The following is a 144,179-nucleotide window of genomic DNA, read 5'->3' as shown; positions in this document are numbered from 1 at the left end:
GAAATCTAAGTAGGAGTTAATATTACCTTTTCGATTCTTTCTGGATCTTTTCACAATGAACACCAACACTTTGACTATTAACAGAAACATTAGATACATATAAGTGACAAGTGAAGATGAAGTCTGTAAGGGCCACTGAGGACATTCAGTATCTCGGCTTTTTTAAAGAACTGAAATAGGACACCAAAAAAACATTCCCTAGTAAGAATTATTCTGCTTGTGTGTGTCAAGTACAGACTGCCTCAGGGCTGGGCGAGAGACTGGACAGGGTAGGGGGAGAGATGCCAGTCCAAGGGAGGAAGAGATGCTAAACCTGTGGGGGAGGGAGGAGGAAGGGGGCATCAGAAGTAATGTGAATGGGGTTGCTGCCAAAGCAAGTTGACTCAAGGTGCCACTATCCCTTCAGACAGCTCTGGACTGCCTCAGATATCTGCTGGAGATGCTTAGTAGTCTCACTGCTCCAGACAAACAGACTGCCCTTTTAGTAATCTTTGTTGAAACAAACCTCATGTTTATTTCTTTTTAAAAGCCTCTCCTTACTAGCTAAGAAGTTCTGCATCTTTCTCATTGATGTGGACCATAATCTTTATTAATGTGATGCGATATTATTTACTTTAAAACTTATAACCAAATAAATCAAATATTCCACACAAACCCTGAATGAGTAAATGTCTATTTATAAAGAAGGAAAAGCCTCAAGGCGCTCCAAATCCATAAGGTCTAGTGAGCTGCTGGTGACCAAAATGATATAAATGATGGTCAATGAGATCTGTTCCTCATCATTGGCTCAAAAACCTTCTAATATTTAGACAAAATTCAAAAAAGGTGTCAAAAAAACCTGTTCCTTTCAAACAGACCCACACTTGTAACTTTCAAGCTTCACCATATACTTGAAAATTTTTTTAAGGCAACTACCATCTTTCATTATACTTAAATGCCCCTCCTGTGTTTCAAAATACACTTGTTTGAAGTTAAACAATCCAATACTTAGCTCATGCGCAGTCGTCTTACTCGTCACAACCCACACTGATGCACTTCTGCAATCTTGAAACGCTTTGCTGCGAATACTACTGGTTCTCTGGACAGCATAATTGTTTCCTGATTTTTCTTACTGTTTATAGTAATTTTCTAATTTCTAATAAAAAAAGAACTGCATCTAATTTCTAACTCAGCGTAATGGACCACTACTTACAGAGTATATTTTAAAATATACCTAGTTTTCAAGGACTGAAATTTGTTAAATTACTGAGCTTATGTTGTTAAGTTACGGACACCATAAGCAAAGTACCTTTTTTTTCTGAACTACTGCCCTCAATGCATTCTTTGTGTTGCATTTTGAATGGAGCAAATATCACGTTATCACATTTAAGCCAGCAAAAATCACAGTTTCCAAAACTCACTTGATTTGATTTGTCTGGTTGCTTGATAACCCGCCATGTTCTAAATAAAAACAGATATCAGTCATTTCACTGATTCCTTGTAATACAGAAAACGGTGGGTGTACATTCCGTACCATCTAGAAATGAGGATGGTGCAGGTTAGAATTTTTTTTCTTTTTAAAGATCTTTATTGAGAATTTTGAGTATTAGAAATCAAGTCAACAAAAAGTGAATACAAAACCTACATATCTTTCTTTCTAATTAATCGATAACACAGCAAAACCAAGTAAGTCTGGGTTACATTTATGTGTCAAAGTTACTGCACCTATCAATATGAGACCTATGAGATTTACTGACATTGAAAAATTTGGGCTGTGCCTGTCCCCCATATAGTTCAAGAATGTTTGATATCTATCCCAAACGTAGAAAGTTTATCAGCTCCGCACTGAATCTTTCCATAAATGCTCCAAATATCTCTGAATTGATAGTTTCAGTTGTAGGTTCCAACTACCTGCCACAATCATTCTAAAACCCATTAAAGATGTATTAAAGATACTCCCCTTCACCCCATGTTAAGGAAGAACCTCATTGCTAGAAGGACTGCTGATAACTCTGGAGGTAGTTGGGCACCAGTAATCATAAGGATACAGAAGACTGATTCTGACTCCCCTTCGATCCAAAGTCATACAGAAAATTGTTCACAACAAGGTGCAATCATAATAATGCCAAGTCAGATTTGGTTTCCATGGTTTCTTTCACTAACAGAGAATCAACCAATCTGCTTGTATATACAGCTAGACTTACAGACTCAATAGAAAAGAGAGGGTAATTTCCTTCATCCCAACCTCTAATTTCTCTCACTGAGTCTCTCCAGGATGGCCTTTACTAGTAAAGCAGTTAGCTTAGTGGGGTTTAAAAAAGGTTTGGATAGCTCCCTAAAGGAAAAGTCCAAAGACCATTATTAAAATAGACGAGGAAAATCCACTGCTTATTTTTAGTATAAGCAGCATAAAATATATTGTACGTTTTTGGGATCTTTCCAGGTACTTGTGATCAGGATTGGCCACTGTTGGAAACAGGATGCTGGAGTTGATGGACCTTCAGTTTGTCCCAGTATGGCAACACTTATATACTTAACTTAGTCATGTTTTGCACATTAGTGCACAGCTAATCACCAGGACCCCCCTCCACTGTCACATCCCCTTCTTTTTAACCTATTGCATCTGTCTAATTCTGTACTTAAGTAAATAAGTACATAAGTATTGCCACACTAGGAAAGACCAAAGGTCCATCAAAGCCCAGCATCCTGTTTCCAACAGTGGCCAAACCAGGTCACAAATACCTGGCAAGATCCCAAAACAGTACATTTTATGCGGCTTATCCAAAAAATAAAGTCAATTTTCCCCAAGTCATTTTAATAATGGTCTATGGACTTTTCCTTTAGGAAGCTGGCCAAACCTTTTTAAAACCCTGCTAAACTAACCGCCTTTACCACATTCTCTGGTAATGAATTCCAGCGTTTAATTATACGTTGAGCGAAGAAACTTTTTCTCCAATTCGTTAAAAAATTTACTACTTTGTAGCTTCATCGAATACCCCCTAGTCCTGGTATTATTGGAAAGAGTAAACAAACAATTCACATCTACTCATTCCATGCCACTCATTATTTTATAGACCTCTATCATATTTCCCCTCAGCCATCTTTTCTCCAAGCTGAAGAGCCCTAGCTCTTCAGTTTTTCCTCACAGGGAAGTCGTCCTATCTGCTTTATCATATTCGTCGCCCTTCTCTGTACGTTTTCTAATTCCACTACATCTTTTTTGAGATGCGGCGACCAGAAGTGAACACAATATTTGAGGTGTAGTCGAACCATGGACCAATACAAAGGGAAAGGAAAATAGGACTTGATATACCGCCTTTCTGAGGTTTTTGCAACTACATTCAAAGCGGTTTACATATGTTCAGGTACTTATTTTGTACCAGGGGCAATGGAGGGTTAAGTGACTTGCTCAGAGTCACAAGGAGCTGCAGTGGGAATCAAACTCAGTTCCCCAGGACCAAAGTCCACTGCATTAACCACTAGGCTACTCATCCACTCCAAAGGCATTATAACGTCCAAAGGCATTATAACGTCCTCATTTTTGTTTTCCATTCTTTTTCTAATAATACCTAACATTCTATTTGCTTTTTTTTTTTTTGCATAAAGTCTTTATTAAACAATTGAACAATACATTAATATATCCATTACAGAGAGAGTATAGCATTGGGTCTTAACGATACATTTGCATATGATAACTCCCCTCTCTCCATCACTACTCGTCAATAGTTTCTATTTTTTAAACCACGTGTAACTTCAAAAATTTTTTATTTGTTTTTTTAACAATTTTATAGTGCAAAGAATCCCCCCTCCCCCCCCCCACTGCAACCTCTGATTGTCGTACCCTACAAACCTCTTCCTAATCACTTTTACTTATTACTAGCATAATACAGTTATGTGAAATTTTTCCATATTGAGTGCCACTTGCCCATTTGGTGCTTGCGTTCAGCTATTTGCTTTCTTAACCGCCGCAGCACACTGAGAAAAGGGTTTCAACGTATCATCAACGATGACACCTAGATCCCTTTCTTGGTCCGTGACTCCTAACACGGAACCCTGCATAACACAGCAATAATTTGGGTTCCTTTTTCCCACAAGCATCACTTTGCACTTGCTCACATTAAAAGTCATCTGTCATTTAGATACCCAGTCGCCCAGTCTCATAAGGTCCTCTTGGAAGTTTTCACAATCCTCTCGCAATTTAACAACTTTGAATGTGTCATCAGCAAATTTAATTACCTCACTAGTTACTCCCATCTCTAGATCATTTATAAATATGTTTAAAAGCAGCGGTCTCAGCATAGACCCCTGGGAACCCCACTATCTACCTTTCTCCGTTGAGAATACTGACCATTTAACCCTAATCTGTGTTTTCTATGTTTTAACCAGTTTTTAATCCACAATAGGACACTACCTCCTATCCCATGATTCTCTAATTTCCTCTGGAGTCTTTAATGAGGTACTTTGTCAAACGCGTTTTGAAAATCCAGGTACACAATATCAACTGGCTCACCTTTACCCACTTTTGTACACCCCTTCAAAGAAATCTAATAGATTGGTGAGGCAACATATCCCTTCACTAAATCCATGTTGGCTTTGTCTCATTAATCTATGCTTTTGAATATGCTCTGTAATTTTGTTCTTTATAATAGTCTCTACCATTTTACCTGGTACCAATGTCAGGCTCACCAGAGGACTGAAGCTCATTTATTCTTACATGTGGGTGATGTCATCCACGTCGCCCAGTGCTGAATGCTTTAACAGCATAATACAGCTTTAAGAACATATGACAGCATCCCCACCACACATGCGAGAGTATGGGACTATCAGTACAGTAGAACAGCTATTACCACAGGAGACAACTCCAAGGGGAGATGGGAGCGTATGTGACATTAAATGGCCTCCTATCCTCAGAGAATACCTGCTACAGGTATCTTCACTTTCTCCGAGGACAAGCAAAACATGTTATTCTCACATGTGGGAATCACTGGCTACTAGGCTCACTGAAAACAATAACAGTAGGACAATCGGAACTTGCAACTGTCCAGAGAGAGGCTTATCCTCTACACGGTGATGATAAGCACTGACTGCAATGAGGTGAATCCTTACAGAGTTGGTCTTCAGACCAGACTCGGAAAGGTGTAGAAGGTATTCAAGCAGGGACTGTTTAGGGCAAGAAAAAGGATCTAGGGCCTCATACCAGACAATAAACCTCCTTTGAAAGAATAACATAGGGAGTGAGTGGCATGGGCCGGAAACACTCCCTCACTGGTGCAGTTCAGCCCCCTTTCGGCAGGTGGTGCTACTCTGCTGAGGCAGAGGCTGATACTGTTCAGCCACCTTGCAGCAGGTGGTGCTAGTCTGCCAAGGCAGAGGCTGAGTTTGAGTCAGAGGGGGCAGGGCTCAGACCAGGAGGCCATTAAAAGCCATAAGGCTGAACAGATTAGGAAGGACCCGATACAGAGGTTTCAAGGAGACAGAGCGAGAAGGATGCTCCGATACAAAGGCTTCCAAGCGAGTGAGCAATACATACACGTAGATAGTATCAACAAACAAAGCTATAAAATTTCACATTGAAATTCTACATGGTTGCTGAGAAAACAGCAAAAGGCTAGGATTTTAGATTAGACATGCAATTTAGCCAGGAGACTAAGATTAAAGTGCCCTGGGATCTTTAACACCTGGTGAACGAACAATAGTTTAATTAATATTTCATCTGGAATAAGACATTTCACACCATACTGGAAAGCGAAGATACATACCTGTAGCAGATATTCTCCGAGGACAGCAGGCTGATTGATGTCACGATTGGGTGACGTCCACGGCAGCCCCAGAACGGAAATCTTCCTAGCAACAAACTATGCTAGAGCCTTCGAGAGCACGGGTGCGCACACCACGTATGCACGGACATCTTCCCACCCATAGCGCAAAATTCCTTCTTTAGTTAAATTAGAAAGCAATAACAAAGGACAACTCCAAAGGGAAGGCGGGCGGGTTTATGAGAACAATCAGCCTGCTGTCCTCGGAGAATACCTGCTACAGGTATGTATCTTCGCTTTCTCCGAGGACAAGCAGGCTGATTGTTCTCACGATTGGGGTATCATTAGCACCCAGGCTCACTCAAAACAACAGAGAAAGTCAATTGGGCCTCGCAATGGCGAGGACATAACAAGGATTGACCTACGAAGCAGAACATCTAACTGAGAGTGCAGCCTGGAACAGAATAAAAATGGCCTTGGGTGGGGGGGGGGGGGGAGTTGGATTCTAAACCCCGAACAAATTCTGCAGCACCGACTGCCCAAACCGACTGTCGCGTCGGGTATCCTGCTGAAGGCAGTAGTGAGATATGAATATGTGGAATGATGACCACGTCGCAGCCTTGCAAATCTCTTTGATATTGGCTGACTTCAAGTGGGCCACCGACTCTGCCATGGCTCTAACACTATGAGCCGAGACATGACCCCCAAGAGTCAGCCCAGCTTGGGAATAAGTGAAGGAAATGCAATCTGCTAGCCAATTGGAAATGGTGTGTTTCCCCACTGCGACTCCCCTTCTGTTGGGATCAAAGGAAACAAACATTTGGGCGGACTGTCTGAAGGGGCTTGTCCGCTCCACATAGAAGGCCAATGCTCTTTTGCAGTCCAATGTGTGCAACTGACGTTCAGCAGGGCGGGTATGAGGACGGGGAAAAATCATTGGCAAGACTATTGACTGGTTCAGATGGAACTCCGACACCATCTTCGGCAACAACTTAGGATGAGTGCGGAGGACTACCCTGTTATGATGAAACTTAATGTAGGGAGCATGAACTACCAGGGCTTGGAGCTCACTGACTCTACGAGCTGAAGTAACAGCCACCAAGAAAATGACCTTCCAGGTCAAGTACTTCAGATGGCAGGAATTCAGTGGCTCAAAAGGAGGCTTCATCAGCTGGGTGAGAACAACGTTGAGATCCCATGACACTGGTGGAGGTTTGACAGGGGGCTTTGACAAAAGCAAACCTCTCATGAAGCGAACAACTAAAGCTGTCCAGAGATAGGCTTACCCTCTACACAATAATGAAAAGCACTAATCACACTAAGATGGACTCTTATGGAGTTGGTCTTCAGACCAGACTCTAACAAGTGTAGAAGGTATTCAAGCAGAGTCTGTATAGGACAAGAGCGAGGATCTAGGGCCTTGCTATCACACCAGCCAGCAAACCTCCTCCATTTAAAAGAATAAAACCTCTTTGTGGAATCTTTCCTGGAAGCAAGACTCGAGAGACACCCTCAGAAAGACCCAAGGAGGCGAAGTCTACGCTCTCAACATCCAGGCTGTGAGAGTCAGAGACCGGAGGTTGGGATGCAGAAGTGCCCCCTCGTTCTGAGTAATGAGGGTTGGAAAGCAGTACAATCTCCACGGTTCTTCGGAGCACAACTCCAGAAGAAGAGGGAACCAAATCTGACGCGGCCAAAAAGGAGCAATCAGGATCATGGTTCCGCAGTCTTGCTTGAGTTTCAGCAAAGTCTTCCCCACCAGAGGTATGGGAGGATATGTGTACAGAAGACCCTTCCCCCGATGTAGAAGAAAGGAATCTGACGCTAGTCTGTCATGGGCCTGAAGCCTGGAACAGAACTGAGGGAGTTTGTGATTGACCTGAATGTCAAAAGGATCCACCGAGGGGGTGCACCATGCTCGGAAGATATTGCATAGAACGCCCGAATTGAGTGACCACACGTGAGGTTGCATTACCCTGCTCAACCTGTCGGCCAGACTGCTGTTTACGCCTGCCATGTAGCCTGGAAAAACATTCTGTAATGGCAAGCCCACAGCCACATGGGTAGGGTATACACAAAAAGCAGCAAATATGAGTTATCTTGTTGGGCAGACTGGATGGACCGTGCAGGTCTTTTTCTGCCGTCATCTACTATGTTACTATGTAAGAGAAAGGCATCTGACGCTAGTCTGCCATGGACCTGAAGCCTGGAACAGAACTGAGGGACCTTGTGATTGAGTCGAGTGGTGAAAAGATCCACCAAGGGGGTGCCCCATGCTTAGAAGATCTGACGTACCACTGTGGAGTTGAGAGACCACTCGTGAGGTTGCATTATTCTGCTCAACCTGTCGGCCAAACTGTTGTTTACGCCGTGCTGGCGAGCCCAAAGCCACATCTGAATGGTTTCCTAACACAGGGGGCGAGATCCGGTGACCCCCTGCTTGCTGATGTAGTACATCGTAACCTGATTGTCTGTCTTAATTTAGATAATTTGATAGGATAGCCGATCTCTGAAAAACGTTAAAGCGTTCCACACCGCTTGCAACTCCAGGAGATTGATCTGAAGACCTTTTTCCTGAAGGGACCAAACTCTTTGATTGTTAAGCCCATCGACATGAGCTCCCCACCCCAGGAAAGACGCATCCGTTGTCAGCACTTTGTGAGGCTGAGGAATTTGAAAAGGACGTCCCAAGGTCAAACTAGATCGAATTGTCCACCACTGAAGAGAATTGTGAAATTCATTGGACAGCTGGATTACATCCTTTAGATTCCCGATAGCCTGATACCACTGGGAAGCCAGGGTCCATTGAGCAGATCTCATATGAAGATGGGCCATGGGCGTCACATGAACTGTGGAGGCCATATGGCCTAGAAATCTCAACATCTGCCGAGCTGTGATCCATGGATGCTCTGGCCATAGAAACTAGAGACAGAAGATTGTCTACTCTCATCTCGGGAAGACAGACGCGAGCCGTCTGTGAATCCAGCAGAGCTCCAATAAATTCTAGTCTTTGAACAGAGAGAAGATGAGACTTGGGGTAATTTATAACAAACCCGAGTAGCTCCAGCAATTGAATAGTCATTTGCATGGACTGTAGAGCCCCTGCCTCCGAGGTATTCTTCACCAGCCAATCGTCGAGATAAGGGAACACATGAACTCCCAGTCTGTGTATCGACGCTGCAACTACTGCCAGGCATTTTGTGAACACCCTGGGTGCAGACGCGAGACCAAAGGGCAGCACACAGTACTAAAAGTGCTGAGCTCCCAGACGGAATCGAAGATACCTCCTGTGAGCTGGAAGTATCGGGATGTGTGAATAAGCATCCTTTAAGTCCAGAGAGCATAGCCAATCATGTCGCTGAATCATGGAGAGAAGGGTGCCCAGGGAAACCATCCTGAACTTTTCTCGGACCAGGAACTTGTTCAGGGCCCTTAGGTCTAGGATGGGACGCCCTGTTTTCTTTTGCACAAGGAAGTACCTGAAATAGAATCCCAGCCCTTCTTGCCCTGGTGGAACGGGCTCAACAGCATTGGCGCTGAGAAGGGTGGAGAGTTCCTCTGCAAGTACTTGCCTGTGCTGGGAGCTGAAGGACTGAGCTCCCGGTGGGCAATTTGGAGGTTTGGAGATCAAATTGAGTGAGTATCCTAACTGGACTATTTGAAGAACCCACCGATCAGAGGTTAAAAGAGGCCACCTTTGATGAAAAAATTTTAACCTCCCTCTGACCGGTAGATCTTCCAGCACGGACAGTTTGATAGCAGGGTATGCTCAACTGGAGCCAGTCAAAAGCCCGTCCCTTTCTTTTGCTGGGGAGCTGCAGGGGCCTGTCTGGGCGCACGCTGTTGACGAGAACGAGCACGCTGGGGCTGAGTCTGAGAAGGCTGTCTGGAAGAAGGATTGTCCCTATGCCTATTGTAGGCATAGGGAGCATTCCTTCTTCCCCTGAAAAAAACGTCTACCCGATGAGGTAGAAGCTGAAGGCGCCCGGCGGGAGAAATTGTTCATAGCGGTTTCCTGCTGGTGGAGCTGTTCGACCACCTGCTCGACTTTCTCACCAAAAATATTATCCCCCCGGCAAGGTACATCCGCAATCTGCTGCGGGACACCATTGTCTAGGTCAGAGGCATGCAGCCATGAGAGTCTGTGCATCACTATACCCTGAGCAGCGGCTCTGCATGCAACATCAAAAGAGCTGTAAGCACCCCTGGACAGGAATTTACAACACGCCTTCAGCTGCCTGACCACCTCCTGAAAAGGCCTGGTGTGCTCCGGAGGGAGCTTGTCCACCAAGTCCGCCAGTTGCTTTTGTTGGAATGTAATTGTATTTTTACATGCATTGCCTGTCACCTATTATTTCTCTGTGATTACTCTGTGACCTCTGATGTGAATTACTTAGAGAGGTCACACAGCTATGTAACTTCCTGTGGGGGTTAGATACAGCAGACACATTAGATGCAGCACATGGAGCACATGGAGCTCATGATCTCTCCTAACCTGAGAGGATCTATGGTGGTGTGAGCATCCATTACCATCTAAGCACATGGAAGGAGCTGATAAGACAAATGTATAGTAATATGTATATATAAGCCTGTCTGATTATAATCTAACTACAAACTGTGAGTAAACAGATGTTTTGTTACTTCAACTTTAAAGTGACTCAGCAGTGAATTATTCAGGGGTGAATGAGAGAGAGATGAAGAAAGAAATTAACATTTCTAAAGCTGAAGCTGTGTGTACTAAGATCTGCTAATTATTTACTACAAATAATCCAACAGCTTTACATTGTGCCGCATGTGGATGCTCATGTAGAGCTGGTATGACTGAATCTTGGACACGAGCATAGAGGACTGATAGGCCTTCCTCCCAAATGAGTCAAGAGTTCTAGATTCCTATCCCGGGGCGCCTAGGCTAAATCTCTAGTACTCCTGGCCCTCTTGAGAGCGGAATCCACAACCATAGAGTCGTGAGGTAACTGCGACTTCATCAACTCAGGCTCTTCATGAATCCGATATTGGGACTCAGCTTTTTTGGGGATGATGGGATTAGTTAGTGGTTTCCTCCAGTTCCTCAGCAATGTCTCTTTAAGGACATTATGGAGAGGAACAATGGATAATTCCGTGGGTGGCGAAGGATAGTCAAGGACCTCGAGCATCTCAGTCCTGGGCTCATCCTCAGATACCACAGGGAAAGGAATAGCCACAGACATTTCCTGGACAAATGAAGAGAAAGAAAGACTCTCCGGAGGAGAAAGCTTTCTTTCTGGTGAAGGAATAGGGTCAGAGGGAAGACCACAAGACTCCTCGGAAGAGAAATACCTGGGATCTTCTCCCTCATCCCACGAGGCATCCTCCTTCGATATCGGACAAGAGTTCCTGAACTGCAGTCTGAAACCGGGCCCATCTCGACGCCGAGAAGTCGACTCCCGTGCCGGTGGCAATGAAGCTCCCTCCGGAACAGGTTGACGCAGCAGCCCTTCCAGCAAATCTGGAAGAATGGCTTGGGTGCGCTCGTCCAGAGTTGCTCTCGAGCAAGGCTGCGGGACCGGTGCAGGAATTGGTCCCAGAATCTGTTGAGGTCGAGGAGGCGGTACCGACTGACCGAAGCCCGACACCTTCTGAATGGAGGGTGAGCGATCCTCCCGACGTTGATGCTTCACGGGTGCCGAATCCTTCAACGCCTTGGAGCTGCTTAGAAGGAGACCGATGATGATGCTTCTTCGCCTTCACTCGATACGCATCATCGATACTCCTCGGAGGACGTGGAATCCAAACAGCTCCTCAGGGTCGTGTCCAAGAGTGGTCAGTCCGTGCGGCTTGCACAGCAGGAGACTTCGAGGCAGGTTGAGACACACTCGATGGTTCACTGCTCCCAGCGAGTGGTGTCTGGACAGCCAATACCTGCGCTCCTGAGGTCGATGCCATCTCCGGTGCCAATATAGACGAAGACGACCGTGGTACCGATGTCGACGTTGACGCCAAAGAACTAGGTGAAGCTCCAAAAAGTCGATCCCGCTGAGCTTGTCTCGACGCCTGTGTCCGCTTTTTCAAGCTAAGACACAACTTGCATGCGTCTGGGCGCTGGTCGGGCCCAAGGCACTGAAGACACCATGCGTGGGGGTCGGTACCTCAGATCACCCGGTTGCACCGAGTACACTTCTTGCAGCCACTGGGCGTCCTCGATGACATGGATGGAAAAATAGCAGCGGCGAAATCAAAATTCTTGATTGTGCCAAAAATAAAGGCACAAAAAATGAGAAAAAAGCATACGTGCGCGTCGGAAGCAAAAGAAAACAGGACCAAAAACTAAGAAATAAAGGGGGGTTTTTTTCTTTAAATTTAAGGGAAACAACTTAAATGAAGAGGAAAACGAGGGACAAGGAGACAAAAATCGAAAAATCAGCGAAGGCTCTTACAGGGTGAACGGAGAGAGACCACAAGCAGTCACTCTCTTACCACGGAGAAAAAATAACTAAAGCGGGACTCTCGCGCGACGGGCGGGAAGATACCCGCGCGCACGAAGGCTCTAGCAAAGTTCATTGCTAGGAAGATTTCCATTCTGGGGCTGCCGTGAACGTCACCCAATCGTGAGAACAAGCATCCTGCTTGTCCTCGGAGAAAAATGGATTAGTACTGGCTTACAAGGAAGTGTCCCTTCATGGTACAAACACCCCCACATTCTATAATCTAGCATGCCCATTTTCACACTTAGCACACATAATTGTGAAGAAGGTAATAAAATACTGCCAATTACATTCATATTAGGCGCCAATTGGTGTTAATAATTGGCAGTAACTGGAGTTAACTGGCACTAATCTGCAGTATTCTATAATCTCAGTGTGCAAATTCTATACCACACAACTGAAAGGGGGTATGGATATGAGAGGGGCATCAGCAGATCAGGGGAAGACCCAGCACTTACATGGTAAGTTTAAAGAATACTGTCTGTTACATGCAAGCATTTACACCAGCATTTGACATGGCATAAGTGTCTGCGCCTAAAGTTAAGGAATATAAATGCAGATTTACAGTACTATTCTATAACAGCAATATCAATGTAGAATTCATGCTTAGTGTGCAGCATCCCAGCACTTAACTTTAGGCAACCACAGTGTTTCTTGGCATTCTCCTGTCCATGTAATGATCAGGCCCAACTTAACAAACGTTCTGAGACTGCATAGGATCTGAACACAAGCAGTTATACCTGCAAACAAGCAATGATTAGAAAGTAGCGGGATATGGCATGCACATTACCTGGTTCTTTCATTCGTTCTACTTCCTGGTGCTAAAAAACAGAGAAACAGTACAGAATGTCAAATACAGCAAAGGTAAAGTAAGGTTGCTTACCTGTAGCATAGGCTCTCCTCTGACAGCAGGATAAATCAACCACACATGGGTGGCCTCATCCTGATGCAGCCAGTTCAGATCACTCTACCAGAGTCTGAAATGTCTAGAAAATTTCTCTGGGCATCTGTGAGTGCTCCCTCTCGTGTAGTTGTAGCTCATCCCCCTCAGTTTATTTCAAAGTTTACGCCATTTCAACCCTAAGGGGAAGGGATTGTGTGGCTGATTTATCATGCTGTGCAAGGTACAATATAGAAAAGCAACACTATTTTTTCCATGGACAGAATCACCCATGCACAGGTGACAAGACTGTGCTTTCAATGTATATAAATAATCTTTGCAGGTATATAGTTGCTGTGGTAGGTATGCAAGCTGGCTCCATAAAAGCCGTATCATGAATGTCTCAAGTGGTGGAAACGGAAAGATCGGCAGTGGGTTGTCCCTTCCTCCTTTTCCAGTGCTTTATTATCTTTCGTTGGGAAAAAAGGTTGAACAGTTTTGTTTAAAGCAGCATTTCAGCAAGGCTGGATCCAAAGTCCTTGGCATGTTCCTCTAATGGATATGAAGTGCTATTTAAAAGTGTAATTCTGTATTTTAAAGGTGCAAGGCACTAGGAACTGAGGAGTCTCCCCCTATCCCTTACCTTTTCAGTAGCATTTGTTAATCTTGCTTAGTCTGTGCCCCGATACAACTTTTGCAAAGTTCACAGGTCCGCTAGAAGTGCAGTATCTAGAACGGCTCTTACCAATGTTTTTCAGGCTGTAATCTCTGCAACCCCATCGAGGTGGATCGTAATAAGGTGCCGAGATACCCTAAATGCAATGTGCACAAAATCATTTGGGGTCACAACCCACAGTCGGGGAAGCCCTGGCATAGAAGAAGCCAGAGTAAACATTATAATGCCTTTGTATTGGTCCATTGTGCGACCGCACCTCGAATATTGTGTTGAATTCTGGTCGCCGCAACTCAAAAAAGATATAGTGGAATTAGAAACGGTACAGAGGTGACGAAAATGATAGCGGGGATGGGACGACTTCCCTATGAAGAAAGACTAAGGAGGCTATGGCTTTTCAGCTTGGAGAACAGACCACTGAGGGGAGACATGATAGAGGTATATAAAATAATGAGTGGAGTGGAACAGGTGGATGTGAAGCGTCTGTTCACGCTTTCCAAAAATACTAGGACTAGGGGGCATGCGATGAAACTATAGTGTAGTACATTTAAAACAAATCCGAGAAAATGTTTCTTCACCAAATGCGTAATTAAACTCTGGAATTCGTTGCCAGAGAACGTGGTGAAGACGGTTAGCTTGGCAGAGTTTAAAAAAGGGTTGGACAGTTTCCTAAAGGACAAGTCCATAAACCGCTACTAAATGGACTTGGGAAAAATCCACAATTACGGGAATAACATGTATAGAATGTTTGTACGTTTGGGAAGCTTGCCAGGTGCCCTTGGCCTGGATTGGCCGCTGTCGTGGACAGGATGCTGGGCTTTATGGACCCTTGGGTCTTTTCCCAGTGTGGCATTACTTATGTACTTATGTTTACTCTTTCCAAATATACTAGGACTAGGGGGCATGCGATGAAGCTACAAAGTAGTAAATTTAATACGAAGAGAAAAATTTTCTTCACTCAACGTGTAATTAAACTCTGGAATTCGTTGCCAGAGAATGTGGTAAAGGTGGTTACCTTAGCAGGGTTTTAAAAAGGTCTGGCCGTCTTCCTAAAGGAAAAGTCCATAGAAAATTATTAAATTGACCTGAGGAAAATCCACTGCTATTTCTGGGATGAACAGCATAAAATGTTTTGTACTTTTTTGGGATCTTGCCAGGTATTTGTGATCTGGATTGGCCACTGTTGGAAACAGGCTGCTGCGCTTGATGGACCTTTGGTCTGTCCCAGTATGATGTACTTATGTAGGAGTTCTTTTCTTTGTTTGTTTGTTTTTTAAGAGTAGGCTGATATATGCGATCCTACCACAACTTCGATTAAGTTGGCATGGTTAGGCAATATCTATAATTGTATAGGTGTTGAAACATGTCTGTAGCTCATCAGACTGATGTTCTATATCCTTGTTTTGAGGTAAATAGATGTCTTAAAAAGAATTATGGATGGTTTTACAAATGGATAATCAATAATAGTAATAAACAGTTTTACAGTAGTGAAGAATAAATGTAGTAATGGAACCCATTCCATTGAAGAGGCTTTCTTGATGATAATGAAAGACAACTGCTATAAAGAAGAAAATTCTGTGGAAGATGCTTTATGGTCCGCTCCAAGATTATAAAATGAAGCAGAATTATAGACTACCTTCATTCATAAAGGGCCTAGAGAACATTTAGAGGTTTCAACATTAGGAATTCATTCTTTTGATTTGTTTGAATCAGTTTGATGTGGAGAAATTTTGCGAAATCTCATGCTGCTTGGGACTACTTTCGATGTAAGAAAAATAATTTTTTTATTGAGGTTATTCTGAAATTTTAGTTTGTACCTAGGACCCAGAAAATACAAGAGAAAAAGGGTCATTTTGAAAGCATAACCCAGTAGGGATCATGGACAGGAGGAGCTAAAATCTGGCCTGTTGTCAAAACCTTGTACTGTATCTGGGTTGACATGGTATAAGTGTGTTCCCCTCCACCTTTTTTTCCCCTGTTTCTGTTTGCTGTGTTTCAACCTTTCACTGATCACTATTCTATTACTGATAATAAAATTGTTAGTTTGTTAGCTCTGGTGTTCTGGAGTAAGAATCCTGGCAAATTGTGTTAACAGCTTGTGGGTGGTTGATTTTCCAAGAACTGTAGGACCTCTGGGATTGGGAAACTATGGTGCCTCTAGATTCCCCTTGCTAATGCAGATGCACTCATGCAGGTAAGGGCACGCCTGGGCAGTGCTAGGGGTAGTACTAAGGCATTACATGACAAGTAGATCTGTTCCTGCTTGCCATTGGGTAAAGTAACATAGTAAATGACAGCAGACCATAAACCTGCAAGGTCCATCCAGTCTGCCCAACAAAGTTGCCAGAGCTGTATTCATGCTCAAAACAGCAATCCAACAATATGGCTAACAACAATTTACTCTTTTATTTAAACCTTAAGATTTCTTCCCCTCCCCCAATGAGATAAACAACACTCATATTCATAGCATATGACATAACTACACATACTTGATCCTGATCTGTCTTTGCTATATTCAGGACCCAAACCATAAAAGTCTACCTGGCTCTGGTATTACTTCCCAATTGCTGGACTTGCTGTCTATCAACAGCCATGAATTAACTTTTGTTTAGATTCCATATTCTTTCTATATAGGGATGCTCTGTGTTTATCCTATGCATTTCCCACTTTGTTTCATAATATCTGCATTTGAAAACTGTTTTTCCTTATTATTTCTGCCACCAGAGGGAGCTACCATGATCATGATTTCCAGTTATGGTTTGAATTGCAGAGTCTGAGCCTTCACACAGGGTGGGGGCAAAAGAGACCTGAGCAAGAATGCTCATCGCAGAGTCTAAGCCTTCACACAGGGTGTGGGTAAGAGAGAACCGAGCAAGAACGCTCATCGCAGAGTCTGAGCCTTCGCACAGGGTGGGGGCAAAAGAGACCGGAGCAGTTGCTCTCAAGCAGGATATCGGCTGAACTCCCTTGGCCTAAAACAGAGGGAGCTGGACAGCCTCACTCCTCATCTGGCTTCAGAGGAGCCGAAGCCAACCAAAGAGCAGTGACGTCAGCTGCTCGACTTGAAGCCACAGCAAGAGATGAGCCAACAGAGTATACGGTCTGCAAAGACCTGGGGAGCGCAGAGGTTACCTAGTACAATGACCACCCTCAGCGCCAAAGGGCATGGAAATCCAATTCCAAGGATGCCATAGCGACTATGAAGGAGGGCAGACTCAAGAAAAATGTCAGGAAGTATTTTTTCATGGAGAGAGTGGTAGACACTTGGAATGCCCTCCCGCGGGAGGTGGTGGAGATGAAAACGGTGGCGGAATTCAAGCATGCGTGGGATAAACATAAAGGAATCCTGTGCAGAAGGAATGGATCCTCAGAAGCTTAGCCGAGATTGGGAGGAGGGGCTGGTGTTTGGGTGGTGGGGCTAGTTCTGGGCAAGACTTCTACTGTCTGTCCTGAAAATGGCAGATACAAATCAAGGTAAGATATACACAAGTAGCAGCACATATGAGTTTATCTTGTTGGGCAGACTAGATGGATCGTGCAGGTCTTTTTCTGCTGTCATCTACTATGTTACTACAAAGCAAGAGAAGAAGAAACTCACCCAGATTCAAGACCTATGCAGACGGCAATGGAGACAAGTCCAGAGCCATGCTTACACCTTCTGGAGCCGCTGGAGACAAAAGTACCTCCAGACCCTACAGATCCGCAGCAAATGGCAAACCAGTAAGACTAACATCCATGAAGGCGACATTGTCTTACTCAAGGACAACCAGACTCAACGCAATGATTGGCCCTTGGCGTTAGTCAACAAAACCATTCCCAGTGCAGATGGAAGAGTCAGAAAAATTGAAGTCAGAACTGTGAACAAGGAACAGCAAAGAACTTCTGCAGACAATCACTGAAGTTGTGCTCCTTGTACCGCATGAAGAGGCATGAGCTCAGCGAGTCATCATCTACCCAAGAAAAAAAAAAAACCATAAACATAGTAGATGACGGCAGAAAAAGACCTGCATGGTCCATCCAGTCTGCCCACAAGATAAACTCATATGTGCTACTTTTTGTGTATACCTTACCTTGATTTGTATCTGTCATTTTCAGGGCACAGACCGTATAAGTCTGCCCAGCACTATCCTTGCCTCCCAACCACCAGCTCTGGGACAGACCGTATAAATCTGCCCAGCACTATCCTCGCCTCCCAACCACCAGCCCCGCCTCCCACCACCGGCTCTGCCACCTAACCTCAGCTAAGCTTCTGAGGATCCATTCCCTCAGAACAGGATTCCTTTATGTTTATCCCACACGTTTGAATTCCGTTACCGTTTTCCTCTCCACCACCTCCCGCGGGAGAGCATTCCAAGCATCCACCACTCTCCTGTGAAAAAATACTTCCTGACATTTTTCTTGAGTCTGTCCCCCTTCAATCTCGTATCGTGCCCTCTAGTTCTACCGCCTTTCCATCTACGGAAAAGGTTCGTTTGCAGATTAATACCTTTCAGATATTTGAACGTCTGTTCCACAATTCCAGGAATAACATGTATAGAATGTTTGTACGTTTGGGAAGCTTGCCAGGTGCCCTTGGCCTGGATTGGCTGCTGTCGTGGACAGGATGCTGGGCTCGATGGACCCTTGGTCTTTTCCCAGTATGGCATTACTTATGTACTTATGTACTTATATTACCCCTGTTTCTCCTTTCCTCCAGGGTATACAAGTTCAGGTCATCAAGTCTCTCCTCATACGTCTTGTAACGCAAATCCCGTACCATTCTCGTAGCTTTTCTTTGCACCGCTTCAATTCTTTTTACATCCTTAGCAAGATATGGCCTCCAGAACTGAACACAATACTCCAGGTGGGGCCTCACCAACGACTTATACAGGGGCATTAAAACCTCTTTTCTTCTGCTGGTCACTCCCCTTTCTATACAGCCTAGCAACCTTCTACTTATGGCCACCGCCTTGTCACACTGTTTCGTCGCCTTCAGATCCTCAGATACTATCACCCCAAAATCCCTCTCCCCGTCCGTACCTAGCAGACTCTCCCCGCCTAACACATACGTCTCCCGTGGATTTCTACTCCCTAAGTGCATCACTTTGTATTTCTTCGCATTGAATTTTAATTGCCAAACCTTAGATCATTCTTCTAGCTTCCGCAGATCCTTTTTCATGTTTTCCACTCCCTCCCGGGTGTCCACTCTGTTACAAATCTTAGTATCATCTGCAAAAAGGCAAACTTTACCTTCTAACCCTTCAGCAATGTCACTCACAAATATATTGAACAGAATCGGTCCTAGCACCGATCCCTGAGGCACTGCACTACTCACCTTTCCCTCCTCCGAGCGAATTCCATTTACCACCACCCTCTAGCGTCTGTCCGTCAACCAGTTCACTACTTCGGGTCCTATCTTCAGCCCATCCAGTTTGTTCAAGAGCCTCCTGTGGGGAATCGTGTCAAAAGCCTTGCTGAAATCTAGGTAGATTACGTCTATATCACATCCCTGATTTAATTCTCCAGTCACCCAGTCAAAGAATTCAATGAGATTCGTTTGGCACGATTTCCCTTTGGTAAAATCATGTTGTCTCGGATCTTGCAACTTATTGGCTTCCAGGAAATTCACTATCCTTGACGCGGATCAGCAAGCAGAGATTTTGCTGTTTGTAACTAGATATTTCCTTTTTTATGCCAGTTCCCTTTGGTTATCAAAATCTTGGATCCTACTATGTGGACTAAAAAATGACACCAAATGATATATTTCCTTATAATGATTTTCTGTGTTATTCATTTGGATTAATGGTTGTTATATCTTAAAAGATTGTATGTCTTGATAATTATTGCAAATTATAAATAAATAAATAAATAAATAAATAAAAGGAAGCATTCTCCTCTTACCTATTCCTAAGGACCCGAAATTAAAAGCTGATGTCATCTCCAATCATCACCCAGTGGCATCTATCCCATTGCTCATCAAAACAATGGAAAGTATGGTCAAAAATCAACTAACTGATTATTTGAATAAATTTAGCATTCTGCATAGCTCACAATCGGGTTTCCGTCCACAGTACAGTACCAAAAAAGTATTACTTACCCTCCTGACAAACTTTAAGAAATTAATATCTACTGGGAATAAAATGAAAATACTTACCTGTATCAGGTATTCTCCGAGGACAGCAAGCTGGACATCGTCACGCATGGGGTATCCCTAGCACCCAGGCTCACTCAAAACAATGGTCAATTGGGCCTCGCAACGGCGAGGACATAACTGAGATTGACCTGAAAACAAACACAACTGAGAGTGCAGCCTGGAACAGAACAGAAATGGGCCTAGGAGGGTGGAGTTGGATTCTAAACCCCAAACAGATTCTGTAACACCGACTGCCCAAACCGACTGTCGCATCGGGTATCCTACTGAAGGCAGTAGTGAGATGTGAATGTGTGGACAGATTACCACGTTGCAGCCTTGCAAATCTCTTCAATGGAAGCTAACTTTAGATGAGCCACTGACGCAGCCATGGCTCTAACATTATGAGCCGTGACATGACCCTCCAGAGTCCGCCCAGCTTGGGCAAAAGTGAAGGAAATGCAATCTGCTAGCCAATTGGAGATTGTGCGTTCTCCGATGGCAATCCCCATCCTGTTGGGATTAAAAGAAACAAAAAACTAGGCCGACTGTATATAGGGCTTTGTCCTCTCCACGTAAAAGGCCAATGCTCTCTTACAGTCCAAGGTATGCAACTTGTCCTCACCAGGGCGGGTATGTGGACGGGGAAAAAATGTTGGCAAGACAATTGACTGGTTCAGATGGAACTCCGACACCATCTTCGGCAACAACTTAGGATGAGTGCGGAGGACTACAATGTTATGATGAAACTTAATGTAGGGAGCATGAACTACCAGGGCTTGGAGCTCACTGACTCTACGAGCTGAAGTAACAGCCACCAAGAAAATGACCTTCCAGGTCAAGTACTTCAGATGGCAGGAATTCAGTGGCTCAAAAGGAGGCTTCATCAGCTGGGTGAGAACGACATTGAGATCCCATGACACTGGTGGAGGTTTGACAGGGGGCTTTGACAAAAGCAAACCTCTCATGAAGCGAACAACTAAAGGCTGTCCAGAGATAGGTTGGCCTTCTACACGTTGATAATAAGCACTGATTGCACTAAGATGAACCCTTATGGAGTTAGTCTTAAGACCAGACTCTGACAAGTGTAGAAGGTATTCAAGCAGGGTCCGTGTAGGACAAGAGAAAGGGTCTAGGGCCTTGCTGTCACACCAGCCAGCAAACCTCCTCCATTTAAAACCATAACTCCTTTTAGTGGAATCTTTCCTGGAAGCAAGCAAGACCCGGAAGACACCCTCTGAGAGGCCTAAAGAGGCAACTTCTAAGCTCTCAACATCCAGGCCGTGAAAGCCAGAGACTGGAGGTTGGGATGTAGAAGTGACCCATCGTTCTGAGTGATGAGGGTCGGAAAACAGTCCAATCTCCATGGTTCTTCAGAGGACAAGTCCAGAAGAAGAGGGAACCAAATCTGACGAAGCCAGAAAGGTGCTATCAGAATCATGATTCCGCAGTCTTGCCTGAGTTTCAGCAAAGTCTTCCCCACTAAAGGAATGGGAGGAAACGCATACAATGGAGAAAGGCATCTGATGCTAGTCTGTCGTGGGCCTGAACCTTGGAACAGAATTGAGGAACTTTGTGATTGTACTGAGTGGCAAAAAGATCCACCGAGGGGGTGCCCCACACTCGAAAGATGTTGCAGACCACGTCCATGTTCAGAGACCACTCGTGAGGTTGCATGATCTGCTCAACCTGTTGGCCAGGCCGTTGTTTATGCCTGCCAGATATGTGGCCTGGAGAAGCATGCCGTGCTGACTCGCTCAAAGCCACATTCTGACGGCTTCCTGAGACAGAGGGCGAGATCCGGTGCCCCCCTGCTTCTTTGAGTAATACATAGCAACCTGATTGTCTGTCTGAATCAGAATAATTTGGCTGGACAGCCGATCTCTGAAAGTCTTTAGGGCATTCCAGATCGCTCGCAATTCCAAGAGGTTGATGTGAAGATGCGTTTCCTGGAAGGACCAAGCTCCTTGAGTGTGGAGACCATCCACATGAGCTCCCCACCCCAGAAGGGATGCATCCGTCGTCAGCACTTTTTGCGGCTGAGGAATTTGGAATTGGCGTTCCAAGGTCAGATTGGAGCTAATGGTCCACCATTGAAAGGAATTGCAAACTTTGGTGGAAAGATAGATGACATCCTCTAGATCCCCCGTAGCCTGACACCATTGGGAAGCTAGGGTCCACTGAGCTGATCTCATGTGTAGAAGTGCCATGGGAGTCACATGAACTGTGGAGACCATGTGGCCCAGAAGTCTCAACATCTGCCGAGCTGTGATCTGTTGGGATGCTCGAGCTGAGGACACGAGGGCCAGAAGGTTGTCCGCCTGAACCTAGGGAAGATAAGCTCGAGACGTCTGTGTGTTCAACAGAGCTCCTATGAATTCCAATTTCTGCACGGGAATCAGATGGGACTTGGGATAGTTGATGACAAACCCCAGTAGTTCGAGCAGTTGAATAGTAATCTGCTTGGATTGTAGAGCCCCTGTCTCCGAGGTGTTCTTCACCAGCCAATCATCGAGATAAGGGAACAAATGCACGCCCAGTCTGCGTAGCGATGCTGCGACAACTGCCAAGCACTTTGTGAAGACTCTGGGCGTAGAAGCGAGACCAAACAGCAGTACGCTCTAGAAATGTTAAGTAGTAGTAGTAGTATGCAGTACTGAAATTGCTGAGTTCTCAGGCGAAATCGGAGGTACTGCCTGTGAGCTGGAACCACCGAGATGTGAGTATAGGCATCCTTTAAGTCGAGAGAGCATAGCCAATCGTTTTCCGGAATCGTGCCCAGGGAAAGCATCCTGAACTTTTCTCGTATCAGATATTTGTTCAGGGCCCTTAGGTCTAGGATGGAACGCATCACCCCTGTCTTTTTCTGTACAAGAAAAGAAAGCACCTGGAATAGAATCCCAGCCCTTCTCGCCCTGGTGGAACAGACTTGACTGCATTGGGGCTGAGAAGGGCGGAGAGTTCCTCTGTAAGTACCTGCTTGTGGTGGGAACTGAAGGATTGGGCTCCCGGTGGACAATTTGGAGGTTTCGATTCCAGATTGAGAGAGTATCCGGACCGGACTATTTGAAGAACCCACCTGTCGGAGGTTGTAAGAGGCCACCTTTGGTGAAAAAATATCAGCCTTCCTCCAACAGGTAGATCGTCCGGTACAGACACTTTGATGTCGGCTATGCTGCTCTGGAGTCAGTCAAAAGCCTGTCCCCTGCTTTTGCTGGGGAGCCGAAGGGGCCTGTGGCACACGCTGCTGATGAGAGCGAGCTTGCTGGGGGCGAGCCTGAACAGGCTGTCGGTAAGCAGGAGTGTACCTACGCCTACTAGAGGAATAGGGAGCACTCCTCCTTCCTCCAAAAAAAACCTCCTAGAAGAGGAGGTAGTAGCAGAAGGCGTCCAGCAGGCGAGAGAATCCATAGCATCATGGTGCTTCTTGAGGGAATCAACCATATCTTCAACCTTCTCTCCAAAAAGATTGTCCCCCCCAGCAAGGAACATCCGCCATTCGGTGCTGGGTCTTCTGATCCAGGTCCGAGACACGCAGCCAGAGTCTGCGCATCACGATACCTTGAGCAGCCACCTGGGATGCGGCATCAAAAGTATCAAAAGCTCCCCTGGCCAGGAATTTGCGACACGCCTTCTGCTGCCAGACCACCTGGTGAATAGGTTCAGGAAGCTCGGGGTGAAGAGCTTCAACCAAACTGGACAGTTGCTTTATCGAGTTCCGTAAGTGAATGCTGGTGTACAGCTGGTATGTTTGAATCTTGGCCGTGAGCATTCTAGCCTGATACGTACGCCTCCCAAAAGAATCCAAGGTTCTAGACCCTTTGCCCGGGGGCACCGAGGCATAGTCCTTAGTACTCTTGGATCTTCTGAGAGCAGAGTCCACCACCATGGAATCGTGGGGAAGTTGGGCCTTCACCATCACAGGCTCACCGTGAACTCTGTACTGGAATTCGGACTTCTTGTTGACCACTGAGTTAGATAGAGGGCAAGACCAATTTCACAACATCACTTCCCGGAGTGTATTGTGCAAGGGGGCCATTGCAACCTCTTTTGGCGGAGAAGGATAATCCAGGACCTCGAACATCTCGGCCCTGGGCTCATCCACAGCCTCCATGGGAAATGGAATGTCCCTAGACATTTCCCGCACAAAAGATGAAAAGGAGAGACACTCAGGTGGAGATTGTCTAACCTCAATAGGTGGAGTGGGATCAGATGGAAACCCCTGAGAATCTTCCTCCGAAATATCTGGAGTCTTCCTCCTCTCCCCATGAGTGCTCCTCTTCGGTATCGGACAATAGCTTACGAAGAGCAGCCCGAACCCGAGCCTGCCTCGACCTCGAGGATCGATGTCCTCGTGAAGGACGTCGAAAAGTGGACCCTTGCCTGGACTCCGGCGAAGCTTCATCCACCGATGTCGAGGGAGAGTCAACCCGGGTGGCAACCGGCTCAGGCACCGCAAGCGGTACAAACTTTCCGCAATCTGATACAATCCACAGTACTTACCCACGCCGACTACTGCAACAGCATCTTCTTTGGTTGCAAAGCCCAAATCCTGAAAAAAAACTCCAAACCGCCCAAAACACAGCAGCCAGACTCATTTTTGGCAAATCACGATTTGATAGCGCAACTCCACTCCGTGAAAAACTCCACTGGCTCCCTATCAAAGAGCGAATAAATTTCAAAGTCCGCACATTGATACACAAGATCCTTCTTGGAGAAGCCCCAAGCTACATGACCAATTTGATTGATCATCCAGCCAGGAACGGGTCCAAATCTTCTCGAACATATCTCAATCTTCACCTTCCCAGCTGCAAAGGTCTCAAATACAAAACCTATTACGCATCCAACTTCTCCGTCATAGGCAGCCAAATCTGGAACGCCATACCAAGACACATCCAAACAAGCAAAGAGCACCTACCCTTCCGAAAGCTATTGAAAACTTACCTCTTCAAACAAGCCTATCCAAGTGACCCAACTTAATTCACAAACCTAATCCACACCACTAACACTACCCCTACCTCATTCCCTCCCACTACATCTGTTCCTCTTGTTCTAATCTACACTATTGTGTTATTTCTGTGATACTTTGTACCATACATTGTAAGCCGCACTGAACCTGCTATCGAGCGGGAAAGAGCGGGGTATAAATGCTACAAATAAATAAATAGTATTGATATGATGTTGTTTTCCTCCATTGCTCCATGTAAGCCGCATTGAGCCTGCCATGAGTGGGAAAGTGTGGGGTACAAATGTAACAAAATAAATCAGTATTAGGGAATAGATTATTAGGAGTAGTTTGAGGGTATTCATTATGGTACATATTTCCTATGGTTACTATTAAGACCGTGTTGCCCCAGTCTGCTCTCCTCACAAGCCTGCTTTCTCCGGTTGATCAAATGCAGTGCAAAAGGTTCCTTCTTAGTCACGCCCGTCCTGCTGAAGGTGTCTTCAGTTCATTAGCAATTATTCAGTTTTTACTTTGGTTTTTACTGTCAGGCCTTTCAAGCCTTGTCAGTTGTAAAGTCTCAATATCTTGAAATATAATAGGCACTTTACTCACGGTCTGGTGACAGGACTCGTTGCCCAGGGCACAGAGACACCACAACCCTGGGAGCTGTGTCTATGTTGGAGGTAGACACCAGAGGGGGGGCAGCAGCCTCAGGCTGCTGCTACTGCTTTGCTCAGAGCCCTTTGGAGCCTTTCTCCGGGGCATCCACCATGTTGCCCCTTCTCCTCGTCGCTGCTGCTGCACTCTGGTCTCGGTGCTGTCGACTGAGCCCTCGGCGGTTCCCTCCGAGAGCGTCCTCACGCCTCCATAACTCCCATGCTCCTGGGGCAGCTCCACCAGACAGTGCTCCCCTTTCCTGCTGCCATCTGAGGAACCGGTGGGCGGGCAAGGAGGCAGAGCCGGGCAAACGACCGCTTCTACACAGCCCGTGCGGACCCTGTGGGAGAGGCTAGATCGTCTCTCCCTGCTCTGGGTGGGCGAGGAGGCAGAGTCGGGTCGCTGTCCCGAGAGCCTCGTGAGGTCCCCCGTGGGGAGAGGTCCAGATGCCTCTCCCTACTCCGAGAGCTCCCACCAAGCAGCCCCATCTATCCAATAAAACCTGTGTAATACTCGATGCATCCCCAACCTCCCTCCCAATCCCCCCGCCCACCTTCCTGTCCCTGACCTCCCCCAATCACAATCCCCTGAGTTCCTAGCATAGAAAACATCATGTCTAACACCCACTCCATCACTCATCCATCTATATCAACTGTAAACATACAAAAGGCATCACTTCCCTCTACAAATAAACATCTGTTTATCAAGCTATGTGGTACAGATTACTTTAAAAAAATGTTGTTCTTCCTTGTTCAATGTCTTTCGCTTGTCTTTTATTGCCAAGAAAACCGCAAAATGCCCGAGGAAGGGCTACCAACACAAAGGAACCAAACAGTAATAAAGCAACCACTCCTGAAGATAGGTTATGGAAAGAAAAAAAACAAACAAAAAAAAGGAGTACAGCTATCCCAAAAGTACATCACCCCGTGGGCAACACCCCCCCCCCCAAAAAAAAAAAAAAAAAAGATCATATGGTAGTATGTTTTGTCTGGATGCCCCCAGTGTCCTTCTCAAGTCAGAGTACGGTTGGGTTACTTCTGCCCTCTGGGTATATGAATTTTAAAGAAACAAACATACATGGGAGGAAGGAGAGAGTGCTGCTACTCCAGTAAACTCCTCTGGGTGTTAAAATAACTGCAGCAGCAGCAGCAGTTTTTTGGAATTTTAACAGTCACAGATTAAACTGGAAGCTAAGTCCTAAATGCTGACAGAGAGGATCAAGAGGTGTCAATCTCACAGCGGTTTGAAGGGGTGGAGGCAGCCTCCAAGCATCTACTAAGTGAAGTGCTGCTCTTATTTGCCTATGAATGTTGGAAGCTTTTACTGCCCACTCTCACTGTAGGGGTATTTCCCTGTGATCTTACCTGAGCTGGTCTTGGTTCATACAAGCCTCGTTCATCATAATACAGCAAGATGGAGTCTATGACCTCTGACCAGAAACCTTTCTATATCAGCAAGATCCAGCTTTTCAGCTTGTGGAAAATCACTGGCAGGCTTACTAAAGACAAGAACATTCTCTGTTCTAATCACCCCCTTCTATCACCCTGAGAAGCTGAAAAGGGAGTCAGACCCATGGCACCAGAAGTTACCATTTCCAAGGTCACAAACAAATCCCTCCTTTCAGTACCCTTCTCCACCACCGCCAACTCCAGGCTCCGCTCTTTCTGCCTCGCCTCACCCCATGCTTGGCATAAACTCCCTGAGCCCATTCGCCAGGCCTCCTCCCTGCCCATCTTCAAATCCTTGCTCAAAGCCCACCTCTTCAATGTCGCCTTCGGCACCTTACCTCTATTCAGGAAATCTAGACTGCCCAAACTTGACATTTCGTCCTTTAGATTGTAAGCTCCTTTGAGCAGGGACTGTCCTTCTTTGTTATACTGTACAGCGCTGCGTAACCCTAGTAGTGCTCTAGAAATGTTAAGTAGTAGTAATTATTCAGCAGTTGTCGTTGGGGATCATCGGAAGAGGGGTAACTTGGAAGAAGACCTGAGAAACCCAGCCAGGCTCAGGGTGAGCCACAGACTGTGTTTGGTACCAACCTTGTGAACTGCATAACTGGTGAAAATACCATGTGGCAGATATATTGGCTCTGAGAAACAACACGGAGAGACGGACACCTGCTTTCTGCAGAGAGACCTACACTTACATCTAAGACAGACTCGCTGGGAAAATCAGCTCGAGTCTAAGAAGAAATCTGCTCCGGTTTCATCGGGAGTCTGCATAAGGACAGCGGTGAGATCACTGTGATTTACTTTCTAGTCTGGGTTACTGAGTGGTAGTTATCTAAGAAAGATTGGTTCATGTCAGCTCGTGGCCAGCAAATATGTTGCTAATTTGTATTTTTCATAAGAGGTAGTATCAGTTCTAATAAGAATCAGGTTGTGTAATTTACCTAGTGTTCTAATAAGAATCATTGTGTATAGTCTAGTGACAATATATTTTGTAGTTATCTAATCAGCAGGAGTTCTATTTTTGTATTACTAAGCTTGTGCAGAGTTCTATATTTGTATCTTATCTATATTTTCTTACCTCTAATAAAAGCAATATATATCACTGTGGCTCACTTACCCAGAAGTTGGTAACGTTGATACAGCTGGATACCTCATTTGACAACCTCTCAATCTCACTGTGAAAAAGTAGTTTCATAGAAAAAAAAATAAATTTACATTGAAAAATACAGTTTGCACCAATTTATTCCTTGATACCTTGGGCTTGAAAAAATTCTGAACATGTTTTCATAAGTACCTGAAAATAAAGTGAAGTTACTCACCTGTAGAAGGTGTTCTCGGAGGAAGCATTACATATATTCTAGTGTCATCATCTACAAAGCCATGGTGCGGATGCTGCCCAGAGTTCTGATGATTCCAGAAACTTTTGGCAGGCCCGACCATGATTGCACGTGGCTTTCCTACCCGCCTGACTCGTGCAGGACCTACAGTTAATTAAAAAGCATAGATCATAAAGAATTCAACTTCTAGGGGAGGTGGGAGGGTATGTGAGAATATATGTCCTGCTGTCCTCGGAGAACACCTGCTACAGATGAGTAATTCACTTTCTCCAAGGACAAGCAGAATGTAGTTTTCTCAAATGTGGGAATCCCTAGTTAATAAGTTTACTAAAAACAAAACAAAAAAAAAACAGTCAATAGCAAGGCCAACAAGAACCAATAACACTAATATTCCTGTTGTGAAGATGCAGCCTGGAACAGAAAAGAATGGACCTAGGAAGATGGAACTGAATTCTAGACTCTACTACTACTACTTATCATTTCTATAACTCTACAAGGCATACGCAGCGCTGTACACCATACATGAAAAGACAGTCCCTGCTCAAAGAGCTCACAATCTAAATAGGACAGACAAACAGATAAAACAAGTAAGAGGTAAAGGAATTAGAGGTGGGGATAAAAGGTACAGGGCAAGTGAGTAGTGGTTAGGAGTCAAACGCAGCATCAAAGAGGAGGGCTTTTAGCCTGGATTTGAAGACGGCCAAAGACGGGGCTAGAACTACAGGTTCGGGAAGTCTATTCCAGGCGTGAGGTATAGCAAGATAAAAGGAACGGAGTCTGGAATTAGCAGTAGAGGAGAAGGGAACAGACAAGAGAGATTTATCCACAGAACAGAGTACCCGAGGGGGGCATATAGAACGATTAGAGTGGAGAGGTATTGGGGAGCAGTAGAGTGAATGCACTTATAGGTCAGTAAGAGAAGTTTGAATTGAATGCGGAAACGGATAGGGAGCCAGTGAAGTGGCTTGAAGAGAGGGCTAATGTGAGCATAGCGACTCTGGCAAAAAATGAGTCGCGCAGCAGAGTTTTGGACAGATTGAAGAGGAGAGAGATGGCTAAGTGGGAGGCCGGTGGGAAGCAGGTTGCAGTAATCTAGGCGAGAGGTAATAAGAGTGTGGATAAGGGTTCTGGCAGCATGCTCAGAGAGGAAGGGATGGATTTTGCTGATGTTATAGAGAAAGAAACAACAGGTTTTGGCAATCTGTTGAATGTGAACGGAGAGGGAGAGAGAGGAGTCGAAGCTGACCCCAAAGTTATGAGCTGATGAGCCAGGGAGAATGAGAGTGCCATCTACAGAAATAGAGAAAGGGGGGAGAGGAGAGGTGGGTTTAGGGGGAAAGATGAGAAGCTCAGTTTTGGCCATGTTATGTTTCAGATGACGCTGGGACATCCAGGCAGCGATATCAGAAAGGCAGGCTGATACACTGGTCTAGATGCTGGTTGTGATTTCGGGAGTAGAGAGGTAGATCTGGGAGTCATCAGCGTACAGATGGTATTGAAAGCCATGGGATATCAGAAAGTCAAGGGAAGAAGTGTAGATGGAGAACAGGAGAGGACCAAGAACAGAACCCTGAGGTACACCGATTGGTAGAGGGATAGAAATGGAAGAGAATCCACAAGAGTGTACACTAAAGTTGCGAAGCGAGAGGTAGGAGGAGAACCAGGAAAGAACAGAGCCCTGGAATCCAAGTGAAGATAACGTATCAAAGAATAAGCTGTGATCAACAGTGTCAAAAGCGGGGGACAGATCGAGAAGGATGAGGATAGAATAGAGCCCTTTAGATTTGGCCAGTAACAGGTCGTTGGAGACTTTTGTAAGTGCAGTTTCAGTTGAATGAAGAGGGCGAAAGCCAGATTGGAATGGGTCAAGAACAGCTTGAGATGAAAGAAAATCAAGACAGCGGTGGTGAACAGCACGTTCAAGTATCTTGGAGAGGAAGGGGAGGAGGGAGATGAGTCGATCGTTGGAGGACAGGTAGGGTCAAGTGAAGGTTTCTTAAGGAGTGGTGTGACCACAGCATGTTTGAAGGCATCAGGAACGGTCGCAGTGGAAAGTGAAAGATTGAGGATATGACAGATAAAAGGGGTGAGAGTAGGAGAGATAGTGTTGAGAAGGTGGGTAACATAGTAGATGACGGCAGAAAAAGACCTGCATGGTCCATCCAGTCTGCCCAAGACAAACTCATATGTGTATACCTTACCTTGAATTTGTACCTGTCCTTTTCAGGGCACAGACCATATAAGTCTGCCCAGCAGTATTTCCCGCCTCCCAACCACCAGTCCCGCCTCCCATCAGCGGCTCTGGTACAGACCGTACAAGTCTGCCCTCCCCTATCCTCCCAATCACCACCTCCTCTTCCCCCCACCTGCTCCGACAACAAAATTTCAGCTAAGCTTCTGAGGATCCATTCCTTCTGCACAGGATTCCTCTATGCATATCCCACGCATGTTTGAACTCCATTACCGTTTTCATCTCCATCACCTCCCGCGGGAGGGCATTCCAAGCGTCCACCACCCTCTCCGTGAAAAAATACTTCCTGACATCTTTCCTGAGTCTGCCCCCCTTCAATCTCATTTCATGTCCTCTCGTTCTACCGCCTTCCCATCTCCGGAAAAGATTTGTTTGCGGATTAATACCTTTCAAATATTTGAACGTCTGTATCATATCACCCCTGTTCCTCCTTTCCTCCATGGTGTACATGTTCAGGTCAGCAAGTCTCTCTTCATACGTCTTGGAACATAAATCCCATACCATCCTCGTAGCTTTTATTTGCACCGCTTCCATTTTTTTAACATCCTTCGCGAGGTACGGCCTCCAAAACTGAACACAATACTCCAGGTGGGGCCTCACCAATGTCTTATACAGGGGCATTAAAACCTCCTTTCTTCTGCTGGTCACTCCTCTCTCTATACAGCCTAGCAATCTTCTAGCTACGGCCACCGCCTTGTCGCACTGTTTTGTCGCCTTCAGGTCCTCAGATACTATCACCCCAAGATCCCTCTCCCCGTCCATGCCTATCAGACTCTCCCCACCTAACACATACGTCTCCCGTGGATTTCTACTCCCTAAGTGCATCACTTTGCATTTCTTCGCATTGAATTTTAATTGCCAAACGTTAGACCATTCTTCTAGCTTCTTCAGATCTTTTTTCATGTTTTCCACTCCCTCCGGGGTGTCCACTCTGTTGGAAATCTTGGTGTCATCCGCAAAAAGGCAAACTTTACCTTGTAACCCTTCGGCAATGTCACTCACAAATATATTGAACAGAATCGGCCCCAGCACCGATTCCTGAGGCACTCCGCTACTCACCAGTCCCTCCTCCGAGCGAACTCCATTCACCACCACCCTCTGGCGTCTGTCCGTCAACCAGTTCCTAATCCAGTTCACCACTTCGGGTCCTATCTTCAGGCCGTCTAGTTTATTCAAGAGCCTCCTGTGGGGAACCGTGTCAAAAGCCTTGCTGAAATCTAAGTAGATGACATCCATAGCATGTCCTTGATTTAATTCTCCTATCACCCAGTCAAAGAATTCAATGAGATTCGTTTGGCACGATTTCCCTTTGGTGAAACCATGTTGTCTCGGATCTTGCAACTTGTTGGCTTCCAGGACATTCACTATCCTTTCCTTCAGCATCGCTTCCATTACTTTTCCAATAACCGAAGTGAGGCTCACCAGCCTGTAGTTTCCAGCTTCTTCCCTATCACCACTTTTGTGAAGAGGGACCACCTCCGCCGTTCTCCAATCCCTCGGAACCTCTCCCGTCTCCAAGGATTTATTAAACAAGTCTTTAAGAGGACCCGCCAGAACCTCTCTGAGGTCCCTCAGTATTCTGGGGTGGATCCCGTCCGGCCCCATGGCTTTGTCCACCTTTAGCTTTCCAAGTTGTTGATACACACTCTCTTCCGTGAACGGCGCTTTATCCACCTCATTCTCAGGTGTACTTTTGCCAGTCCCTCTCGGTCCTTCCCCAGGGTTTTCTTCAGTGAAAACAGAACAAAAGTATCTATTTAGCAAATTGGCTTTTTCTTCATCATTTTCTACATAACGTTTTGTTGTATCTTTTAGTCTCACAATTCCCTTTATAGTCTTTCTCCTTTCACTAATATACCTGAATAAGTTTTTGTCTCCCCTCCTTACATTTCTAGCCATTTGTTCTTCCGCTTGCGCCTTCGCCAGACGTACCTCTCTCTTGGCTTCTTTCAGTTTCATCCGGTATTCCTCCCCGTGTTCCTCCTCTTGAGATTTTCTATATTTCTGGAACGCTAACTCTTTAATCTTTATTTTCTCAGCCACTTGCTTTGAGAACCATATCGGTTTCCTTTTTCTCTTGCTTTTATTTACTCTCCTTACATAAAGGTCTGTGGCCCTGTTTATTACTTCTTTTAGCCTGGACCACTGTCCTTCCACTTCTCGTATGTCCTCCCAGCCCATCAGCTCCTTCCTCAGGTATTCTCCCATTTTGTTAAAGTCAGCTCGCTTGAAATCCAGGACTTTGAGTTTAGAGTGGCTGCTATCCACATGAGCCGTTACATCAAAACAAACCGTTTGATGGTCACTGTTTCCCAGGTGTGCAGCCACTTGGACATTTGACACACTATCCCCATTTGTGAGCACCAGATCCAACGTGGCTCCCTCCCTCGTGGGTTCGGTCACCATTTGTCTGAGCAGAGCACTTTGGAAAGCATCCACAATCTCTCTACTTCTTTCCGATTTTGCAGATGGAACCTTCCAATCTATATCTGGCAGATTAAAATCTCCCAACAACAGCACCTCTCTTTTCTTCCCCAACTTTTGAATATCAGCGATCAGATCTTTATCTAGTTCTTCCAATTGTGTCTGGGGTCTGTAGACAACACCCACGTGGACCAAGGTTCTATCCTCTCTTTTTAAGGTGATCCATATCGCTTCTTCCTTTCCCCAGTTCCCTGTCATTTCAGTTGCTGCGATATCATTTCTCACATACAGAGCTACTCCTCCACCTATATGTCCCTCTCTATCCTTCCTAAAAAGATTATAGCCTGGTATGTTTACATCCCATTCATGGGAACCATTGAGCCATGTCTCTGTGACTGCAACTATGTCCAAGTCAGCCTCCAAAATCAGGGCTTGAAGGTCATGAATTTTATTGCTTAGACTGCGAGCATTTGTGGTCATTGCTTTCCATGTACATTTCCTAGTATGTGTTTTGGTTTTAGTGATTTGTGAGGGTCTTTTCCCAGTGAGGCATTACTTATGTACTTATGGCACAGTTCCTTGAAGAGTTAACCCCGCCTATGAAACAGTGGGTGAGGCGGCACTCTAAATTGACTCCAGGTAGTGCTTTAGAAGAAGCTGAAGCCTTCTACCAAGTACAGAGTCAGAACTCTATAAAGAAAAGAAGCGGGCTGGAAGTCCTGGGAGAAAAAAAAAACAAAGAAAAACTAGGACTGGACAACCAGAGGGATCAGAAACCACCCTCCAACCCCCTTCTCCAAGGAAGGGGTCAGAGCGATGGAAGCCCTCGTACACACGACTATATCACGCAACTTTACCCCGATCGCGGGACACATGCTCCCCCACCTATTTCAGGTGTGGGGGAAAAGGTCATATAGATTGCCAAGATCTAGCTGAAGATGCCATGGATGTGAATTTTGTAGCCTGCAATTTCATGGAAGCTTTCCATGAAGGAAGCAGAAATTGCATATTATGCATTGAGCTGGAAGGACATTCATACCAAGCAGTAGTGGACTCTGGAAGTGTCAAGACCCTTGTTCAGAGAGAGATACTCAAATGTCTGCAGTTGAATTACAAGTGGACTATGACCCAGGCATGCATACATGGCAACCAGAGGCAGTACCTCTCTTGTGCATCTGAGAATATAATTTAGAGCCAGAGGGATCATGGTTGGTACCCAGGCACTGCAGGGCACTAGTTATAGATATCTGTAATGGATATGGGTCTTGTTACACTTCTTAAATTTACTAAGGGCTGTTTTCTGGAGACAGTTCATCCAGAAAAACAGCTGCTGCAAAATCAAATGACTTCATTTTGAAAATTAGTACCCAAACAGGAAGCTCAAAGTCCTTACCAAGGCCTACACTGGGCAATGTTTTTAATTTGCGTGTTCCCCCACCTATTCTGATCTCATACTCCCCCAGACTGCTCTTACACAGTCCAGGAATTAACAAACTCCATAATAAGAAGGACTCGCTGGGATATAAGAAAATAGTTTATTTCAATCTCACCAACAGTACAGGCAAATTAGGCATTCATATGGTTGAGCAGCATTACACGACACATCCTCTCTCTCTCTGGCCTTCTGATCTAATACCCTTCTGACTCCCATTTTTATACTATTTTTGCCCCATTCATCCCAATAGACCTTAGCTTTCTCACCAGAGCTCTTTGGCCCTTATCAATTGATCAGAATGACTTCACATGTTATCAAGCTCTAAGTATAAACAAGATATGCTCAGAGCGCATCTTGTTAGATGACTTTGCATGTTCCCCAAACTTTCCCCTAGCCCCCTCCTTTGGATGTTCTCACCCAGGGTGCAGCTGACCCAGTACTATCTCCACGTAACCACAACAATCTTGCTCATGGTCTCCTTATTATCTACAGAGTAGATTCCCTCCACCCTCTGTCAGCTCTCTGAGCACTTACTTCCGCATTTGCTACAATAAAATGTAACTGTGTCAAAGGTGATCTCTGATTTTTACAAAGCCTCGCTCTCTGGGAACTCATTTCAGCTTGAGCTGCAGTGAAATGTATTTTGTATTAGAGATGATTTTTGGATTTTAAGAGGCCTAGCTCTTAGCCTGGGCCATTGGCCTGTATTTTACTGAGAGCAAGGGCTACCAAGGCTAACATATTTATACAGCAATGAGAAAAAAAATAAAGAAACTCAAAAAGAGAAAACCTAATTAAGATGCTAATGTGAAAGAAGTACACACAACAAAAATGCATAAATTTAGTTATGAAACATTGTATTGAAGTAAATTCCAGTGACATATCTGAACAGCTCTGTGGAAAGACAAAGACTAAGGTGATCCCACACAATAGTGGCAAGCAGTGTGCACGTGCAGTAGAATGATTCAAAAATGTTGTGCATATTCAAAGCTGAAGAAGCTCCCTGCACAGGCTCCAGTAACATCACTCACTTGCTATCCTACGTTTCATTGGGGAAATAAACATCCAGTCACACGACAATTATTTTTCTGAGAACTGGAAGCCACAGATTTAAGATCAATCAGATTCCAGTTGCACCTCTTTCTAAGAGGGAGCACTTGCACATGCTCAGAATTTTCTAGACTCTTCTGGGCTCTAGGGGAGCAGATCCAACCTAGCACCATCAGGGATAATGACACCTATGTGTGGCTGATTTTGTCTGCTTGTCCATGGGGAACATATTTAGTTGGCCAACACACTTTACTGCAGAAGGAAATTTTGCTGAGCTGACACATAAAGATCCTAAACTTTTACAGATTTCCAGAGAAGCCCACATAAAGCTGAACTGGGTTCATCATCAGAGAAGAGCTAAAGCTCTGAGGTGACATTACCCACCACTCACAAAAACAAATGCACACATGCAAGGCTAAACCAGATCTGATCAGGGTTCTAATAAGGAATAGTGAAACCTTTCCCTCTTAAATCCACTGCTGTAGTCAGACCACAGCATCATTCAAGAAACTCTACACAGGTCACATCAGGTCAATTCATTAGACACAGCCACACTGAAAACAACTTCAATAGACACAGCCACACTGAAAAACTGCAAAGGCACAGGCCAATTTGCAAGAGCAATTTAATAACGTCAAAATTCCCACTGATTCAACCTTGTGGTTCTCCCATAAAACCACTTAATTATTAAAGGTCCCATGGCATATGGCCGCCATATGTGCAAGCTCTCATCTACACTTCTGATCCGGGTACTCAATATGTGTATCCTTGGCTCTAGTCTCTCGGAGCCTGAGGACTGTATGAGGGAATAAGAGAACATCACCAAATGTACTTGCAAGTTAGCTAAGGCCTTTGGGAGGTCAGTGTCACAGTTGCACAGCCTAGCTCAACTGACTTCTGACTTCCCTTCTAAGGTCTTAACAATAATCAAGCATGACTGCACATTCCATAAAATTTTGGGCCCCGATTACTAAAAACGCTAGCGCACCTTTACCATGGATTAGTAAACAGGACCCTTGGTGAACAATATACTTCTCTCTTTCTCACATTGCTTGCAACATTTGTAGCCCATCTTTTCTTCCTTGGCTAGACTACATACACATTTCTCCCCTTATGCATTGTTTCTCAAGGTCCTGTATAGTATATTCTGGTTCAGCAATTACAGATAACAAATAATATTCACAGCTCATTCTCTCCGAGATTACAGATCTCATCAAAAGAGGAATTTAATAATTCTTCTTGATATAACACAAACTCTCCATTTCTCCTACTGGACTCCACTGACACAAATTCTCCACTTTTCCTTGTTCCCCACTATCATCCATTTCTGTCTTAAAGAGAATGGAGGACTATCTGTGTGAACTGTCCCTAAATCTCATGCAAAATGCTGGAAGAATAAATTAAACAAAAGTAGTTAACTCTTAAAAGGCTCCATCACATGGAGCATAAGGAGATATCACTGTCCACAACTAAACACTACAAAATTAAAAACATCCAACTGGCTATGTCTTTATCATAATTTATACCATTAATTTAGGTTAATGAACAAGTAATTTAGGTTAATGCAAGTATTCATTGGCTCCCTGTCTGTTTCCGCATACAGTTCAAACTACTCTTACTGACTTACAAGTGCATTCACTCTGCAGCTCCTCAGTACCTCTCCACTCTTATCTCTCCCTACACTCCTCCCTGGAAACTTCATTCACTGGGTAAATCTCTCTTATCTGCACCCTTCTCCTCCACTGCTAACTCCAGACTCTGTTCCTTTTATCTTCCTGCACCATATGCTTGGAAAAGACTTCCTGAGCCGGTATGTCAAGCTCCATCTCTGGCTGTCTTCAAATCTAGGCTAAAAGCCCAAATTTTTATGCTGCTTTTAACTCCTAACCCTTACTCACTTATTCAGTACCCATGTTTTATCATTCCCACCTTAGTAACTCCCTTGTCTCTTATTTGTCCTGTTTGTCCTAATTAGATTGTACGCTCTGTCGAGCAGGGACTGTCTCTTTATGTCCAGCGCTATAGAAATAATAAGTAGTAGTATGTCTAGTAGCGCTATAGAAATAATAAGTAGTAGTAGTAATTCAAATATCACTGCAATGTCTCGACACTTCAATACCATCTAAGGTCAAAGAATGTGTTCACTCTTATATCACCAAGTAAAATCACAACCTCTTCGCCATCATCCTCTTTGCAGCCAATGATATCTGCTTGAAAGAACAAGAAGCAGCCAATCATGAAATGCATGGTGCAATAAAGCACAATTAAAATTTGTAATCGCATGGTTAATTGCAATTAAAGTTCTTAATTGTTGTCCACCCCTAGTTTAAATATTTATTACATGTTTAAGAATGACCTACATATAGATGAAAGAAATTCATTTTTTATTCTCACTTTTCATATTCTTCTTTCTTTAATGCCCAATCTATAAATAAAATAAAAAAAGAGAAGAAAAAACAGAACATAATCTTAATGCTAGAATTATCAACATAGCCAGAGAATGCATGTTTAAAGATGTCAGTTACATAAATGGATTGCACCTATCAATGGCAGCTAAAAGGGTATTACAAGATGGATCCCTTCTCCACCTTTCCATCTATTCTCTCACAAATCTGGTAGCACAGTCCAACCACAATAGCTTCCCAAAGAGCTATGTGATCAGACTAAACTAAACAAATCACAGATTCTATTAGAGAGCATTATTGAATTAACTCTAAACCTCTATCTATCTTGCATCTCTCTATACTAAGGATAGCCAATATAAATTTTTTTCAAAGAACGAATTGTGTATGTAAATGCAGTGGGGTGTGGGTGCTGAGGTTTTCTGGGCAAAGTGAGGTATGCTGGTGGGCAAAAGAGCTGAATGGGGATTGTTAGTAATTTGAGAATACAGTAGGATAAAATTACTAGGCTTGAGGAAGGGGTCAATTAGGTGCTTGACTAGGTTTTATCATGAACAGTCCATGTGCGTGATATAACACAGCACCATACATGGAGTTGCCCTAGCTTTATCTGAAAATGCTCCTCAAGTCTTTTTTTCCTGCAAACCAAACTGAATACTGTATATATCAAGTTCTCAGCAGTTCCACAGGGACCTAAAGGCAGAGCATTTTGTTTTCAGAATTTTATCTTTATCTCTTCCTTCTTTCTCTAGCTCCCCTCCTTAAGAAAATTTTTCAAACTGCTAGAGTTATTTTCTTTCAAATGACACTAATTTCCCCAATAATGTCTAATTTCTTTAAAAAAAAAAAAAAAGGGGGGGGGTCAGAGCTCCTTGCAAAGCTAAAATGTGTCATGCCCCTCACCTTGCTGGTAATGGAACTCCCTCCGTCAGTGTAGGGCCAGGGTTCCCGTCACAGCATCTCTGCCCTGCCTCCTTGCTCCATGGAGGTTGGATCCACGTGACTAGTGTTCTGGTTATCCATCTCTCAGCCCTTAACCTATGGGCTCTCTGCCCCGTCTCCTTGCTCCATGGGGATTGGATCCCTGTGACTGGTGTCCTGGCTGCCTCCCTTTCCCTTACTCTCCTTCTCAGCTATTTCCAGTGAATGCCTGATGCCAGCACTATTTCTGTGGAACCCTTCCCAGCCTCAATGCTTCGGCTTCTACTTTGGTAGGTGTTACATGCTCTGTAGTTTGCTTTCTCTCTACTTTGTCCCTCATTGCTGACTTTGCCTGTACCTGGATTACTCTCTTTCCTGCTGCCTGCCTGGCCGATACATAAGTACATAAATAATGCCATTCTGGTAAAAGACCAAAGGCCCATCTAGCCCAGCATCCTGTCCCTGACAGCAGCCAATCCAGGTCAAGGGCACCTGGCAGCTTCCCAAATGTACAAACATTCTATACATGTTATTCACAAAATTGTGGATTTTTCACAAGTCCATTTAGTAGCGATCTATGGACTTGTCCTTTAGGAAACCGTCCAAACCCTTTTTAAACTCTGCCAAGCTAACCGCCTTCACCACATTCTCCGGCAACGAATTCCAGAGTTTCATTACGCGTTGGGAGAAGAAACATTTTCTCCTATTTGTTTTAAATGTACTACACTGTAGTTTCATCGCATGCCCCCTAGTCCTAGTATTTTTGGAAAGCGTGAATAGATGCTTCACATCCACCTGTTCCACTCCACTCATTATTTTATATACCTCTTATCATGTCTCCCCTCAGCCGTCTCTTCTCCAAGCTGAAAAGCCATAGCCTCCTTAGTCTTTCTTCATAGGGAAGTCGTCCCATCCCCGCTATCATTTTCGTCGCCCTTCACTGCATCTTTTCCAAATCCACTATATTTTTCTTGAGATGCGGCGACCAGAATTGGACACAATACTCAAGGTGCGGTTGCACCATGGAACGATACAACGGCATAACATCAAACGCCTGTTTTCTATAACTTTCCTAATAATACCCAACATTCTATTCGCTTTCCTAACCGCAGCAGCACACTGAGCAGAAGGTTTCAGTGTATTATCAACGACGACACCCAGATCCCTTTCTTGGTCTGTAACTCCTAACGTGGACCCTTGCATGACGTAGCTATAATTTGGGTTCTTTTTTCCCACATGCATCACCTTGCACTTGCTCACATTAAACGTCATCTGCCATTTAGCCGCCCAGTCTCCCAGTCTCGTAAGGTCCTTCTGTAATTTTTCACAATCCTCTCGCGTATTAACGACTTTGAATAACTTTGTGTCATCAGCAAATTTAATTACTTCACTAGTTACTCCCATCTCTAAATCATTTAAAAATATATTAAAGAGCAGCGGTCCTAGCACAGACCCCTGAGGAACTCCACTAACTACCCTTCTCCATTGTGAATACTGTCCATTTAACCCCACTCTGTTTCCTATCCTTCAACCAGTTTTTAATCCACAATAGGACATTACCTCCTATCCCATGACCCTCCAATTTCCTCTGTAGCCTTTCATGAGGTACCTTGTCAAACGCCTTTTGAAAATCCAGATACACAATATCAACCGGCTCCCCTTTGTCCACATGTTTGTTTACTCCTTCAAAGAATTGAAGTAAATTGGTCAGGCAAGATTTCCCCACACTAAAGCTGTGCTGACTTGGTCTCAGTAATCCATGTCCTCGGATGTGCTCTGTAATTTTGTTTTTAATAATAGCCTCTACCATTTTCCCCGGCACCGACGTCAGACTCACCGGTCTATAATTTCCAGGATCTCCCTTGGAACCTTTTTTAAAAATGGGCGTTACATTGGCCACCTTCCAATCTTCTGGTACCACGCTCGATTTTAAGGATAAATTGTATATCACTAACAGTAGCTCCATAAGTTCATTTTTCAGTTCTATCAATACTCTAAGATGAATACCATCCGGTCCAGGTGATTTGCAACTCTTCAGTTTGCCGAACTGCCCCATTACGTCCTCCAGGTTTACTGTGAATTCAGTAAGTTTCTCTGACTCGTCCGGTTGAAATACCATTTCTGACACCGGTATCCCACCCAAATCTTCCTCGGTGAAGACCGAAGCAAAGAATTCATTTAATCTCTCCGCTACGTTTTTGTCTTCCTTGATCGCCCCTTTTACCCCCTCGGTCAACCAGTGGCCCAACTGATTCTTTTGCCGGCTTCCTGCTTTTAATATATCGAAATTTTTTTTAACTATGTTTTTTGCCTCTACTGTTATCGTTCACCACCCCGCTTCCAGCTCCATCTCATAAGTCCTGCAGGCCGCCCACACCTAGGGGCTCAACCTCTGGGGAACGGCGGTCAGCGCAGGTGAAACCCGGGGTTGTCTGGCCGCCAAGCAGAACCTTGTCCGAGAACTGGGCTCAGCAGCGCTCTTCTTGGTACAAAAACTCACAAGTCTGACAAAATGTCTATTACAGATCTGCATGTTGAATGTATCCAATAACTGGTAAAAACTATGGTAAACCTGAAAGTAAAATATCACATAGTAACAGCAGATAACAGCAGATAAAAGACCTGTATGGTCCATCAAGTCTGCCCAACATGATTTTATTTATGTACTTGTTGCATTTGTATCCCACATTTTCCAGGCTCAATGTGGCTTACATATTGCCGTTAACGGCGTTCACAGATTCCGGTCTGAACAAATACATGCTACGAATGAATACAAGGTGATATTGTGATACATAAGGTACATATACGGTAGGTGTAGGTTGGGGAACTTAGAAAAGGGGGGGGAGGAAGAGTCAGGTAACGTCCCATTACGTTCTTTGGTTGCATTGTGTTGCAGGCGTCCATGTATTTTTATGTTGGGTCGGTGGGATATGCTCTTTTGAACAGGACCGTTTTTAGTGATTTCTGGAAATTAAGGTAGTCTGGCATATTTACTATTTTTGGCAGTGCGTTCCATAGCTGTGCGCTTAAGTAGGAAAAGCTGGATGCATAGGTGGATTTATATTTGAGTCCTTTGTTGCTTGGGTAGTGGAGGTTTAGGTATGATCGTGTAGATTTAGTGGTATTTCTGGTTGGCAGGTCAATGAGGTCTGTCATGTATCCAGGTGCCTCGCCGTAGATGATTTTATGAACAGTCGTGCAGATTTTGAACGTGATTTGTTCTTTGATTGCTAGCCAATGCAGTTTTTCTCTGAATGGTTTGGTGATGTCAAAACGCGTTTTTCCAAATATAAGTGTAGCTGCTGAGTTTTGGGCGGTTTGAAGTTTTTTTTATGATTTGATCTTTGCATCCCACATAGATTCCATTACAGTAGTCTGCATGACTTAGTACCATCGTTTGTATCAGGTTTCAAAATATTTCCGTCAGGAAGAATGGTTTCATGCGTCTGAGTTTCCACATTGAGAAAAACCATTTTCTTTATGGTGGATTTCGCTTGGGTCTCAAAGTGAGAGGTTACGGTCAATTGCTATCCCGAGAATTTTCAGGCTGTCTGAGGTAAGGACGGTGGATCCTGGGGTGTTGATGCTTGTGGGTTTGTATGTATTGAATTATGATGAGATGATGAGGCAGTGTGTTTTTTCTGTATTGATTTTTAGTTGAAATGCATTAGCCCATGAGCTCATGGTGTTAAAGCTGAGTTTGATTTCGTTGGTGATTTCTGCCAAGTCATGTTTGAAGGGAATATATAATGTAAAGTCATCAGCGTAGATAAATGGGTTAAGGCCTTGGGTGGATAAGGTCTTGGCTAGTGGCGTCATCATGAGGTTGAAAAGGATCGGTGATAGTGGTGATCCCTGCGGCACTCCGCTGTCTAGTTTCCACGGTGATGATGTTTGATTTTGATTTAACCTGATATGCTCTTGTGGTTAGAAAGCCCTTGATCCAATTGAGAGTACTGCCACTGATTCCGAAGTATTCTAGAAGTCTTAATAGTATGTTGTGGTTGACCAAGTCGAATACACTTGACATGTCAAATCGGAGGAGAATGCTTTTGCCTATTGCTATTTCCTGCTTGAATTTGGTAAGTAGTACTGTTTCAGTACTGTGTAAGGGTCGAAATCCTGATTGTGACTCGTAATATAGTGAATTTGTTTATGTAATCGTTGAGTTGCTTGGTCACCAAACCTTCCATTAGTTTGACTACCAAAGGGATAGATGCTACTGGGCGGTAATTGGTAATGTCGTCTGTTTTTTTCTTAGTGTCTTTTGGTATTGGGGTGAGCAGGATGTTGCCTTTTTCTTTGGGGCTGGTACCCTGCTGTAGCATGAAGTTTAAGTGGGATGTGAGATCTGTTATGAAGCAATGGAGGGCAGATTGTATTAGGTAGCTGGGACATGTGTCCAGTTGACAGTGGCTACTGGGGTATTTTTTAATCGCCTAGGTGACTGTATTGACGCTGAGGGGGGCGAAATTTGACCATATTCGATCAGCAGGGTATTCACCAGGGGTTGGGTCTAGACCATTAATGAAGTTTTCTATGTCCATGTTGTTCTTAGGTAGGGCTTTGTGTAGATTTACGATTTTTTCATTGAAATATTTAGCAAGGTTGTCTGCAGATGGGATGTCAGTAATGGTTGTAGTGAACGGCATTGTGTCCAGTAGTTTGTTCATGAGATGGTATAGTTTCTTCGTGTTTTTGTAGTCCGGCCCAGTTTTAGTTTTGTAGTACGACCTTTTGGTCTGCCTTATTGCGTATTTGTATTTCCTTTGTAGTTGTTTCCAAGCATTGAGTGTGTATTCGTTTTTTATTTTTTCCCATGCGCATTCCAGTTTCCTAGATTGCGTTTTTAGTTTTTTCAATTAATCGTTGAATCATGGTATCGAGGTATGTCTCTGTGAGGTTCTAGATTATAAGGGTGCTATTTCGTCTAGTATGTGTCTGCATCTTTTGTCCCAATCTGAGAGGTAATATACGGATTCCGTTTAAGCTGTCCAGTCGTTGTTGTAGATCTGGTGCCAGAAAGTAACCGGGTCTATTTGGCCTCTCGTGGTTTGAGTTGTGTGTTCTCGTGTATGGGGAGAGCTCCTTTTCTGCCATTTTAGGGACAGGCTTAATTTGTAATGGTCAGACCATGGTGTTTCTGTACATCTAGTTTGTGTTATGGTTAGGTTCTGATCAGTGGACAGTTTGTGTGAGAAGAGGTTGAGTGTATGACCCTTCGCATGGTTTTTTCTTGCATGTGTGGCCATGTGAGATCGCATAGATGAAGGAAGTCCTTGCATTCTCATGCATTGGTAGAGTTTGGGTCTTCAAGGTGAAGGTTAATGTCTTCTAGTACTAGTGTTTTGGAGGTGGATACACATAGTTTTGAAACAAAGTCCATGAAGTCCGCCTGGCTGTGATATTACACGTGAACTTGATCTTGATCTGTGTTTGCCATTTTCGAGGCACAGACCGTAGAAGTCTCCCAAACTAGAAGAGATGTTGTGAGGACTTCCAGAGCAGGGGTCTCCGTTTGGTGCAATAAAGGAATTGTGACAGACACTCTTCTGTGTTGAAGCTTGTGTCACACCCTCCTGTGCTTCCTACATTATAAGAGTACGGAATGGATTCCTCCATTGCCAATGCATAGGACTCTCTGGATACAACCATTGTTGTAAAATACACTTTTTCCCCACCAAAGCAGCCCTACAAAGAAATGGGACCAACCCTTACCACAACCTCCCACAGACTTCAAAATCCAAACTGCAAATGAGAGTTTAACTCGTCTACCAAGCAGCTGACTTAAATAAGTAGCCAACTCATTCCAAAAAACAAAGATATCTGGACAATCCCAGAAAACATGAAACAAGGTACCCTCAGCCATGCCACATTTTTCACAAATAGGTGACTGTAAGATATGGGCCTTATATGCACATTTGGGGAAAACATAGGCTCTGTGGAGAATCCAAAACAGACATTCATGTAAGTCGGCCCCTTGAAAGAGACAAGGGATTTCCTTTAATACTTAATGGGGGAAGTTAAGTAATCCCAAGGAGGGGCCTGTTTTTTAAGTCCAGGCCTGCTATAAGAACCCATAGGTCTCACTGGACCCAAAGCTTGGAGCAATTTGTACAAAGCTGAGATAGTAACCTTATCCTCTGGATCACCTAAAAAGAGAGACTGCAGATGTGTGCTTATTTATTATTATTATTAGCATTTGTATAGCTTACAGGGAATTGCAGATTCTGAAGGTCTAATGAACCTACATAGTGGGCCAGTTGGCAGTAAGTGAAAGCTGCCCACTTACCCTCTCGGTCCTCAAACTATCAGAGAGATCCCACAGCTATTAAAATTTGAAAAGAGCGCATTAGTGTTTCATCCACACTCATCATGGCACCAGCATTGTCAAATTCTCCACAGTAATTTGGAGCACAGAATAAAGTTAACAGCTGTCTCTTAGCAAAGAACTCATATCCATCCTCAACCACCTGATGGGCTCTACATATAAGGTTCATATCGTGTTTATGGAGAAATTTTGGAACCACTTCTGCTCCAAATGTGAAAGACACCCCTCGATCATTTTCATCCCATCCCAACACATCTTTATCAGGATCTGACCACAGGAGATCACAAAGAAGACCCTGGTCAGGTACATCAGTGGGGCGCATGATTCGTCAAATCTGTTTCATTGATTGAAGGACTGGTGATAATCCTCCATGACATCAGAATATTTTCTCATCTACAATGGCTGCTATTGGTAAACAGCTAAGTAATCTGTAAAGGTTTTCCACAATTTAATGTTGTATCTTCTTTTACATTCATCATAAAAACCATAAATTCTATTAATGCTGGCACATTCATGGTTGCCTCTGAGAAGGAAGAAATTCTCTGAATACTTGATTTTATACGCCAGTAGCAAACAGATTGTTTCTAAGGACTGCTTTCCTCTATCCACATAGTCTCCTAGGAAGAGGTAGTTGCTCTCAGGCGGGAAACCTCCGTATTCAAAGAGTCGCAATAAGTCATAGTATTGTCCATGGATATCCCCACATATTTTAAATGGAGCTTCAACTTCTAGTAGAATAGGTTGACTCAAAAAAATCTCACGTGACTTCAAGAACAGTCCTCTGATCTCGTTCTCTCACTTCCAACAGCTGTTGGATGATGCTGTCGATGTTCAGCTTGTCCACATCTGCCATCCCTCAGATAACGAGCAGAGGATAAAAATGGTTTTTTTTTAATTAAAAAAAATTAAAAGAAAAAAAAAGTTCCACAACTTTAAAAACGCCTCCTCTCTATGTTCTTTTCTTTCACCTAATACTATGCCACCAATTCCTCCGCTGACCGGGCGGGCCACTAACCCGGCTCCGTTTCCTTACCGCTCACCTTCCGCTCTCTTGGCGACCCTACCAAAATAGTTCTTTGTAAGAGCTATAGTAGCCAAAGCAAAAATGAACTGGTTAGAAATACGTCTTTTGTGAGTTATTTTCTTAAGCATATTTTCAATCACTATCAAAGCTTCCAACTGTGGAATATTAGTATAGAGAGCTTCTATATCCAAAGTAACCATAATTACATCTTCAAGGTCTCCATCAAAAGTTTCTAACAGGTTGATCATGTGTGATGAATCTCTGACATATGAATAGACTGTTAAACTTCTAGATATTGCCCTGTACCCGGCGTTATTATGTTCATTTGATGCCATAGCAAGGGAAACAAAGGGGAGGGGGGGGGGGGTGGGAAGGGAATGGGAGGGAAGGTTAAGTCCTAATTGTTGGGGTAGAAGTACTATGTGTTAGTTTAGCCATATGGGGGGAAATATCAGACGTTCATACATGATGATGTTAACTTTTCTTCTTAAGTTTTGAATAAAAATGATTGAAACATGAATCAATTTCTGGAACGAAAGGTCTCAAAAAATGGTAAGGGGGCACTTGCGCATACACAGTGGGGCACTGCCAGAATTTTCTTAGAGCTATACGTGCTAGGCAGCAGGCTCTGTCGGATGACATCACACACATGTGAGAATACCTCTGGTCTGCTTTTCTGAAATTTTTTTTGAGTGGGCATGTCATGGGTGGAGAAAGCAAAGATACTTACCTGTAGCAGGTATTCTGTGAGGACAGAAGCCTTATATTCTCACAAGCGAGTAACATGACCCGCGTTGCCCAGTCCGGTAGTCAGGTTACCTACTTGTGAGAATTATGGCCTGCTTGTCCTCGGGAAATGGGTATAACCACGCTAATCAGCTAGCAAGTGCTCTGCTAACATTAGCGCATGTCCAGAAATTAACTTTCCTAGCATGTAGGAAAGTCCCATGTAAGGATGTGCTAAGCCCATTTCTTAGCACAGCTTAGTAAAAAGACCCCATAATGAAACAGAGAAATATTTGGCTTTGTATAAATTCATTTACCTTTTGTTTTATAACGAAGCCTCGAGTTCTATTTGAAAAACAAGAAAAAAAAGGTGGGAAATTATTAGCACAGCAAAGCCAATCACATTTAGGGGCCCTTTTACTAAGCGGTAGTAAGCACTAGCATATGTCTACCACACGGCAAAAAGCGTCGCCTTGGAACATGCTGAGGCATTCCATGGTAGTGCGTCAAAAGGTGTGTGATCATGTGCTAAAAAATACTTTTAGGGTCCAGTTTATTAAGGTGCGCTAGCGTGTTTAGTGCACACTAATGTTAGAGACACCCATAGGAATATATGGGTGTCTCTAGCGTTAGTGCGCACTAAAAATGCTAGTGCGCCTACAGTGCAGCTTAGTAAACAGGGACCTTAATTTTTTAGTGTGGGGGCATGCTTGTGGGCGGGGAGTAGGTGTGCCCTGTGCTAAACAGCACGTGGGCATTGGCGTGTGCCAGCATTACTACAGGATTAGCACGGAAGCCCTTAACACCTAGTAAATAGGGGGTGGTAAGGGCTTCAGTGTTAAATGGGAAATTAGCGTATAGCTATTTTACCACATCGCTAAAATACCCCCAACCACTTTTTAGCATGGCTTAATAAAAGGGCCCCTTAGTTATTTTCATTTATTTACTGCCCATGAAATACAGCAGTATATATAAAAGAAATTACAATTTCTGTATGAACAACACAGAAAACCAGAAAATCAAATCCTAAACAGACTTATTAACCAACACTCTTGAGGCAGAAATGCACTGATATTTTGATTGTGATCAGGGGAACAGTACTAGAGAAATTCATTTTCCTTTTATTTGTGATTTAAGAAGCCTGAATTTTTCAATCCTAAAATATGAAGGTGAACCAGAATACACTGCATGAACTCTAACTCTAAAACTGCAACGAGTGCAATCCAAAAGGTATAAAATATTAAGATAACAAGACAAAAGATATTACTTACCGCATTTTTTAATTTCCTATTTTCTGTCCTTAAAGCTTCAGTTTCCTGGATCTAATAAGTTAGAATTGTAGAGTTAAAGAATCAATGATTATACAACTTTGAACTACTTCTAAAATATCCACAGTCCCTGCAGAATAAACAGCAAGAGTTCATAGGGATAAAGAGTTTCAGAGAGGTCCTAGGAATACTGCGATGGGCACCAGGACAGCACCCCAATATGCCAACCTTTTTATGGCTGAGCTGGAAGAGACATTTCTGAATACACACCAGACCAAACCTCTAAAATACTACCGGTACATCGATGACATTTTTATGATTTGGACGGAGGGTGAAGAAACTCTTAAACAATTTTATTCTGCCTTCAATACATACCATCCTACAATCAGATTCAAAATTGACTACTCCCCAGAAAAAGTCAATTTTTTGGACACCACGGTTTCAATCAGTGATGGCTGTATACAAACATCTATATACAAGAAACCCACAGACAGATGCAGCTACCTCCACAACTCCAGCTTCCATCCTTCACATACAAAAAGATCCATCATTTACAGCCAAGCCACAAGATACCACCGTATCTGCTCTGACCCAGGGGACAGAGACAGACACCTTAAAAGCCTGACTGCATCCTTCAAACACAAAGGCTACAACCCCAAAATAATCTCCAAGAATATTGCCTCCTCCCTCAAAACACCCAGGGAGAATCTGCTACAGTACAAGGAGAAAAAATCCACAGACAGAATCCCCCTTGTAGTGACATACAATCCAGAGCTGGAAAAACTGAGGAAAATCATAAGAGATCTACAACCTATACTCCAGGAGGATGAATTACTGACGCCTGGCTTGCCTTCTTCCATGATCCTTCCTCCCCCTCTCTCATCCTTGGTGACTTTAATATTCCTGCTAATGATCCTTCCAACTCTTATATTTCCAAGTTACTCGCTTTAACGTCGTCCTTTAATCTCCAACTATGCTCCACCTCCCCCACTCATCAAAATGGTCACTGTCTTGATCTCATCTTCTCCTCCAACTGTTCACCTTCTAGTTTCCTTGCCTCTGATCATCCCTCCTCTGATCACCATCTTATAACTTTCACACTTAAATCCCCTCCCTCCCAGTCCCGTCCTATCCTATCTAATTTATCTAGGAATCTTCACGATATTGACCCTTCATCTCTATCCTCCCATGTTTCAAACCTCCTCTCTACTGTGGCACCATGCACGTCTGTCAACGAGGCTGTTTCTTCTTACAACAATACTCTATCCTCTGCCTTAGACACTCTTGCACCTTTGATGACCCGCCCTGTAAGGCGTACAAAACCCCAACCTTGGCTGACTTCTAATATCCGCTACCTACGTTCCTGTACCCGCTCCACCGAACGCCTCTGGCGGAAATCTCGGGCCCTTGCTGACTTCTTACACTTTAAGTTCATGCTGACCTCCTTCCAATCTGCTCTTTAACGTGCCAAACAGGATTATTATATCCAACTGACCAACTCTCTTGGCTCTAATCCTCGACTTCTCTTCACCACATTGAACTCTCTCCTCAAGGTGCCCCCTCCCCCAACTCCCCCTTCATTATCTCCTCAGACCCTTGCTGAACTCTTTCACAACAAGGTTCAAAAGATAAACCTTGCTTTCTCTACCTCACCAGCTCTCCCTCCACTGGTCCGTTCCCCTCTCTCTCCTTCCCCTCATTCCCTTTCCTCCTTTCCTGAAGTTACTATTGAGGAAACTACACTTCTCCTTTCTTCCTCAAAATGTACCACCTGTTCCTCTGATCCCATTCCCACCCACCTTCTTAATGCCATCTCTCCTACTCTTATTCCTTTTATCTGTCACATTCTCAACCTCTCACTTTCCACTGCGACTGTCCCTGCTGCCTTTAAACATGCTGTGGTCACACCTCTCCTTAAGAAGCCTTCACTTGACCCTACTTGTCCCTCTAATTACCGACCCATCTCCCTCCTTCCTTTTCTCTCCAAATTACTTGAGCGTGCTGTTCACCGCCGCTGCCTTGATTTTCTCTCCTCACATGCTATTCTTGACCCATTACAATCTGGTTTTCGCCCTCTCCACTCAACCGAAACTGCGCTTACTAAAGTCTCCAATGACCTATTACTGGCTAAATCCAGAGGTCAATATTCCATCCTCATTCTTCTTGATCTTTCCGCTGCTTTTGACACTGTCGATCACAGCATACTTCTCGATACCCTGTCCTCACTTGGATTCCATGGCTCTGTCCTTTCCTGGTTCTCTTCCTACCTCTCCCTCCGCACCTTTAGTGTTCACTCTGGTGGATCCTCTTCTACTTCTATCCCTCTGCCTGTCGGCGTACCTTAGGGTTCTGTTCTTGGTCCCCTCCTCTTTTCTATCTACACTTCTTCCCTTGGTTCATTAATCTCATCCCATGGCTTTTCCTACCATCTCTATGCTGATGACTCCCAAATCTACCTTTCTACCCCTGATATCTCACCTTGCATCCAAACCAAAGTTTCAGCGTGCTTGTCTGACATTGCTGCCTGGATGTCTCAACGCCACCTGAAATTAAATATGACCAAAATCGAGCTTCTCATTTTCCCCCCCAAACCCACCTCCCCGCTCCCCCCGTTTTCTATTTCTGTTGATGGCTCTCTCATTCTCCCTGTCTCCTCAGCTCGAAACCTTGGGGTCATCTTTGACTCTTCTCTCTCCTTCTCTGCTCATATCCAGCAGACCGCCAAGACCTGTCGTTTCTTTCTTTACAACATCCGTAAAATCCGCCCCTTTCTTTCCGAGCACTCTACCAAAACCCTCATCCACACCCTTGTCACCTCTCGTTTAGACTACTGCAATCTGCTTCTTGCTGGCCTCCCACTTAGTCACCTCTCCCCTCTCCAGTCGGTTCAAAACTCTGCTGCCCGTCTCATCTTCCGCCAGGGTCGCTTTACTCATACTACTCCTCTCCTCAAGACCCTTCACTGGCTCCCTATCCGTTTTCGCATCCTGTTCAAACTTCTTCTACTAACCTATAAATGTATTCACTCTGCTGCTCCCCAGTATCTCTCCACACTCGTCCTTCCCTACACCCCTTCCCGTGCACTCCGCTCCATGGATAAATCCTTCTTATCTGTTCCCTTCTCCACTACTGCCAACTCCAGACTTCGCGCCTTCTGTCTCGCTGCACCCTACGCCTGGAATAAACTTCCTGAGCCCCTACGTCTTGCCCCATCCTTGGCCACCTTTAAATCTAGACTGAAAGCCCACCTCTTTAACATTGCTTTTGACTCGTAACCACTCGCCTCCACCTACCCTCCTCTCTTCCTTCCCGTTCACATTAATTGATTTGATTTGCTTACTTTATTTATTTTTTGTCTATTAGATTGTAAGCTCTTTGAGCAGGGACTGTCTTTCTTCTATGTTTGTGCAGCGCTGCGTATGCCTTGTAGCGCTATAGAAATGCTAAATAGTAGTAGTAGTAAAGAGATATTCCCATCCCCACCAGTACTGGCCTTACAGTACCAGCCACCCAACTTAAAACACAAGCTAATCAGAAGTAAACTTCCATCACTGACTGAAAAGGAACAGAAGGGCACACTTCCCTGTAATTTATCCAGTTGCAAACTATGCCAAAATATTTCACAGGACCCCAAAGTCATCCACAAAGGAAAGATATTCAACATAAAGGGATCTTTCACTTGCTCAGTGGAGTGGAGTGGAGGAGTGGCCTAGTGGTTAGGGTGGTGGACTTTGGTCCTGGGGAACGGAGTTCGATTCCCACTTCAGGCACAGGCAGCTCCTTGTGACTCTGGGCAAGTCACTTAACCCTCCATTGCCCCATGTAAGCCGCATTGAGCCTGCCATGAGTGGGAAAGCGTGGGGTACAAATGAAACAAACAAACAAAAAAAAATCTTCCAATGTGGTATATATCATTCATTGTAAAAAATGAAACGAAGGATGCTATATTGGAGAAACAGGCCAGATGCTTAAGACAAGATTCAATTTAAATAGACATCACATGAACAATACTGGTGCCAGTAGGGCTCCCACACCTGTTGGTCAACATTTTAAAGAACCAAAGACAATGTTTATCAAAGATAATATGGACATAAGACGAAAAATTGAACAATTAGAGAACTATAACAGACGGCTTAACCTCCGTCTGTTAAATTTTCCTAAAGTTTCAGGGTTATCGCCGATAGAAACATTCAGAAGATATCTAAATGAGATCCTCAAAATTCCCCTAGAAGCTATTCCTCCGCTGAATAAAATTTACTTCATCCCTAAACCAAAAGGGGAGATACGAGGAACAGAAAATATTATTCCAGACTTTCAAGACATCTCTGACATTTTGGAACAATCTTCTGAAACAATACTTGATAGAGCCACATTATTGATTTCTCTTGTCTTTGAACAAGATTATAATAATATACTAAGATTGTATTTTCGTAATGTTAAGGCTCAATTTTGTGGTTCTAAGGTCTGGATCTTTCCAGACGTGACTAAACAGACACAACAAAAAAGAAAAGCTTTTCTTAATTTGAAACAAAGAACAATTGATACTGGAGGTTCTTTTTTCTTGGCATATCCAGCAAAATGTGTGGTTAAATTAGGTCAGACTAAATATACTTTCTTTTCACCCGAACAACTAGAATCATTCCTAGAGGCGAAACAGTTGAAATGATTTATATCCTGGAGTAAGCAGCCTTTACCTGTAACAATGTTGATTTTTATTTTTGTTAACTTCTCTGATTCCATCACTCCCCCCCCCTATTTGAGGTCTAAGGAAGGTTAATTATTTTCTTCATTTTTAAATGCACAAACTTCTTGTCCACTGCAAAATTTGTTTTCCTTTGTCAGTTTTTCATATTTATTAATCATCGGCAAATATTGGATGAGAATGTTGTGATGTACATATCATTTGTCTGTGTTTCTAGCAAGGATTACCTTGTTAAATTTATAAAATTATAAATAAAAAATAAAAAAAAAAAAAAACATTTTAAAGAACCAGGACACTGTACCAGTGACTTCACAGTGAGAATCCTGAAAGGTAACTTTAAAACCATACAAGAACGTAAGACCTTTGAAGTCAGAATGATTGAATATTTTAACACCCAACAGAAAGGACTTAACAAGGATCTGGGATTCCTAGCCCATTATAAACCATAAAGCTGTATGTCTCTGTTGATCACCCCACCCCTCACCTATCCACACCCATCCTGTTAGAATATCAATGATATGCTTTGATGTCCCCATGCATACCTCCGACCCACCCCCATCCTCCCACCCCATCAGACTGTCATAGTAATGCTTGAATGTTTTCACTTATATACACTGTCAGCTAGCACATTTGCTTACTTCCGATCTGACGAAGAAGGGCAACCTTCGAAAGCTAATCAAGAAATGTATTAAGTTATGTCCAATAAAAAAGGTATCATCTTATTTTCTTTTCCATGTTTTATTTTGTTTGGTTTCTATTGATAACCTTAAGAGTGGACTAACACGGCTACCACACTCCTCTACTTAAGAGAGGTCCTAGAAAATGAGGTTTATCAAAATTGAATGGATAAATCTAGCAGTCAAGCAGCTTTTAGATCCAGCAGCCTCTACCTGACAGAAGCAGCTCCCTCAATACTTTTCAGTTAAAGGTGAAACATAAGAAAATAAAGAAAACACATGAGAGAAGATCACCAGTAGTAGGCTAATAATTATCTGTGACCTCTATTGCATGCTGGGGGCAATTCAGTGAAAGCCAGCTCTAGCTGGAAGTATAATTAGCCATTCACTGGAATACACAAAACTAGACAACATGCCAAAAAGAAAAAAAACAACCCAATTACTTATTATCATACTGTTCTACTAATTTATAGTGGCATATACACACAGTCCAATACAGCAACATACTATAGTAAATGTTTCATGCACTACTTACAGACTTACTGCTGTCTAAAAACGCATAAATTTCATCTACAAGCTTTTGCCTCTTCTCCTTGTTTTGACTACAAATATAGAAATGTAAACATTGTTTTAGCAAGCTTTTTTAATTTGGTGAAGCAAAAAATAATATACCATATTCTGAGGGGAAAGGGATTTGCAGACATGCAAAGGATCAATCAAGCAAGGAAATAGAGTAGCTTTTTGTTACTCACAGGACTTCCAAACAGATGTCATTTTTCTCAAATATCTGTTCATCATTTTCTATGGGAAACAACAACAACAAAACCCATACAAAAAATAGTAGGTGCATTTCAAAAAGCTCAGCATTTAGCAGACAGTTTATCTGTACATGGTCATTTAAGGAAAATGGAAACAAATGAACACTAAAAATCTGCTAACCACATGAAAGGAATGTGCTTACCCTGAGTTTCCAATAACGGCATTTCTGGGAGGAATTGTACAAAGAAGAAACAATTACCATCATTAGGTTACACGTTCTTTATTCATTTCTAATCAGATTTCAGAACTGTAATGTTGGTGCCACTTAATAATATAGTTTTCCAGCAAATATTCAACTACTACTAAAAAAGACCAGTTTCTTAACGCAATGAAACGGGTGCTAGCAATGTAATGAGTTCCTGCCATTAGTGTTTCCACGGTTGTATTCTGAATATAATTGTTGTTTACATGTGTAAGATTTCTTTATATACAATGTGGTAAAAGTTTCCTTGTTCAGGCCGCCCTTCAATCAGTTTAACAATCACACTGCCACAAGTCTCAGAGTATATACTGCTCCTCCTGTTGCATATTAGAATACTCTTCCACCTGCTTGTCCAAGCACTATACTAGGCTTCCACAGCTGCCTTTGCCGTGCCCCCCCCCCCCCCCTTTCGCACACTGTACCTGTGCCAGGATTTAGGCACTCCTCCCCCATCACCTCTGAAGTGTTGGTAATCTACACATTTTTTGTGGAACTTTTAAACCTTTAACCACTTGCTGTTTGAAAGATTGTTTGGTACAAGAAATGTGGGTGTGGGGAGATAGACTGGTAGCACAAGATTGGGGGACTGTGTGAGAGAGACTGGTGGCACAAGGTAAGCAGATTATGTGTGATATTTGGGGGGGGATAACATCATTGCCATTCACCAACTATAGACTCAGGTTGAAACATTTGTTGGCTGGCCTCAACTATCCTAGGACCAAAGTGAAGACCACTAATACAAGGTCATGGGTACAGTGAGGCTAAAGTTGACATCCCTCTTCAGCTGAGCTGGGTAAGTGGCAATACTAAAGGACTCTTAGTTCGACCGTGATTTCTCCAATCCCGTATATCGATATAAAGATATCTAACACTCCAAATGTTATTTAATAATAAAAAAGCAGTCGTTCTAGCTGCAGAAAGAAGCACTTTACCAGATCCAGCAGCGTCACCACCCTCCCTGCGGCCAAATCTAAGTAAATTCTGCGTTCAACGGCAACAAATTCAAAAGTATGCGAGTGCGCGCGCTCTGCTGCCCGCTAACTACATTTCCCAGCAGACAGTGCGCACGCCCCGCCCACTGCAGTGCGGCTGCGAGGGGATTAGGTCAGCAGCAGTCACTCGTATTTACTTTCCTGGCCAGAAGTTGATACAAATCTGGAGGCTCCGCCCCCCTCCGGGTCGCCAGTGAAAGGCCTGCTGTATATTCTGGGAAGCGCCGAACGCTGATCACCATGAACGTGTTGCTGGCAGTGAAACAGTATGTGGCCAAGATGATCGAGGACAGTGGGCCGGGCATGAAAGTGTTGCTGATGGACAAAGAGACGGTGAGAAGGGAGGGCTCAGTGCTTTTGCCCACGCATACAGCAGAGTCAGAGTGAAGGGGGAAGGTGGGGCCTTAGTCTGGCAAACCTAGATTAGAAAATGCCATTTGTTTGCCTATTTTTTCCTCCTCTTAGTGATTCTTTTCGAGCACCCTGTCAACTACTGGGAGGAAAGCTGCAGGAGCAGCCACGGGAACGCGACTGTCCAAGTCTTTGTCTTGTTTCACCTTTGATGTGTCTGCTTTGCTGCTGGTCCCTCCCACTTCTATCCTGGGCTGACAGTCGAGGCAGATATATAATGGTGTGGAAAGTTGGTGCTTAGCGTGACAGCTAAAATATGTACCTATACTTTAGGTACAAGCACTTAACCAGCTATAGAGCAGGTCATAGGCAGTTTGGGATGGGCATGGAGGCGCAGTGCACTCTCCCCAAATGTTATAGTGCCTAATGCACAATTGGTGCCCCTCCTTACACTGCCAGTATGATGCTCTTTACAGAAGTATGCAGGCAAACTATAGCTATGGAGCTAGTGTATATGCTCTTACCTAAACTGCAAAAACACATACATATATTATAGTCCTGCCCATGTGCACTCCCGCCTTCCAACCATGCACTATTATAATTAGGCTCCTTTTTATAGTATAGTGCAGCGTGGAGGAATGATAAAATTGGAATCAGTTCAGACGCACGCAAACAAACAAATTCCAACTTGATCATGTCCAGTGACGTCAGCTGGGGCTTCGGAGCCCAAAGTTACGGACACAGGCAGCCAGGTTCATAGTGAGTACTATTATATAAGATTCGATTATCCTTCACAAGACCAGTCAAGGCTGTAATTTGTTTGAGTTTGGCTATTTCTTATTCTTTTGTCATTATGTATCTAATAACTTTGTTTTCAGACAAGTATAGTGAGTATGGTGTATACGCAGTCAGAAATCCTGCAGAAGGAAGTGTACCTCTTTGAGCGCATCGATTCCTTGAACAGAGAGACCATGAAGCATTTGAAAGCCATATGTTTCCTGAGACCCACAAAGGTACTATTTAAAAACATATTGCTAACCTAGAAAACTTGTGTTTATGCCTGAAGGGGTGTGATTGGATATGAGGCAGGTTTCAAATTTTTATGGATTAGAGGTTATGATGAGTGTGAACTGAAAATATTTGGTAGCTGCTTATAGATTGGGAATGCTAATGTTTTTGTTAAATGGAGTGCCCTTCCTACACTGTTTTCATGTGCTTGATATATTTGCATTACTTACATAAAAACATAAGAATAGCCATACTGGGTCAGACTAATGGTCCATCTAGCCCAGTCTCCTGTTTCTAACAGAGGCAAGAAACCCAAAAAATAACAAGATTCCATGCAACCAATCCCAGGGCAAGCAGTGGCTTCCCCATGTCTGTCTCAATAGCATACTATGGACTTTTCCTCTAGGAACTTGTCCAAACCTTTTTTTTAAACCCAGATACGCTAACCGCTGTTACTACATCCTCTGACAAAGAGTTCCAGAGCTTAACTATTCGTTGAGTGAAAATATTTCCTCCTATTTGTTTTAATGTATATCTCTGCAACTTCATTGAGTGTCACCTTGTCTTTGTACTTTTTGAAAGAGTAAAAAATTGATTCACTTCTACATGTTCTAAACCATTCAGGATTTTGTAGACCTCAGTCATATGTCCCCTGCTGTCTCTGTTCCAAGCTGAAGAGCCCTAACCTCTTTAGCCTTTCCTCATATGAGAGGAGTTCCATCCCCTTTATCATTTTAGTCGCTCTTCGTTGAACCTTTTCTAATTCTGCTATATTTGTTTTGAGATACGGCGACCAGAACTGAATGCAATACTCAAGGTGTGGACGCACCATGGAGCGATATAGAAAGGCATTATAGTATTTTCGGTCTTATTTACCATTCCTTTCCTAATAATTCCTAACATCCTGTTTGCTTTTTTTGGCTGCTGCCGCACACTAGGCAAGAAATTTCGGCATATTGTCTACAAACACCTAGATCTTTTTCTTGCATTCTGACCACCAAGGTGGACCCTAGCAACAGGTAACTATGATTCAGATTATTCTTCCCAATATGCATCACTTTTCATTTGTCTACATTAAATTTTATCTGCCATTTGGATGCCCAGTCTTCCAGTTTCCTAAGGTCTTCTGCAATTTTTCACAGGCCGCATGTGCTAACAACCTTGAATAGTTTGGTGTCATCTGGAAATTTAATCACCTCACTCATTCCAATTTCCATATCGTTTATAAATGTGTTAAATAGCACCGGTCCCAGAGCAGATCCCTGCGGCACTCCACTGTTCACCCTCCTCCACTGAGAAAAATGGCCATTTAACCTTACCCTCTGTTTTCTGTCCAATTCCTAATCCAGTATCCAATTCCATATCCCATGACTCTTTAATTTTCTCAGGAGTCTCTTGTGAGGAACTTTGTCAAAAGCTTTCTGAAAATGTAGTTACACTACATCAACCGGCTCACCTTTAGCCACATGTTTATTCACGCCTTCAAGGAAATGAAGCAAATTGGTGAGGCAAGACTTCCCTTAGCTGAAACCATGCTGACTCTGGCCCCCATTAAACCATGTTTCTTTGTCATCAGTACCAGACAAGTCCAGACCAATAGGTTATATCCATCCACCAGCGGAAGGAGACAGACTAGACTGTCTGGTATAATTAAAGGAAAGAAAATTATCAGGTAAGAAACATAATTTTTCCTTATTTATATGTTCCATAATTTTATTCTTTACAATAGTTTCCACTACTTGTCTATGCCAAAAGTTAGACTTTATAAAAAAAAAACTTTGCTATTAACATTAGTCTTTTGGAACTGTAGAGATCATGTACCTTCAAGAAAAGTGCATTTTACACTTGAGTTGAATTTTCAAACTGTCGGTCTTGGGATGAAGATTGTACATATTTATTTATGTCACCTAATCCAATGCTTCTCAGCCCTTTCCTGAAGGCATATTTTGCCAGTCAGATTTTCAGGATCACCACATTGAATATATATATTACATTTAACGTGCTAATAATGCGATTAACATGTTAAATGTATAACTCGCGTTAAACTTTTTAACACGTTATGCCATTATCCCTCCCCCACTAGCCAGCACCTCTTCTACCCTCTACCAGCACGGCACTCCAGCGCCCCCCCTCCTCTGTGGCTCCATCTCCCTGCTCCTCACCATTGCGCAACAGTGAAAACAGTGCTGCTTCCCACCCTGCCCGAAGCGTCTTTCAACAGGAAGTTTGCCTCAGTACTGTTCTCAGTTCAGCGGTGAGGAGCAGGGAGAAGGAGCTGCAGAGGAGAGGGGGGCCACTAGATTGCCGAAGACAGAAATAAAGATGCAGACTACGGCGGGGGGCACTGGAGAAAGAGGAAGCAGAAAAAAGGAGAAATATCTGGACCTTGGCAGGGGTGAGGAGGCACAGGAGAAAGAGGAAGCAGAAAAAAGAAAAGAAGACAGTTGCGAACCATGGAGGGGTGATGGGAGAAAAAAGAAACAGAAAAAAAAGGAGACAGATGCAGACGGGGGGGGGGGGGGGGGGGAGAATGAGGGAAGAGAGAGATGTGGGGGGGGGGGGGGGGGGAGGGAATTATGCTGGAAATAGGGGATGGAAGAATCAAAGAAGGGAGATGGGAGGGAAGGAAAGTGAAGGGGAAACAAAAGTATCCCATGGAGGGGAGGAGATGAGATGGTGCCCATGGAGGGGAGGAGATGAGATGTTGCCCGTGGAAGGGAAGGGAAAGTAGGAGAGGGGAGAGTGCCCATTCGGAATGTGCAATTAAAAAATGTAATCACGATCAATTGTGTGATTAAAACTTCTAATCGACGTACGGCCCATATGTATATTTTTCTCATGCCTGTTTTTTTTCCCATTTAGGCTTTCAAGTTTCTAAGATTTGGAAATAAATTTCTGCATGCTTTGATCAGTCTCAATATTATCAGGTTTTTAAAAGTATATAAGACTTTATTGTTTAGAAAATGTATTCTTAATTAAATTTCTTATATATTTTTAATGTTTTAATGCAGGCCTCTTTAAATTTTCATTAAATCTAGAAGCCAGCGTCTTTTCTCCTTTCTCTTTCCCCACCCTTCCAGCATTTTTTTTTTTTGGGGGGGGGGGGGGGGGGTGGAGAGGTTGGAATCCCCTCTCAGATAAGCAGTAGCTCTTCTGGAAATTGATTTACTGAGGAATTTTTCTTCTATATTGTGTCTGTGGGCAAAGAAACTTTAGTAAATAAGTTCCATATGGTGAGTCTGCTAATCATTGCAGAAGTCAATAGTCTCCCTTCCCAAAGCATGCTATCAGCTGCATTACAGCACCCATAGGCGGTCGGTGGCCCAACTGTTTGGGGAGGCTAAAGGGGGTGGGGTTAGGGGTGGGGCCAGGGGTGGAGCTTAAATCCATAATTGTCTGATAACATGCAGAAAAAATAAATAAGAATGTCACAATTAATACCTTTTATTAAATGTAGATATTAGATATGTATCATATGTCAAAGAATAAAGTGGTTGCTCAAAGCATATTCTAACCACAATTGCTCAACTGCAAAACACTATGCACAACTTTGTCCAAAGACACACTCAGAACCTTACTGTACCATAAATATTACACTGGGCAGAACCTAATACACCAATATACCACCCATACGGAAAATGCAGACCGTCAACAATATGAAACAAGGGATCATATCATCACAATTCTCATGTAGAGCCACAAAACACCCTAATTCATGTTTAATGTGGGATAAAATGCCATAAATAAGTAAATAAATATAAACTTTTAATGTTGAGCACCTGATTCTCAAAGTGGACATATTCCAAACACTATAATGAAAATAAAATGATCTTTTCTACCTTTGTTGTATGGTGACTTTTTCTGATCATGCTGGCCCAGTATCCGTTCTGCTGCTATCTGTCCTCAGTGCAGGTCAGGAAGTCATCCTCGATAAATATTTCCCTGGCAACCCAGGACACCTCCAGCCAACCCCCCCTGCTTTCCCAGCAGTAAGGTAAACAAACCATAAACCAATTTCTACAACTGCTAGAGGGCTTTCACTGCAGCTCCTGCTGTGAGGATGGAGGTAAATCAACAATTTAATCCCCTCAGAGCAGCTGGACTCCACAGCTGATCCATTCTGCTGCAGCAGTGGGGGAGGCTTAGCCTCTCCAAGCCTCTTTTACCGGGCGCCTATGACAGCACCCTCTAGGTAGGTGAACCAAAGAGGCAATTGCGTTTGTTTCACCTATCACCATTGTTCTGCTCTGTCTCCTGATAGGCTGTCTCTACTCAGCAGATTAGCGTGCAGTTACGAGTATAGAACATCACTGTGAAGACTCTGAACTCTTGAATCAAAATCTTCTTTAATGCAAATTCAAACAAAAGGAAATAACTTACATTTCTGGAGTGTTGAACCAAGAGTCTCTGTCCTGCAGATATGAGTCTGTCTCTACCAGCTCTCTCTCTCTCACTGTAGAGGTAAGGTGGAAACTTTCTGCACTGGCTGAAGAGTGGATGCTGTAAATACTTTTAAACTGGTAAAAACTTGGTTACAGAGCACTGCAAGAAGACTAAGATTTGTAATTCAAAGGCACTTCCTGCCTTTCTTAAGGGCACAAGCACTGTAAACTGCTACAAGCAATGCAATCTGATATAAACAATGTCCAACATATACATATAAACAACTTGCACCCTTGCCTCCATGCAGATAGGGGCAGAACAACCATAGACTGAGTCCCCATCAGTTTCTTTCTCATACCACCTCTCCCAGCCTTCACTCAGTCTGTCTGTCTCTCTCTTATTCCCATAGCCTTCACCCAGTCTCTGTCTTATAGCAGCTACCAGTTCTTGCCTCATTTGCAGCACTGCCTCAAACTGCTTCTCTGGGATTTTGCACAACAATCAGGCTCTTCAGATACTTGAGCCATGCAGTGCAGGAAGATGAGGAAGTATCACAGGACTTGAAACTGCGAGACTTCCTGCACCACACGGCTCAAGTATCTGAAGAGCCCAGAGAAGCAGTGCTGCAAACGGAGGGAATAAAAATCTTTCAAGCATATGACATCCTGGGTGCCAGGCTGCAATTCCTAGGCTCTATGGCAACCCAGTTCCTGGGATTTAATCGAGCCCTGTATTAATGGTATATTTTTATTTATTTATTAGGATTTATTTACTGCCATTTTGAAGGAATTCACTCAAGGCGATGTACAGTAGGAATAGAATGTCCTGGTATCTTGGGTCTGTGAAATGCTCAGAACTTGATGGTGTTAGCAGTATACAAGTATCATTATTATGTTATATAAAACATTTTGAATGCCCCCCCCCCCCCCTAGCTCTGGGATGGAAATTTTGGTTGTAGGTTTTGACATTTGATTTGCAGCCTAGTTCCCCTAAGAGGTCATGGAACTATACAGAAAGCCCTATCACCCAGTTTAAGGGGAATACACAGGGAAATAATTGATGGATGGAGATTGGAATTCATGATTCTTAGGCATTCCTTATCCAATTCTGCTCTTCACAATTGTAACCATACTACAGACTTTTTTAACATAAATTTGATCTTTATGAATATTCTTGGGTTAATTTACAAAATTATTCCCGAATGATAACCCGAATTTACTCTGTCTTCTACAATTCTTCCTAATGTAACCTATAAGCGCACTGCAACCAGCTGTACTCCCATATACTCCGCTGTTCCATCCCCAAATGATACCCTGTATTTACTTTGTTTTCTATAACTCTTCACAATGTAACTCAGAATTGTACTGCAACCAATTGCACTTCCATCATTCACAATGTATTGTAAGCCACACTGAGCCCGCAAATAGGTGGGAAAATGTGGGATACAAATGCAAATAAATAAATAAAAATAAATAAAATCCACTGAAACCGCCTCCCCCCTCTCTCCTGAAAATGATTCCCCTTATGAAACACTCAGGTTGCTTAGTTCCTGAAGACAGCCTTTGAGAATCACTGTGCCATTACTAAATGTTGCTTTATTTCTGGCTTTGGTGTAGGAAAACGTGGATTACCTCATTCAAGAACTGAGGAAACCGAAATACAGCATTTATTTTCTCTGTAAGTTGGCCCTCTCTTGTCATCTAGTCTCATTGTTTGGCACCATGAACTTTGCATCACTCTGTGTGCCCAATAAATGGGCAAGAAACAACCTGGACAGTGGCCCCACAGGCTCTATTAGCGCCATGACAGTCACTCTCTATCATCACCAACTCTTCTGAAAGTTACTTTTTATAACGCAGTAAAAACTATAAACTTATCTTCTAGTATCTCGGATCCCTTCCCTTCCATCTTGTCCTCCGAGTCTGTCGACAAGGTTGTCTCCACTTACAATGCCACTCTCTCCTCTGCCCTAGACACCTTTGCACCGTCCATCTACTACTACTACTACTTAACATTTCTAGAGCGCTACTAGGGTTACGCAGCGCTGTACAAATTAACAAAGAAGGACGGTCCCTGCTCAAAGGAGCTTACAATCTAAAGGACGAAATGTCAAGTTGGGGTAGTCTAGATTTCCTGAGTAGAGGAGTAGTGGTTAGGTGCCAAAGGTGACATTGAAGAGGTGGGCTTTGAGTAATGATTTGAAGATGGTAGGGAGGGGGCCTGGCGTATGGGCTCTGGGAGTTTATTCCAAGCATGGGGTGAGGCGAGGCAGAAAGGGCGGAGCCTGGAGTTGGCGGTGGTGGAGAAGAGTACTGAAAGGAGGGATTATCTCCCGTCCCACAAGGCATACTAATCCCCAGCCCTGGCTGACCCCTTGCACCCGTTACCTTCGCTCCTGCACCCGATCGGCTGAACGCCTCTGGAGGAAGTCTCACACCCATACTGATTTCATTCACTACAAATTCATGCTATCCTCCTTCCAGTCCTCCCTACTCCTTGCCAAACAGGACTATTACACCCATTTGACTAATTCACTCAGCTCTAACCCTCGTCGTCTCTTCGCCACCCTCAACTCCCTCCTCAAAGTGCCCTCCGCCCCCACCAACCCCCCTCACTCTCTCCTCAATCACTGGCTGACTACTTCCGTGACATGGTCCAGAAGATCAACCTCGAATTCACCACCAAATTTTCTCCTCCTCTTCATCCTATAACCCACTCCCTCAACCAACGCACCCAGGCCTCCTTCTCTTTTCCTGATATCACTGAAAAGGAAACCGCCCATCTTCTCTCCTCCTTGAAAGGCACCACCTGTTCCTCAGACCCCATCCCCACCAACTTTAACACCATCTCTCCTACTATCACCCCCCCCCCCCACCACCACCACCACCACCACCATCTGTCATATCCTCAACCTCTCTCTCTCTCCACTGCAACTGTCCCGGACAGCTTCAGACATGCTGTAGTCACACCACTCCTCAAAAAACCATCACTTGACCCTACCTGTCCCTCCAACTACCGCCACATTTCCCTCCTACCCTTCCTCTCCAAGATACTTGAACGCGCCGTTCACAGCCGTTGCCTTGATTTTCTCTCCTCTCATTCCATCCCGCTTCAATCTGGCTTTCGCCCCCTACACTCGACTGAAACAGCACTATCTAAAGTCTGCAATTACCTGTTCCTCGCCAAATCCAAAGGTCACTACTCCATCCTCATCCTCCTCAACCTATCCACCGCTTTTGACACTGTCAATCACAACTTACTTCTTGACACACTGTTCTCTTTGGGTTCCAGGGCTCTGTCCTCTCCTGGTTCTCCTCTTATCTCTCCCATCGTACCTTCAGAGTACACTCTCATGGTTCGTCCTCCACCCCTATCCCGCTCTCTGTTGGAGTTCCTCAGGGATCTGTCCTTGGACCCCTTCTCTTTTCAATCTACACCTCTTCCCTGGGCTCCCTGATCTCATCTCATGGTTTCCACTATCATCTTTACGCCGACGACACCCAGCTTTATCTCTCCACACCAGACATCACTGCGGAAACCCAGGCCAAAGTATCGGCCTGCTTATCCGACATTGCTGCCTGGATGTCCAACCGCCACCTGAAACTGAACATGGCCAAGACCGAACTTATTGTCTTCCCACCCAAACCCACTTCTCCTCTCCCTCCACTCTCTATCTCAGTTGATAATACCCTCATCGTCCCTGTCTCATCTGCCCGCAACCTCGGTGTCATCTTCGACTCCTCCTCCCTCTCCTTCTCTGCACATTTCCAGCAGATAGCCAAGACCTGTGGCTTCTTCCTCTATAACATTAGCAAAATTCGCCCTTTCCTCTCTGAGCTCACCACCCGAACTCTCATCCACTCTCGCCTTGACTACTGCAACCTACTCCTCTCTGGCCTCCCACTTAGCCATCTATCCCCCCTTCAGTCCGTTCAGAACTCTGCTGCTGGTCTTATCTTCCGCCTCGACCGATATACTCATATCACCCCTCTCCTCGTCACTTCACTGGCTTCCGATCAGGTACCGCATACAGTTCAAGTTCTCCTACTCACCTACAAATGCACTCGATCTGCAGCCCCTCCTTTCCTCTCTACCCTCATCTCCCCTTACTTTCCTACCCGTAACCTCCGCTCTCAAGACAAATCCCTCCTTTCAGTACCCTTCACCGCCAACTCCAGGCACCGCCCTTTCTGCCTCGCCTCACCCCATGCTTGGAACAAACTCCCTGAGCCCATACGCCAGGCCCCCTCCCTACCCATCTTCAAAGCATTGCTCAAAGCCCACCTCTTCAATGTCGCCTTCGGCACATAACCATTACACCTCTACTCAGGAAAGCTAGACTACCCCAACTTGACATTTCGTCTTTTAGATTGTAAGCTCCTTTGAGCAGGGACCGTCCTTCTTTGTTAATTTGTACAGCGTTGCGTAACCCTAGTAGCACTCTAGAAATGTTAAGTAGTAGTAGTAGATAAAGAACATGCAATGGCTCCAATGTATTCAACCTAGGGTCTATTCTTCAATTGAAGATTTTTCTGATTAGTTCTTAGCCTCACTAGTTGCTCCCTCCAGTCTTAGCTGGTTCCTCTGATTGTCTTCTCAGTTGTTTTCCTCTGATGCTCATCCATTGCCATCTGGTGGTGTGTTTTCCTCTACTGGGGATTCCTGCAGCACGGCCTCTTCCAGGGCTTTGGCTGCCTATTCCATGGTAAATGCTTTAAAGGTCTTCCCATAGATGGTAAATAGCAAGCTAAAGGGGAAAACCCAGTAGTAGTACATTCTGCCACACCTCCCCTCCTCACTCCACCGGCGGATTGTTTACCACCTTCATCTCCTGCCGTCTACACAGTGTGAAGGAGGCCAGATCATCCAAAACTTAAATCTCATTAAACCCATTGCTCTCACTTTCAAAGCAAAATTTGTTTGATGGCAAAACCATAGATTCAGACAGTGATGTCCAGGGTTTGTCCCTCTGAGGATTAGGACCCTCGGCGCCTGGTCTGTCTATCTATGCAATATCCTCTACTGGCTGCCTCTGAAGCCAGTATGGCATGAGAGATCATCTCTATCACTGTTTGGATGTCTGTATTCTAGCATTAAATCAAGGTTCACTTTTAGCCAGTTAGAAAAGTAGGATTAAAATAGATGGCCTTAAAAAATGCTTTTAATAGGCACCTTGTTATAAAATTATCCTGTCAAGAGTGCACACTATTAATGACAAATAACATTTCACTGTTTTTTTTTTTTAAACCATCATTTCCATTAGAAAATGACATAAGATGACAGAAAATATTGTTTCAAATGACTGCACATTTCCTAGTAGAGACCAATCTGGTTAGATTACTTACTAGGTAAGGGATTTTGGATTTAGCTTACACTTTTTCAGTAGTAGCTAAGGATGTGTTATATTCAGGTACACTAGGTATTTTCCTGTCTTCCCAGAGAGCTCACAATTTAAGTTTGTACTTGAGGGCAATGGAGGGTGAAGCGACTTGCCCAATATCACAAGGAGCAGCAGTGGGATTTGAACTCTGGCTTCTCAGCCTGCTGCTCATCCAAGGGGAAGGCCTGTTTCAGGAAGATGCCATCAAATACTTGCATCTAATTTTTTGTTTGTTTTTTAATTGTCAGCATGTATTTAGAGCCATAATCATATCTCTTTCTGCTTGATGGTTTCAGATTTCAGTAATGTGATCAGTAAAAGTGATGTCAAGTCCCTTGCTGAGGCCGATGAGCAAGAAGTGGTGGCTGAAGTCCAGGTAAGTAATTTGCTCTGTTACAGACTGTTCCTGAATAGAATAATTGATCAGAACTGTAGGACTCCTTTTGGCCAATGTCTTAGGTACTTATAATATTTAATTTCTTATGCTTATCTTCTGTTCTCCTCTGTAGCCGATGCATCTGTTCTGTCTAGGGCAAATCCAGATTTAAGCACAGGCAGTGTTGGCAATAGTCACCATTGCTGCCATTCTTCCATGTGGGCTAGCTTCAGTTCATCCTAGAAAGAGGTCTGAGACTGGCCTTACAGTAGCAACATCAAAACTTAATTGTGGGGTCTGTGAGGCCTCAAGTGTTGACAGGCCCTGTGGTACCCCCATTGCATTTTCTGCACAGGCTTCCTGTCACCATGGAAACTTATGCAAGAGGCTGGGTGCTGTCAGCATTTGAGGCTTCATAGGACTCATGCTGAAGTTTTTGTTTCTGGCATCACTGCTGCAGGACCCCAGGACATGTTGATATTTCTGGAATACACAATCTTAGTTCCTGAGTGGAACGCAACATCCTAGAAGGGGAATACACAGAAATTATAGTTTGAAGATATTCAGGAGTTAAACCGTATAGAATCTTAAAAACAAGCGATAGTAATTTAGTGAAGATACTTACCTGTAGCAGGTATTCTCTGAGGACAGCAGGCTGATTTTTCTCACATGTGGGTCGGCGTCCACGGCAGCCCAGGAACGGAGATTTTTCCAGTAAAATCCAGAAAGTTTTGCGACAGCCTCCAGAGCGCGGGACAGATGCACTGCGCATGCATGGCCATCTTCCCGCCCGTGCACGTCCTCTCCCGCCTCAGTTATATTGAAAGCAAAGAAAGAATAAAAACAACAACACCAAAGGGGAGGTGGGCGGGTTGGTGAGAACAATCAGCCTGCTGTCCTCGGAGAATACCTGCTACAGGTAAGTATCTTCGCTTTCTCCGAGGACAAGCAGGCTGATTGTTCTCACATGTGGGGTATCCCTAGCCTCCAGGTTTACACAAAACAATGAACAATGGTCAATTGGGCCTCGCAACGGCGAGGACATAATAAAGATTGACCTACGAAGAAACATCTAACTGAGAGTGCAGCCTGGAACAGAAAAAAAAGGAGTTGGATTCTAGACCCCGAACACATTCTGCAGCACCGACTGCCCAAACCGACTGTCGCGTCGGGAATCCTGCTGAAGGCAGTAATGAGAGGTGAATGTGTGGACTGATGACCACATCGCAGCCTTGCAAATCTCTTCAATAGTGGCTGACTTCAAGTGGGCCACTGACGCTGCCATGGCTCGAACACTCTGAGCAGTGACATGACCCTCCGGAGTCAGCCCAGCTTGGGCGTAAGTGAAGGAAATGCAATCTGCTAGCCAATTGGAAATGGTGTGTTTCCCGACAGCCATTCCCCTTCTGTTGGGGTCGAAAGAAACAAACATTTGGGCGGACTGTCTGAAGGGGCTTGTCCGCTGCAGATAGAAGGCCAATGCTCTTTTGCAGTCTAATGTGTGCAACTGACGCTCAGCAGGGTGGGTATGAGGACGGGGGAAAAATGTTGGCACGACAATTGACAGGTTCAGATGGAACTACGACAACACCTTAGGCAAGAACCTAGGATGAGTGCGGAGGACTACTCTGTTATGATGAAATTTAGTATATGGAGCATGGACTTCCAAGGCTTGGAGCTCACTGACTCTACGAGCTGAAGTAACAGCCACCAAGAAAATGACCTTCCAGGTCAAGTACTTCAGATGGCAGGAATTCAGTGGCTCAAAAGGAGGTTTCATCAGATGGGTGAGAACGACGTTGAGATCCCATGACACTGTAGGAGGATTGACAGGGGGCTTTGACAAAAGCAAACCTCTCATAAAGCGAACGACCAAAGGCTGCCAAGAGATAGGCTTACCCTCCACACGATAATGATATGCACTAATTGCACTAAGATGAACTCTTACGGAGTTGGTCTTAAGACCAGACTCGGACAAGTGCAGAAGGTATTCCAGCAGGGTCTGTGTAGGACAAGAGCGAGGGTCTAGGGCCTTGCTGTCACACCAGATGGCAAACCTCCTCCATTTAAAAGAGTAACTCTTTTTATTGGAATCTTTCCTGGAAGCAAGCAACACTCAGGAGACAGCCTCAGAAAGACCCAAGGAGGCAAAGTCTACGCTGTCAACATCCAGGCCGTGAGAGCCAGGGACCGGAGGTTGGGATGCAGAAGCGCCCCCTCGTTCTGAGTAATGAGGTTTGGAAAACACTCCAATTTCCATAGTTCTTCGGAGGACAACTCCGGAAGAAGTGGGAACCAAATCTGACACGGCCAGAGGAGAGCAATCAGAATCATGGTTCCATGATCCTGCTTGAGTTTCAGCAAAGTCTTCCCCACCAAAGGTATGGGAGAATATGCATACAGGAGGCCCTTTCCCCAATGTAGGAGAAAAGCATCTGACGCTAGTCTGCTGTGGGCCTGAAGCCTGGAACAGAACTGAGGGACCTTGTGATTGAGTCGAGTGGCGAAAAGATCCACCAAGGGGGTGCCCCACGCTTAGAAGATCTGACGTACCACTGTGGAGTTGAGAGACCACTCGTGAGGTTGCATTATCCTGCTCAACCTGTCGGCCAGACTGTTGTTTACGCCTGTCAGATAGGTGGCTTGGAGACACATGCCGTGCCGGCGAGCCCAAAGCCACATCTGAATGGCTTCCTGACACAGGGGGCGAGATCCGGTGCCCCCCTGCTTGTTGATGTAGTACATGGCAACCTGATTGTGTCTCTGAATTTGAATAATTTGATTGGACAGCAGATCTCTGAAAGCCTTTAGCGCGTTCCACACCGCTCTCAACTCCAGGAGGTTGATCTGAAGACCGGTTTCCTGGAGAGACCAAACTCCTTGAGTGTGGAGCCCATCGACATGAGCTCCCCACCCCAGAAGAGATGCATCCGTCGTCAGCACCTTTTGTGGCTGAGGAATTTGAAAGGGACGTCCCAAGGTCAAATTGGATCGCATTGTCCACCAGTAGAGGGAATTGAGAAACACTGTGGATAGCTGGATAACATCCTGTAGATCCCCCGCAGCTTAACACCACTGGGAAGCTAGGGTCCATTAAGCTGATCTCATGTGGAGGCGGGCCATGGGAGTCACATGAACTGTGAAGGCCATATGCCCCAGCAATCTCAACATCTGCCGAGCTGTGATCTGCTGAGACGCTCTGACCCAAGAAACGAGGGACAGAAGATTGTCTGCCCTCATCTCGGGGAGGTAGGTCCGAGCTGTCTGAGAGTCTAGCAGAGCTCCTATGAATTCTAGTTGAACTGGAAGAAGGTGGGACTTTGGGTAATTGATGACAAACCCTAGTAGCTCCAAGAGTCGAATAGTCATCTGAATGGACTGTAGAGCTCCTGCCTCTGAGGTGTTCTTCACCAGCCAATCATCGAGATAAGAGAACACATGTACTCCCAGTCTGCGTAGCGACGCTGCAACTACTTACAGTCATTTTGTAAAAACCCTGGGCGCAGACGCGAGACCAAAGGGTAGCACACAATACTGGAAATGCTGTGTTCCCAGACGGAATCGAAGATACTTCCTGTGAACTGGAAGTATCGGAATGTGAGTGTAAGCATCTTTTAAGTCCAGAGAGCATAGCCAATCATGTCGCTGAATCATGGGAAGAAGGGTGCCCAGGGAAACCATCCTGAACTTTTCTCGGACCAGATATTTGTTCATGGCGCTTAGGTCTAGGATGGGACGCATCCCCCCTGTTTTCTTTTGCACAAGGAAATACCTGGAATAGAATCCCAGCCCTTCTTGCCCTGGTGGAATGGGCTCGACTGCATTGGCACTGAGAAGGGCGGAGAGTTCCTCTGCAAGTACCTGCCTGTGCTGGAAGCTGAAGGACTGAGCTCCCAGTGGACAATTTGGAGGTCTGGAGATCAAATTGACGGAGTACCCTAACCGGACTATTTGAAGAACCCACCGGTCTGAGGTTATGAGAGGCCACCTTTGGTGAAAAAATGTTAACCTCCCCCCGACCGGTAGATCGTCCGGCACAGGTACTTTTATGGCGGCTATACTACTACTACTACTACTATTTAACATTTCTAGAGCGCTACAAAGTGTACGCAGCGCTGTACAAACACAGAAGAAAGACAGTCCCTGCTCAAAGAGCTTACAATCTAATAGACAAAAAGTAAAGCATTTAAATTTAAAATATTTAAGCAGTCAAGCACAAGAGAACAGTCACAGCTGGAGCCAGTCAAAAGCCCGTCCCTTGCTTTTGCTGGGGAGCTGCAGGGGACTGTCTGGGCGCACGCTGTTGATGCGAACGACCGTGCTGGGGCTGAGCCTGGGAAGGCTGTCAGGAAGGTGGATTGTACCTAAGCTTATTGTATGCATAGGGAGCATTCCTCCTTTCCCTGAAAAACGTCTACATGTTGAGGTAGATGCTGAAGGCGTCCAGTGGGAGAGTTTGTCGAGGACGGTTTCCCGCTGGTGGAGCTGCTCTACCACCTGCTCGACCTTCTCGCCAAAAATAACCCCCGGCAAGGGACATCCACAAGCCACTGCTGGGTTCAATTGTCTAGGTCAGAGGTACGCAGCCATGAGAGTCTGCACATCACTATACCTTGAGCAGCGGACCTGGATGCAACTTCAAAAGTGTGATATGCACCCCTGGACAGGAATTTACGACACGCCTTCAGCTGCCTGAGCACCTCCTGAAAAGGCCTGGCGTGCTCCGGAGGGAGCTTGTCCACCAAGTCCGCCAGTTGCTTTACATTGTTCCGCATGTGGATGCTCGTGTAGCTGATAAGACTGAATTTTGGACACGAGCATAGAGGACTGATAGGTCTTCCTCCCAAAAGAGTCCAAAGTCCTAGCTTCTCGCCAAGGCGAAATCTCTAGTACTCCTGGCTCTCTTGAGAGGACAGTCCACAACCATAGAGTCGTGAGGTAACTGCGACTTTATCAACTCAGATTCTCCGTGGATTCGATACTGGGATTCCGCTTTCTTGGGAACGGTGGGATTAGTTAACAGTTTCAGCCAGTTCCTCAGCAATGTCTCCTTAAGGACATTGTGCAGGACAGTGGATGACTTCCTAGATGGTGAAGGATAGTCAAGGACCTCGAGTATCTCAGTCCTGGGCTCATCCTAAGTTACCATCGGGAAGGGAATACCCACAGACATTTCCCGGACAAATGACAAGAAGGAAAGACTCTCCGGCAGAGAAAGCTTCCTCTCAGGTGAAGGAATGGGATCAGAAGGAAGACCACAAGACTCCTCGGAAGAAAAATATCTGGGATCTTCCCCTTCATCCCAGGAGGCATCCTCCTCGGTATCGGACCAGAGTTCTTGAACTACAGTCCGAAACTGGGCCCGTCTTGAACCCGAGGAACCATGTCCCCAATGGCGATGCCGAGAAGTCGACTCCCATGCCGGCGGCGGTGAAGCTCCCTCCAACGATGTTGACAGGGAGTCGACCTGGGTGGTAGCCGAGGCCGATGCCGCAAGCGGTACTGGCGTTGGGGACCTCACCAAAGGCATGGAGCCAGCTGACGCTTCCGACGGTATCGAGGGCACAAGCACCCCCAGTACCGAGGCAGGCTGATGCAGCAGCCCTTCCAGAAGGCCTGGAAGAATGGCTCGGATGCTCTCCTCCAGGGTCGCTGTCGAGGAAGGCTGTGGGGCCGGTACAGAAGTCGATATCAGAATCTGTGGAGGCCTGGGAGGTGGTACCGGTGTCCAAAGATCGACGCACCGACACCTCTTGTATGGAGGGAGAGTGCTCCTCCCGGTGTCGATGCTTTCCGGGTGCCGAATCCTTCGACACCCCAGAGCTCCTGGTACTGTGCCTCGAAGGAGACCGGTGCCGATGCTTCTTCGTTTTCGCTCAAAGTATGTCACTGGTGCTCCTCGGTATCGACGTGGAATCCACACGCCTCCTCGGGATCGGGTCCGACAGTGGTCGATCCCGGTGGGCCTGCACAGCAGGAGCCTTCGAGACAGGTAGAGACCCACTCGACGGCTCGCTACTCCCAGCTACTGGTGATGTCCGGACAGCCATTACCTGCGCTCCTGATGTTGATGCCATACCCGGTGCAGATGTCAACGCCGAGGAATCAGTCGGAGCTCCGAAAAGACGGTCCCAAAGAGCGCTTCTCAACGCCTGTGTCCGTTTTTTCAAACTCAGACACAACTTGCAAGTGTCTGGGCGATGGTCGGGCCCAAGGCACTGGATGCACCAGGAGTGCAGGTCAGTGCCCAAGATCAACCGCTGGCACCGAGCTCACTTCTTGAAGCTACTGGGAGGCTTCGATGACATCAGCGGAAAAATCGCGGTGGCGAAATCAAAAGGCTTGATTGTGCCAACCGAGGGCACAAAAAGGAGTACCGCGTACGTGCGGCCCAAGAAGGCCGCAACGGAAGCAAAATGAAACTTAAAGGGGGAAAAACTCAGGAAAAGAGGTTTTGGATTTTTTTTTGTACTGGAAAAAAGAAAAAGACAAAAATGGCAATGTAAAACAGAAAGAAAGCGCTAAAAATAACGCAAAGAACGCCTAAGTCTTTCCTTCGGCCTGAGGGAGAGAGACCGACACGCAGCCACTCTCCACCGCGGGAAAAGAAAAACTGAGGCGGGAGCGGACGCGCACGGGCGGGAAGATGGCCGCGCATGTGCAGTGCATCCATCCCACACACTGGAGGCTGTCGCAAAACTTTCTGGATTTTACTAGAAAAATCTCAGTTCCTGGGCGCCGTGGACGCCAACCCACATGTGAGAACAAGCAGCCTGTTTGTCCTCAGAGAAAAAATGTATCCCTAATTACCTGTGAGGGACCCTTCTTCCTCCTGCTTGCTTATGGGCACCAACCCCAGTCCCCCCAATTTGGCTTTATCTTGCAGATGAATAAGAGCTTTCCCAATCTGCCTGTGCTCCCTCAGTCTCTGACCAACAGAATAACTCTCCATCAGTTCTTTGTGGTTCCTAATAAAGTTTTTGATTGGTTAAAAATATTGCCAATGTGCTAGCTATAAATAGTGAGCTTGAATGTGCTTTCAGAGGAAGTTAGATTGATTTAGTTGTTTGTATGGCCATGCTGAACGTATTCCCTGTGAGCAAACTTTAGTACTGATGTGCTTTGATATGTGGGGCTGATCCAGAGGGATACTTTTTTCTTTTCAGTCATGGAGGTAGCTGTCACAGATTCTTTTTTTTTTTTTTTTTTTTGGTGCCTCTCCCTTCCCCTTCCCTTGGGGAATGGTAAGATGGACACAAATGATTTTGGTCATCTTCATGGTAACCTAGGATATTGCTATTCGCTGAAGTACTTTTTTTTTTTTTTACAGCCCTTAAACAGTTTTACAAATCTCAAGCATTTTAAAGGTTCTGGCCTTGCAAACAGCTTCAGTGCTCCTTCCTTTCCACTATAAGGGATTGAGTGGAAAGATGAGGCATAGGCTGTTGTTTAAAATTATGTAACTGCAGGACCTGTAATCTTAGATTTTTTTTTTTCTGCCAAGTCACTACGGATGTTTTCCATCCACACATGTGTGACAAGTAAGAATCTGACCCCTACCATTCCTCTTGTGTTTTGCAGGAGTTCTATGGCGATTATATTGCTGTGAATCCACATGTTTTCTCCTTGAACATCTTGGGCTGCTCTCAGGTTTGAACTGTGCTAGTTCCTTTGTCACAGGGTTTGATCTTTAAGCTATAGGTGAAGCGAAAGAGCCAACAGCATCATGGGAATTTATTTCTTCAAATATTTGACCTCTTTAATGTATGCACCCTGTCCTCACTTGGATTCCAGGGCTCTGTCCTTTCCTGGTTCTCTTCCTACCTCTCCCTCCGCACCTTTAGTGTTCACTCTGGTGGATCCTCTTCTACTTCTATCCCTCTGCCTGTCGGCGTACCTCAGGGTTCTGTTCTTGGTCCCCTCCTCTTTTCTATCTACACTTCTTCCCTTGGTTCATTAATCTCATCCCATGGCTTTTCCTACCATCTCTATGCTGATGACTCCCAAATCTACCTTTCTACCCCTGATATCTCACCTTGCATCCAAACCAAAGTTTCAGCGTGCTTGTCTGACATTGCTGTCTGGATGTCTCAACGCCACCTGAAATTAAATATGACCAAAACCGAGCTTCTCATTTCCCCCCCCCAAACCCACCTCCCCGCTCCCCCCGTTTTCTATTTCTGTTGATGGCTCTCTCATTCTCCCTGTCTCCTCAGCTCGAAACCTTGGGGTCATCTTTGACTCTTCTCTGCTCATATCCAGCAGACCGCCAAAACCTGTAGTTTCTTTCTTTACAACATCCGTAAAATCCGCCCCTTTCTTTCCGAGCACTCTACCAAAACCCTCATCCACACCCTTGTCACCTCTCGTTTAGACTACTGCAATCTGCTTCTTGCTGGCCTCCCACTTAGTCACCTCTCCCCTCTCCAGTCGGTTCAAAACTCTGCTGCCCGTCTCATCTTCCGCCAGGGTCGCTTTACTCATACTACCCCTCTCCTCAAGACCCTTCACTGGCTTCCTATCCGTTTTCGCATCCTGTTCAAACTTCTTCTACTAACCTATAAATGTATTCACTCTGCTGCTCCCCAGTATCTCTCCACACTCGTCCTTCCCTACACCCCTTCCCGTGCACTCCGCTCCATGGATAAATCCTTCTTATCTGTTCCCTTCTCCACTACTGCCAACTCCAGACTTCGCGCCTTCTGTCTCGCTGCACCCTACGCCTGGAATAAACTTCCTGAGCCCCTACGTCTTGCCCCATCCTTGGCCACCTTTAAATCTAGACTGAAAGCCCACCTCTTTAACATTGCGTTTGACTCGTAACCACTTGTAACCACTCGCCTCCACCTACCCTCCTCTCTTCCTTCCTGTTCACATTAATTGATTTGATTTGCTTACTTTATTTATTTTTTGTCTATTAGATTGTAAGCTCTTTGAGCAGGGACTGTCTTTCTTCTATGTTTGTGCAGCGCTGCGTATGCCTTGTAGCGCTATAGAAATGCTAAATAGTAGTAGTAGTAGTAGTATGCAACTTATTTCCTAAATTTGTTTCCTCGGGAGTTATTTCTGATAAAGACGTTTGCGGTTTTTTTTGGGGGGGGGAGGGGGTTAATGAGCAGCATTCAGCTGGAGGATTTTTTTTTTTGTTGTTGTTTTTTGTTAGCTAATAAGGTGGAATTGCTTTTTAGGTTTAACATGTGTACATACATTAGTTACCTTTCCTTCTGCTTACAGGGCCGGAGCTGGGATCCTCTCCAGCTCTCCAGAACAACCCAAGGACTGACTGCCCTGCTTCTGTCCCTGAAGAAGTGTCCAATGATTCGTTACCAGGTCTCTTCTGATATGGGGAAGAGGCTTGCTGAAGGGGTCAAGGTACCAAGCCACCAACACAAATACCTGTTTTGTGGTGTGCCTAGAAAGGAGACAGGGTGTTTTGAGAGCACAAAACAGTTTCCTTCTTATTGGGAGGTTCTCCACCCTATTTAGTATCTAGGACCAGTAATGATCACATCACTAACTGAGGGAAGAGATCTGCCTGGGACATTACAGAGCAGCACAGTAAAAGGCCCAGAGCTATTCCACAGCCAGCACGCCATAAATCCAAATGATCAATCCAGTGAGACTGGATAGAAGCAGTGCTGGAGGAAATGGTGTGCCCAGAGCACTCCTTATTTCCATATATTCCTTAAGGTCCACTTCCCAGTCCCTGAGTCACTAACACACAACAGTCTTATGGTGTGAACATTGCTTTTCACTAGTCACTGTAATTGTTGTGTAGAAAGCACATGATCATCAAACCATGTATTTTTAAGAGGTTAATTGTATAAAGTATTTTCCAAGTTTAAAGCATGTTTTTACATGCATAAAAGAATTCTTACAAAATTGCACGTGGGAATATGCACAAGTAGGCGCACTGATAGATAGCGTATACTTGTATGAGGAATGCATATAGGCATTCCTGGTGTTATAATTTGGGTGGAACAGGGACGGAAATGCGGTGTAGGCATGTGTTTAGTAATATATGTGTGTGCGCAAATTTACCCCTTTAGATCAGGTGTAAATTTGTGCTAGAGCATTTATTTGCTACTTGGGCTGGTTCTGGGTGCCTAGTTAGTAAAGGCACGTAGACATCTATGTTGCCTTTATAAAACAAATACCTCTTCAGGCAATCAACTGCTTTACCCAAGTCCAGAAAAAAGGTTACTCTATCAATTCAAATAAGAATAGGATTTGATATAAGATATTTTTATTTGGACCTCAGTGGAGAAACTTGATGGAATCAATGTCTTATACCATCAAGATTTATTCTCCCAAATTGTCACTTGTCCGTTTTGTTTTTAGAAAACCTTCTTAAACAAATTTTGTTAAATAGAGCTTCATTTGTGAACTTTAACTTCTTTATATTTGTTGTATTTAATTGTGTCAGCTGGGGATTCTCTGTTCTGACATGAATTATGTTTCGCTGAGCACTGTATCAAGGAAACGCCCCCAGTGTCTTAGGTCATATGGCTCCCTGGAATATCATGGACACAAGTTATTATTATTCAATGATTATTCTGCCCTAGTGGCATAGAGTTGAAAGAAAAGAAGATGGCACCTATCTGTTCAGAACTTCGTAACAGGAAGGTTCTCTTTTCACTTCTTTATCCTGCGAAGCTGTGCGTACATCATGAAGGGAAAAACCTCATTTGAACACTGTGGAAGCGCAGTTTTCTGGAGCAGATCTCCAGTACAACCTGCTGATAAGTAAGGTGCTACGGATTGATACATTTTGTACCCTTTCACCTTGTGGATAGCCCAAGCACAGTGGTGAGTGATGTAAAGTCTAGTTGGGGATCCCAGAACATCGGACAAATTTTGTTTTTTTAGCAAGCACTTCCATATCAGTTTGCAATATGGGAAGTTGATCATCTGGAAATGTACCATATGCTTTCTTGTTGAATCCAGAGTATGTCTAGTTTTTGGTATGAACTTGTCTTGTATGCACATTCTCTCTTACACTAATAGAATGCCTCATCGTTCCTTTTGAATGAAGGGAGCAGAAGGTTGAGTCATTTGTCATGCACTTTACTGACTGGTAGAATGGGTTACAATGTGCCAGGCTTTTTTTTATTTTGCATTCTATTGAAGAATTTTGCATTATTGAAGAATTTCTAATTGCTTTCTTCCCCTCCTTTATGTGGACAGCGTTATTCATCTGCTCGCAGCAGTTTCACAATAAGAGTCTTGGATATTAGACTACTGATGCAAAGTAGCAAATTATTTTGACTTGTTTTTTCTTTTAGTTTCTCGGTACATGGGTAGGGTGTTCTATTGGGAGGGTGGTTTGGGGGACATATAGCTGAGGAGGAAATGGAGAAGGGGTAGAGGAATATATTTGGGTATGTTAGCTGAGGTATGGTTTTTTATTTTGCAGATGGATGCAGGTCTGTTTGACTCATTGCATGTTGTGTTATAGTGTAAAGCATGGGGGGTTCTAATTTTCATGGGGAGGGCTGGCACGGGCGTCTGGAGGTGAAGCATGCAGGGCAAATGTTACATGTTTCTGGGGATGGGGAGAGAGGGGAATAGGTTATATGTAAGCCAAAGGGGAAGGGTAACAAAAGAAATGGGAGTATTGCAAAGGCAGGGGGTTAAGAAAGAGTTGTTGGTACTAGATAAGAGGGGTGTGCTTGTCTCTGAGATATGTTTGCAGATCTTGGGATGTCTAGGCTGGGGGACATGCCACCTGTCTCTCATGAACAAGTTGTTAGTTGCTAAATTTGGGGGGTTTTTTCCTTTCTTTTCCATTAGGTATTAGGAAATAGATGGTGCAGATAAATGTAACACAGTAACATAGTAGATGACAGCAGAAAAAGACCTGCATGGTTCATCCAGTCTGCCCAACAAGATAAACTCATATGTGCTACTTTTTGTGTATACCTTACCTTGATTTGTACCTGTCCTTTTCAGAGTACAGACCATGTAAGTCTGCCCAGCACTATCCCCGCCTCCCACCATCGGCTCTGGCACTGACTGTATAAGTCTGCCCAGCACTGTCCCCGCCTCCCGCCACCGGCTGTGTTATCCAATCTCGGCTAAGCTCCTTAGGATCTATTCCTTCTGAACAGGATTCCTTTATGCGTATCCCACGCGTGCTTGAATTCCGTTACCGTTTTCCTCTCCACCACCTCCCGCGGGAGAGCATTCCAAACATCCACCACTCTCTCCGTGAAAAAATACTTCCTGACATTTTTCTTGAGTCTGCCCCCCTTCAATCTCATTTCATGTCCTCTCGTTCTACCGCCTTCGCATCTCCGGAAAAGGTTCGTTTGCGGATTAATACTTTTCAAATATTTGAACGTCTGTATCATATCACCCCTGTTTCTCTTTCTTCCAGAGTATACATGTTCAGGTCATCAAGTCTCTCCTCATGCGTCTTGTAATGCAAAGCCCTTACCATTCTCGTAGCTTTTCTTTGCACCGTTTCAATTCTTTTTACATCCTTAGCAAGATACGGCCTCCAAAACTGAACACAATACTCCAGGTGGGGCCTCACCAATGACTTATACAGGGGCATCAACACCCCCTTTCTTCTGCTGGTCACACCTCTCTCTATACAACCTAACAACATTCTCGCTACTGCCACCGCCTTGTCACACTGTTTCGTTGCCTTCAAATCCTCAGATACTATCACCCCAAGATCCCTCTCCCCACCTAACATATACGTCTCCCATGGATTTCTATTCCCTAAGTGCATCAGTTTGCATTTCTTCGCGTTGAATTTTAATTGCCAAACCTTAGACCATTCTTCTAGCTTTCTCAGATCCTTTTTCATGTTTTCCACTCCCTCCCGGGTGTCCACTCTATTACAGATCTTAGTATCATCCGCAAATAGGCAAACTTTACCTTCTAACCCTTTGGCAATATCACTCACAAATATATTGAACAGAATCTGTCCCAGCACCGATCCTTGAGGCACACCACTACTCACCTTTCCCTCCGAGCGAATTCCATTCACCACCACCCTCTGGCTTCTGTCCGTCCACCAGTTCCTAATCCAGTTCACCACTTCGGGTCCTATCTTCAGCCCATCCAGTTTATTTAAGAGCCTCCTATGGGGAACCGTGTCAAAAGCTTTGCTGAAATATAAGTAGATTACGTCCATAGCTCGTCCCTGATTCAATTCTCCTGTCATGGACGAGCTATGTCACTCTCCTATTGAGACTCAAAGCCGATGTAGTGTTCTGGCAGGAAACTAATTTGTCAGACCAAGAGCATCAAAAATAAAGGTGGGAATGGGTAGGACAAGGTGCTTTTTCTCCTTTTAATAATAGGAAATGCAGGGTTGCTACATTAATTCATAAACAACTGCCTTTTGAAATCCAGACTAAGGTGAGAGATGAACAGGGGCGTTACTTATTCCTAATTGGTACCTTATATGGGAAAAAGATCCTCTTTGCAAATATTCTGGGAAACTGGAAAAGCGGTGATGAAAAGGCACATTGAATATACAGCTACAAAATGGAAACTTAGAGTCACAGAGATATGAAAACCAAGCACCAAGCCACTGGGACCCAAGCTAATAAGAATTATGATCAGGTTCAGGAAGCTCTAAGTCATCTCTTGCATCAGCGGGCAGTGAATCACTTCTCTACTATCAGTTATAGCTGTATAAATGTGGTAGGAAAATGTGGGATACAAATGCTACAAATAAAATAAAGAGACTGTCCATAGATAAATATCCAACCAGTGCAGAGAGCAGAGCCAATGACTGTCCAGAACCATGGGGAGTAGGATGGTTAAGTAAAGAAACCATCCTAAACTGTTCTTTGCTGAGAAATAGCAAAAGAGTCAGAGTTAGGATGGAAAGTATCCCTGTTGTGTACATTGGCACAATGGAGAACAAGGAATAGAATCACAGCCATCGTCCTCTGGTGATATGGATTAGAGCTTGAAGGGCCTTCAGAAGGGCGAGAGATATTCTGGAAGGAACTTCTCGTACTGATTTGAGCTGCTCCCGGTGGGCAAGCCGTCTGCCTGAGGCCCGAGTAACTGTGGCCTCTGTGCAACCAGGAGGGTGTAGGGGCACCGACTGTTACTACAGCAATTTCACTCTGGAGTCATCCAAAGGTGTACGGGGCTACATCTGGAGAGCTGCCCAGGCTTAAGTGTATGCTGAAGACAGAAGTAATACTCTGGGTTGAAGTCTATGACGGCTAGCAAGAAGAGGCAATAAAAAGACCTCTGTTTCGAGTGAGCGAAGAGCTTCCTAGTCAAGCAGGGCTGGTCTTAGCAATTGCAGGGCCCTGTGCAGAGGGGCCCCTACCTAGCCCCGCCCCTTGTTGACAAAGATGAGTTTTACATATTTTTTATTTCAAATAAAGACAAGCAAAACTTGTACAGAAAAACTAATTCAAATAAGCACAATGCTATCATAGAAAACCTTTGGGTTTAAAAAGCAAAACCACGTGCATGTAAGGACTGGATGAATGAATTAAAACTAACGCCCTTAATATGTAATACTTGGTAACAATAATGAAACAGTGATTGAATATTCACGTGGAGGGGCATAATCGAACGCGAACGCCCATCTCCATGGGTGTCTATGTCCGAAAATGGGTATGTGAAGAGGCGGGACAGACCAAACGTCATGGATTTGGTCCCTTCCGAGATGGGCGTTTTTTGGGGGGTTTTTTTTTAGCGATAATGGAAACTAAAAACGCCCAGCTCAGAAATGTCCCAATCCAAGCCATTTGGTCGTGGGAGGGACAAATGTACAACACGACCATAGCTCTTAGGGGTGAAGGGGGCAACTACATGTGGGTGCAATGGGTTTTAGAGGCCTCCCATTTACCACCACAAGTGTGTGGGGGGGGGGGGGGGGGATGGGCCAGGGTCTGCCTGCCTGAAGTGCACTGCAGTACCCACTAAAAGTGCTCCAGGGACAGGACTTGTTGCTGCTGTATAACCTTGGCACAGCAGTTCACACCTGAAGACTAATCTCGCTGAAAACGTCCTTTATTTGATTAAGCACGTTTACTCACATTTCACTGCAGATCAGAGGTTGTGCCCCACTGGCAATGAGTCTTCCTGGTACTGAGATTAGCAGTAAGTCCGAGCTGGCAGAATGGTGTACAATGTCCTCTTTCAGCAACATTCAAGGTAAGAAATAAGTGCTATAACGTGGCTAACACATGAACAGGATCTAAAACTGGCTTACACAAATGGCCACTACCTCATGTGGACTACCGGAAACAAAACAGGGCACACTTTGACCCAGTAAGCAGAGATAAAAGCACCATGGGAGTAGAGCCTACAAACTACCAACATCGTGAGCATTTAACACAAGCTAGTGGAATCACGGAGCCCATTACCCTACAACCACCACAATGCATTGCTGATGTGACTCTGCAGTGCCCTTAACAGAAAAGGTGTCACACTCACCTGACACCCACATCAGAACCAGGGAAAGGCTGTCAGAGGATAGAACACATTCTGCTGTCATGGAGGTGGGTACGGCATTTGAGGCTGGCATACAGGCTGGCAAAAAAAGTTTGTAGTGGGTTTTTTTTGGTGGGAGGGGGTTAGTGACCACTGGGGGAGTCAGGGGAGGTCATCCCCGATTCCCTCCAGTGGTCATCTGGTCAGTTGGGGCACTTTTTTGGGACTTGGACCTGAAAAAAAGGGTCCAAATAAAGCAGACCAAATTCTCGTCAAAAATGCCCTTCTTGTTTCGATTATCAGCTAAAGACGCCCATCTCTCCTCGGCCGATAACCATGCCCCAGTCCCGCCTCCAACACGCCCCCATGATCTTTGTTCGTCTCCGTGACGGACTGCAGTTGAGGATGCCAAAAATCGGGTTTCAATTATACCGATTTGGGTGCCCACGGGAAACGGACGCCCATCTCCCGATTTGGGTCGAAATATGGGCATCTTTCTCTTTCGAAACTAAGCTGGATAGTGTGCTGAACTAGACAATGTTGGCACATTTAAACTGACTTTTGGGCAGTTCTGCACAAAGGAAACACTTCCCTCATTATTCAATACCTTCTCTGTGAAATAGTAGTAATTAAAAAAAAAAAAGGCAAGTACATCCTATATAATAATTCTCACCTCCAACGTTCGAATGTGCCTGGGACCGTGCCTTCCTCGGAGGTGGTCTGCTAGGCAGGCACGCACTGACGTCAGTGACAGCTGATACCAAAGCAAAGGGAGGAGTAGGGAAACACGCAGAGTGTGTTTCTCTACTCCTCCCCCTGCCTGGGAATCAGCTGTCATTGTGCCGCTCCCTGCCACTTCGGAGCAAGTGGCAGGGAGCGGGGCAACACAGACCCCCCCCCCCCCCCATCGCCCACCGAGTTAAACACTCCGCCCTCCCTCCGATTACAACCCCCCCCCCCCCCCCGCATTACAGCCCACTGGACCCCCCCTTCTGTGATACTGTCGACCCCCCCCCCCCCCCCCCCTTCTCGGCGAAAACCGTCCCCCACCGCCGTCCAGTACCTGTGCTGACGGGGGACCCCAACCCCCGTCAGTCCTACCTCATACATTTAAAAGCCTCAATGAGGTCTCCAACACTACAGCAATTAAGAACTTATCGTTATGTAGCTGATCAGGCGACCCTCGGGGAGGAATGCTGGCTTCGGCCTAACCCCTGGTAAGCCTTTCCTCAGCTGAGAGGTGCCCAGCTCTACCACCGGCTGCCTTTCAGGTGCTGTGGAGGACTTGCAGCTCATCTGTATATCCTTACAGCCTTCTCCGGGGTGACACCCAGGTCCACTCCGATCCACCCAGGGCCTCCGCTCTGCATCTAATCTTCTTCCCAGTTGCTAAAGTACCTCAGTCATTTATGGCCCCTATTCACATTCTCTTCTTAGCCCTATCCCTTCCTAATCTTTTCCCTCACCCCCTACCTCTCTCCGCTACAGGAACTCACTGCCCATCCATCAACTTCATCACCTCACCTTCTCTCCTACCCTCTTCCTCCCTCTTGGCTTTTTTCCCTCCATTTTGCCTTCCCCATTCCACCTAAATACCTCTCGCCTTCGACGCCTGCGTGGCCACACCTCTCCTACTCTCCTCCGCTCTCTTTTACTCCTTCTCTTACTCTCAGCCGGTGACATCAATCCCAATCCTGGCCCTCCTCACCAACTATTATCCCAACTCTACAGATCTCACCGGGACCTCTCTAACCTCATCTCTATTCCTCTACTCCCCTCCTCTTCTCTGCCCTTCTCTTGCGCCCTATGGAATGCCCGCTCTATCTGTAACAAACTCCCCTATATCCAGGACCTCTTTATCTCGCGTCACCTCCATCTGCTCGCCATAACAGAAACCTGGCTCTGCCCTGATGACTCTGCTTCAGTCGCAGCCCTGTGCCATGGTGGTTATCTTTTTTCACATACTCCTCGCCCTACTGGTCGCGGGGGCGGTGTTGGACTACTTCTCTCTCCCTCCTCCAGATTTCAACCCCTTCTTCCACCTCAATCTCACTGTTTTTCCTCCTTTGAAGTCCACTGTATCCGCCTTTTCTCTCCTCTGCCTCTTCGAATAGCGGTCATTTATCGTCCCCCCTGATAAGTCCCTTTCATCCTTTCTCAGTGACTTTGATGCCTGGCTTGCCTTCTTCCATGATCCTTCCTCCCCCTCTCTCATCCTTGGTGACTTTTTAATATTCCTGCTAATGATCCTTCCAACTCTTATATTTCCAAGTTACTCGCTTTAACATCCTCCTTTAATCTCCAACTATGCTCCACCTCCCCCACTCATCAAAATGGTCACTGTCTTGATCTCATCTTCTCCTCCAACTGTTCACCCTCTAGTTTCCTTGCCTCTGATCTTCCCCTCTCTGATCACCATCTTCTAACTTTCACACTTAAATCTCCTCTCTCCCAGTCCCGTCCTATTATATCTAATTTATCTAGGAATCTTCACGATATTGACCCTTCATCTCTATCCTCCCATATTTCAAACCTCCTCTCTACTGTGGCACCATCCACGTCTGTCAACGAGGCTGTTTCTTCTTACAACAATACTCTATCCTCTGCCTTAGACACTCTTGCACCTTTGATGACCCGCCCTATAAGGCGCACAAAACCCCAACCATGGCTGACTTCTAATATCCGCTACCTACGTTCCTGTACCCGCTCCGCCGAACGCCTCTGGCGGAAATCTCGGGCCCTTGCTGATTTCCTACACTTTAAGTTCATGCTGACCTCCTTCCAATCTGCTCTTTTACGTGCCAAACAGGATTATTATATCCAACTGACCCACTCTCTTGGCTCTAACCCTCGACTTCTCTTCACCACATTGAACTCTCTCCTCAAGGTGCCCCCTCCCCCAACTCCCCCTTCATTATCTCCTCAGACCCTTGCTGAATTCTTTCACGACAAGGTTCAAAAGATAAACCTTGAATTCTCTACCTCGCCACCTCTCCCTCCACTAGTCCGTTCCCCTCTCTCTCCTTTCCCTCATTCTTTTTCCTCCTTTCCTGAAGTTACTATAGAGGAAACTACACTTCTCCTTTCTTCCTCAAAATGTACCACCTGTTCCTCTGATCCCATTCCCACCCACCTTCTTAATGCCATCTCACCTGCTCTTATTCCTTTTATCTGTCACATTCTCAACCTCTCACTTTCCACTGCAACTGTCCCTACTGCCTTTAAACATGCTGTGGTCACACCTCTCCTTAAGAAGCCTTCACTCGACCCTACTTGTCCCTCTAATTACCGACCCATCTCCCTCCTCCCTTTTCTCTCCAAATTACTTGAGCGTGCTGTTCACCGCCGCTCCCTTGATTTTTCTCTCCTCACATGCTATTCTTGACCCACTACAATCTGGTTTTCGCCCTCTCCACTCAACCGAAACTGCTCTTACTAAAGTCTCCAATGACCTATTACTGGCTAAATCCAGAGGTCTCTATTCCATCCTCATTCTTCTTGATCTTTCCGCTGCTTTTGACACTGTCGATCACAGCATATTCCTTGATATCCTGTCCTCACTTGGATTCCAGGGCTCTGTCCTTTCCTGGTTCTCTTCCTACCTCTCCCTCCACACCTTTAGTGTTCACTCTGGTGGATCCTCTTCTACTTCTATCCCTCTGCCTGTCGGCGTACCTCAGGGTTCTGTTCTTGGTCCCCTCCTCTTTTCTATCTACACTTCTTCCCTTGGTTCATTAATCTCATCCCATGGCTTTTCCTACCATCTCTATGCTGATGACTACCAAATCTACCTTTCTACCCCTGATATCTCACCTTGCATCCAAACCAAAGTTTCAGCGTGCTTGTCTGACATTGCTATCTGGATGTCTCAACGCCACCTGAAATTAAACATGACCAAAACCGAACTTCTCATTTTTCCCCCCAAACCCACCTCCCCACTCCCCCCGTTTTCTATTTCTGTTGATGGCTCTCTCATTCTCCCTGTCTCCTCGGCTCGAAACCTTGGGGTCATCTTTGACTCTTCTCTCTCCTTCTCTGCTCACATCCAGCAGACCGCCAAGACCTGTCGTTTCTTTCTTTAAGACATCCGTAAAATCCGCCCCTTTCTTTCCGAGCACTCTACCAAAATCCTCATCCACACCCTTGTCACCTCTCGTTTAGACTACTGCAATCTGCTTCTTGCTGGCCTCCCACTTAGTCACCTCTCCCCTCTCCAATCGGTTCAAAACTCTGCTGCCCGTCTTGTCTCCCGCCAGGGTCACTTTACTCATACTACCCCTCTCCTCAAGTCGCTTCACTGGCTCCCTATCCATTTTCACATCCTGTTCAAACTTCTTCTACTAACCTATAAATGTACTCACTCTGCTGCTCCCCAGTATCTCTCCACGTCCTTCCCTACACCCCTTCCCGTGCGCTCCGCTCCATGGATAAATCCTTCTTATCTGTTCCCTTCTCCGCTACTGCCAACTCCAGACTTCGCGCCTTCTGTCTCGCTGCACACTACGCCTGGAATAAACTTCCTGAGCCCCTACGTCTTGCCCCTTCCTTGGCCACCTTTAAATCTAGACTGAAAGCCCACCTCTTTAACATTGCTTTTGACTGGTAACCACTTATAACCACCTGCCTCCACTTACCCTCCTCCTTCCTATACACAATAATTGATTTGATTACTTTATTTTTTGTCTATTAGATTGTAAGCTCTTTGAGCAGGGACTGTCTTTCTTCTATGTTTGTGCAGCGCTGCGTATGCCTTGTAGCGCTATAGAAATGCTAAATAGTAGTAGTAGTAGTAGATTTCTTCCCTCCTGGATGTAAAGTGTATCATTTGGGTAAGGCTTTTAAATGTATGAAGTAGGATGGAGCAATAGATGGAATTGTTTGATTCAGACACTTTTTTACCATTCCATATTAGGTTATTAATCAGTTGGTGAAAAGAGCACGGGTGTGTTGTTTTGCTCACATAATTAAATATAAATCACGGAGAAGTTCTATGATTGAGAAGCTTGTCCACCCTTAGAGACATAAATCATTTCGGTGTAGTCTTGCTTGGGTGAGTTTATACTCTGAGAACTCTCCATCATCATATATAATATTTATTTAATGAGATTGGTAGTGTCTGGTCAAGATTCTATCTATAAATTGACTCCTCCTTTTTGTACTCTGGTTCTTGGATAATTTACATTAAGATCATTACCAGGGATTTATTTGGGGATTGTTATTTTTACTAGAAGAGAGCAGAGCAGATGCAAACTGCGTAGCAGGTGCACGCACCTTCAACACTGATGTCCCGAGATCGGGGTTCATATGTCAAGAGGCGTGTCGGGCACAAGCACCATCTACGCTGATGCTCTAGAACAGAGTGGAGCCGATACAAACAGCATAGCTGGTCAAGTACCTTTGACACCGATGCTGCTTGAAAAAAAGAGAAAGTTTGGAGCCTCAGTGTAGAAACAAACTGCTAAAGGAGCGACCATATGGGCTTAGCAGAGAAGCATTGCTGGCAAAAGCACCGTTGACAATGAAGTACTCCAAAGGCGGCCAGTCTTCAAGGCGCAGGGTCCTGGTGCTCCAAGACTCCTGCAACAGTAGGAATTGGAAGGTGTCTTGATATCAAGACACTCCACCAAAGCTACAGTGCCTTGAAGGCACTGAGGGAGACAGACAGCAATCCTCAACAGTCATATGGCCAAAGATCTTCGGTACAGACATCAATCCTCGGTACCTACTGCCCTTGGTATCGATGCTCAATACCAACTTTCCTTGGCACCGACAGCGGTGCACAGTATCTTCATGGAGCCCTGGGTACTGATGAGGACAAAGTGAAACCTCACATCCCAAGCCAGTGCCAAAAACTGTCTGGCCCAGGAACAACGAGGCAGCCGACGAGGCAGGTGCCAATGGAACAGCTGATGTCAACGCTGACACCATAGACATCGATGCCAATGTTGAGGCCTCGGATGGCATCAAAGAGAGTTCCCTGCGAGCCACTCTGACTAACTGGGTTCTAGCTTGAATTTCAAGACACAGAACACAGTTAGAGGGGTATATAGTCATATCAAAAGTGGCTCCCGATGGAAAAAGGTGAGACTTAAGGGTGCCAAAGGAGAATGAAGCACCAGAGAAAAATGAAGGGAAAAACCCTACCGGAGCACAGGCCTAAGTAAGGTCTATGGAACCTTGGTAAAAGAGAGAAATATTAAAGGAAAAGATAAACAATGAATGGGGATAAAACAAGTCACATAAGTGAAGTAAAGAAACCCAAAAAGGCACAAAAAGAAACTGTTAAAAACCGAACTAGCAGCTGTGAGGAGAGAGGTTAAAAAAAAAAACACATCCTCCTCATTGCGGAAAAAAAATAGACTGTTGGTCCCACGTTCACTCGGCAGGCAGAAAGGCGCATGCACACTGGAGCATGTCTCACGCTCCAAAAGAGCTCTGTAAAAAACTTGATATAAGCTCCGAACCGGGCAATGCTGTGTCACGTTACCCCAATTGTGAGAATATTAGCCTGCTTGTCCTTGGAGAAATCACCTTTATTAGTGCAGAAAAGAGACTAGATTAAGTTTATCAGATGAAATACTAAGTGGAAGGTCTTTTCTGTATTGTTTTAGTATTTATTACTTTGTATTGCAGCATTTGCTGATAGAGAGTTTGTGGGTTCTTCAATCTCTTCTCTCCTACAGCAGGTCATTACTAAGGAATATGAACTGTTTGACTTCCGTCGCACAGAGGTTCCTCCACTCCTTCTGATTCTGGATCGTTCAGATGATTCCATCACGCCACTGTTGAATCAGGTGATATTATGGGAGGGTGGACTAAAGTGGACTCATTTTAATAGGAGAGAATAATGATATGCTTTTACTATTTAGCTGGTGTCCTCAGTCGGGATGGTTGACAATAAATTACATACAGGTTCAGTGGCTTGCTGTCCAAAAGAACTTAGAGTCTAAATAGGTACATGAGGCACTGGGAGACGGGTGAGTAATCTTCTAATCCATTTTATTTTACCTATGAAAATGGTCTTTTAGAAAATTGCAGTCCTTGTAGGTGGGTAAACTTAACCATGTAGTGCACTGCACGAACCACTTCACCCTGGAAGAGTTTGCATTTAACCCATGTGCCCATACGCCAAGCCTCCTCCCTGCCCATCTTCAAATCCTTGCTCAAAGCCAACCTCTTCAATGTCGCTTTCGGCACCTAACCACTGTACCTCTATCCAGGAAATCTAGACTCCCCCAATTTGATTGACTGCACTTTTTGTCTATTAGATTGTAAGCTCCTTTGAGCAGGAACTGTCCTTCTTTGTTAAATTGTACAGCGCTGCATCCCTGGTAGCGCTTTAGAAATGTTAAATAGTAGTAGTAGTTTTCAGGTTTTTTTTCCTTGGGCGGAACTATCTGCTCAAATTAACAAGTGGAAAACCAAAATATGTTCTAATGAAAAAACATACAAAAGTGTAAATGAACATAAACTAGAATTAAAATACTCAATCAAATATTCCAAAATAAACTTTAAATGTAGAAACAGATATAAAGATAAATCTCAACCATAAATACTATCATAAAATGTATTAAAGAGAACATCAACAGTGCAAACATTACATATATAAATGGAAAAGTATAAATCAATACTTATGTGATCTTCAAAAACATCACCCTTGTTAAAGAGAGGGTCTTTGGGTAGCATATACTGTACTGCACCTTTTTCAAAGCTGAGGACATCTTTCCATGTTAAAGATTATAGGGTCAGTAGTCAACCGGCAGCAACGAAAGCATTATTTTACATGCTGAACGCCACCAACTAAGTTAAATCCAGATACTGAGTGCCAGGCCATTTCAGGGCATCAACATTGAATATCTGGGTCAGTTATGTGGGTATGGCTGCTATTCACTGCTGTACCCATATAGCTGACTGGTCAAAAATTAGGTTTAAGTGGTTTTACTTGTCCATTTTAGCTATGTGGGTGCTGGTGTCCACATAACAACTGGGACTGTCTTGACTGCGCTTGCAGACAGTGCCACGATGGTCAGAGGGGCTATTCAGTGCCGCTGAATATTCCCTCCTGAGGTGCTCTGTGAGATTAAACTGGACAGAACCTTTCCTGCCCTATTAAACCATTTTAAACATTGGGCCCTATGTTGAAAACTTCCATTGGTGTTTCCTTTCTAGGGGAAGAGATAACAGAGATAGGCAACTAGATTGCCTACAATAGGGACCCCTTTGTGTAAGTCTTCCTTTAGGGCCCTTAGTAATATGCCAGGCTGATCGCAAAACTATGTTGGTCTATTGCTTCTCTTTTCAGAAGTTGTTCTAATAACAGTAAGCCCTTGGAACAAAAATGGACAATACCTGATGTGGAGAAACAAACTCTTTCTCAGCAGATCTAAAGTGGCATAATATGTAATTATTGCCCAAATATAGCTGAGCATATGAACCCAAAAATATACCAGTTGCTCTCCAGCAAGAGTGCACAGCTAGTGATAGAAGATTTTTTATTTACCATCTGCAAGGCTAGATTTTCTCAGTCTCATGGCTTTTCCTGTCCAAATCAATCTTGGCATGGTTTCTGTGATTGAGCTGTGAATATGGTATGGAACAGGGGAGACAGATATCTGGAGGGGTTGGCATAGGTTTACTCAGTGATTTTTGTATGATTTGTATCACAAAATGCCTAGCCACCCACCTGGGGTTACCCCACGGCCACTTAGAGGGTCTATCCCCAGCATAGCTCAGGTCCGCCTGCACCTGCTGCTTGTGCTCTACACTGGCACCGTCCTCCTACCAACTGGATCACAACTGCCTCTGGGCGAGTCTCCCGCTCTCCAGTTATCCCCAGTGATTTCAAGGTTACTGGTGCCACACTTCCAGTTGTCCCACAGTTCCCAGGAAGCACTCACAGACACAACAAACAAACCACCAGGATTCTTTATCTGTCTAGACAAAGCGAACAAACAATTTTGTTTCTTCTCATAAAAATTTAACACTGAACAAAAAATATGCAATTAGCAAACAATAACAGGTAACTGAAATAAGGATCAATTATAACACTACCTAAACATTTGCATACTGGCTAAACAGTACCTGGGAAGATTAGGACATATAATTCACCGAGCCTCAGCAAAGAGATCTGTGTCTCTCTCTTCCTGGCTAAGACTGAAGCAACAGCCAGCCACTGCTGGGTCATTTTGAAAACGTCAGGCCAATCAGAGCCCAGAACAGTCACGTATCAAATAAAAACTGGTTACATCACTACAGACACTTCCTATTCTCTGTGTGCCAAATAAAAGAAAGAGAAGTCAGTCCTCTGTAACAGCTTTAAGCTGGCCAAACAGGAGAAATACACTAAAGACATATTTAAGACAGGAAAATATCCAATACATTTTACAGGCTTAAAACATACTGTTTCTTCACAATTTGCAAGTAGCACATTTCATGCTAGACTAGGGGAAATTGTGTTCCTGAACAAGAGAAAACGAGGCAAGCACTGCTCGCTCATAAAACATTATTCCCTTGACCCTCCTAGGCTCTGCTCCTGCTATTCCATCCTGATTCCCTGTGATGTCTGGGTGCTGTCCGTAATTGAGGTTTTCTTAAATCAGCTCACTATTCTGCACCAATGGGTTGTTATCCCCTCCTATGAGCAGATGGAGGTAGAGAGTTTTACCAGTGACCTCAGTGGTATAAGACTGGTGGTGCTCCCTAGAAAGATCCAGCATTTTTCTCTACCTTACAGCAGGTGGTAGGTCTTGCTGTTGGTGCTCGGTCCCTAGCCTAGCTCCTCGCTCTGCTGTCCGGGGCCACACAGTCACAGACTGTACCTCAAAGAACATGATTTGTATCCGCAGACCCCAGTCGCACTTCTTCGTGCCTCTGGGTAAGTCTTTGGCTTGGTCCTGAGGGGTGTGGGTCCCTATCCTCCACCCCTTTTGCCTGTTCACCCTGATTGGGCATGTCCCCTAAGGGCTCCCTCTGCAGCTCCCAGGTGCCTAAATTGCCCTAGGCAGAATTATTCCCTGTCTTAGGGAATAAGGCTTTTTGCTGCTTCAGCTTTAAGGGCTGTCTTTTTTTTTTTTTTTTTTTAAAGCAGAGCAGCCCAGAGCAGGGGAATCCCTTATCGTGCTTAAGAGATTTCCATGCTTAAGTACCCCCGGTGAGCCCAGGACAGCACGAGAGCTGGATCCCCAGGCCAAGGTAGGTCTGAGCATTGTGTCAGATCCACACCTGCTTCACAGGCGGCCTGGGATGCCAGTAGGGAAGAACTGCACGGTGTGTAAGAGCCGGCAGCTCAGCACCTCTGCGTCCATGACTTATATTGGTGTCTGGTGTGTTTTTGAGCCCTGGTTTGGGAAAAGGCCTTGTCTCCCTGGAGAGTCCCAGGCTCCCTATGTTTTGAGTTTCCTGCAGCACAGCCTGGATCAGGGGCTGGCATTGAGCTCCCTGAGGGTCTAGGTGGCAGCGCTGTCCAGTTTTCTGGGGAAAATGAAGCACATCTCTCTCTGGCTCGGCATAGAGAAGTGGCGCATTTGCATCCCCTGCTTCATTCTTCCTCCCCTTTGTGGGACCTTAATTTGCTCTCCAGGCGCTGTCCGAGGCTCTAGTTGAGCCTTTGAGCTCAACTTCTATTAAGGATCTAACTCTTAAGATGGTGTTTCTGGTGGCCATCATCTCTGCACGACAGGTGTCGGGGGCCCTTATTTATCTTTCTCGGAGAATTCAATCTCTTTGCATCCAGTGCCACCCTTTCTGCTGAAGGTGGTGTGATAAAACTGTGGGTTTTGAAGCCTGTAAAACTGTATTATTTCTTGAAGTGTATTTCTCTAGTTTGGTCAGTAGGTGGTGCATGTTTATGTTTAAAGCTGATACAAACAAATGGCTGTTCCTTCTTTAGTTAACACAGGAAAGAGGTAACCTGCAGTGATGTGGCCTGCTATTTTTAAAACTTGTTGTTCTGTGCTCTGATTGGCCCAGGAACTCAAAGTTCAGCTAGGATGTACTAGCTTTTTCTTCAGGCTTAGCCAGGGAAAAAAGAGAGACTGGTCTCTTTGCTGAGGCCCTGTGAACTATCTCCCCACGTACTATTTGGATAGTAAACATTTGGATAGTTTTATAATTGATCCATATTCGATTACCTGTTATTATGTGCTGTTTTTGTTCCATCTGTTTTTATAGTTCGCTGACTAAAGAAAAGAAAATTATCAGGGGAGGCATAATTTCTCCATTCAAGGAGAAGAGTTAGCTCAGAGCTTTTCATGTAAATAAGGCAATAGAAGGTTGTGCAGAATTCCTGGCTTTTTCTGTCTGAGATGCGGGGATAATGTAAACAGGTTCTGGATCTTTATTAGACCGCCTCTGTGGATTCACAGAAAATGCTCCATCACATTTCCACTCACAAATATTTAAGCATTTTTTTTCTTTAATCAATCCATAAGTTTCATATTCATCAGGCAGTGGGTAATATTTGCTTTGCTCTCTTTCAGTGGACATATCAGGCAATGGTCCATGAGTTACTGGGAATAAACAACAATCGCATCAACCTTTCTCGTGTACCTGGGATCAGCAGAGACCTGCGAGAGGTGGTGCTGTCAGCTGAAAATGATGAGTTCTATGCCAATGTGAGTAGCCAAAGACAGGAAAGGCACCATCTAAGAGCTGCACAGGAACCAGGGAGTCTGAAAAAGGACTTAGCTTATGCTAGGCCTGGGTTTTTTATTAAAATGAAATTGTCCCCTCTTTTCGTGTCTCTCTAGCACATATAGCAAAGATACTTACCTATAGCTGGTGTTCTTTGAGGACAGGCCAACTATTCTCACTTGTGGGTGATGTCTTCTCGACGGAGCCCAGTGCGGACGGTGACTAGCTTACAGTGTGTAATTTTCTAGCAGAGTCCTACTGAGCATGCGCTGTTGCCTTCCCACCTGATGCTTGAGCGTGAGTTCTCCAGTCAGATGGAAAAGCAAAAAGCCTAAACTAAAGACATCTCCTAGGGGAGTTGGGAGGGTATGTGAGAATAGTCAGCCTGCTCTCATCGGAGAACACCAGCTACAGGTAAGCATCTTTGCTTTCTCCCAGGACAAGCAGGCCTTCCTATTCTCACATGGGGGAATGCCTAGCTACCAGGCTCACCGAAAACAAAAAATCTAGGATAATTGAGTTTCGAAATGTTGAGATGAAAACTTCAATCAACCTTAAACTATATACATACTAGCGGTGGGGATGCAGCCTGGAACAGAATAAAACAGGGCCTAGGAGGTAGGAGTTGGATTCTAGACACTGAACAAATTCTGCAGAGCTGCCTGTCCGAACCAGCTATCGCGTCGGGTATTATGGGATGTGAATGTGTGGGCTGAAGACCATGTCGCAGCCTTGCAAATCTCCTCTGTGGAGGCTGATCTCAAATGGGCTACTGACGCAGCCATGGCTCTAACATTGTGAGCCATTACATATCTCTCAAGAGTCAGCCCAGCCTGAGTATAAGCAAAAGAGATGTAGTCTGCTATCCAATTTGAAAGTGTGTGTTTGCCAATGGCCACCCCCAACCTATTGGGGTCAAAAGAAATGAAAAGCTGGATGGACTGTCTATGGGCTTTAGCCATCTAAGTCTTGCTTGCAGTCTAAGGTATGCAGTATACTTTCTCCAAGATGGGCATGAGGTCTCAGAAAAAATGGACACTACTTTAGGAAGGAACTTAGGGTGCATGCGGAGGACTACTCTGTTGTGATGGAACTTAATATACGGTGGATGAGCTACCGGGGCCTGGATATCACTGACCCTGAAAGCTGAAGTGACCGCCACCAGAAACACGACTTCAGATGACAGGTATCCAGAGGCACAAAAGGAGATTTCAACAGCTGGGTGAAGACAACATTGAGATCGCATGACACAGCAGGAGGTTTGGTTGGGGGCTGCGTCAACAACAAACATCTCATGAAGTGAACTACTAAAGGCTGTACACTCGCCTCCTACACGATAAGTGCCAGTTGTACTGAGATGGACCCTTACAGAGTTGATTTTTAAACCAGACTCAGAAAGGTGCAGGAGGTACTCAAGCAGTATTTGTGTAGGGCAAGAAAAGGAATCTAAGGCCTTGCCCTCACACCACATGGCAAAACTTCTCCATTTAAGACTTGATTCAGAGATTCTAATCTGCTCTTACCTGTGTGTCCTTCTTTTAATATCTACTTGATAATCTGCTGACTTTACCTCTATCTATACTATAAAGAAATAAACCTTCACTTTATTTTCATTCGCAGAGGTTGTGGCCCCTGAAAAGTTTCTAAATCTGTTTCATCCTGACTTTACAAACCCTCCCTACCCACCCCTGGATTAACTTTTCCTATATAGGCAACACAAGAGCCAAGTATCTTCAATAAACACAATATTAAAAATCCTACTCATTAATATCCCTTAACACAATTCACCTTTTCACACTTATGAAACACATCAACATGACCTTCATTCAATGCAATACATGCTGTGTTTTACTGCTAAGGCAAACTACCTAGAACCTTACAGCATGCCCCCCCATCTGTCTCCAAATATCAGCTATGAAATATGAAATCAGAATTGAGAAGGAATTGGAGACAATTAAGGAAACATCCAGGATTACCCAATTTACCACCAGCACTGCCACAGAGCATAAAGCAACAGAGGAACAGTTGGTTCACAGTAGGCTTAGGTAGATTACGACCTCTGATAGAGGCAATCACCCTCCGAACCTCTGCCCTTATATACATAAGTACGTAAGTATTGCCATACTGGGAAAGTCCAAAGGTCCATCAAGCCCAGCATCCTGTTTCCAACAGTGGCCAATCCAGGTCACAAATACCTGGCAAGATCCCAAAAAAGTACAAAACATTTTATACTGCTTATCCCAGAAATAGTGGATTTTCCTCAAGTCCATTTAATAATCATCTATGGACTTTTCCTTTAGGAAGCCGTCCAAACCTTTTTTTAAACTCCGCTAAGCTAACCGCCTTTATCACATTCTCTGGCAAATTCCAGAGTTTAACTACATGTTGAGTGAAGAAACATTTTCTCCGATTCATTTTAAATTTACTACATTGTAGATTCATCGCATGCCCCCTAGTCCTAGTATTTTTGGAAAGCGAAAACAGACGCTTCACATCTACCCGTTCAGTTCCACTCATTATTTTATAGACCTCTATCATATCTCCCCTCAGCCGCCTTTTCTCCAAGCTGAAGAGCCCTAGCCGCTTTAGCCATTCCTCATAGGGAAGTCATCCCAACCCCTCTATCATTTTCGTCGCCCTTCTCTGCACCTTTTCTAATTCCACTATATCTTTTTTGAGATGCGGCGTCCAGAATTGAACACAATATTCGAGGTGCGGTCGCACCAAGGAGCAATACAAAGGCATTATAACATCCTCATTTTTGTTTTCCATTCCTTTCCTAATAATACCTAACATTCTATTTGCTTTCTTAGCCGCATCACCACACTGAGCAGGTTTCAACGTATCATCAACGACGACGCCTAGATCCCTTTCTTGGTCCGTGACTCCTAACATGGAACCTTGCATCACGTAGCTATAATTTGGGTTCCTCTTTCCCACATGCATCACTTTGCACTTGCTCACATTAAACGTCATCTGCCATTTAGACGCCCAGTCTCCCAGTCTCATAAGTTCCTCTTATAATTTTTCACAGTCCTCCTGCGATTTAACGACTTTGAATAACTTTGTGTCATCAGCAAATTTAATTACCTCACTAGTTATTCCCATCTCTAGATCATTTATAAATATGTTAAAAAGCAGCGGTCCCAGCACAGACCCCTGGTGAATCCCACTAACTACTACTACTACTACTATTTAACATTTCTAGAGCGCTACAAAGTGTACGCAGCGCTGTACAAACACAGAAGACAGTCCCTGCTCAAAGAGCTTACAATCTAATAGACAAAAAGTAAAGCATTTAAATTTAAAATATTTAAGCAGTCAAGCACAAGAGAACAGTCACAGAAGGACAGAAGATGTTGAAGGGTGGTCAGTGTGATTAGGTGTAACTCTGGTTGGAGTAGTGGGAGAAGGTGATAGAAGAATAGAAATGGGTGAGGTAAAGTAATGAGTGGGTTGATAGGGAGGTTATATAAGACATGTCACTCTAGGGGTGGGTGGGTAGAGGGGTAGGGTGGGTGGAAGCAGGAGAAGGTATTCTCTGCAGCCTATCTGTGAGATGGAAAATGCTCTCTGAAGCTGCTGCTATAAGTTGTTAGTTTTCTCCCCCTGAAAGAGATCCAAGCCACACCCACGAAGTTCAAACTGTCAGTGGGGAGGGTGAGGGGAGGAAATGGCAGTGCTTGATGAAAAAGAGAGCTCAGTTTGATAGGAGATATACTATAGGATGTCATTCTGAGGCCAGGCTAAGTCTAAAGCAGGAGAAGGTATTCTCTGCAGCCTATCTGTGAGATGGAAAATGCTCTCTGAAGCTGCTGCTATAAGTTGTTAGTTTTCTCTCCCTGAAAGAGATCCAAGCCACACCCACGAAGTTCAAACTGTCAGTGGGGAGGGTGAGGGGAGGAAATGGCAGTGCTTGATGAAAAAGAGAGCTCAGTTTGATAGGAGATATACTATAGGATGTCATTCTGAGGCCAGGCTAAGTCTAAAGCAGGAGAAGGTATTCTCTGCAGCCTATCTGTGAGATGGAAAATGCTCTCTGAAGCTGCTGCTATAAGTTGTTAGTTTTCTCTCCCTGAAAGAGATCCAAGCCACACCCACGAAGTTCAAACTGTCAGTGGGGAGGGTGAGGGGAGGAAATGGCAGTGCTTGATGAAAAAGAGAGCTCAGTTTGATAGGAGATATACTATAGGATGTCATTCTGAGGCCAGGCTAAGTCTAAAGCAGGAGAAGGTATTCTCTGCAGCCTATCTGTGAGATGGAAAATGCTCTCTGAAGCTGCTGCTATAAGTTGTTAGTTTTCTCTCCCTGAAAGAGATCCAAGCCACACCCACGAAGTTCAAACTGTCAGTGGGGACGGTGAGGGGAGGAAATGGCAGTGCTTGATGAAAAAGAGAGCTCAGTTTGATAACTACCCTTCTCCTTTGAGAATACTGACCATTTAACCCTACTCTCTGTTTTCTATCTTTTAACCAGTTTTTAATCCACAATAGAACACTACCTCCTATCCCATGACTCGCCAATTTCCTCTGGAGTCTTTCATGAGGTACTTTGTCAAACGCCTTCTGAAAATCCAGATACACAATATCAACCGGCTCCCCTTTATCCACATGTTTGTTAACCCCTTCAAAGAAATGTAGTAGTTTGGTGAGGCAAGATTTCCCTTCACTAAATCCATGTTGACTTGGAGGCATATTTTCAAAGCACTTTGGGAGGCTAAGTTCCATAGGTTTCTATGGAACTTTGGGAGGCTAAGTGCTTTGAAAATGAGCCTCTTTGTCTCATTAATCCATGCTTTTGAATATGCTCTGTAATTTTGTTCTTAATAATAGTCTCTACCATTTTGCCCGGCACCGACATCAGACTCACCGGTCTATAATTTCCCGGATGATCTCTGGAACCTTTTTAAAAAATCGGCATTGCATTGGCCAGCCTCCAATCTTCCGGTACCACGCTCAATTTTAAGGATAAATTACATATTACTAATAGCTCCGCAAGCTCATTTTTTAGTTCTGTCAGTACTCTGGGATGAATACCATCCGGTCCAGGAGATTTGCTACTCTTCAGTTTGTAGAACTGCCCCATTACATCCTCCAGGTTTACAGAGAATTCATTAAGTTTCTCCGACTCGTCAGCTTCAAATACCATTTCTAGCACCGGTATCCCACTCAAATCTTCCTCGGTGAAGACCAAAGCAAAGAATTCATTTAATCTCTCCACAATTTTTTTATCTTCCCTGATTGCCCCTTTTACTCCTCGGACATCTAGCGGTCCAACCGATTATTTTGCCGGCTTCCTGCTTTTAATATACCTAAAAAAAAATGTTTACTATGTGTTTTTGCCTCCGACGCATCTTTTTTTCAAAGTCCCTCTTTGCCTTTCTTATCAGCGCTTTGCATTTCACTTGACATTCCTTATGCTGTTTCTTATTATTTTCAGTCGGTTCCTTCTTCCATTTTCTGAAGGATTTTCTTTTAGCTCTAATAGCTTCCTTCACCTCACTTTTTAACCACACCGGCTGTAGTTTGGTCTTCCGTACTCCTTTTTTAATACACGGAATATATTTGGCCTGGGCTTCCAGGATGATGTTTTTGAACAGCATCCACGCCTGATGTAAATTTTTGACCCTCGCAGTCGCTCCTCTAAGTTTTCTTTTCACCGTTTTTCTCATTTTATCATAGTCTCCTTTTTTAAAGTTGAACGCTAACGTATTTGATTTCCTATGTATACTTACTTCAAAGCTAATATCAAATCCGATCATATTATGATCACTGTTATCAAGCGGCCCCAGCACCATTACCTCCCACAGCAGATCCTGCGCTCCACTAAGGATTAGGTCTAGAATGTTTCCTTCTCGTCGGCTCCTGTACCAGCTGCTCAATAAAGCTGTCCTTGACTTCATCAAGGAATTTTACCTCCCTAGCATGCCCCGATGTTACATTTACCCAGTCAATATCGGGGTAATTGAAATCACCCATTATTATTGTGTTGCCCAGTCTGTTTGGGTCCCTAATTTCCTTTAACATTTCTGCATCCGTCTGTTCATCCTGGCCAGGCGGACGGTACTACACTCCTATCACTATCATTTTCCCCTTGACACATAATTCCTTTCCTGCATTCGAGTATTATGATGCTCAGAAAAGAAGCACTGATAGGGAACCAGAGACAAAGAATGTAACACAGTCCAAGAGACAACCCCAAAACAATGGCAGATCAGTGCAAACAAGAAAATTATTACTGCTAAGAGACTCCATTAGCCAACAGGAACACAGTGAAACGCCTTCCAGCATCCTCAGCCACCAGAAGTACCAACCAAATACTGAACGTGATCCGAGAGGAGAGTAAGGATTCTAATACTGAAGATGTAATCCATCTGGGGACAAATGACCTGGCCAACAATAGCAAGTTTAGAGCACAGAGAGTGTTCCAGAAGCTTGGGGAGGGACTTGAGTCTTTGCTTTAGACTGCAGCTTTTTCTAAAGTAATTCCTACATGTGGAAAGGGAGAGGAAGAACTACATAAAGCAGAGGAAATCAATAAGTAGCTTGAAGCTTGGTGTAAAGTGGAAGGTTTTAGATATGTAGGAGGATGAGGTAGAACGTGGAAAAATAACAAGCTGTACTGTAATGATGGGCTATAATGTTCTGTGACAGAAAAATGGATCCTTGGGGACAAATTCAGACAATATGTTTCTAGACATTTAAACTAGAGGGGTGGGGGTGACAAAAGGAAACAAGGGAAAACTCACCCCCAGAAAAAAACATGATGGCAGAGGCAAAGGTCATGTAAATATACAAAACCATCCAAACTCACATAGCACATGTAAAGCAATGAGCACAAATGTTTGTAGTCTAAGTAAAAAGCTTCAAGATTTGCAAGCCCTGATTGAGAAAAACTTGGATATTGTTACTTTTACAGAGATACGGTTCAATGATTTCCATGAACGGGATGCGACCGTACCAGGATATAATCTTTTTAGGAAGGGCTGAGGAGTGGTGCTGTATGTGAAAAACCAATATCAGAATAGCTGAAATGCGAGGAACCTGGGGAAAGGAAGAGGCTATATGGATTGTCCTGGAAAGAGAAGATGGAACCTGTATCCACACAGGTGTTAACTAAAGACCTCCTGCACAAATGGAGAAGCTGGGCAAGAATCTGATAGAAGATATTCATAAGCTTGGTATAAAAGGGGAGGCGCTATTGTTGGGAGATTTCAACTTGCCTGATGTGGATTGGAACATCCCGTCGGCAGAATTGGAAAGAAGTAGAGAGATCGTGGATGCCTGTCAAAGTACCTTGATCAGACAAATGGTGACGAAACCCACGAGGGAAGGGACAATGCTGGATCTAGTGCTAACAAATGTTGGAAGTGTTTCCAGTGTTCATGTGGGTGCCAACCTAGGTACATATCCTATATAATAATTCTTACCTCCAACGTTCTAATCTTCCTGCCTGTGTCCGTGGCTCCTTCGGAGTTGCTGAGCTAGGCTCCATAGTCAGGCTGACGTCACCGTTGCAATTATGCTGTGAACTTCAGAACCCGCGAAAAAAGAAAATAAAAACATTCCATGCCTCACAGCTGATCCATGTCCAGCGACGCTCCTCTCTCCCGTGCACCCCCCCCTGCAGCCACCCATGTCCAATAACCCTGCTCTCATAGTAACATACATAGTAACATACTACATAGTAACATAGTAGATGACTGCAGAAAAAGACCTGCACGGTCCATCCAGTCTGCCCAACAAGATAACTCATATTTGCTAATTTTGTGTATACCCTACTTTGATTTGTACCTGTGTTCTTCAGGGCACAGACCGTATAAGTCTGCCCAGCACTATCCCCGCCTCCCACCACCTGCTCTGGCACAGACCGTGTAAGTCTGCCCAGCACTATCCCTGCCTCCCAACCACCAGTCCCGCTTCCCACCACCGGCTCTGGCACAGACCGTATAAGTCTGCCCAGCACTATCCCAGCCTCCCAACCACCAGCCCGGCCTCCCGATCTTGACTAAGCTCCTGAGGATCCATTCCTTCTGCACAGGATTCCTTTATGCTTATCCCACGCATGTTTGAATTCCGTTACCGTTTTCATTTCCACCACCTCCCGCAGGAGAGCATTCCAAGTATCCACTACTCTCTCCGTGAAAAAATACTTCCTAACATTTTTCTTGAGTCTGCCCCCCTTCAATCTCATTTTATGTCCTCTCGTTCTACCACCTTCCCATCTCCGGAAAAGGTTCATTTGCGGATTAATACCTTTCAAATATTTGAACGTTTGTATCATATCACCCCTACTTCTCCTTTCCTCCAGAGTATACATGTTTAGTTCAGGAAGTCTCTCCTCATACATTTTGTAACGCAAATCCCATACCATTCTCGTAGCTTTTCTTTGCACCACTTCAATTCTTTTTACATCCTTAACAAGATGCGGCCTCCAAAACTGAACACAATACTCCAGGTGGGGCCTCACCAATGACTTATACAGGGGCATCAACACCCCCTTTCTTCTGCTGGTCACACCTCTCTCTATACAGCCTAACAACCTTCTAGCTACGGGCACCGCCTTGTCACACTGTTTCGTCGCCTTCAAATCCTCAGATACTATCACCCCAAGATCCCTCTCTCCGTCCGTACCTATCAGACTCTCGCCGCCTAACACATACTTCTCCCGTGGATTTCTATTCCCTAAGTGCATCACTTTGCATTTCTTCGCATTGAATTTTAATTGCCAAACCTTAGACCATTCTTCTAGCTTCCTCAGATCCTTTTTCATGTTTTCCACTCCCTCCCGGGTGTCCACTCTGTTACAGATCTTAGTATCATCCGCAAATAGGCAAACATTACCTTCTAACTCTTCGGCAATGTCACTCACAAATATATTAAACAGAATTGGCCCCAGCACCGATCCCTGAGGCACTCCACTACTCACCTATCCCTCCTCCGAGCGAATTCCATTCACCACCACCCTCTGGTGTCTGTCCGTCAACCAGTTCCTAATCCAGTTCACCACTTCGGGTCCTATCTTCAGCCCATCCAGTTTAAGAGCCTTCTGTGGGGATCCGTGTCAAAAGCTTTGCTGAAATCTAAGTAGATTACGTCTATAGCTCGTCCCTGATTCAATTCTCCTGTCACCCAATCAAAGAATTCAATGAGATTCGTTTGGCACGATTTCCCTTTGGTAAAACCATGTTGTCTCGGATCTTGCAACTTATTGGCTTCCAGGAAATTCACTATCCTTTCCTTCAGCATCGCTTCCATTACTTTTCCAATAACCGAAGTGAGGCTTACCGGCCTGTAGTTTCCAGCTTCTTCCTTATCACCACTTTTATGAAGAGGGACCACCTCCGCCGTTCTCCAATCCCTCGGAACCTCTCCCGTCTGCAAGGATATATTAAACAAATCTTTAAGAGGACCCGCCAAAACCTCTCTGAGCTCCCTCAATATCCTGGGGTGGATCCCGTCCGGTCCCATGGCTTTGTCCACCTTTAGCTTTTCAAGTTGTTGATACACACTTTCTTCCATGAACGGTGCTCTATCCACTTCATTCTCATTTGTACTATTTCCAGTCCATCGCGGTCCTTCTCCAGGATTTTCTTCTGTGAAAACAGAACAAAAGTATCTATTTAGCAAATTGGCTTTTTCTTCCTCATTTTCCACATAGCAGTTCGCAGTATCTTTTAGTCTCACAATTCCCTTTTTAGTCATTCTCCTTTCACTAATATACCTGAAGAAATTTTTGTCACCCCTCCTTACATTTCTAGCCATTTGTTCTTCCGCTTGCGCTTTTGCCAGTCGTATCTCTCTCTTGGCTTCATTCAGTTTCATCCGGTATTCCTCCATGTGTTCCTTTTCTTGAGATTTTCTGTATTTCTAGAACGCCAACTCTTTAGCCTTTATTTTCTCAACCACTTGCTTGGAGAACCATATCGGCTTCCTTTTTCTCTTGCTTTCTCACCTGCTCTCTCAACTGCCTCCCCTCCAGCCACCCAGGTTGTGTAGCGAATTCTTTGGGGCAGGCAGGAAAGATCCCCGGTCCTGCCTGCCCGCTGCTGGCGCTGATCCTCCCCCGCTGCCAGATCGCTGTTCAAAATGACTGCCGTCACTTACAAGGGCGGCCTCCAAGACTACAGCAAAGGACAGAAACGGGCCTTTTTTACTAGTATAGAATATAAGAACAATAAAAGTAGCCATACTTGGTCAGGCCAATGGTCCATCTAGCCCAGTATTCTGCTTCCAACAGACTGATGTGGAACTGAACCTCCTGTGCGGAGCAATGGCCCTGAGTGTGAAATCCATCTACATGAGCTCCCCAACCTAGGTTGGATGCATCCATAGTCAACACCTTCTGAGGCGGTGGAATTTGGAACGTAAGTCCCAGAGTCAGATTGGACCGGCTTGTCCACCACAGAATGGCATAAGACAGCTCCGGTGGAATTCAAATGACATCAGTTAGGTTCCCTGTTGCCTGACACCACTGGGAAGCTAGGGTCCACTGCGTGCTCTCAAATGGATCTGTGCTATGACTGTGGAGGTCATGTGGTTCATCAATCTCAACATTTGCTGAGCTGAAACATACTGGCTGCTACAGACTTGAGAGGCAAGCATTACCAAGGTATCTGCTCTTGCCTGAGGAAGGAAGGCCTGAGCCTGCACTGTGTCTAGCAGGGCTCCTATGTACTTTAATTGGCGAACTGGTTGAAAATGGGACTTGAGATAATTTATGACAAACCCCAGAAGCTCTAGCACCTGAAATCCATCTACATGATTCCTCTGCTCCCTCCTGAGATGTACTCTTGACCAACCAATGATCCAGGTAGGGAAATGCTCCCAGTCTGTGTAGATACACTGCAATTACAGCCAGACACTTGGTGAAAATTCTGGGGGCAGGAGCCAGGTCAAATGGCAGAACATTATACTGGTAGTAGTGTTTCCCCACTCAAAATCTGAGATACCTCCTGTGACTTGGCAGTATCGGAATGTGGGTATAGGCATCCTTTAAGACCAGAGAGCATAGCCAATTGTTGTTCTGAATTAGAGGGAGTAGGGTGCTCTGGGAAATCATCCTGAACTTTTCATAAGTACATAAGTATTGCCATAGTGGGACAGACCAAAGGTCCATCAAGCCCACATCCTGTTTCCAACAGTGGCCAATCCACGTCACAAATACCTGGCAAGATCCCAAAAAAGTACAATACATTTTATGCTGCTTATCCCAGAAATAAGCAGTGTGGATTTTCCCCAAGTCCATTTTAATAATAATCTATGGACTTTTCCTTTGGGAAGCCGTCCAAACCTTTTTTTTAAACCTCGCTAAACTAACCGCTTTTACCACATTCTCTGGCAACCAATTCCAGAGTTTAAGTACATGTTAAGTGAAGAAAAAGTTTCTCAGATTTATTTTAAATTTACTACTTTGTAACTTCATTCCATGCCCCTCTGGAAAGAGTAAACAAATGATTCACGTCTACCCATTCCACTACACACATTATTTTATAGACCTCTATCATATCTTCCCTCTGCCTCTTTTGTCCAAGCTAAAGAGCCCTAGCTGCTTCAGTCTTTCCTCTTAGGGAAATTGTCCCATCCCCTTTATCATTTCCGTCGCCCTTCTCTGTACCATTTCTAATTCCACTATATCTTTTTTGAGATGCGGTGACCAGAATTGAACACAATATTCGAGGTGCAGTCCTTTATCAAAAATTTGTTCAAGGCCCTTGGGTCTAGGATGGGGCGGAATCCTCCCGTTTTCTTGATCACAAGAAAATACCTGGAATAGAATCCCTTCTCTTCTTTTTCTCCTGGTGGTACGAATTTGACTGCTCAGGCTTGCAGAAGGGCGGAGATTTCCTCTACAGATATCTGCTTGTGCTGAGAGCTGATGTAAGATGCTCTGTCGTTGGAGATTGTGGACATTAATTCAGATCAAACTCGTGACGGACTATTTGAAGAACCCACTGAGTGGAGGTTACAAGGGGCCATCTGTGTTGTGAAAAAATGAGCCTCCCTCCAACTGTTAAGCATTCAGGGATGGATATTCCTTGAGTGGATATGCTCTGCTGGAGCCAATCAAATGCCACTGCTCTGCTTTGACTGAGGAACCAGTTGGGACTTCTGGAGATGGGGCTGGTGAGGCCTGGGATGCTGGCCCTGAGTCACCTGAGCTGAGCGAGCAGGAAGCTGGTACCTAAGCCTTTGAAAGTAGTAGAACCAACACTTCTGTCCAGTCAACAGTCTTGTTGAAGAGGTTGCAGATGGATGATGTCAAGGGAGTGTAGATTGTGCATGCTTCTTAATGAGGTCAGCGACCTCCTCCAATTTCTCTCCAAAGTTGTCCCCACAGCACGTCCGCTAGTCTCTCTTGAACAGCCAAGTGAGTCTGTGCATCCCCACATCCATATAAGAGAGCTTGGACGCAACATCAAAAGTATCATAAGCGCACCTGGCCAGGTATTGCCTGCACTCCATTTGTTTGGCTTACTGGTGAAGCTTGACTGCCTGCTCTGAAGGAGGAGAGTCCACCAGAATAAGTGTACTGTTTATCAGAGACTCCAAGTACACGTTTGTGTAGAGCTAGTAGGACTGGATGCAGGCAGTGAGCATCAAGGCCTGAAAAGTCTTCCTCCTAAATTAATCCAAATTCTGGCCTCTCACCCCAGGGGCGCTGAGACATGATACTGAGAACTCTTGGCCCATTTGAGAGCGGAGTTGACGATCATGGAGTGGTGAGGCAGCTGAGCTCTCTCAAATCCAGGAGCCTTCCGGATATGATACTGCATATCCACCTTCTTGGGCGCAACCATGGAGTGGAGGAGTGGCCTAGTGGTTAGAGCACCTGTCTTGAAATCCAGAGGTGGCCGGTTCAAATCCCACTGCTGCTCCTTGTGATATTGGGCAAGTCACAACCCTCCATTGCCTCAGGTACAAACTTAGATTGTGAGCCCTCCTGGGACAGAGAAATATCCAGAGTACCTGAATGTAACTCACCTTGAGCTACTACTGAAAAAAAAGGTGTGAGCAAAATCCAAATAAATAAATAAAACCTGCACTGTGAGGGGAGATTCCCAGTTCTTCAATAGTATGTCCTTAAGGATAGGGTGCAATGGCATATTGACCCCTTCCTTAGGAGGAGACTTATAGCCCAGAACAGATAGCATCTCTGCCCTGGGTTCCTTCTCCGTCTCTAATTTAAATGGAATGGCCGCAGCCATAAGTACATATACATAAGTACATAAGTAATGCCATACTGGGAAAAGACCAAGGGTCCATCGAGCCCAGCATCCTGTCCACGACAGCGGCCAATCCAGGCCAAGGGCACCTGGCAAGCTTCCCAAACGTACAAACATTCTATACATGTTATTCCTGGAATTTTGGATTTTTCCAAGTCCGTTTAGTAGCGGTTTATGGACTTGTCCTTTAGGAAACCGTCCAACCCCTTTTTAAACTCTGCTAAGCTAACCGCCTTCACCACTTTCTCCGGCAACGAATTCCAGAGTTTAATTACACGTTGGGTGAAGAAAAATTTTCTCCGATTTGTTTTAAATTTACTACACTGTAGTTTCATCGCATGCCCCCTAGTCCTAGTATTTTTGGAAAGCGTGAACAGAAGCTTCACATCCACCTGTTCCACTCCACTCATTATTTTATATACCTCTATCATGTCTCCCCTCAGCCGTCTCTTCTCCAAGCTGTATAGCCCTAGCCTCCTTAGTCTTTCTTCATAGGGAAGTCGTCCCATCCCCGCTATCATTTTAGTCGCCCTTCGCTGCACCTTTTCCAATTCTACTATATCTTTCTTGAGATGCGGCGACCAGAATTGAACACAATACTCAAGGTGCGGTCACACCATGGAGCGATACAACGGCATTATAACATCCTCACACCTGTTTTCCATACCTTTCCTAATAATACCCAACATTCTATTCGCTTTCTTAGCCGCAGCAGCACACTGAGCAGAAGGTTTCAGTGTGTTATCGACGACGACACCCAGATCCCTTTCTTGGTCCGTAACTCCTAACGTGGAACCTTGCATGACGTAGCTATAATTCGGGTTCTTTTTTCCCACATGCATCACCTTGCACTTGCTCACATTAAACATCATCTGCCATTTAGCCGCCCAGTCTCCCAGTCTCGTAAGGTCCTCTTGTAATTTTTCACAATCCTGTCGCGATTTAACGACTTTGAATAACTTTGTGTCATCAGCAAATTTAATTACCTCGCTAGTTACTCCCATCTCTAAATCATTTATAAATATATTAAAAAGCAGCGGTCCTAGCACGGACCCCTGAGGAACCCCACTAACTACCCTTCTCCATTCTGAATACTGCCCATTTAACCCCACTCTCTGTTTCCTATCCTTCAACCAGTTTTTAATCCACAATAGGACATTTCCTCCTATCCCATGACCCTCCAATTTCCTCTGTAGCCTTTCATGAGGTACCTTGTCAAACGCCTTTTGAAAATCCAGATACACAATATCAACCGACTCCCCTTTGTCCACATGTTTGTTCACTCCTTCAAAGAATTGAAGTAAATTGGTCAGGCAAGATTTCCCCACACAAAAGCCATGCTGACTTGGTCTCAGTAATCCATGTCCTCGGATGTGCTCTGTAATTTTGTTTTTAATAATAGCCTCTACCATTTTCCCAGGCACCGACATCAGACTCACCGGTCTATAATTTCCCGGATCTCCCCTGGAGCCTTTTTTAAAAATGGGCGTTACATTGGCCACCCTCCAATCTTCCGGTACCACGCTCGATTTTAAGGATAAGTTGCATATCACTAGCAGTAGCTCCGCAAGCTCGTTTTTCAGTTCTATCAGTACTCTAGGATGAATACCATCCGGTCCAGGAGATTTGCTACTCTTCAGTTTGCCGAACTGCCCCATTACGTCCTCCAGGTTTACCGTGAAGTCAGTAAGTTTCTCCGACTCGTCCGCTTGAAATACCATTTCCGACACCGGTATCCCACCCAAATCTTCCTCGGTGAAGACTGAAGCAAAGAATTCATTCAGTCTCTCCGCTACGTCTTTGTCTTCCTTGATCGCCCCTTTTACCCCTCGGTCATCCAGCGGCCCAACCGATTCTTTTGCCGGCTTCCTGCTTTTAATATACCGAAAAAATTTTTTACTATGTTTTTTTGCCTCTAATGCTATCTTTTTTTCATACTCCCTCTTGGCCTTCTTAATCTGCGCCTTGCATTTGCTTGACACTCCTTATGCTGTTTCTTGTTATTTTCAGACGGTTCCTTCTTCCATTTTCTGAAGGCGTTTCTTTTAGCCCTAATAGCTTCCTTCACCTCACTTTTCAACCAGGCCGGGTGTCTTTGGACTTCCGTCTTTTCTAATTTGCGGAATCTCCCTCACAAACAGGCGAAAGAGAATACCATTGGAGGAGATTTTTGTCTCTCTTGAGGAGGTGAGGGTTCAGATCGAATTCCATATGTCTTTTCTGAGACGTAATGTGGATCTTCATCTGATTCCCAAGAGCAGTCCCAAACAGACTCTTCCTCTTAGAGAGGATTGGGAATGAGTCTACACCAGCCTCGACCTAGTACAACGATGTCCATGGTCCAAAGAGCCTTGAGGTGCAGTCTTTCCCTCAGATTCTAGGGAAGCTTCCTCTCTTAATGTAGGAGGGGGCACTGCATGCCCAGACCGCGACTCCGACACCTTGTGAGGTGCTGGGGTCATGGATCTGGCCACCAGCATCAGTGGAGCCTCGGAGAGGGCCTGAGGCTGAGGGTGCAAGCACTCTCAATGCTCAAAGAGGAGCAACCGCTCATCGAAGATGGACATCAGCTAAGGCATGGGAGCTAGGGCAGAGGCAGTCTGAGAAGGCTTTGGTGCTGAACCAGTGGCAGGGACCTGGCCACTCAATGACAAGTGCACAGGCACCACTTCCACAGAGGGGGGAATGGTTCTCCCGATGCTGGCGCTTCTTGGGTATCAGAGTTCGATGCCTTGGTGCCTCCAGTACCATGTGTCAAGGAAGACTGATGGTTATGTTTCTTGGGCCTCCCCGATGCACAGAGCTTCGGTCCCCTGGTGCTGATGAGGATGAAGCCAAATCCAAGCATCTCCCGGTGTCGAGGCATATAGAGATCCACTCGATGCCGGTGCATTCCCAGTGGATGCTGATGTTGGAGCAGCCATGGAGGTCAATGGCCTTTGGAGAGCCGAAAAGATGATCCATTTGAGCCAGTCACATTCTCTGGGTTCTCACCTACATATGCAAATAGAGATTACAGAGGGGTCATAATTTGGCCCAAGGCACCTGATGCACTAATTGTGCGGGTGGTCCATGACAGAAATCAAGCACCTGCACTTGGTGCACAGGGGGTCTTTTTGGACACTGAAAAGAATCTTCATTTAAATTTTTTCACTCAACAAATAGTTAAGCTCTGGAACTTTTTGCCAGAAGAGGTGGTAACAGCGGTTAGCGTATCTGGGTTTAAAAAGGTTTGGACAAATTCCTGGAGGAAAAGTCCATAGTCTTCTATTAAGACAGACATGAGAAGCAACTGCTTGCCCTGGGATTTGTAGTAGGGAGTGTTGTCACAATTTGGGTTTCTGCCAGGTACCTGTGATCTGTCTTGGCCACTGTTTGGAAAACAGGATAACTGGGTAGATGGACCATTGGTCTGACCCAATATGGCTACTCTTATTTATTTATTTATTTGCTGCATTTGTACCCCACATTTTCCCACCTATTTGCAGGCTCAATGTGGCTTACATTATATTGTAAAAGGTATAATTATGAACAGAGTAAGACGTTTGTTCTAATTTAACATATTACGATGTAAGAAATAAGGAAGATAGGTCTGTAGAATGATTTACATAACACATAATAAAAAGCAGTAAAATATAATGACCAATAATGATAATATGACTAATATAATCAATTCAGAGGGATCAGTAAGTGGTTGGTTTAGGTATAGAATAATGAAGTCGTTAAGGAGGATTCTTATTGTAAATCTCTTCGAACAAGTGCGTTTTCAATAATTTCCTGAAGGCTGTCAAGTCACGTGTTGTTTTATAGTATTCGGTAGTTTATTCCATGCTTTTGTGCAGAGGTATGTGAAGGTAGATGTGTGTAATGATTTGTATTTGAGTCCTCGACAATTAGGGTAGTGGAGGTTTAGGAAGGTACGTGATGAACTTTTGATGTTTCATGCCGGTAAGTCAATTAGGTCTGAGATGTATGATGGAGCTTCTCCATGGATAATTTTATGGGTTAAAGTGCAAATCTTGAAAGCAATACGATCTCTTAGTGGAAGCCAATGTAATTTTTCTCTGAGGGGTTTGGATCTCTCATATTTCGCCTTTCCAAGTATTAGTGTAGCTGCGGTGTTTTGTGCAGTCTGAAGTATGTAAATTAAACTCCTCAATCTTGAACCGCGAAAAAGGGGGAGTGTTCAAATTGAGGACAGGGTTGCAGCCTAACCACACAGTCACTCAGGAAAAAGAAAGGAAACCTAAACATGCTGAAAAAGAACTCAATAATAATAATAAATAAAAAAGTAACAGGAAGGTAAAACTGGAAAATTAAGAGAAAAAAAAAATACCAACACAAGAAGGCACTCACTGAAAACTATAGCACAGCATGAGAGAGAGAACACAAAGCACGTCCTCTCAGCTCCTCAGAAAAACAGACTGGAGGACTTGTGCTCGTGTGTTAGGTGGGAAGGCACCAGCGCATGTGCAGCGGGATACTGATAGAAAGTTCTACACTTAAAGCTAGTCAACGTCTGCACCGGGCTCTGTCAGGATGACATCACCCACGTGTGAGAATAGGAAGGCCTGCTTGTCCTCGGAGAACTGATCAATATTTCTTGAACATCAATTAGACTGTACTTTTTAGAATACTTTGGTTAGAATGTTTCCAGGAAGCCTATCAGCCCCTGTTACCCTAAAGAAAAACTTGCTATGAAATTCTGCTCCCCAGCTGATACTCCTGGCCACTTCTCATTCTACCTATCCTATTTGCTAAAAGAGAACTGTACTGAAATATAATAAGTGGGGTCAGGGTATGAGTTGTGCTTATTGTGAATGGCTCAAATATTAAAAAAAAATTGAGGGGGGTGTAGGGAAAAGGCCTCGGTAAGGGTTGACAGATTAAATTACTGCCATACCAGATTGTCTATCATTAGTATAAAATACCTTCCAAAACTATACTAGTCTTAAATAGAACTTTTACCATTTGGAAAATTACATTAATTTATAACTGCATAGTGAAAAAATACTAATTGCTTCTTAGCTCAGAGCTTGTCTAGTTTCAAGCACTCATACTCTGATACATCTAGCCACTGCATCAGGGGATGGTCAAGACCTTCAATTATAGTACTATTCCAAACAGTGATCCATTCAAAATGGCAGTCATACTTATAAAGCCTCTAAAGAGCAACCTGGGTGAGTCTTATTGCTAATTGGTGGATATGAAAATGAGTCTTAGATTGAGAGTCCATTAGAGACAGAGAAAGTACCTGCATATAATAAATGTAAACCATTTTGTACCACAGAAAGGTGGCTTATCAATTTAGATATTAATGGTAGACCGAGTCATTTTTTTTTTTCCATTGTATTAAACAACCAAAGCAGTTTTCATTTATTATATGTAGGTACTTTCTCTGTTCCTAGTGGGCTTACAATCTGATGTTTGTACCTGGGGCAATGGAGGGTAAATTGCCAGGGTCACAAGGAGCTGCAGTAGTGAATCTCCCGGGCTTTTGTCAAAATGAATTGATTTTGACATGTGACACGCCCACTTCTGAATTTCAGCCAATCAGACATGAAGACACACCTGAGCCATGCCCACTGTCCATCCTTTTGATGACATCACCCAAGACATGCCCACTCCCTGCCCCCTTGGATGACCAAATGTTTTGACCCTGCCCAAGCCCTGCTCCTTTTGCATAACCACGTCTCTTCCTCTACCTTATTTGCATAGCCCTACCCAAACCCTCTTCCTTTTTGCATAACCCTACCCCTTTTGGTGATGTCACAGGAAGTGATGTAGCCACACCCTTTTTAAGATGGCAGCCACTATAATGCATCACGTCACTTCCTGTTTCCACTACTAGCCACCATCTTGGATGGGGTCATTTGATGGGACGTAATGTTAAAAAAAAAAAACCCAGACACCGCCCCCTACATCCTCATCAGAATTTAGTTGCGCACACGCACCATAACCTTTTTTTTTTTTTCTTTCAAAAGGATACTTTGTGCTTACTTTTAAAGCTGTTTCTTCAATTTTTTTTCCCATGAGAAAGAAAATAGGCATTTGTTTTCTTTCAAAATGATACCTTGTGCTTACTTTTAAAGCTGTTTCTTCAATTTTATTTTTCTACAGGAAAAAAATAGGCATTTGTTTTCTTTCAAAAGGATACTCTGTGCTTACTTTTAAAACTGTTTTTCCTAAATGACAGCCACTTTTTCTGTTAAAAGGTATCCTTTTGTCCCTGAGACTCTTTATTGCATGCCTTTGTCTTTTCAGGATGCTAATCTGGTGCCATGATAACGATATGTTACCTTTCATAGTGTTTAGGACTGTCTCCGCTATAGCCGCTATTAAGTCATCTGAAGCAATACAGGATGGCCTTTCTCTGATGGGGCGAAGCCTGAACTAAAATTTTTAAAAGCTCCAGGTTCCTCTTCAGACAGTTAGACATGTTGTTGGCTGTGACAGCGCAATTACAGCGCGTGGAAAAAGCCACAGCTTATTTTTTATAGGCGCCCGCTGTTTTCTCATCATATACGACTATCAAAGTGTGTGACTGGGGTGGGGAGTGGAGGAATGTCCATCCTCAGTCTGTAAGCCTCAGGTGTCAACACGTTCAAATCCACAATGAGACAGCCATACGGTTTTCTGGTAGCATCTTCGAAGGACTCGAGAAAGAAACGCATCTTACTGTTTATCTCTCGGATTCTTAAACAACAACATGTATTTTGTATTTAAGGTGATGCAGAGCCTGGATTCCCTGTAAGTTTGCTGATGGCTGGGGAAAAGGGAGAGGGTCACGCTTGAGGATGCAGACCTAGGCACATCTCACAGGCTTCTGCCTGTAACAGGAGGCTACAGAATAAGGTGGGGGCCCTCTTGGAGATGCAGAAAATGAGAGGTTTGCGTATCTGTAAAACTTGTATGTCTCAAAAACAGGAGGGGGGCTACTGCTTAAGTACACACTTCCTGGAAGGGGCAGTGCCGGGATTCCCTATGCTAGGAGAAAGGGGAGGGGGGTCACAGGTGAAGGCTATAGACCCCCCCCCCCCCCTATTGATTTCACACAGAGAACAACGTATTTGCTGGAAAAAAAGCAAACAGCTCAGAGCTGGGATTCCATGTATTTAGTTTGTTTTTGCTATAAAAAAAAAAAAGCTGTGAGAAACCATCTATGTATGGGTCCAATTCATCAAGAAAGGTATCGATATTTGCACAATCTTGGGGTATCATGCTGCAAATATTGGTAATTTTATCATTGAAGTATTTGGCTAGTTGGTTTGCAGATGGGTAGGTTGATGGTGATGATGTGATTGGGTTGATGTTGAGTAGATTTTTTATGAGTTGGTATTATTTTTTCATGTCTGTGCCGCTGGTTATAATTGTTTGTGTGTAGTAGGATCTTTTAGCTCGTTTAATGGCATTTTTGTAATTTCTGTGTGACTGCTTCCATGCATTGTAGGTGAGGTTGTTTTTTGATTTACTCCATGTTTTTCTAGTTTCCTGGTTTGTGATTTCAGGTTTTTCAGTAGGTCGTTAAACCATGGTGATGGGTTGCGCCTACGTACAGTTTTAGTGCGTAGTGGGGCTATTTCGTCCAGTATAAGTTTGCATCTGTTGTCCCATTCTGTTAGGAAGTGATTTGAGTCTGGTTGGGTAGACCAGTTATTGTAAATTTGTTCCCAGAACCTTTCCTTGTTGATCCGTCCTCTAGTGATGATTTTTGCAAGGTCTTGTGTTTTAGGCTGGCCATTTTTTCGCCAGTGTAAGAGTAGTGTTGATTTAAGGTGATCCGACCAGGGGGTGGCAGACCAGTTGATATCGGATATTGTATACTCTGGTGGATCCTCCTCCTCTTCTAGCCCGCTGTCAGTTGGTGTACCTCAGGGATCAGTCTTCTCCATCTATACTTCTTCGCTTGGTACTCTGATCTCATCCCATGGTTTTCACTATCATCTTTATGCCGACGATTCCCAGATCTACCTCTCTACACCAGAAATCTCAGCAGGCTTCCACGCCAAAGTTTCAGCATGCCTGTCTGACATTGCTGCCTGGATGTTTCACCGCCATCTGAAGCTAAACATGACCAAGACTGAGCTTCTTATCTTTCCACCTAAACCGACCTCTCCTCTCCCCCCTTTCTCTATTTCTGTGGATAATATGCTCATCCTTCCCGTCTCATCAGCTACCTTGGGGTCATCTTCGACTCCTCCCTCTCCTTCGCTTCACATATTCAACAGACTGCTAAAACCTGTCGTTTCTTCCTCTATAACATCACCAAAATTCGCCCTTTCCTTTCTGAGTATGCAACCAGAACCCTCATCCACACTCTTATCACCTCCCGCTTAGACTACTGCAACTTGCTTCTCTCAGGTCTCCCACTGAGCCATCCCTCTCCTCTTCAATCTGTTCAAAATTCTGCTGCACGACTAATATTCCGCCAGGGTCGTTATGCTCATATTAGCCCTCTCCTCAAGTCACTTCATTGGCTATCCGTTTCCGCATTCAGTTCAAACTCCTCTTACTGACTTACAAATGCATTCACTCTACAGCTCATCAATACCTCTCCACTCTCATCTCTCCCTACACTCCTCCCCGGGAACTCCGCTCACTAGGCAAATCTCTCTTATCTGCACCCTTCTCCTCCACCGCTAACTCCAAACTCCGTTCCTTCTAGGCATACGGTGCAGCAAGATAGAATAAACTTCCTGAGCCGGTACGCCAAGCCTCATCTCTTGCCATCTTCAAATCTAGGCTAAAACCCCACCTCTTTGATGTTGCTTTTAACTCCTAAACCGTCAACTGTCCCCTATCCCTGATATCCCTGATATGTCCTGTCTGTCCTAACCTTATCCCTTACTTGTCCTGTCCGTCTGTCATAATTAGATTGTAAGCTCTATTGAGCAGGGACTGCGTACGTCCGGTAGCGCTATAGAAATGATAAGTAGTAGATGTTTTGGTACGTAGAGAATTTGTAAGAGATTATAAAGAGCGAGTGGCCTTTGCAATGGGTAGGTTGAATAGGAGGGAGGTTGAGGTTACAGAGGTCTTTACATTCATGGGTGCAGGCGGAGTTGGAGTCTTCTAAATGTAAGTTTAGGCCTCCGATTAGTAGTACATAGGAATTATTGATGCAGGCGTTAGATATAAAAATAAGCACAAGGTATCCTTTTGAAAGAAAAAAGAAAACAAAAATGTCTATTTTCTTTCCTGTGAAAACAAAAAAGTTATGGTGCACTTGCTCAACTAATTTCTGCTGAGGCTGTAGTGTGTGTGTGTGGGGGGGTTAATGTCACTTCCTGCCATATTAACCATCCAAGATGGCGGCTAGTAGTGGAAACAGGAAGTGAAGTGATACATAAGTAGTGGCTGCCATCTTGAGAAGGGCATGGCTATGACATCACTTCCTGTGCTGGCACCAAAAGGTGTGGGGTTTGGGGCAGGGCTACGCAAAAGGGGTTGGGTTTAGATGGGGTTATGTAGAAAGAGTAGGGCTTGGGCAGGGTCAAGACATCAGTCGGTGATATCGTCCAAGGGGCAGGGAGTGGGCACAGCTTGGGCAGTGACATCTCAAAGGGGCGGGGAGTGGATGTGGCTTGGGCGTGTCCTCACTTCTGATTGGCTGAAAACCCAGATGTGGGCGTGTCACCTGACAAAAGCCCGTGTAGTGTACATCAAACCTGATTCTCCAGGTTCTTAGCAAGTGCAATTCTCAGGGAATTTCATTTCAAGCCTTAGAGTCAAGATACTAAAATGCTTTTGTTTTAGACTCCATTAGTCTAGGAGTTGATGGAAATTGTAATAAATTAAGCTGCAAAGTTCTTTAATGTCCTCACTGGAAAATACCAACTTATGTCTTCAACATTTTGGTCTTGTCTTAAATTGTATTATCTGTTCAGTCAGCAGCTAATGCAGCTCTCTCAATATTTCTTTGTTAGGGTCAGAGGCTAAACTGCAGTCCCTTCATGGTTCTCTACAGAAGATGAAATATGATGAATTATAGTAATATGTTGCACGGAAAGTCACTTGCTTACAATGAGGGTGAATGAATTGTTGAGAGTCAAGGAATGAATAGTGAAGCTGGGATTTGATCCAGTTTCTCTGTGCTGTAATCCCTTAGCTGCCAGTGTGCTTGACGTCTATAGGTGGTCGGTTACACAACAGTTCGGGGAGGCTAAGATGGGGATAGGATGGGGTGGAATGGAGCGTGGGCAAGTGAAAATCCTTAGGGTGGGCAAGTAACACCTACCTCAGCAGTAAAGGGACAGTAGAAGCATTTTTGAAAACAGGGAAGAATCCCTTCACCATGCCGCCACCTGGTGTTTCTGCTGATGGTAATATACATACTCAGTATACTGCAGAGAACTATCTGCCCAAAAAATCAAAATAATACACACCAAAGTAAAGCATATTAAACAGGACAGTGTGTTCTAGAAATATATACAGGTACTTTTATACTTGTTAGTCAGTCAGGCCTAGCTCCCTAGTCCAGTGCATATTGATCCTACACATCTGTTCAACGCAAACAGAATACCTGGTCTCTTTCACACACCTAGAACACAGACCCTTACCAAGGGTCCCTTTTATTATGCCGCACTACTGATTCCTGCCGCAGAAAATGCGAATGCAGCCCATTCAATTCAAATGGGCTTCATCGCATTTGCCATGCAGGAATCACTAGCGTGGTTTAGTAAGAGGTACCCCAAGTACTGAATAAGTAACCACAAACTACTTCAGGAAACAGGCAAAAGCTTGGCTCTTCAACCAGACCTTTAACAGAAGAAGTAAATGACACCAGCTGAACATATTGTAGCAGGACATGTTTATTCACTCCTACCCGATAATGTTCAAGTACCTTTCTGACCTTATTTGCAACTCTCTTCAACTAGTCCCTTATTTTCTTACTCCTGTTACTCTAGCTTATCTGTCTATATGTTCCATCTTTGCTTACACCCTATGCTATCTTTTAAAATGTTTTATTGTGTATTGTGTTGGCATTATAATGTAGCGTACTATGCCATACTTTGTATTGTTGTTTGAATATTTTTACTGCTGTAATTGTCTATTGCTTATGTTTAACTTAATTTTGCTGTACACTGCCTTGAGTGAATTCCTTCAAAAAAGTTTTAAATAAATCCTAATAAATGCGTAGAGAAAAATGCAGATACTTACATTCCTCTCATATCTTAAAGGTTCAAGGTGGACTACAGCAATATAACTAGGCATAACCTTGGATGTGCAGTCAATTTGATTTTAGTACTTTATATTTATCTTCAACCCATATTCTTGAAAATACACTACTATGGGTTTAAGAACATCTGAAATTAAACTGAAACTCCAAGAAGACAGACCCTGCATACAATGCAACACTAGAGAAAGAGAAAACAGTGACACATGGTCCTCTGTATTGTGCAAAATATAAAGACAGCATGTGTAAACTTCAAAGACTAACATATTCCAATTACATTACAAATAAAAATAAAACAAAAATGTAAAATAAGGTGATATATAATACATTTTTCAAATAGCTTTCAGAGGCCAAACCCTCTTTCCTCAGATGACAAATTGTTGTTATCACCTTTTTTTATTAGATTGGAATAACATGGCTACTACACTACTTATACACTTCTTTTTTTTTATATACCTTTGTTGTCTGGCCATTTAATTTTTCTAATCGTGTCGGTCCCAATCTCTGCTTTTCTCTTTCAACTCTCATGCCAGGATTTCATGTCATTTGTCATTTTGCTTTCTCCTCCTGTCTTCATGTCCTCTACTACATCCATCTGTAACATTGATCCTTTCCTCTGAGCATTCTGCTATTTATTTGTTTCCCTCTGTTCATTCTTACTAGTCTTCAACTTCCCTCTTTTTATTGTGTCTACGTACAGCTTTCTGTCTCTCTTTCCTCACCCCAGTCCTCCATTCTCCAGTTTTTCACTAACTGTCCCATCATCCAGCATGCCCTTCCTCTGCTCCCTCCATCCTGTGTCTCCCTCTACAGCTTTCTATCTCTTTTCCGTCACCTCAGTTCTCCTATTCCCCAGTTTTTTACTAACTGTCCCCTGACCCCTTCCATCCAGCGTCTCCCTCTTGCTCTCTTCATCCAGCGTCTCCCTCTTGCTCTCTCTCCATCCAGCGTCTCCCTCTTCAGCTTTCTGTCTTTTCCCTCACCCCAGTCCTCCTGCCTCCTAGTCCTCAGTTTTTCACTAATTCCATCCAGCATGTCCTTCTCTCTGCTTTCTCCATCCAGTGGCTCCCTCTTGCTCTCTCCCCCTTCCATCCAGTGTCCTCCTCTTGCTCTCTTCCCCTTCCATCCAGCTTCTCCCTCTTGCATCCAGCATGTCCCCTTGCTCTCCCCTTATACCAGGTACCTATGCTGACCTCTGTAAATATCAAGGTGGCTTGCCTAGAAATCTGCCTTTTGTGTGAGTTAAGGAGGCAGGAGATAACTGTCCAGATTGAACATCAAACAGTACAAACCTCTGTTGGACCTTTAGTACTCCTCTTTTCATCTCAGAATATGTACCTGAACTTTGGGGAGATTGGCAGCAATATCAAGAACTTGATGGAGGATTTTCAGAGGAAGAAACCGAAGGAGCAGCAAAAGCTGGAGTCCATTGCAGACATGAAGGTAGATGTCTACTGGAGCCATTACTGGTCTGCAAGCAATGTACACTATTTTTTTCTTTTGGTCTTATTGGCTTTGGCCACTAGGTGGCAGCATCAGTGCCTCATTCTTCTACTTGCTGGGGGGGCGGGGGGGGGGGGGCAGTCCAGTAAGCTGTGCTGTTAGTGCAGTGGTTTATGCTCAGTTTTCCTATACTAATCCTACTTCTGATACCGGAAGAAAATTTTTAGTACAGAAAAATCAGTGTAAAACCGCTGCATTAAAGGGTAGCAAAGTGGGAATGCCAAGCACATGCAAATTGTTGTTTAATAAATTGCTTCCAATACTAAAAAAAATAAAGAAAAAGTGCTTGAATCTTAAGCAGCACTGGAGCAGAGGGGGATCTATGGTGGTTGCATTTCATCTCAGATAAAAGCCCCTGGATGTTTCAGCTCCGACCACACAAATGGTCCTGGTACACACCCCTCCCCCCTGACCCCACAATTGACTTGGGTGGCCCAAATGGACCTGCTTCATGTACTCCTGTCCCCTCTCGCTCTTGTGTACCTCTGTGTTGGTGGACACGTGGAATAGCTGCCTGGTGGAAGTGGTGGAGACAAGCACTGTGTCTGAATTTAAGAAAGCATGGTACAGGCCTTTGTGGGATCTGTAAAGGAGAAGGGGAGATGGTGCATGCTGAGGATGGGCAGACTGGATGGGCCATTTGGCCCTTATCTGCCTTCATGTTTCTAAGTGGACAGCTCTCTTGCCTCCTACCTTGAAAAATGGTTGTGCCTTCCACAACGTGGTGCTTTGGGATGCTCCTTATAATGTCTGTTTGCCTAATAAGGCAATTATTGTCCCAATGTCATTTAATAGAGGGCAAAGGACTAAAGTGATGTTTCCATTCTGTTGCAGGCTTTTGTTGAAAACTACCCACAGTTTAAGAAGATGTCTGGGACAGTCTCAAAGCATGTGACTGTGGTTGGGGAGCTCTCCCGACTGGTTAGTGAGCGCCATTTGATGGAGGTGTCTGAGGTGGAGCAGGAACTGGCCTGCCAGAATGACCATTCCACTGCTTACCAGGTACTAGCATCTTGCAGTCAAAGGTCAACTGGCTGAACAAAAACAATTGAAAGCCACATGTCTTCAAGGTACACAACCAGGCAAAGAGACAAGACTCTAAGATTTTATGCCTAACTATAGCAAATTACGCAATTATCAAGAACAGTAAAATGAACAGGACTAGATTAAAAGCAGTAATGATATTTCTGTATCACCACTAGTGGATCTGGTCCAAGTGATATAGGGAGAGATGAATAGTGGAAATAGGACCGGAGTTCTCCAGGCTTACTATAAAGTGACCTATTGCCCTGTGCTTTAATTGCCAAGCTACACTGTCCATCAGATAAAATGGGGTTTTTTTTCTTCCAAATATCCACTCCTAGGAACACAACTGAAAGTGCATTGCCTCTTTCTTCCCTGCAGTACTGAGTGGTAGCGCCTGTGGCATATGCCCTTGTAAAGTTGCAAAGGATTGCAGAACAGCCACATTGGGACTGTAAGGTGCAGCTACTGTTGAACCATTCCTGCACCACTTGGGCAAGTACTACAAGGACAGAGTAGGAGATGTCACTACATATCTCTCCCCCCCCCCCCCCCCCCCCTTCTCTCTCTCTCTCTGCTTCCTATCCCTCCCCTGCTCCTGTGCCAAGGAGCCTAAGAGCCAACTTTTTAAAAATGATTGGGGATGCTAAAAGTAATGCAGATTACCCCTTTCTGGGTACAGTGAAGGAGTCTGTGTACCCATTTCACCCACAGAGCTGGCACCTATGCCAATGGTGCCTATGAGATAAGTCTAACCTTAATTGACTAATTTCATGACTGCTGTGACGGCTAACTCTTGACTGACTAGGTAATCCTACTACATTTCTGGTTGACTCCTTGAGTCTTCTACAGCTGCTCTGGTCCCATTATAGTCTCCTGGATTATGTGATCTGACCCTGGCTTTGATAGTACATTGATACAATGAAAGCTGCAGACACTTTGAGGGACTTTGGGGTAATACAAAGAGTAGTTTCATAGTAGTTGCATTTAGTCTTTGCCATGCAAATGCCTAATAAACTGTTCATATTATATCTAAATAATCCTATATAATAAAACTCACCCTCAACGTTCTGAGGACACTGACTTCAGTGTCACTTCCTGCGGGCACTTCCTTCGGGTTTGAAGGGTTTGTGGTGGTGAAGCCACCAAAATCACTGTCTGGGCCCCGCCCTCGCGTCAAACGTGATGAAATTGAGGGCGGAGCAATGGCGTCAGTGGATGAAGGTGGCGTGCGTTGACGAGGTGCAGAGCAATGGCGGTCAGTGGCTTCACAACGCCGAAGGGGTGGATAGGGAGGGGGAGGTTCGGGAGGAAAACCTTGCTAGTGCCCGTTTCATTTCCTCCAGAAACGGGCATGTTTTACTAGTATGTGACAACAAGTGAAATAAGCTTATTAAGAAGAGATTGACTTTCTAAATACTATACCCTACTTTCCTGGTGTTCCACAGTTTGCCAGATGCTTGAGTGAGTTGGGCATTATGGGCAAAATACTCAAATAGTTTGAGGGGTTTTTGAAAAACAAAAGAGCTTATATAAAGTGCAGAAGAATGGGAGTGTTTCAACATCTTGGCAGCTAGGCTGTGGTGACCCTCAGGGGTCACCGCTCCCCACCTTCTGCTAAATGTTTATATGAGACCATTAGGTGGTCTGCTAACTTCTTTAGGTTTACTAATTACATCATATGCTGCTGACATATTGCTTCTTTGTCCAGCATTGGTCACTTTTTTGAAAATACTAGAAATATGCTGATCAAAAATATTTCTCTGGTAGAGTCGAGCTTATAAAAGTTTTCTTAAACTTAATAAACAGAAGACTAAGGTGGTCTGGTTGGGGGATTTTATTCCTTACCCCATAAATCTCTGAAGCTTGTTAGTGGGGAGGTCTTAGAAAAACAAATCTTAAGGGTATAATACTAGATTCAAAACTAATCTTGGAAGATCAGGATTTATTTATTTATACATTCTTGTATCCCACCGTTATCCAAAACAAATTTTGGTTCAAAGGGACTTACAATTTATAGTACAATTAACATTAATGTTTTACAGTTGTGGCTTAAGAGGTCATTTGTGGTTTATGTGTTTAGCAATAGCCTTTTTTAAAAAGGTATGTTTTCAGTATTTTTCTGAACTGAAGATATTTAGAGATGCTTTTTATGGTTTCTGGTATTGAGTTCCACCATTTGGATCCCCGTATTTGAATTCTGCTGTGTAGATCTGTTTCTGCAGTTGGGTAGGTGAAAAAGTAGGTAGTTTCTGGGCTTGCAGTTCTTGGTGATAGATTTATCATGTCTTGCATATATGCAGGTGCCATTCCAAATAGTATCTTGAAAATGAGGGTGCTAGCTTTAAAGATGAATCTTGCTTTGATTGGCAGCTGGTAGTGGGGTAGCTTTCTTATTTCAACTTTTTGAAAACCAGTTTCGCTGCTGTGTTTTAGACGGTTTGTAATGATTTTAGTATATTTTCCTTACACCCTACCTACGCCACATTACAGTAGTCCAATTGTGATAATATTGTCGATTGTACTATTATCCAGAATGATTCTCTGGAAAAATATTCTCTTATTCTTCTTAGTTTCCATAGTGTTCTGAAGCATTTAGATATTACTGCTGATATTTGATTGTTCATTGATATATGTTTGTCAAGAATAATTCCCAGTATTTTCAGTTGTGTTTAAGTTTGGTAAGTTTAATTGTTGATTGTGAAATTTTGGTGAGTTGTGGGGTTGTGCGGGCTGGATAGAACCAGGAATTTGGTTTTTTTTTCCTCTGTTTAGTTTGAGTTTGAAAGTTGATGCCCAATTTTCCAGGCCTGTTTTGACTTTGTCCAGTATTTCTGTGATGCTGTTATTAAATGGTATGTAGATGATGACATCATCTGCTTATATGAATGGGTTGAAACCCATTGCCTCCAACATTTTGCCAAGTGGTGCCATCATTACTCGGAACAGTATTGGTGATATTGGAGATCCCTGTGGTACTCCACATTCAGGGGTCCAAGAAGCTGATATCTGGTTTGACATCTTTACAGAGTAGGATCTGGTTCTTAGGAATCCATTGAACTGTGCTGCAACTGCACCACATATTCCCATGTTGTCAAGTAGGGTCATTAGTGTGTCACAGACTCAGGGAAAAACGTGATATCTTGGGCTGCTGCCAACAAATGGCAGCAGCAGGCAAACCTTCCAAATCACAGCCGTGAGTTTTTTTTAAGAAAAAATAAATTTGAGAGAGTACTTCCTCTGTTCAAAGAGCTTCACTGGCTCCTAGTTTCCTCTCATGTATGTTTTAAAATTGCATGTTTTGTTGCTGGTCAAAATATGGTTGGAATAACAAATTCTCCCTTACTAAGATCTAGCAAGACTTCTCAAATAGCTCAAGCTTTTACTATGTTGTTTCCAAGTTGTAGAAGGGTTAAGCTAAAAAAAAAAAAACAAACTTGGATTCTTCTTTTAAATACTTAGCTGTTAAAGGTTTGGAATGGGTTGCTAAACTTTGTAAGGTTGATTTTGTCTTATCTCACTTATTTAGGAAGCATCTGAAAACGCACGTGTTTTGTGCTGATTAATTTAGGTCTGATTTCTATTTGCTATGTTTTTAGTTTCTCTTTTATATAATGTAATTCCACCTGACTAGGGTGCCTCTTTTCTCTGACTGTAATTATTATTATTTGTTGCATTTGTATCCCACTTTTTCCCACCTCTTTGCAGGCTCAAAGTGGCTTACAATACATCATGAGTAGTGGAAGAATGTTAGTAAATAAACATTTAGTATTGCAGAAAGATCTTGGTCAGCAATGAATCCAGAATTTCAGAATGTGTCAACCACAGTATAGTATAGCATAGCATATAATCCCAGTTTGTGTAGCTCCCACTTCATCTCTGAAGGCAGCTATGTGGATTGCAATCCTGGGATTTGCAAGTTGGGCTTTTTCAATTTATTTATGGCCTATTGGAGCACCTCTAGGCCAGATGTTCTCAATACAGTCCTTGGGACACACCCAACGAGTCAGGTTTTCAGGATACCCACAATGAATGAATATGCATGAGATAGATTTGTATATAGTGGAGGTAGTGCATTCAAATGTATCTCATGCATATTCATTGTGGATATCCTGAAAATCTGACTGGCTGGGTGTATCTCGAGAACTGGGTTGAGAACCTTTACTCTAGGCTAAACATATTGCCCTCAATTGCTCCAGTGGAGCATATGAAGGTACATGGGAAAAACATTCCCATTAGGCTTGTTACAGATGTAATCTCAGCAGAACTGACACCTTGAGACAGATACTGAGGCACAGTCAGGGTTGTGGCCCCATCCCCTCATTATAGCCCCTATGGCAGGGGTAGGCATCTCCGGTCCTCGACAGCCGCAGGCAGGTCAGGTTTTCAGGATATCCACAATGAATATGCATGAACTTGATTTGCATACACTGCCTCCATGGTATGCAAATCTATCTCCTGTATATTCATTGTGGATATCCTGAAAGCCTGACCTGCCTGCAGCTCTCGAGGACCAGAGTTGCCTACCCCTGCCCTATGGTAATAATAGAAGGAAAAGGGTGAGAATGGCCAAATATAATGAAGAATACCCACAGGATAAGGGAGATTGTTTGCCTGCTGATGTCAGAGGTCTTCAGGTCCATCCTGACTTCATGTCTTTTGGCCATCTGTGAGATGCAGCATTGTATGTCATATTCTCATCATGAATGGAAGGATTTAAGAAGTTGGCACCAGGAAAGACAATAGCTCTCCTGTGTAACGGCTGCTTGCATATGTAAGCACATCATTACACATTAGACTATGGGATCAGGGCAGGAGAAAGCGGGACCCTTATTCTATAGACATAAATTCTTCTAACGTCATGACCCTATTCAGTAAAAAAAAAATCTATTTTTTTCCAGTGGTACTGTTTATGCTCCTTCACATTCCAGGAAGTACAAATATGACTACATTAAAATCAAAAGCCCTCCAATGTTCAAATTCTCTGCGATAAATAGCTGGGAAAACTAGTCTTGTCTATTAAAGACAGAATGTAGCAGTTTGTGCTGATAAGTACAACATGTCTAGAGACATTGTACAGTAAACAGATCTCAGTAAATACTTTATTATTTTCATGAACATTTTTCTGCAGAAACCTTGGCTGTAGGTTTGATGACTTAATCCTAGAAAGGTCTGTTAAAAAGGGTGCTGTTCTATCACTTCAGCCCTGTTCATAATTATACATACCTCAGGGTTCTGCCTTTCACATACCAGGGAGTAATTGAGGCAAGCACCTTCCTACTGTTATGCAAAGAGCAAAACCTCTGAACTGAAACTGACCTGAAACTAAGAGTCTGATGCAAAATTCATCAGAAACCCTGAAGCATGATCAGAGTGAGAAGGAAACCTCACTGTGAAGGTGCTTCAAAATCGGAACTTCCGACCTGAGTACTTTGGGTGCACATGAGACACCCCCCTACTAACTACCTGAAGGAGCTCTGGTGTCCCCCCCCCCCCCCCCCCCCCCCCCCCCCCCCCATCTCTAGCCAAAACCAGTAATAGGAGCCCTGGGTGAGAAGGGAGGGAAACACAAAGCTGCAAGAGGCAGACTAAAGGGAGGACACTGATACTGAATGACTCTTATCCCTCCCACCCTCCCCCGCTCATTAACCCATCATTGAAACCTATGCCAGCATCAACCTCAAGAGTCATAAAGCCAAACTGAAACAACTCTCATGAGCAGAACACCGACTCACACCAAGAACAAAATCACTCCCACACATCCAGACACAGCCCCATTGCTAGCCCACAGTGAACAGAAACAAAAATGGATACCCTCAAACTACTCCTAATAATCCACTCATTATCATTGATCCACCTTACAATAACCACCCCAACATCATACATATACTACACAATCATCAAAGATTGATCAGACACACCAAACAACCTAAACGAAGGAAGAACACCAATATATGGACAAATAACACAGAATGCAAAGAAGGGCCCAAACAAACTCATCCCAGCAAAGAAATGACAACTAATAAAAGTCCACACAACACCAAACACAGTAGACCCATACCAAACAATACAAGTGAGCTACATCAATGCCAGATCAGCAGTAAACAAAACAACAATTCTAACAGACTGGATCACGGCAGAAAACCTTGACCTACTCTTCATCAACGAAACCTGGATCCATGACCAGAAAGACCCCATAATCCTTGACCTATGTCCCCCAGGATACAAAATCACATACTGGACCAGAAAGGGAAAAAGAGGTGGAGGCATAGCACTAATCTACCGATCTCACTTTACCACGGAAACCACTGCCGAATCCATGACACCCCAACTTGAAATCGCCTCAATCAGAATCCACAACAAAATCCTATGCGATAACTTGAACTGTGTCCTGTTTTACAGACCCCCAGGTAATTGGAACAAAGGCCAGACTAACCTCATGGACTTCATCTCAAACACAAGTGTAACCAACTCTAATATACTAGTACTAGGAGACATCAACCTTCAACTAGAAGACCCAAACTCAAGCAGTGCTCGAGAATGTAAGGAGTTCCTCCACCTATGGGATCTCAAATAACCACGAATGCAAACAACCCACATTAAAGGGCACACACTTGACCTCATCTCACACAAACTTTCAACAGACCAGAACCTAATAATAACAGATATTACATGGACAGAAACCCCTTGGACTGATCATTACAAACTAAACTTACCCCTACACTGGCGGAAGAAGGGAGCACACCAAATCCAAGAACATACTGAACAAGAGGTCATGTAGACACGAAAACATTCTGGCAACTGATATACAACAATGAATGGACAGTACAAACAGAATCCATATACTACCTCTCAGAATGGGATAAAAGATGCAAACACATATTAGATTAAATAGCACCATTACGAACAAGAACCACAGACAAGCATAGCTCGATACCATGGTACAACGATAAACTGAAAAAGCTAAACACACAAGCCAGGAAAAAGGTGAACACACACTCAACACATGGAAACAATCACAAAGAAAATACAAATACGCAATAAGACAGACCAAAAGATCATACCATAAAACTAAAATAGGGACAGATTACAAAGACACGAAGAAATTATATCAACTCATGAACAAACTCCTAGATACCAACCCGATCACCGCATCGAATACAGACATCCCATCTGCAGACAAACTCGCTAAGTACTTCAACAAAAAAATAGTAAACCTACGTAACACACTACCTCAAGACAACATTGACATTGAAAACTTCTTTTATGAGCTGGACCCAACCATAGGAGAGTACCCGGCTGACCACACTTGGCTGAACTTCGCCCTCCTTACCGTTGACACTGTAGCAAGGGCGCTCAGTAGATTCGCCAACACTCATTGCAAACTAGATACCTGCCCCAACTACCTGCTGAAATCCGCCCCTGACCGCTTTATAGCAGATCTCACATCCCACCTAAACTACATGCTCCAGTATGGTCTCTTCCCGAAGGAACATGGCAATATTCTACTCACCCCGATACCAAAAGACACCATGAAAAAAGCAAATGAAATCACCAACTACCGACCGGCAGCATCCATCCCGTTGTCAATCAAAATGATGGAAAGCATGGTGGCCAAACAACTTACAGACTATATAAACAAATTCTCAATACTACATGAATCACAGTCAGGCTTTTGCCCCTTACACAGCACAGAAACAGTACTCCTCACTCTCCTAGCTAAATTCAAGCAACAAATAGCAGTAGGTAACAACATCCTCCTCCTCCAATTCGACATGTCTAGTGCATTTGACATGGTAAACCATAACATATTAATGAGATTACTCGACAAGTTCGGGATTTGCGGCAACATACTCAGCTGGATCAAGGGTTTCCTAACCACATGAACATATCAAGTAAAGTCAAAATCAAGCATATCACCATGGAAAGCAGACTGAGGAGTACCACAAGGATCCACCGCTATCGCCGATCTTCTTCAACCTAATGATGACCCCACTAGCTAAGACCTTATCCAACCAAGGACTTAACCCTTTCATCTATGCAGACGATGTTACTATCTACATTCCTTACATACAGTGGTGGAAATAAGTATTTGATCCCTTGCTGATTTTGTAAGTTTGCCCACTGACAAAGACATGAGCAGCCCATAATTGAAGGGTAGGTTATTGGTAACAGTGAGAGATAGCACATCACAAATTAAATCCGGAAAATCACATTGTGGAAAGTATATGAATTTATTTGCATTCTGCAGAGGGAAATAAGTATTTGATCCCCCACCAACCAGTAAGAGATCTGGCCCCTACAGACCAGGTAGATGCTCCAAATCAACTCGTTACCTGCATGACAGACAGCTGTCGGCAATGGTCACCTGTATGAAAGACACCTGTCCACAGACTCAGTGAATCAGTCAGACTCTAACCTCTACAAAATGGCCAAGAGCAAGGAGCTGTCTAAGGATGTCAGGGACAAGATCATACACCTGCACAAGGCTGGAATGGGCTACAAAACCATCAGTAAGACGCTGGGCGAGAAGGAGACAACTGTTGGTGCCATAGTAAGAAAATGGAAGAAGTACAAAATGACTGTCAATCGACAAAGATCTGGGGCTCCACGCAAAATCTCACCTCGTGGGGTATCCTTGATCATGAGGAAGGTTAGAAATCAGCCTACAACTACAAGGGGGGAACTTGTCAATGATCTCAAGGCAGCTGGGACCACTGTCACCACGAAAACCATTGGTAACACATTACGACATAACGGATTGCAATCCTGCAGTGCCCGCAAGGTCCCCCTGCTCCGGAAGGCACATGTGATGGCCCGTCTGAAGTTTGCCAGTGAACACCTGGATGATGCCGAGAGTGATTGGGAGAAGGTGCTGTGGTCAGATGAGACAAAAATTGAGCTCTTTGGCATGAACTCAACTCGCCGTGTTTGGAGGAAGAGAAATGCTGCCTATGACCCAAAGAACACCGTCCCCACTGTCAAGCATGGAGGTGGAAATGTTATGTTTTGGGGGTGTTTCTCTGCTAAGGGCACAGGACTACTTCACCGCATCAATGGGAGAATGGATGGGGCCATGTACCGTACAATTCTGAGTGACAACCTCCTTCCCTCCGCCAGGGCCTTAAAAATGGGTCGTGGCTGGGTCTTCCAGCACGACAATGACCCAAAACATACAGCCACGGCAACAAAGGAGTGGCTCAGGAAGAAGCACATTAGGGTCATGGAGTGGCCTAGCCAGTCACCAGACCTTAATCCCATTGAAAACTTATGGAGGGAGCTGAAGCTGCGAGTTGCCAAGCGACAGCCCAGAACTCTTAATGATTTAGAGATGATCTGCAAAGAGGAGTGGACCAAAATTCCTCCTGACATGTGTGCAAACCTCATCATCAACTACAGAAGACGTCTGACCGCTGTGCTTGCCAACAAGGGTTTTGCCACCAAGTATTAGGTCTTGTTTGCCAGAGGGATTAAATACTTATTTCCCTCTGCAGAATGCAAATAAATTCATATACTTTCCACAATGCGATTTTCCGGATTTAATTTGTGATGTGCTATCTCTCACTGTTACCAATAACCTACCCTTCAATTATGGGCTGCTCATGTCTTTGTCAGTGGGCAAACTTACAAAATCAGCAAGGGATCAAATACTTATTTCCACCACTGTATCCACCTGAAATCACCAATGAAATCAAGATCAGCTTAAACATCATGGACTCTTGGGCAAATGCATTTCAACTAAAACTCAACGAAGAAAAAACACACTGTCTCATCCTCTCATCCCAATATAGCACGGACCCTCACAGTCTCTGACAACCTGAAAATCCTCGGTGTCACAATGGACCACTACTTAACACTAGAGAGCCAAGTAAAATCCACAACAAAGAAAATATTCTTCTCAATGTGGAAACTCAAACACGTGAAACAATTCTTTCCGAGGGAAATATTTCGCAACCTAATACAATCGATGGTTCTAAGCCATGCAGACTACTGCAATGGAATTTACGTGGGATGCAATGAACAAATCTTAAGGAAACTTCAGACAGCTCAAAACAAGGCAGCAAGACTCATCTTCGGAAAAACGCAATTTGAAAGCGCAATACCCCTTCGTGAAAAACTACACTGGTTCCCAATCAAAGAACGCATCGCCTTCAAAATCTGCACCATGGTTCACAAAATCATCTACGGCGAAGCACCAGGATACATGACAGACTTGATCGACCTACCAACCAGAAACACATCCGCATCACCACGAAATTACCTAAATCTGCACTACCCAAGCTGCAAAGGACTAAAATACAAATCAACTTACGCATCCAGTTTTTCCTACATCAGCACACAACCGTGGAACGCACTACCAAAAGCCTTAAAAACTACGTACGATCACCTACACTTCAGGAAAAAACTAAAAACTCACCTGTTTAAAAAGGCATACCCTCCCGACCCAACATAAATGCCTAAACTCTGCGACACTACAATACTACAGTTTCAATACTACAGTTTGTAATGGTCATCAAACAACTCTTCCGTTCTTGTTTTCCTTTATGTGGTCCTACCACATGAACCTTATCCTACCACAACATAACCTTATATTTGTTCACGCCGGAATCTACAAACACCTCTCCAGCACTATGTAAGCCACATTGAGCCTGCAAATAGGTGGGAAAATGTGGGGTACAAATGTAACAAATAAATAGATAAATTTTACCTTTCTTACCACCCTTACCGGTGCTTTGTAACAACTAGCTTAATGGCGGAACCCAGGATAAAATGTCTCCTTTTTGTCTCTTCTGTTTCTAGAATGTGAAACGGCTAGTGCAGAACCCAAAGGTGTCTGAACTGGATGCAGTGCGACTGGTGTTGCTGTATGCCCTACACTATGAGCGCCATAGCAGTAACAACCTACCAGGACTCTTAATGGACCTCAGGAACCGAGGGATCTCTGAGAAATACCGCAAGGTGATTACAGCTGTGTAATGCCCACACCCTTCTGAGTTGGGGATTGTGGGGGAAGAGTGGAGGCCTCATTTGGAAGAATCACTGCTAGCATAATATACCATGTAATGGGGTGAGGTCATTACCAGCCCGAACCCATCAGATCCAGTATTGTGTATCTTGTCTAAATTCTGCCATTCTTGCCTTAAAGGTAAATAATGTATATTATGAGTGCATTTTTCAAATGACATTTACCCACGTAAAGAGGCTCTTTGAAAATTCCCCACCCTATATACGTTTACTTTTACCTGCATTGAGTGGGAGGCATTCATGACAGCAGGGCTAAGACAGGGAATTTTACAGTGAAGGGAAAGGTGCAAATCTGTAGGGATTTTGTTTTGAAAATTGCCCCCTCTAGGTAGTTTCTTTCTCAAATACATGACAGGCTTCCTTTGAGTCAGCCATAAAGTTAATAGCTTTGACTCAGTTTTTGTTTCTGGCATAGCTGGTGTCGGCAGTTGTAGAATATGGTGGCAAACGTGTTCGAGGGAGTGACCTCTTCAGCCCTAAAGATGCTGTAGCCATCACCAAGCAGTTCTTCAAAGGACTGAAGGTATACATCTGTTTTTGAAAAATACTGTGCTGCTTATTAACCATATTCTCTTTCTGTGTCTGTGTACTAAAGACCTCCTACTTTGCACTTCCTGGGGAGGAGAGAGACAGTTGAATCCTTACTATCCTACAATACACATATCAGCAGAATAAATTTCTCTTGTAGTCCGGTTCTGAGAATGTTTGTGGTGTTATCAGGTCAATGCCTCAAGCTTTTGATTTCCACCTGTTTTTCTTTTTCTGTTTTCCTTAGGGTGCTCCCTCTTTGGCTGGCCTGTCCATACCCCTAGGCTATTTAAAAACACACCCACACACACTTTGGATTCCTCTCTTTCTTCCTAGGGCTACCCTGCCCTCTTAAGCAATGTTCAAATAGTTAAGTATATTAAGGCTTCCTGAAACTCATTCCCTAAAATTGGTCCTTAGAAAACTGCTTTACTGACCCTGCAGTCTCCTATTTCTCATTGTTACTTCAAGCTCCACAGAAACCAGGGCAGGAATCTTGGTATTGTGCCTCTTCATTCCCAGATACTTGAGGATATTTCTCATTTTACTGTATATCTTACCCCAGTGTTCAGTCTAGTCACTACAGCATGGTTGGGGGCAATATACCAGAACCTGTAATCATGAACTTTGAACCTGACCAGTAGGTGGCACTTTTAAGTGATGACCACAGTCTTCTCCGCCACCAAGGGGTGTGAATTTTGCATCCATAGCATCCACCGCAAACTTGAGGATCAAAAGACTTCACTTGGGATTCAGTCAGGGGACCTTGTGCATGGAAGTGCACAGAATTTGCCACTTCCGTTACGTGAACTGTGCTAATAAGTCATTGTTATAGTGCTAAGTGTTTAGGTACAAGATGTCCCTGCACAAAACAGCTTATAATCCTAATGAGTACCTGAGGCAATCGGAGATAGTGACTTGCCCAAGATTACAAAGAGTGTTGATAGCACAAGTAGGATTCAAACCCTGGCTTCTCAGCCCATTGCTCTAAGTAATAGGCCACTTCTGTGCTAGGTTCTGCACCCCCCTCTCTGTCTCTACTAACTGTGTCTGGCATATTTCAGGGAGTTGAGAATGTATACACACAGCACCAGCCACTCCTGCAGGAGACTTTAGACCAGCTCATCAAAGGCAAGCTGAAGGAGAATCTGTACCCCTACCTGGGACCCAGCACACTACGGGATCGGTACGAACAAATGGTTCCTTGTTCTGTCTCCCCTCTCTTTTTTGCATTTCTCACTGTGTCTGTAAAGTGCATCTATGTTAACACAGACATCTAAGCAGTGTGCAGAGGGGGAGAAGAAAATGTAGAGGAGGAGATGGGGTGTGGTGGGAGCAATAAAACCACTTTTCTAATCATTTACAGATAAATGATGCATTAGTTCTCCTTTTAAAATGTTTAAACCAGAGAGGGGATATGCTCACATCTGGGGAAAAATTCCCTTAATAGCAGATTCTGACTTCACTCAGAAAGAGCAAACACTGAGGTATTCCCCTAACATGGCTTCAGTAGCAAACATTCCTGAAACTTGACAGCAAGGCAAATATTTAAGGTTTCCTGTAAGAAAACCCAGCCTTTGATTTGGTGTCATTTGAATTCAGCTCACACCTGCAGCTTTATAGGTGTCTGACACAAGGCCAAATCTTCATCTAATGATCTCATCCACAATACTTGCCTGACAGTAACTAAGAATTCATCCTTCCCTGAGATTTATTTCAACACTGTGGCTAGTGTTGGATTCAAATGCCGACCACAATGTTTAATCTATACCTGGATATCAGTACTGAATATACAGTTAAAGAGCAGCCACCAGAAGTTATCAAGGTACTGCTGACATTCAGTGTCAGTACTTGGAAAAGTTGGAACGACTGTGTTGCTGTTCTAACATTACCTAGATAGTTATCCGAGTACTGATGCTCAAGATGAGCTGTACCCTGGTAATGTCCAGTTCATCCTTGGCTTCCCCCTGTACTACCCGGATAGTATCAAGGCAGTCGGATGATTTTTAGTGTTGCATTATCTAGATAATGCTGCTGAAAAATTGGGTATAGCCCCAGTGAAAGGCACTTATCCAGTTAAGTGCCGCTGAATTTTCTTTTTTTTACACTACAGGAGTAAGTGCTAAATTAAAGTCTTCAAAAATAGTCACACTGATCAGAAACAGAGGCATACTGGCCATTCAGATAGGTTAGTTTCCATGAGGATACTTCTGTCAATAGAGAAGTTAGTTTCCATGAGGATACTTCTGTCAATAGAGAAAAACAGTTTATTTTTGTAATGTTTCTTTTCATTTTTTTGGTTCATATTCCATCCAAAGTGCAGCATAAATCCAAAGGCAGCTCCTAGTGTGTGTAAGAGCCAAGGAAGAGTGGAAAGTAGCAAGCATTGATATATATATATTTTTCTTCTTGGGATAGTTCTGCTGTATTTACTGATTCCTTATTCCTTCGCTAGCCAGTGTGGCTACTAAACACCATGAGAGGACTGTGCTCTCAGTGTTTTTCTTCTGAAAATAGATGGTGATTGGATATACATGAGCAGAGTATGTGTTCCCTCACCTCCAATAGTCCTTACAAACATGCATATGCTTAAAATTGCAGATAGCGCGGAAGGTAAAATTAGTCCTTACCTGATCATTTTCTTTCCATTAGTCCCAACAGATCAATCCAGAGACTTGTAGGTTATGTCCCTCTGCCAGCAGGTGGAGATAGAGAGCACTTCAGAGGTTTACTATATGTGGTCATGTGCCACCACCTTAACCTCAGAATTGTCGATGATAAAGCAGTGGAAAAAGAAAGAGGAACTCCAACAGTAGGCTGTCTGCTGCCTGCATAAAGCCCATGTAGACTCCTCAACTGCTCCTGCAGGAGGGTAATAACAGAAGGTTTCCTTTTTGGGGTTTTGTTTTTTGGGGGGTTTTTAAAATTTTTGTTTGATTTTAGCTATATATAAAAAAAAAAAAAAACGAAGAAACCTGATGAAACTGAAGCAGCTAGAAGAAAACACTCAACCAAGAATAACAAAGGACAAGCCTCTGGATTGATCTGTTGGGACTAATGGAAAGAAAATTAGTCCCAATAGCGTCCCACAGATTAATACAGAGACTTGTAGGATGTACCAAAGCAGTCCTGGGGGGGCGGGGCACTACATCCTCAGCAGGCCAGAGCAATGCTTCACACACTGCCACGTCAAGCCTGGAATGCCTAGCGCTTCCAAGTCAAGCAGAAAGGGAAGGACCAAGCAGAAGACCAAGTGGGCGATCTGCAAAAGACATCCAAGGCAGGACAGAGGACCAAGTGGCTGAACTGCAAAAGGCAGCCACGGAAGCTAGCCAGGGCTCAGAGAAGGAAGTCACCTGCGCTCTGAAAGACAGCGCTGCCACCCACAACAGTGGAGACTGTCGCATAGAGAGGCCAGCCAAAGAAATTGCCTCCCTCAGTCAACGGCCACTGCAGCTCTCAAAACTAGATCCCCTTTCTTGCAACCAGCAAGAGGACAGCATGAGACTGTGCCAGGAGTCATTTCAGCTCAACGGGTGAAGAATCTGATGATCCCATGCATCATGGATGTTTTGTAAGGAGGAGTCGCCTTCCTGTATACCTAAGTCTCTCCGGGTTCCGGATATGTCTTCTTTTTTAGGGAAAGGAAATGGGACTTGATATACCGCCTTTCTGTGGGTTCAAGCAAAGTGCTTTACCTACTATATACAGGTACTTATTTTATACCTGGGGCAATGGAGGATTAAGTAACTTGCCCAGAGTCACAAGGAGCTGCAGTGAGAATCGAACCCAGTTCCCCCTTGATCAAAGAATGCTGCACTAACCATTAGGCTACTCCTTCTTCTGATCCTGGCACAGCCACCTCTGTCAATCTTAAAATGGTGAGCACTAGAAGAGCACTTCAGTCTTTTCCAGTGCATGATGCTATGCAGGAAATCATTTCTGCTCAGTGGGTCACATTGCCCCCGCTACACCTGCATCTAATAACCTAAAAATGGTGAGCCAGCATGGCTTTGGAAGCTGCATTACCTTCCTGAGGTCCCAAGCAAAGCATGAAGCAAAGATCTGACCAATGGAACTCGGTCACTACCAAATAATATAGGAGTACATGGCGAACATAAAAGAAGCGGGAAGAGACAATGAAAGGCAAAAACCACCTTATGAAGAAATGACAGGACTGTGCGCCATTAAGGAGAACTCAAAAGGATCTCGATGAAGTCAGGAGTTTTGAAACCCTGCTAGGACTGAACCTGGATCGCTGAAGAGAAGTGGCCTAGTGGTTAGGGTGGTGGACTTTGGTCCTGGGGAACTGAGGAACAGAGTTTGATTCCCACTTCAGGCACAGGCAGCTCCTTGTGACTCTGGGCAAGTCACTTAACCCTCCATTGCTCCATGTAAGCCGCATTGAGCCTGCCATGAGTGGGAAAGCGCAGGGTACAAATGTAACCAAAAAAAAAAAAAAAAAACTAGGCTGCCCTGGATGATTGTACCTGGTGTCTTTAAAAAGAGGGTGAGCCTGACTCGACCGGAAAGAAGGTGTAGACATGTCCTCAGGAAGATGCTGAGTCTGTCACTCAGATATTTCATTGACTTCTCTTGAGTCCTCAAACAGCTTGCCTTTAAAAGGGAGCTTATCCAGCCACTATCTGAAGCTGCAGCTGCCGCCCAGTGGTGCAACCACATCAAATGACAGGCTGTGACTGCCAAAGACATCTGCTTAGTCAACGTCCAAAGCAAATCATACAAGAAATCTGCTAAATAAGCCAGCCTGGACTCCACATCTGGTAATTGAGGTCTACTGTCCATCTTCTGGAAGGGATCCAAAATCTGTTACAGCCAGATAAGGCCCATCCTAGCAGCCTATGAGCTGCAGATAGCCGCCTCCAGAGAGAGAGAGAGAACTTATGAATTGTCAGAGGAAGGATGTGTTGAATTCATCCATTGAGGCTAAGTTGGCTTGAAGAGAACAAGAGAGATGGAGACCAAAGCTGAGAAGGAACCCCTAAAGTGGTCTGATGCAGAATCCGGCCCATGGGAAAATGTCCAAGGAGACCATTGCACCCAAAATTTGAACCTATTCCCAAACCCTCAACCTGGTAGTGAAAATAGAATCTGACTTGGGTTGGCATCTGTTGCTGAGGAGCAAAAGGAAAAAAAGACTTCCCAAGCCTATGTGGAATATCACTCCCAGATACGCCAAGATTTGTGTTGGAAACAACTGACTCTTGGTGAAATTGATTACTAATCCTAAGGACTGAAGAAGAGTAGCTATCTTGGATGAAAGTAGCAGAGTCTCTTGATAAGAGTTGCAAATCAGCCAATCATGGAGGTATGGATGAATCTGCAATCCATCATCGCGAAGGAAAGCTACCACTACCACCATGGCCTTGACAAAATGTTCTTGGTGATGTGGGAAGGCTGAAAGAAATGATCATAAATTGATAATGTTCTTCTGTGGGAAGGTGCACTGGGACTACAAAAGTACGTTTCCTTGAGAGCCAGGGAGGAAAGAAACTCTCCCCGCTAGACTGAAACTATTACACACAGGAAAGGGTCTGTGAGTCCCTCAGGCCTCTTCATCAGAAAGGCTGTACTCTGCAAAGGTACCAAATCTGGAGCAAAAGGGGGGAGGGTGGAATCTACTCCTGCTCCCCCAGCCACAGTTTCAGATTGGCCAGCACTCAAAACCACCAACATCACAGTCAAACCAGGCTCTTCACGGAGCTCCAGCACCCTAGCCTTGCCACGTGGCGCAGTAGAAAAGATGGCGCCTGCAGGCACGCACACCAAAGAAGACACTGTACCTGCCAGAATGGTCTGGAAGAATGCTACACTCCCCGGTTTCAGGCTGACCAGCGGAATCCAGTGGCTCAGCAGTCGGCAGGCCTGTGGGAACTGTGGGCCCGATGCCTCTCCCCAGTTCCCACACTGGGAGCTGTGCTGACGAGACCCTGCCACAGCAACACCATCATAAAAATACTCACCCCCTTTGGAAATCTGCTACCGGAGGCAAGTTTGATCCCCTTACTATAAACCAGCATGAGCTCACTGCGCTATTGTGAACAAGTTGTGAGATGCTTTTTTTTTTTTTTTTTTTTTTTAAGAGGCATATAAGACTGCATATAGTAAACCTCTGAAGTTCTCTCTATCTTCACCTGCTGGCAGAGGGACATAACCCACAAGTCTCTGGATTGATCTGTGGGACGCTACGGAATATAAATTTTATAAATAAATACTAGAGGCTAACTGAATTTTGGCTTCGGTGCTGAAACTGGCCCAAAATCCGGATTCAGCAATGCTTCAGTTTTGGATGAAAAATGTAAGTGCATTTTCAACTGAAATCAAAACTCCCTGCTCCCACACCTATGACCACTCTATACCGTTTCCCTCCCTGGTCCTACATTCAGAGCCCCAGTAGTCCAGTGGCCTGTTTGGGGCAGGAGCTATCCCAGTCGCTCCTGCCCCCGTAAGCTTCACAGTCCAAACTACTGCTGCTGGCATCCTGCGACAGCCAGTTTGAGATTTGTATCAGCATGGGCAGGATCAATCCCCAGATGCCCCTGCCCATGGAAGTTCCAGACTCAAACTCACGAAGTTGCTGATCTCAAACTTGCAAGGAGCAACTCGGGATCACTCCACTGGATCAACAGGGCTTCGAAGGTAGGCCCGAGTAGGATGGTGGATGGGATAGAAGGGGGATGATTTCGGCTGTAGATTCAGTTTCAGTTGTCCTCTAATGCACACATTTCTGATGCATCAGTACAGAGGTAACATTTCTGTCTTTCACTACAACCCAGTTTTCTGCTGTCTAACCTCTGACTCTTTTCCTCCACTCAATGTCAGTTAGAGATCCAGTGCCTGTGGTGATCGAGTGCTCCTCCTATCAAGTACAGTGTCAGATATCTAGTTCTGGGAGTCCTTACAGCTCAATAAAACTATTTTCCACTTCTCACTACAGGCCTCAGGATATTATCGTGTTCATTATTGGTGGAGCAACCTATGAGGAAGCACTGACTGTGTATAACCTGAATCGCACTACACCAGGCGTCCGAATTGTTCTTGGAGGAACCACAATCCATAACACAAAGAGGTACGCACTGCCAATTGGATGCCACTTGAATCTAGCTCTGAAACTGGAAGAATTTAATCTTATAAGACTGTGAGTGTATTATGTCCAGATGTTGGGAAGGTAATTTTACAAGTATATCTGGGTGCCTAGTTTAAGGCAGCAAAAATGCCCTTATTTCCAACCTATTTTATAAACAAAAATAGGCACCTGCTTTTCTTTATAAAATACTAGTGTAAGTGGCTAAAAACACATTTTCCACCTTAAATGAAATCACGTACACCAGCCTTATAGCTGCCCAAACTCCACCTATGTGCACGCCCACAGGGAATATACACCTTGCAAATAGCATGTGTACTTTTACACTGGTTGGTACTTTATAAGAGGTCATTGCTACTTATGCATGTTTATGATTAAAATACTGAATAACTCTTGACGCACTGCACTCTACAGCTACGTAGGTCAAGTGCATGCAGTGTGGTAAACCAGTGATTTACAACCTTTATCATCTCGCAGCACACTTACAAGGTGCAAAAATTATTGAGGCACACCACTGGAATCTAATCCATACCCACCCGTCCCCGCTAAGATCCATTCCATCCCCACCCATCCCGCAAGTAATTCCTCCATTCCGACCCATAGCTGTAACATTCTGTGAAGCAGTTATTTAATTTTATTATAGTACTGAAATATATTAGAGCACCAATAAGCCTGCTTACTGGGAACCTGGAACAAGATGGACTGTTACAGATTCCTACACAGACACCACATGCTAGCAGAATCCACATCAGCTGCAGAACATGACTCTTACCTGATACAAAATAGGGAACTGCAAAAAAACATGCAAACAAAAACTGAAAGCCGAGATACTAGACTCTGCATGTCATGCATCGCCAGAGAACTAGAAAGAAATGCATGTCCTTCTACAATGCAAAATAAAGCTGACTGATATACATTTTCAACACTGACATAATTCAATCACTAAATTAAAATTAGTTTATTATTCCAATCATCTTGTTCCCAATCTTTGGTTCTGCCCCCTAGTCCTAGTATTTTTGGAAAGAGTAAACAAGCGATTCATGTCTACCCGTTCTACTACACATTATTTTATAGACCCCTATCATATCTTCTCTCAACTGTCTTTTCTCCAAACTGAAGAGCCCTAGCTGCTTTAGCCTTTCCTCATAGGGAAGTCGTCCCAATCCCTTTATCATTTTCGTCACCCTTCTCTGTACCTTTTCTAATTCCACTATATCTTGTTTGAGATGTGGTGACCAGAATTGAACACAGTATTCAAGGTGCAGTCTCACCATGGAACGATGCAAATACATTATAATGTCCTCATTTTTGTTTTCCATTCCTTTCCTAATACCAAAATTCTGTTTGCTTTCTTAGCTGTCACCATACACTAAGCAGAGGGTTTCAACGTATCATCAACGACGACACCTAGATCCCTTTCCTAGTTGGTGACTCCTAACGTGGAACCTTGGCTTGCGTAGCTATAATTTGGGTTCCTCTTTCCCACATGCATCACTTTGCACTTGCTCACATTAAACGTCATCTGCCATTTAGACTCCCAGTGTCGTAAGGTCCTCTTGTAATTTTTCACAATCCTCTTGCGATTTAACAACTTTGAATAACTTTGTGCCGTCTGCAAATATAATTACCTCGCTATGTTCCTCCCATCTCTAGATTATTTATAAATATCAGACCCCTGGGGAACCCTCTATTTGCCTTTCTCCATTGAGAATACTGCCCGTTTAACCCTACTCTCTGTTTTCTATCTTTTGACTAGTTTTTAATCCACAATAGGACACTACCTCCTATTCCATGACTCTCCAATTTCCTCTGGAGTCTTTCATAAGATACTTTGTCAAACGCCTTTTGAAAATCCAGATACACACTATCCACCACCTTTATCCACATGTTAGGCAGATGAGAGGAGCAGCTTTGTAGGAACGTTGAACTGGCATCCTGATGTGAATAGGGATCTTTTATAAAAGATGCCCTGGTAACAGGTGTAAATTGAGTAGAGAGGCATAGCAGAGGGTGTAACCTCAAATTTTCTTTGATACACCTGCTATATACAGAGGGTTACACAGTGCAGCGAAGGCAGTTGAGTGTGTGGTCTTTAGTTGGTAACTAAATCAATACTACTAAGTGTGGTAGAAATCCATATTAAACAATACAGTACCAAGGACACCATTCCTGCAATAATTTCAGCACTGGTTCTAGCCACTGTTTTCCTTATACGAATTGGAACTATTGCACTAATTTTCCTTTCACTTATTTTTTTAAGCTTTCTAGAAGAAGTTTCAGCTGCTGGACTGTACAACCGGAGTACTGAGCATGCTCAGATCACTGCCAGGCCATCCTCAAGGCGATGAGTGCATTGTGATGTCACTTCCTGTTGGTATAGACTTTCAGATCCTGAGCCTGGAGCACAACTAGCCATTATGTAATATAAATTTCCCACAATGCACTGTGTGGTCCACATCTCTTTCTCTGTTTGGTAGAAGAGACCCTAATAGTCAAAGCTAGTTATCTGGTGTCAATGACTTTCAGCAGCAGTATCTGCATAATGCTCCTGAAAAACATATCTGACTGTCTCAGCACTAACTGAGTAGCACCAGAGTGGTCCAGTGGCTGAAATAAGGTGGCTCTTAGAAGTTATCCAGCTACTGCCAGTATTCAGCACCGGTACCCAGATAACTATCTGAGCAAGTTAGACCAGCTGTTTGGCTTCTAGTGCCAAGCTTCCAGCAGCCAGATACTCAATGCCAGTATCCAGGTATGGCCTAGCATTGAAGATCTGGGAATAAATTTAAATGCCACAGTACCACAGTGCTTAACTATCAGGGAGGGGGAAGTTACTAGCTCTTTGTAGCTTCCACTTTTTAAATAAAACTCGTGGACAGTGTTAAGTCTCTGTAATTGCCCTGTTTTTCTTTATATCCTGCTGGTTTATTGTAACAATGCAACTAATATAATTAAAACATAGTACGTTTACTGAGTCCTAAATTATTGTATTCATTTGTGAAAGGGTTGTGCCTCCAACGGTAAGGTACAAAAAAAATGCCAAAAAACTAAAGACCCAAAATTAGAAAGCAGAAAATGAAAACTGGGAGGAAAAAGATCCAGTTTACAAGATTATGGACTGAGAATGGAAGCACAAGCCATGCCAAAAAATGTGGCGCTGGCAGGAGGGTGGGGGGGGGGGGGGGGGACGCAATGCAAGTCAACACAACAATTGCTAGGTCTCCACAAAAACTTCAGTAGACAAGAGTATGGCCTTAAGAGAAGACAAATCAGTGCTCAGGATAACATCATTGTTACAAACAAGTCCTGTGACTAGAATTCCCTTCTGCAGGAAGTTGTAGTGCTAGTAAATATGTTTATGGTAAGGATGCCTGTCAATAAAGAATGAGTGGTAGTGGGCATTACCATAACATAAAACAAACAAGCAGTGAATGCTATGCTATACTATAAGTGTTTTTTATATTCTGCAATATTTCCCAATAAGATTCATCACACTGTGACAGCTTTAGAGATAAATACCTTCAGTGTTTTTTTAACAATCAATATGCAAGCTGTTAGATAACTCAGTGGTACACTGCCAGTATCTGTGAGATGCTTTAAAAGGAACAAGGCTGTGGGAAAAAGGGCCTTTACTACTTTGCAATGTGCTTTGACTTCAGGCCTTAAGAGGTATCTGCCTTCAAGGACTAAAACGTCATTGATCCAATAGGGTATCTCACCACTTTTGCAAGAAAATAGGAAAGAAAAACTTCACACACAGAAAGATCAGCAGCCTACATTTATTCAGCAGTCCAATCAAGACGGGAGGAACCCAAGACTAAGTGCGGTTGTATTTCATAGTCTAGATCACCTAACATACCTGGATACTGCTATATATTATTATTTTTCTTTTATTATTAGGATTTATTTACCACCTTTTTGAAGGAATTCACTCAAGGCAGTGTACAATAAAAATAAATCAAACATGAGTAATACACAATTACAGCAGTAAAAATATTCAAACAATACAAAGTATGGCATAATATACTACTTACAATGTCAACACAATATGTAATAGAACATTTTAATTGATAGTGTAGGGTATAAGCAAAGATGGAACATATGAGTAAAAGGAGTTTGAAGTAAGTATACATAGAAAATCAAATACGTTAGCGTTTAACTTTAAAAAAGGGGACTATGATAAAATGAGAAGAACGGTGAAAAAAAAAACTTAAAGGAGCGACTGCGAGGGTCCTTTAAAAGGAACAAGGGTGTGGGAAAAAGGGCCTTTACTACTTTGCAATGTGCTTTGACTTCAGGCCTTCAGAGGTATCTGCCTTCAAGCACTAAAAGGTCATTGATCCTACAGGGTATCTCATCACTTTTGCAAGAAAATAGGAAAGAAAAACTTCACGCACACAAAGATCAGCAACCTACATTTATTCAGCAGTTCAATCAAGACAGGGGAGGAACCCAAGGCTAAGTGCTGTTGTATTTCATAGTCTAGATCACCTAACATACCTGGATACTGCTATATATTATTATTTTTCTTTTATTATTAGGATTTATTTACCACCTTTTTGAAGGA

At 44.2% G+C, this 144,179-nt stretch overlaps 1 protein-coding gene and 1 pseudogene across 3 annotated transcripts; one reads left to right on the top strand and one right to left on the bottom strand.

Moving 5' to 3' along the window:
* Positions 1-45,045: 45,045 nt before the first annotated feature.
* LOC115458140 lies at positions 45,046-46,109 on the bottom strand (annotated as a pseudogene).
* Positions 46,110-55,606: 9,497 nt separating this feature from the next.
* Positions 55,607-142,592, top strand: VPS45 (vacuolar protein sorting 45 homolog). 3 transcript variants are annotated; one of them, XM_030186965.1, is made up of 15 exons: positions 55,608-55,808; positions 56,705-56,839; positions 62,834-62,894; positions 66,894-66,973; positions 74,555-74,623; positions 76,208-76,345; positions 89,083-89,190; positions 93,874-94,008; positions 119,758-119,871; positions 120,766-120,933; positions 131,755-131,913; positions 132,395-132,502; positions 133,572-133,693; positions 139,466-139,597; positions 141,873-142,592. In XM_030186965.1, exons 1-15 carry the CDS (start codon positions 55,716-55,718, stop codon positions 141,958-141,960), a joined length of 1,710 nt encoding a protein of 569 aa, XP_030042825.1. In that variant the 5' UTR covers positions 55,608-55,715; the 3' UTR covers positions 141,961-142,592. The 3 variants fall into 3 exon arrangements, with proteins under 3 accessions (XP_030042826.1, XP_030042825.1, XP_030042824.1); XM_030186964.1 differs by having other exon boundaries at positions 89,080-89,190; XM_030186966.1 differs by lacking the exon at positions 119,758-119,871 and having other exon boundaries at positions 55,607-55,808; positions 89,080-89,190.
* The last annotated feature ends 1,587 nt before the right edge of the window (positions 142,593-144,179 follow it).

The sequence above is a fragment of the Microcaecilia unicolor genome, chromosome 14 (assembly GCF_901765095.1).
Source record: "Microcaecilia unicolor chromosome 14, aMicUni1.1, whole genome shotgun sequence".
Taxonomy (NCBI): domain Eukaryota; kingdom Metazoa; phylum Chordata; class Amphibia; order Gymnophiona; family Siphonopidae; genus Microcaecilia; species Microcaecilia unicolor.
Note: the sequence above shows the minus strand (reverse complement) of the source record. Positions and strands in the feature narration are given on the sequence as shown.

What these genes read in the sequence shown, in the direction of transcription:
- VPS45 (XM_030186964.1), top strand. Translation starts at nt 55,716, where the DNA reads ATGAACGTGTTGCTGGCAGTGAAACAGTATGTGGCCAAGATGATCGAG. An exon ending in ATGATGAGTTCTATGCCAAT is followed by an intron (nt 94,009 to 119,757) that starts GTGAGTAGCCAA and finishes TTTTCATCTCAG; the next exon opens with AATATGTACCTGAACTTTGG. An exon ending in ACCATTCCACTGCTTACCAG is followed by an intron (nt 120,934 to 131,754) that starts GTACTAGCATCT and finishes TTCTGTTTCTAG; the next exon opens with AATGTGAAACGGCTAGTGCA.